Genomic DNA, 107,433 nt, shown 5'->3' with positions numbered 1-107,433 from the left:
AATTACATTATCTACTGTGCTATTCCACTAACTACAGATCTTTTCGATGAAAGAAAGTAGTTTCTAAAGGCCCTCGATAGCTGGTTAAACGAGAAATGCTGTGAATTTTGAAACAGCATGAGTAAAGACATTACACGTTTATTTTTGTACTGAGGATGAGCTTTTTCATAGTTAAGCTGTTGAACTTACTTTTACTCACTTAATGAACCGCTGTTTTAGAATTCTCTAGCAACTGTTAGTGAGGTGACACTTTGTAAACTCGGCTGTATTTTGACAAAAGAAGCAAACTTTAACATAATAAGAGAAATGTAGGTTTTACTCAAAATTCACCACTCATGACACTTCTCTGAAAGTTAATAAACTAGGCGAAAATTAAAAGCACTTTTCTTGCATTTTCAGCAGACTTCTTTTTAGATATTAACCGAAGCAGAGGTGACAGTTGATCTTTGAATTATCACCATGCAGATGTAGGTGTGGGGGCACTCCCCTTAACATTTAAAAAAATGTGAGTGTAGCCTTTAGTTTAAAATGGCACTCCCCTGCCACCCACTAACCTCTACAAATCATCTATAATCGTAGTGAGTGGTATTATCTACAGAAGATCAGTCAGTGTTCGATATATAGAGAGAATAAACTGTGATTTAAACGGAAACTGTAACAATCTAGAAGCCGTATTCATAAATGCGAATAAGTTCTTAAGCAATAAATATTTGGGTAGATATGGCCTTCATTTAAACAGGTCAGGGTCCAAAATTCTTAGTAAAATATTCGCTGACAGATGTAAAATTCTGAAAATTAGAGGAAACTTATAACAAATGATGGGGCTGAGAAACAGTGCTTGGTGACGAAAACGGCAAGCCCAAAATGGTACCCAAGAAAGAGTATGCTTAAGACCATAATTAGGAAACAATGTCCCTACGTAATGCACTTGAATATAAATGGTCTAAGTGCTGACTTTTCAAGCAAAAGTCATAAAGTAGAAGAATTACAAACTATTCTGTCTGAATAGAAAAATATCAAAGCTATTTTCCTCAATGACCATTGCCTTACAATTGATATGCTTCATAAAACTGAAAATTTTGTAGATGAGAGAAATCACATGGAGGCTTGTGCATGCTTACTCATTCTAATATAACATATGAAATGATTTTAGTCATTTGAATGAAGAGTGTATATTTGAAAGCTGTTGTATCGAGTTAATGGACCTAAATGTCAAAGTAGTTTCTATTCATAGAGTACCAGAGAAAGCTGCAATTGAAGATTTTCTGGTAAAATTTCATTGCCTGCTTGAAAATCTCAGTAAATAAAAGAGGAAAAAGATAGTAATAGCTGCTGACTTCAATATCAATATCATAGTCGAAAGCAATGATGTGCCCAAATTTACTGACTTAACAAAAAAATTCGGCTTCAAAATAAACTTCATGCAGCCCACTAGAGTTAACACACCTGCATTGATAATACACTAACAAATTACACTACTGGCCATTAAAATTGCTACACCAAGAAGAAATCAGATGATAAACAGGTATTCATTGGACAAATATATTACACTGGAACTGACATGTGATTACATTTTCACGCAATTTGGGTGCATTGATCCTGAGAAATCAGTGCTCAGAACAACCAACTCTGGCCGTAATAACGGCCTTGATACGCCTGGGCATTGAGTCAAACAGCGCATGGATGGCGTGTACGGGTACAGCTGCCCATGCAGCTTCAACACAATACCACAGTTCATCAAGAGTAGTGACTGGCATATTATGACAAGCCAGTTGCTCGGCCACCATTGACCAGACGCTTTCAATTGGTGAGAGATCTGGAGAATGTGCTGGCCAGGGCAGCAGTCGAACATTTTCTGTATCCAGAAAGGCCCGTACAGGACCTGCAACATGCGGTCGTGCATTATCCTGCTGAAATGCAGGGTTTTGCAGGGATAGAATGAAGAGTAGAGCCATGGGTCGTAACACATCTGACATGTAACGTCCACTATTCAAAGTGCCGTCAATGCAAACAAGAGGTGACCGAGACATGTAACCAATGGCACCCCATACCATCATGCTGGGTGATACGCCAGTAAGGCAATGACGAATACACACTTCCAATGTGCGTTCACCACGATGTCTCCAAACACGGATGCGACCGTCATGATGCTTTAAACAGAACCTGGATTCATCGGAAAAAATAACATTTTGCCATTCGTGCACCCAGGTTCGTCGTTGAGTACACCATAGCAGGCGCTCCTGTCTGTGATGCAGCGTCAAGGGTAACCGCAGCCATGGTCTCCGAGCTGATAGTCCATGCTGCTGCAAATTTCGTCGAACTGTTCGTGCAGATGGTTGCTGTCTTGCAAACTTCCTCATCTGTTGACTCAGGGATCGAGACGTGTCTGCATGATCCATTACAGCCATGCAGTTAAGATGCCTGTCATCTCGACTGCTAGTGATACGAGGCCATTGGGATCCAGGACGGCGTTCCGTATTACCCTCCTGAACCCACCGATTCCATATTCTGCTAACAGTCATTGGATCTCGACCAACGGGAGCAGCAGTGTCGCGATACGATAAACCGAAATCGCGATAGGCTACAATCCGACCTTTATCAAAGTCGGAAACGTGATGGTACGCATTTCTCCTCCTTACACGAGGCATCACAACAACGTTTCACCAGGCAATGCCGGTCAATTGTTGTTTGTGTATGAGAAATCGGTTGGAAACTTTCCTCATGTCAGCACGTTGTAGGTATCGCCACCAGTGCCAACCTTGCGTGAATGGTCTGAAAAGCTAACCATTTGCATATCACAGCATCTTCTTCCTGTCGGTTAAATTTCGCGTCTGTAGCACGTCATCTTGGTGGTGTAGCAATTTTAATTGCCAGTAGTGTATGTATTTGAAGATGTTTATAAATTTTACATAGATTTAGGAATCGCTGACCATTCTGCATTATTCATTGAACTACTAAAAATTAACAAAGGAATTTCATACAACAAAAGCCATATGGAAAGGGAAGACAATGACAAAAATTCAGTTACATTTAGAAATAAGTTATGAGGTATTGAATTGCTTTACAACAGCTGTATTTCGATTAATAATAACTGTAACAATGTTTTATGTAGCTTTCTTGAAAAATGTAATGAAACTTTTCCAGTTAGAACCACGTGTAACAAAATGACTAATAAACCTAAATGGATAACTCAGAGCATAATAATTTCTAGTGCCAGAAAGAGGAGACTCCACAATAATCTGAAATATAATAAAACAGACGTTTTATTGAGTATGGCTATTATTATAAAGCTGTATTTAATTAAGTTGTGAAGGCAGCCAACCGAATGGCAAACAATAAGTTCACAAGATAAAAGTAAGACAAAAGCAGTGTAATCCATTATCAAATCAGAGTTAGGTGTTAATAGTTTATAGTAATGAAATATCTAGGATTAAAGTAGATAATGGCTTTATTGTAAATCCAGCTCAAATATCAGAGTGTTTAAATGAATTCCTCATAAATGTGGAAAGTCAGATGTTGATGTAGCAGAGCTGTCAGAGTAAAGTAAATACCTTTGGACTCTACCAAGAAGCTGGGTATCTTAAGGATTTTAAAGAAGTGACAATACAGGATGTGGAGAATGTTGCAGGAGGAGCTAGCAAGAAAAAAAATAAATAAATAAATAAAGAAAAAAAGGAATAACACTGGGTGGAGCTTGTATAGTAAGCATTTCTGCCACTAGGTGTTTATAGCGCAACTCATTGTCAGTTCAGTGCCGGCTGTGTTGTTGACCTGGCTTATTCTATCCACTTGCAGTGATTGTTTTTGCTAGTGGTCTTTTTCTTGTTTCATTTTTCTGATAGCAAGTGAACAATATTCTGCTGTGTAATATTGTTTTCTACTCGGTAGAAATGCTGCTGAAACTGTGTTAACGTTGAAAACAGCTTACCAAGATGAAGCTATGGGAAAAACTCGTGTACAACTGGTTTGCTCGATTCAAGGAACATAGAATAAAAAAAGGTATGCCAGATTGGCTTAGTGTGCTCTCATTGGTCAGCGTCTTGTTACGTCACCCGGCAGCCAGACGGCAGCAGTCTCCGTTTGTAGAATATGGGAGATTGCAAAATAATTATTTTCACGTCTCTTCTCATGCAACTTTAAGTTTCGCGCTCACAGGGTTAAACACACTTCATGTTAATATTATATACAAGGTCTCCGAAAAAATGCGTTAAATATTAGTAGCAATGATGATATATCGCCACGCAAAACTAGTGGCCGATGTTCGCATCCGCATTCATGCTCGTGTTTTAGGCATCTGACTACGGTAAATGTTTTATAATTGGGTACTGCCTATTTTTACACATGTTTTTGTAAATAAAAAGATAGTAATCTTCAAACTTACCTTACAAAGCTGATGCAGAAGCTATGTCGAAGATGCTGAAGGCGACACTGACCAGAGCCGATACTTCCTTGCCGAATTCCGTTTCATTGCATCAATTTTGGCGCTTTTGTTTAAATGCCTAATCCGTATAAAAGTTCTTGATCTGGCATATAATTGAACTATTTTGCTATTAAGTTCGGGAAATTTCGCACTTATATGATCTGCTAAGGTTGCCATCACTCTACTACAATGAGAAATATTTGATTCATGAAAAGCAGGAATTATAATTTCTAACTGACGTATTTTAGCAAACCAGTCGGTAGAGGGAGAAATGAGGCCACCTTTTGAAATAATAGTAATCCAGTCTTGCTTCAGACTTAATTCTGTATCAACAACACACTGCCCTGCTGTATTTCCCAAAGAACTGTCAACGTTTTTGCACTTGAATGCTATATATCCTGCTAGATATTTTAAAGCATCATCATTCACGTCTTCACTGGTACACACTGAATCACTGAGCTCGAAATCTAAGAGCAAGTTTTCGTCATTTGTAGCGATGTCAAATGATTCATCAGTTACTCTGACACATAAATCACTCGAGAGAAAACGTGCAAAATCTTCCTCAGTTTCATCAGCTGGTGTCGGGTAGTTTTCAGAAGCAGAATTCTCATTCCTGTCCTCTGAAGTCGAAGCACCACAAGACAATGGTATTTCACTTGCACTTCCAGTCAGTATCAATAAACGAATTCTGTTTTTCACCTCGAAAGGTGTGGGATTTTGTAGAAGACACCAAGGCCACGGATTCTGGAAAAGAAATATTCCAGACAATCTTGATTAAGTCTGGCTGTCAACATGTAAGTAGCTCCGGAATTTTTCACATCATTGCAAAGCCCAAAAAGTGAATTTATTGATGTAATGAATCCCTTCTGAAACGGGAGAAGACAGTTTCTTTTTCCTACTCGCATATTAGAATACATTTCAAGAAATCTTTTTAGAGAGTTTTCCTGACTTCTGATATTAAACGCGTAACTACTTCTAAGGGGAGCTTTCTCATCTTCAGGGTATCTCGAATTCAGCACATCGAAAACATCGTTCACGAGCTCAATGAAGCTTCCTTCGCGATTTTTATGCAGAACATATCTCACAGCTTGGGCAGTGCGACGTGAAAATATCTGTGCAGCCCTTCGGACATTCTGGCGGTCACGTCCACTAACGTTAAGATGAACCTCCGATATGTGGTGATTGATCGAAAAATCGCCTTTCTGATGTCGAAGATCTTCTATAACCATTTTTTTAATCACAGTACCATCAGGAAAAGTGATTCCGTCATCAAGAAAATGATTTCTTAATAATTGAGCATCAAAAATAACCCAGACTTTTCTGCTATGATCAACAGGGTTTGAAAAGAACGTCTTGGATGTAGACACACCAAGTTGCTTCCACACATTCATATTTTTTGGTCCCATGTCACACGTAACAGCTACGATATGGATTCCTGCTGTTTCAAGTTCTTTTATGACATTCTGCAACAAATCACTAGACATTGCAACATCAAAGTCATAATACACTGGCTGCTTCCACTTTGAAAACAAGCTGCGAACCAGGACGACTTAGACATTGTTGTGTAGTACGAGTACTACATCGTCGGACGAATCGTAAGCCACAGGACCGTCAATGCTCATCTCGTCGAAGCTTAGGACACAAATCGCCACTAATGATGTGAACATTTCTGACCTACCTTTAATTAACTCCAAAACTGGTTTCAAAATACCTTGTCGGCACGAACTGTTTCGTCCATGTCTGGAGTGTTGGCCTGCAGGGAAAAGGATAATTCTTCCTCCTCAGATAGGCATATGCTTTGGGAGGCAAAGCTCTCAATGTGAGAGCATTTGTAATGTCCTCTGAGCACCACTTTAATTGCTTCCACTTCTTTAACAGACAACGAATTTGTCCTGGTGTTAAACACTGAGAAAGTGTACTTCTCACATCCGATCATACACATTCGTGCTTCTAGTGTGAGACACATCACGTTTTATAGATGTAGCTTGCTTTATAATTTCTTTCATGGACTTAATTCTTTGTTCCAGTTGCACATTTTCAATCTTCAAACTAACCAATTCTTTCCTCAGTTCTTGAATTTCCTGGTCTTTAAGTGAAATTAGCGGATCATTAAAAACGTCTGTGTTGCTGGATTTGTCCAGCTTACTTTTCTTGGGAGATAAAGTTTTCAACGTTGAAAGAGCTCTTTTTTTACTGATCTAGTGTCACAGCGACGTTCTCTCTCTGTTAGAACGCTACCGGTAGGCTAACATTCGCGGTGCTGGGACCTGGAACTTCGAATATATTTCCGTGCCAGTTTGATATTTTTAGAGACGGAACAGCATTATCCTGTAGCAGTTTCCGTGTAGGTAGACCTAACAATTCATTCTGCAAGTCTCGTTTGTAATCGCTTTCACAAAAATGTCCAGAACAAACTCTTGCATTATTAACATTAATTTTGTCCTCTCGTTTACAACGAGCAATCCATTTACGCTGTAGTTCAACATTTTTTGGAAAACGACGACAAATTACGCCTATAGTCTTACGTCCACTATTACTACATTCAGCAACTGCACAATACGACGTATTTGTAGACATAATTCCAAAAACGAGGCTACAAAACGCAAGGAACAATTCCTTTCCAACTGAAGACTCGGCAGGATAAGAATTACACACAAACTAACATGTAACACGAACTCACATGCACGCCTTCGATAGAAACACAGAGCGACACCGTTGTAAACAAGTTGCAGTAGCTGCCAGGTGACATCACAGCTCCAGATTCATCATGGCGGAGAAAAGAGAGGGAGGCTGCATTTGCACTCCCGTGGCTCGATTTATAAATGGCGATTTATCGATTGACGACAAACCTCGTTCAGGACGTCCATCAACAGCCCAAATCGATGAAAATATTGAAAACATTTGTTTGTGCAATGTGCTGAGATACGAATATGTAGATTGCGCAATAGATGATTTGTGCCTTGTGACTTTGGTTCTTCCACCACAACAACGCACCTGAACACATAGCCATCTCAGTTAGGTAGTTTTTGCCCAAAATTGACATTTTTCCGCTGCCCCACGTAGGGGGATCCATGCGACTTTTTATTTCCACACATGAAAAGGGGTATGAAAGGACACTGATTTGATATCATTGAAGAGGGAGGAGCTGCCAGCCATTTCTAAAGATGACTACAAATAATGTTTTGAACACTGGAAGCACGGGTGGGACAAACGTATTAATTGTAATGGATAGTGTTTTGAAGGGGGTTAGGTTGTTTTGTAAACAATATTAAAACATATAGATTTTAAAAAATGGTTCCAACTTTTTTTGGAAGACCTCGTTTTATCATTACAAAATAAAAACTCTGCTGAGTGGGATGGGATACCCACTAAAGTGATTAAAACAGTATGTAACATAATAGCACCTCCCTTAACTAAAATATTCAACCAATCTTTTGCACAAGGATGCTTTCCAGTGTTTTAAGTATGCCAAAGTCAGATCCTGTTATAAGAAAGGATCGAGGGAACACATGGGAAACTATCGCCCTATTTCTATTTTTCCAGTTCTGTCAAAAGTAGCTGTAAACAGGATCAAAATTTTATTGTAAAAAATTATATTATTATAAGTAACTAATTAGGATTTCAACCAGGAAAAAACACTCTGGATGCAGTGAATAACTTTATTGAAAAGATATGAAAATCATTGGATCAGACGAGTAAAGTTGCAAGTATCTTCTGTGGTCTCACAAAAGCATCTGACTATGTGAACCATTACTTGCTTATCTATAAATCAGACAAATACTGAATTAATGACAATGCTCTAAACTGGCTCACATACTTACACAACAGAAAATGAATGGTAAATATCACTTCAGATGCTGTGGATTATTGTACTAAATGGAGTACAGTATCACAAGGTGTGATTCAAGCCTCCATTTTGGGGCCAGTCTTGTTCCTATTCTACGTAAATGACTTACCCATAAGTACAAATTCCCCATCAGTTCTGTTTACAGGTGATCCTTCCATTTTTGTGGATGATGACAATGCAGAAAAAATTCTGAGCTGCATTGTAAGCTGGATACCCTAGAAAACTGGTTCTGGTTAAATGGATTGATACTGGACTTTGAAAAAACTCAAATTGTACATTTTAAAACCAAACATTCAAAATGTGTGGAACTTAAAATACAACAATCAACTTATGGAAGAAGTTGACACAGTCAAATTCCTAGGACTATGTGTGGACAAGAACTTAAGATAGAATACACATATTGACTTACTATCATATAAACTATGCAGTTTTGCATTTGCAATCAAAATACTAACAAATTCCATTGACTTGAGTATATGAAGAATTGTGTATCATCGTTATCTTGAATTTGTTATTACATACAGTACATTTTCTGGGGGAATTCAAGTAGTGTATCTCAAATACTGAAACTGCAACAGAAAATTGTCAAATACGTGTGCGCTGCACAGCAAACAGCGTCTTGTCACCCATTATTTTGGAAACTATAAATCCTAACTGTTACCTCCATATACATTTATGAAATTATAATCTCCCTACATGGCAGTCAACAATTACTTGACGAGAATCATTTTAACTACACACATTACAAGAGAAATAAATATAATTATATAGTACCCACACACCAGTTGGAATTATACACATGGACTCCACAGTAAATGGGGTTGATAATATATAACAACTTAACGGGCAAAAACGTATTTAATATGGAGCCAGAAATTTCAAAAACGAGGCTACAGAAGATTCTGTGGGAGAAATGTTACAATTCAACAGCACAATTCATAGAGGAATAGAGGATGAAATGAATATATAACAAAATTTTATTATTATTATTATTGTTATTAAGTTGTTTGTTAACATCAGCTGTTGTATGTTTCTGGTGAAATTTTACTGCAATTTTGACGTATCTCCTGTACCTGAATCAAATGATTTCTATTATGTATGCTACGACACAAATGAACCACAATTCACTGTTCCTCCAGCACTCGGCATTTCCCCTACAGCGCCTGCTCGCAACCCCCCCCCCCCCCCCCCCCCCCACACACACACACACAACCGCTTTCCCCGTGTGTGCGTGCCGATTACTTATCTACCAGCCACATCATTTCGCGCACACTCTTCCGATCTTATTACTAATTGGTAATCTACATAAATTCGTATGTTATGATTCCGCATTAGACTAGCGCGATAAGTTGGCCTCCAATCCCCAATTACGAATTGTTGGATGCCGACTGTTCGTTACCATTTGGAACACTTTGTGTCGACAAATCTCTGTTTCAGATGTCTACCACCCTCAGCGACCCCAAAGTTTTAACATTACAATTGGCTGACAATGTGTTGTGTTGCCTGTGTGAGCAGACAATCTAATTGATTAATAACAATAACTATACTTTAAACAAATTATGCAATATTAGACTCAAACACTAATGGGTGCTAAATATATGAATGCCATTTCTCTCCAAGTCATTGCATTGCATTACAGCATCAGTAATTTAATTTCACATTCCTTGCTACAAATACATACCGCATTTGAAGATAACTGCCTCTGTAATGCGCATTCACGAATCTAAATTATTAACGTATCCAGTTTATACCATACCGTACCAGCTGATCGGTAGGAGTCGCGCATGCTCGTGAATTGTTGGTACTGGTACTCGAAGACAGACAATAAAGTATTCTCTCTCACACACCCGCATTGGTTACTCCTCTACCCCTGGGGTAAGAGGCCAATTTTAGTTAGCAGGTGGCTGAATTCTCCAACGTAAATTAAAATTAATCACTTCTTAAAATATTTATGTCCCTACATGTATTTTGGTCTGTTACTGAGCAGAAAAACTTAACTCTTAAGGTTATTTGGTGTTTTCGCTTCAGTCTGATCACCACTGCGTTAGGGGGAGAGATTGTTTGTAGTTTCTGTTCCATTCACGAATTTTCCCTATCGGATCTTTACCAGAAACGCAGCATCCATCTATGAGCAAACCATAAAATATTTGCAGCAACTCAGTTACAATTTTCACCAATTAAAGAAGTATATGACCATTCACATCTTTATTTTTCTCACAGTGTACTCGATATTTCCTGTTCATCTGACTCAGTGCCGATCTTTCTTTCTTTAGTAGTAAACGATACAAGTGTTCTTTAAACAATCTCTCCTTAGCTCTCAACTTCCTAATAGTGAATCGAAGCTTGCCATTCGCCAATATAACTGGGCTTATGTCATCGCCTCACTCCACTTTTCACTGTACGCTTTACTTTATTTGTATTACATGGATTACTCAAAATGTACTAGGGCCAGTCCCAAAGTAATGCTTCCTATTTTGCACCTTCATTAAGTTGGGGACATCGCTTTGGAGATGCAAAAAATTTGTGCACCAGTGGCTGAGGCACTAGGACCGTAATTTTTATCACACTGGTATATATGCTCTAGTTCCACGATGGGAAAAAACTGTGGGAAAAGATGATTATATTGAAAAGCGACAAATTAAACGTTAATGTGGTAGCTCTTATTCTATGTACACTGAAGCGCCAAAGTAGCTGGAAAAGGCATGAGTATTCAAATACAGAGACATTTAAACAGGCAGAATACAGCATTGCGGTTGGCAACGTCTATATAAGACAACAAGTGTCTGGCACAGTTGATAGATCGGTTACTGTTGCTGCAGTGGCAGGGTATCAAGATTTAAGTGAGTTTGAATGTGGTCTTATAGTCAGCGCACGAGCGATGGGATACAGCGTCTTCAAGATAGCGATGAAGTGGGGATCTTCCCATACGATCATTTCACGAGTGTACTGTGAATATCAGGAATCTAGTATAATATCAAATCTCTGACATTGCTACAGCCAGAAAAAGATCTTGCAAGAACAGGGCCAACGACAACTGAAGAGAATCGTTCAACATGACAGAAGTGCCACCCTTCCACAAATTGCTGCAGGTTTCAATGCTGGGCCTTCAACAACAACTGTCAGCGTGTGAGCCATTCAATGGGACATCATCGACACGGGCTTTCAGAGTCGAAGGCCCACTCGTGTACTCTTGGTGACGGCACAGCTCAAAGCTTTACACCACGCCTGAGCCCGTCAACACAGACATTGAACTATTGATGACTGAAAACATATTGCCTGGTCGGACAAGTCTCGTTCCAAATTGTATCGAGCGGATGGACACGTATGGGTATGGAGGCAACCTCATGAATCCAGGGGCCCTGCATGTCAGCAGCGGACTGTTCAATCTCATGGAGGCTCTTTAATGGTGTGGGGTGTGTGCAGTTGGAGTGATGTTGGGGACCCGATGTGTCTATATATGACTGACAGGTGACACATATGTAAGCATCCTGTTTCATCACCTGCATCCATCCATGTCTATTGTGCATTCCAACAGACTTGGGCAATTCAGCAGGATAATGCAATACCCGACACACCCAGAATTGTTATGGACAGCCCTGCAGGATTCATGGTGTCAATTCCCTCCAGCACTACTTCCAACATGGACATCATTCAGCATATCTGAGATGCCTTGCAATGTGCTATTCAGAAGAGATCTGCACCCCATTGTACTTTTATGGATTTATGGACATCCCTGCAGGATTCAAGGTGTCAATTCCCTCCAGCACTACTTCCAACATTAGTTGAGTCCCTGCCATGTCATGTTGCGGCACTTCTGAGTGCTCGCGGAGGCCTACATGATATTAGGCATGTGTACCAGTTTCTTTGGCTCTTTGGTGTATATGGCATTTATTTTTCTTATAAAATAAAAAAAAGGAGGCAACACTTTCTTACTAACACTCCTAACTAAAAGCACACAGCCATCTTGCTATGTTTTGTCTGGAAAAACAGCCCCAGAAACACATTTCTTTTAGGGGCTGCAGGATGGGAGTTTCATCTGGGAAATGCCAATTCCTTCCCAAACACACTCAAGTGGGAACCCAATTGTCCCGCTCCCAGTTTGCTGTGATTTGGCTGCGGAGAAGCAAAGCATTCTGCAACAGCCCTCTAGGATTCGGAATAGAAAAAATATGTACTCTACTCGAAAGAATTAGAGGAACACGAGTTTTGCCATCTGCCATACTCTATTGAGCAATTATTGAGGACTGGATATATTACCAAATTTTCTGTTAATCTCTCACAAATTAAGTACACAACAAAACATTACATCCTTGTTCTTTTACATAGAAAGAACTGAAAGGACCAACAGGTACCAAAAACAAAGTGGAAACAATTATTCATCCCGTTCTCCTGGGTGCTTTTCATAGGACTTTAAGAGTTTCGATAATGCATATGCTCTCCGTGAACGTTTATCACTGCTTGACACCTATGTGGCACGCTTTGTAAAAGTCTACAGAGGTCACCCTGTGATATCTGTCCCCATTCTTCAATGAGAACCCTTGAAAGTCTGTGATGGAGCAGGATGACCATAAATATGTATGTCAAGCATGTCCCACATATGCTTGATGTGATTTAGGCAGGGTCCATTACTCTAATGTCCAGGTATCACAAGATATCTCTCGTAGCATCCACCACATGGTCCTTGCATTATCACACACATGAGAAGGAATTCAGGGCCACTACTGTATGCAGCAGCCACCACATGTTCCAACAGGATCTCTTCAATACACTGCCTGGCAGTAAGGCAATCATGGTCAATGACAAGATCTGTACAGTGGTCAACACTGATGTCTCCCCACACCATCAAAAACCTTGGCTGAATCTGTCAATTTCTTGGACAACATTTGGCACATATTGCTCATTACGGTGTCTCCACACACGAACATGACCATCACTTTGCATCAGAGGAAATCTGAACTCACCTGTGAATAACATGTTTCACCACCGACAAAGTCGCCAATTGATGTGGCAACAGCAGAACTAATTGTGAGCTGTGAGATGTTGTGTCAAGCTGTGTACTCAAACAGGGTGTCTGGGTGGCAAGATCCTTTTTTGTAACCTGTTACTTTCAGTCTGATTGGACACAGCAGCTACAGTGAAGCTTATAAGGTTCATGTTGCAGTGCTCTGGTGGCAGCTGAACAACACCACAATGCAGAGATAGCCAGATATTGGTCTTCAATTGGGTTCGTACTGCTTCAGTGACCTAGTACAACTCACCTTGAGTACTGTCTCACAGTAGCGTGCCCACAACCTATGCATAATAATGGAGACACACTGGCATCTACAGCAACATGACGGACAGTCCATCCTTCTCGGATCAAACAGACAGCCCTTGCAATTTGCATTGCATTGAGATGATGTATTGTCTGTGCTTGGTTGCATACAACATTAACAGATGACAACTGCCACCTGTGTCCCTCACTAGAGAACACTGGGACACTGGTACTCACTTCCTTCTGAGGAGTCACACAACACTATAATGCAAAACATGGCTGACAGATGCCAAATGCCTTTATTTGTTGCATACATTGAAAGTGAAGATCTAAAGCAATGCAATATGACCGCATGTAATGCCTGTATCAAAATAGGTTCCACATACCGGATGTTGATACATGTATTCCCCTAATTCTTTTGAGCAGTGTGTATTTAGTCAAACAAGTATATTCTTCTGCAGTTTCGGCAGAATATGCGCTACATAAAAAGCTAGAGTTCACAATAGGTGAATAATATATTGTCAAAATCTCGCTAGAAGCCATTAAAATTTTTATCAGTTATTACATCATCACCACAGAAAATCACATAATCCATGAAAAGTATGTGCAGCCAGTTTTGTCTACAAATCCATTAAAGTATCACACCAAGGCAAAGAAACATTTTTCTTTTGTATATGGATAACTTTGCATACAGGTAGGACTCTGCCTGTCAATAAGTTATCAGCTCAGTTACAAATATGGTGTCCATATTTTCTTTAGCACAGTGGATATTTCTACACACAGCACTTAAAATATCACAAATGATGACCAGACATATCATTTCTCGTAGCAGCTGAGTTACCATAAATATCCCGTATGCAACAAGGTCAAGTGGTGCAAAATCGAAAGCTCAAGAATTTTATTGGGATTGATGCGGCTTGAAAACCGAAAGGATTTTATCCAGTCATGCAGCCATGAAAGACTCCGGGTTTCATATTATGGCTGATGTTTTTGAGATATATGGACATGTTACTTGTTTCAAGCGGGTAATTATGTTTGAATGTAATACACATTCTAGAATTTTGCTACATGTGAAGATGAGTGATATATATGGTGTGAAATAGTTCTCCTATGCCCTTCTTCAATTACTGGGTCCAGTTCTCTGTTCAAGGCTCTGCAGTAATTTATTATTAACAACAAAGCTAAATACATGCATAAGAGGATAGGCATACAGTTTTATCAGCATGACGAAAATAAAGTTACGTAACCAGTTTTTGCTTGTTTGCAGGTAAAAGTTCTAACGTTTTTGATGGCAATTTAAAATGAGAAATAGACATACAAACTTCCCCCTTCTTTTATCGAAGTAACTTACATGAGATTCGCAGCCGATCTTTTTCGCTGGCTTCTGGAAAACTCTCTTGACCCCGTCTCTGTAGAATGATGCAAGATAGGGGAATATTTAAGCCTCTCTCTCTCTACTTGTGAAAAAGTGAATACACGAACTATACTTTTCATTAACCAAAGGTATATTGGAGTTCCATGCAGAGTAAAATTTTTACTACAGATGGCTGACTACCAATAATTAGCTGCCCCTGCGCTGTTAGAACAAATCCTGCAGGGAAATATGGTGGTCAGAAAAGATATAATAGGCAATACTGGTAAAAATTTTACTTTTTACGCTTGCTGATCAGTAGGTCTGTCTCAGTTGCTGAACAGTTAGTTATGCATGACTGATACACAGAAACCTGGATGTAATATTCAGAAATGTTGAATAATATGACCTCTCCATGAAATAATCTTGGTATGCTGCTGCTGCTTAAGGTCTATTTTTCACCTAGATGTGTAGCAAAAGGGGAGGGGAAGGGAAGGCCTGTTGTGAGTTTGTTGGTCAGTGCATTGAAGAAAATGTTCTGCTTGCTAATACTCAATTACGTTTTTTGCTTGCACTAAAAACTTTATACACGCTTTCCTCAGTACCTCTTCAGTCTATTTTCATTTATAGATAGCATTTATAAAGTGATATTTACATGATTCTACATGCCAGATATACGCACAAAGTTTGGTGACAATTTTGCAATATATGTGTTGTAACTACCAATTTTGTGTGCACTGATTCATAGTTAGTTCTTCATTCAGCCGCTACAGGCCATCTGGACTGCTAATACCACAGCAGTTGCCTGTGCAGCCTGCCGACTGTGCCCCCTGTTGGAACTAATGTGTACAGAGGGGTCCAGAAAAATGTAGACACACTTTTGACAGTCAATATTAATGGAACAAAATGACATACCATTACAATTCTTGCAGATGGGGAAGGTTATTTTGTGTGTTCAAAGTGAGCCCCATTAGCAGCCAAACAATTTCGATGATGCTGAACTGTTGACTGAACTACGGATGTCAGTGCTGCTGGTGTGATAGCCGCACAGGATGCCTCAATGGTAGCTCATAGCTCATTCAGTGTAGCTGGCTTCTGTTTATAAACTTCATTTTTCAAGGTCCTCCCATATGTAAAAGTCCAGAGGTGTAAGATCTAGAGACCATGGCGGGTACTCAACAGCTCCTCTTCAACCAATCCATCATTCAGGTAGGCTCTGACATCTCTGTGGTAGTTAGGTTGAGCACCATATTGTTGTAGGTAAAAATCTTTCATTTCCAAACCCCTCTAGGATGGAAGGTAAAATCAATGTTTGCAGCATGTGAAGACACACCTCACCTGTTACGGTACGTTCAAAGAAAAATGGGCCAATTAAACCATGTGATGACCACAACACACACTGACACCCAGTAGATAAGCATTTGTCCACATGAACATGTGGATTTCAGGAGCCCCAGTACACACAGCTGTGGCAGCTTACAGTATCATTAAGTTTGAATTGTACCTCATCAGACCAGATAACCATCCCTGCAAACCATTCATCCTCGTGAAGCACGCCTTCAAACCACTCGCAATACTCCATCCTTCAATCTAGGTCGTCCTCATTCATAGTTGCATTAATCTTGGAATGTACACTTTCCACTTTGCGACCTTCAAAATTTGTCGTGCACTTGCTTGGCTTACCCCACTTTCACATGCACCCTACTCCCCAGATATTTTAGGTGACCTAGTAAATGTCCAGCAACGCTGGAAGCTGGACTTGCCGATAATTTTTCCTTATGCAAATCCTGAACAATAAAGTCAACTTCAAATTCATCCCGAATACAATAAATTGTTATAGGTGTTGGTGGCTGAATTCCATACACTTTGTGCGATTACTGTTGTAGCTCCATCACGTTTTCGTACTTCTAGTACAACTTCAATACAGCCTTGTGTTGCTCAGACAACACTCTTACTTCGTTCACTGCTGCACTGTCATCTGCTGGAAAACGCACACCAAGTCCTGTTGAGAAAAGAATAGACTACACTACCACGCAAAATTGCAATGATATTTCATTATGTTCCCAAGATATTAACTATCAAACAGTGTCTAAATTTTTCTGGGCCCTCTGTATGTAGGCCGGAGCACAAGGCTCCACTGGCCACTTGTGTATTGCTAATTGTATTTATCTTGTCTTCCATGTGTCTATATTGGTCAAGCAATAAATTACGGTGTTCTTGGGTTATAATGCTTCTTGGCTATGAGTATGGTATTCTATTCCACATATTCCATCTCAGTCATTGGTCCTTTGAGTTTAATTTCCATGGAGGCAGTGCTTCATCTTTTCTTGAGCAATAGCAGGCAATGACAGTTGCTATTTCCAGTTTAACAACTACAATGGCACAACTGGCGGCCCCACCAACAATATATCTACCACCGTTCCCTGTGTATGGCAATGCAGCAGAAGACTGGGATGCTTATGAAAAATGCCTCCAGCAACATTTCCAGGCATTTGGGGTAACACATGTAAACTTGTGCGAGGCCATTTTTTTGTGATGAATTTCACTTTGTATGTATCAGTTGGTGTTTCAGCTGATCCCCTTACAAGAATCTTCAAATCTTTCTTTCAGTCAGCTGTGTGAGTTACTTTCTACCTATCGCTTTATAAACACACTCACATTATTGCTGCTCATGTAGAGTTTTACCGCTGCCAAAAGTGGCTAAAACAGTCACAGTGGGTGTGGGCAGTAGAACTACATGGAGTTAGCTGTCGTCTTTATTTTGTGAGAAATGTTTATAGCAAATGCTAGGCAGATAAAATGGTTCGTGATGCTACTGATAAATTATGCCTCTGCAGTGATTTTTTACAAAATTTCTTAATGCACAGTCAATCACTGATACCTAGTCTTTGCTGCACCCTGATGAGCTGTGAGAAAAATTATTTTTCAAAGATTGACTTGGCAGAAGCATATTTACAGCTACAATTCGATGAGGAGTCTAAATGCTTTCTTGTTATCAATTCCCATCTGGCCTTTATCAATACCAGCATTTGCCTTTTGGTGCGGCACAACCACTCCATGCATTATTATGTAAAGATGTTCCTCGCCACTGGTCCCTAGCTTGTGATCAGGCATTCAAGTTGTTGAAATCCAAGCTGCAGTCGGTACCTTTTTTGGTCACTTTTCAGCTGGGCCAGCACCTGGTGTTAGCAACAGATGTGTGTCAGTTTGGCCCTGGCGCCGTCTTTGCTCATAAGTATGCAGATGGATCTGAATGCCCAACTGCATATGCCTTTACATATTACATTCAGTGCAATAGCATTATTCTCATATGGAGACATATACTTTAGCAATTGTGTGTGCTCAAAAAAATTTTTTTCATGTTTTTCTATATGGGTCCAAGTTGCATCTGATCACAGGCCACAAACCACTGATGTCTTTTTTTTAACCCTTCAGGATCCCTGACAAACGCCACTGACAGCGTTGCACTCTTCCTGTCTCAATACAATTCTGAGATACATTTTCAACCTGTGACACAAGATGCAAATGCTGATGTATCATCACATTTGCTGATTGGTCCACATCCAGAGTTTGATAAAGAGGAATTACTTTTGTTTAATTTACATATGGAAGCTCAAAAGGTTGTTGATTGTTTCTCTATTACTAGCACTAAAAATTTCACCCGCAATAGCCACACATCCTGTTTTAAATAAAGTTGTTTCTTTTGTATAACATGGCTGCACAGACAAACCACCAGGCCTTCTGATCCTTTGAGTAATTACTTTGTATTACAAAATTGCCTTTCTGTTTGAGGAAGAATGCTACTGTTAGCTACAGAGGACACTGCTCCCCGGGTTGTAGTCATGTCCCCCTTTCAGTGTGAGGTTATCCGTTTATTACATGGGGACCACTGGGTGTGTTCGTACAAAGGCGTTAGCATGCAGACATGTTTTTTGTTTGCTATAATTGATGCTTATTCTAAGTTTCCGTAAGTGGAGCACTGTCAGTCTACCTCTGCGGTGGCAACAACTTCAGCTTTTTCAAAAAATTTTGCAATGGAAGGTCTTCCGTATGTGTTAGTTACAAACTACAGTGCCCAGTTAATATCTCAGGAATCTGAAAATTTTTGCAAAAAAAAAGTGGTGTTTGCCATGTCGTGGCTCCTCCTTTCCACCCTTAATTGAATGAGGAAGCAGAATGATTAGTATGATTATTTATGACTCAGATGAGAAAATATATTTTGGATGTGCCACCGGAAGTAATTCCTGACTGGTTCCTCAGTTCTTATAGGTTCACTCCTATTGATGGTAAAGAGACCAGCAGAGGTGTTGTGTACTCGTTAGCCCAAGACTCTGCTGCATCCATTCAGCCAACACCTGGCCATCCACCAGCACCGACACTGCAATGCTTCTGGCCTGGCACAGCCATTTGGGCTCACGGGTTCAGCCGCTGGCCAAAATGGGTGCTGATGAAGAGCACCTGTGGGCAATGCCCCCTTGTCATCCACATGGCTAAAGGGAGGGCGTTGGAACACATCAACCAGCTATGATCTCGCGTAAGTGGCTGTGCACAATATGCAACTCTGCTGCCCCTCTGCCTCCATCTGCCCGGCCGTCTCCCACATCACAGCCAGTGCTGCCCTCGCATTCTCTGACGCCACTTCTGTTATTGTCACAACTGTGTCCTCTGCTGTGGGTGCCCCCTTCAGCTGTCAGGAGCCACAGGGGGACCCCAGCTACTGCACTGTCACGGCCGATGCCTCCACTGCAGCCGCCTCCATCGCAGCAGTTGCCGCCTGGTTCACTGCTTTCACAGCAATCTCCTTGCTTGGTGTTGGACTCAGTTATGGATATGGAAGGTACACCAGCATCACCTATCCTACCACATGGCAAAGGAAGATAAGTGCTGTAAATACCAATTTTGTGTGTGCACCACTTCATTGTTCGCATGTGAAGTTTGTGCTTGACTCAGCCACTAGAGGCCACCCAGGCTGCTAGTATAACAGCAAATGCATGCACGGCTGCATCTCCTTTAGGAACTAATGTCTATGTAGGCCAGATTGCAAGGTTCCACCGCCACTTGTGTGTTGTTAATTGTTTTGTAACTTGTTTCATTTGTGTACCTTGTCTTCCTTGTGCTTGTATTGCTAGAGCAACAAATTACAGTGTTGTTGGGCTAGAACAATACGAGAATAAGACCATAAAAGTGAACACAATGTCAGTGATTAAAATGTGGATTGCAACCCTTGAAACTAAGAAATGCCCAAGCCCCTCACATATATTGCATATCTCATCTCAGTTTCTGTTCCAGGTTGGATGATAAAAAAATTATTCATGAGATATGCTACCCTGCAATCTGGAAAGAGCTGTCAAAACATATAAAGGTATAGTTAGTTTTACTTTTCAAATCATAAAGATACTGTGTTTCAGAGATGAAAAAGTCAGCTGCCTCATATCCCTGTACACGCTCTGCAAGGTGATCAATAGATTTGGGCTGCCCGTACAATCTGATGAGTTTTGTACAGCAAGTAACAAGGAAAGAAGTGAATCTACTGCTACCCCGTCATCCCTCCCTTCTTTCATATATTAACCCATTTCCCTAACATTTTTATTTTTTCACCATATACTCTATTTGTGTTTTCACACAACTAAAATTTTTTACAAAATATGCGCAAATCAAGTTATTACAATGTCTTATACAATGATAAATAATCACACTGAGTTAAGATGTTACAGCCTGATGCACCTGCCCACTCTTAAGTGCCACTTTACATTTGCTACTTTCAAACCTGAAATCACTACACTGTCCTTCAACTTCCAGAGGGAGCAGTTTTCTTTTACGTGGGTACAATTTTCACTGGGAAAAGACCTCAGCTTCACATCCTATTTCGCTTCCCCTTATACAAGGAGTCAGCCATCAGGAGCTGCTCTGCAGAGTTCTGCCAGAGTTTCGTGAACTTCATCCTCTTTCATTCTGAGCTCAATATCGGTTTGATAACAATATCATTCAGTATGGATATGTTCAACAAGGGGAAATACATTGTCTTTATACACCTTGACATACCTGTTTCCCTACATAATCCTCCTTATAAAAGGGTATGGAAATCGAATTTTTCACAGGACATGGATGTGATGTTTATATGACAGCTTCCACACTATCACTGAGTAAAAACCACACAGGAGTCCTACATCAGCCTAAGGAGAATGTTACGTAAGAAACTTGATACACTCACATCATCTCCATAGCGCGCACTGCAAATATAAATTTGTTGACTGAAGGCAATATTTTTTCCATTTATGCTGTGACACTTATTTAAGGCATCTTGTTCAGAGTCAACATTAAATATAACTGTATAGGCTACAACTAGGCGCATAGCTAATGTAAGAAGAAGTCTTAATAAATATTACAGCATTACAATGCATATGTGTGTGTGCTGGGGGGGGGGGGGGGCAATAACAACATTGTCTTCATAGATGTGCTGAGATTTATCGTGAGACTCAGCATAACAGTAATGAATCAGGAGTAGATTCCCTCAAATACATTCTTCGTTTTATTGTTCAGTTCATGAGTTGAATCTCTTACACTTCTTTCTGTTTGTATCATCTGCAACTGTTCCAAGGCTAGATTTCTTAGGGCATTCCTGAGTTACAACTAACCAGATGCAAGTGTTGGTGCAGCAGTTACTGTAAACCAATCAGCTGATCAGTACTGTTACTTATATTTTTATTGATCTGACATACTAATCTACATATTTCTTGTGCTGTTAAACAGCAAATATATAAGGTTTTCTTCCATGATTCAAACATGAAAAAATTTAGTTCATGTTTGTGGACTGATTAAAGCAATAATATTTGCTGATAATTACTTTAATGTTGCTGAAGAATGAAGCATAATACAGTCACTCACAATGACAGTGAAAATTCGTTACAGAACTATGACTTTTTACATATTCTGTGATAAGAGAAACAGCATATCTGATTATTAATAATCACAGTTTTTAGATTCCAGGATAATAAATGTTCAATATTGAAACTTTGATAGAAAGTGAATAATAAAATAAGATAGTTTAGTTGTGGGAACCCGTTTGTCTCCAAGCAGGAAGATTTTATTCACTATTTGGTAATATTTACTAGAGATTTAGTTCTTTTGACCCCTATCAACATGTTCTGACAGAGGTCAAAAGAACTTAAGCAAGAAATTAACACAAATAATTTGTGGTGTTACAATGGAGTAGATAGAATTTACTAAAACTGAATATTTAGATCCTCCCTCCTGTTGAGTTTCAAGTATTTTATTCACATACTTGACACACAGTGATATAATTTTGGCATATTTGTGTCAATATAGGCATATTTTTATAAAATTTGTGAAACATAGAACTAGATTACAATATTTTAATTGCTAATTAATGTTCAATGAACTCTGCTTTATCTTAAATAAAATACTGAGTAACAAAATAACCATTCAGGCTATCAGATTTTCATAACAGTGTGCGACAGGAGATAAATGAAGAAGAAAATGTCGCAATATATTATGCTGAAATGTAACTCATATTAGAGTGCCATCCACTGTTATAAAGCAAGGCTGACTAATTCAATAGGGCATATTTGGAAAATGAAATCTATGTAAGAAAGGTAAACATGAAAGTGGAAAATATGAATACAAGTACAAATGTCCTGGCTATAAATAAATATTGAAAACTCTAAAACCAACAAATTCTAGAGCATTACAGTAAGTACCAACTTTTTTTTACTGAAAATTGACATTTTGAGAAATGTGACTGCAATAATATGAGGTTTACAACTGAAATGGCAACCAACCACATGTACGGTTTAAAAAGATTTATCTGAATCAAACCACAATCTGTTTCGGATTTCATACAAATCCATTTTCAATGTTGTCACAGATTTTGTTGTTTTCTTGCTGAGGCCTTGTTCTGTGTTTGTTATTAGTTTGCTGCAGTAAGATAGACAGGAAGTTTTTTATTCACTATTTGGTAATATCTACTAGAGAAGTCATTCTTTTGACTCCCATCAACATGTTCTGACAGAGGTCAAAAGGATTTAAGCAAGAAAGCAAGGAATCCTGTAACAACCATCTGAAAGATGGATACATAATAAAAACAAAACCAGTCATGGTTTAATTCAAATGAATCTTTTTAAACCATACTTGTGGTTGGTTGCTGTTTGAATTATAAACCTCAAAGCACCAACATTATACTGATAAAGAAAGGAAAGTACCAACCTTATACTGATAAAGAAAGGTAGGATAATGGAATTCATGCATAACAGCACATTCAGAATCAATTATCACTACATTTCACTAGTTATGTGTTCTTCAGGAAATCAACCTTAAATTACAGAAACAATGTAAGGAAAAATAGATTGCTATTTATCACAAAGATGCCACATTACATTGCAGATAGGCATAATTAAAAGACACTTACACATTATTTTTCGGTCACAGCCTTCATCTGAAAAGACAGAGAAACACACACACATTCATTCACACAAGCAAGCATACCTCACACGCACATGACTGTCATCTCCAGCAGCTTGAACCAGCTCCGAGCTGCTGGAGATGACAGTCATGCTTGCGTGAGCTGTGCTTGCTTGAGAGAGAAAGAGAGAGAGAGAGAGAGAGAGAGAGAGAGAGAGAGAGAGAGGGGGGGGGGTGTATGTATGTGTGTTATCTTTTTTTTCTGATGAAGGCTGTGGCCAAAAGCTAATGAGTAAGTTTCTTTAAATTGTGCCTGTCTGCAGCTTAATATGTCATCTTTATGGTAATTAGCACTCTATCTTTTCTGTGTATTGTTGATATTTCAAGCTGGAATTTCCATTGTTTGATTTTACATCACAGAAAAATGAAATGCGTAACATTGACTTTCATATTAAATTAACAAAAGTATTTACAGCACGTTTATGCAAAAGTTTTTTGGATTTTAATGAGAAACAACTTAACTTTCGTAAGGAAATCAATTTTGTTAATTACTTTTTTCCCCAACTGGTGAACCTACTAAAAAAATTTCTTTGTTTACTATGTATATACAGCTATAAAACACAACTTGTGAAAACTACTGCATTATCTTCATGTGGGCAAAATATACTTAACTTTGGACTCTAAGCATTTCACACTTCTGTACAAAAGAGAGAAAGAGAGAGAGAGAGAGAGAGAGAGAGAGAGAGAGAGAGAGAGAGAGAGACTAAGGTGAAAGGAAATAATCCATGAAACACTCCACATATTACTTCAATGCTGTTCTGCCATTTGCTTTCTATCTTCCTGAGACAAATACATGATAATATTATGTCCATAACTATGGTACATGAAGACTAAGAACAGTTTAAACTGCTGATAACTGTAAATTTTGAAAGTTGCTCTGAACACCACAATGCTTTATGTGGTATGGTGCTTTATTTGGCATGGCCCTATTGGTGATGGCATGCCCATGCCTTCCTCTGCCATCTGAACAGACTTACCAGCCAGCTACAGATGGGAATATAGTTTAACAATGCTGTTTGACAACGCAATTCACAAGTAATTGCCACAGATAAAAGAAAAAGTAACAAACAGAAAAACCATCAGGCTGACTGAACCCAAAACCTACGTGTTCCTAGTATAGCACTTGTTTACTGAAACACATATCTTTAAATAATTTTCTATTTCTGCAGTGAACTTAAACAAGTAAGAATGTAAGGTCCAGTTGCAAAATTTCTTTTATGAAACATAAATGGTTTCACCTCTGTAAACCAATATTAAGTGCATACAAAGAATTGGCTTCCCCACTAGGGCATGCATGCCTGGGAGTTGGTAATTCCTGTATTCTGTTCAATACTATTGGTGAAGTCTACCATTTGGATGCATTTGATAATGACTTAAAAAGCTGAAATTAGTAGTGCTCACCAGAACGTATGCTTAAATAGAGCTTTCGTTCTTACATCTAACTCCGGTCAATACTTACATTTGGAAGGCAAAATTTTTAGTACTGCTATACTGGCACACATTTAAACTATCCTAGCTTTCAGAAGTATTACTTTCTTGGGGAGGAATGTCGGATAGGTTGGGGAATGTAACGGAAGAGCCCAGGATGGGAGGGATGAATCTGTTGTGAGGATTTACAGAGACAAAGATGATGGAAGCGGTGCAAGGGAGACTCAAGTGAATATTTACTTTGAAAAAATTACTGTGTTTCAAATTTTTTGAAACCATTGTGTTATTTTGTAAACCAATAGGGATGAAACTGGTGCACACATACCTTCTAGGGAAAAGAGCACCACATTATGCTTAAAATCTTTCTTTGACAGATTATTCAATAGCAAATGTGCCTCATGCCACCCTCAATGCAGTGTTGAAGAAAAATATCAAATACACCCCATGAGTTTAAGAAAATCAGACACACAATGGTGGTTTAAAACTGTCTAGACTACTCTCTTCCCTAATCAATCTTTTCCCCACAAAAATAACTTTAATTAATTAATTAATAAAATTAAGACTAAACATTATATGGTGTAACAGCAATATAATAATTTGTTCACACATGTAGATAACACAAGATGCAGTCAGTAATCAACTGCTACAAAACTGATGGAAGTAACCAGTGCACGTAATGATAATAGAAGGTTTTAACTCTGAGAGGGTATTTTTCCCTGGGGTTAAGAGGAATGCAATAAGAGAGAGAGTTTTCAATTACGTTTGTAATTTATGAATGTTTTAAGTGTCTCTTGTATGCTTCAGAAGTGACTCAATGTTCAGTTAAAATCTTTAAAAATGAGGACAAGCAAACAGCAGTTGGGAAGAAAAAGGGGGGATGGTTTATCTGCAGTGCACAGATACTCCCAACAGCATAGGAGGCATTACTAGCATTCAAACTGAAATCTTACTTTAATAGTGCTAAACATAGTGACCTAGTAAAACCAAGCAGTGTAACTGAAGCTGAAAAGATTATACAGAGGAACTGTGGAATTTCCAGATATATTTACAGCCCAACAACTTATTTAAGGGATAACTTGCATACCTTATAAAATCATCTATGTTAAAAGGGTGTCATATTAACAGAACAAGATATGACACCTTAAAGTGCTGAAGAAAAATAAAATCTGTATAAAAGGAAACAGCACAAGGTGATAAAAAGGATTATGTAAATTAACTTACAACATTTAATTTCTTTCTTTCTCTAGGTCCTGTAATTTTTAATATTGGTCATAATGTGGAATTCATAATTATGTAACACCTGATGTAAGTTAGACATGCCCTTACATTTGCTGACTGTATATTCGCTATAATAGGATTCTTATATTAACAGAAGAAAGTATTCACTCTCACATGAATCAATATACTTTATTCAAGAACACTATACTAAATAAATTCAGCCAGTACCCAAAAAGATACAAAATTAAAGCTCTTACAGAATATAAAAATTCTCAGAGCCATATCACAGACAAGACCATAGTTAACAAGTAATAAAACAGATTAGAGTTCAAGCTTTACCACAGAACTGAATAACTGCATACTTTCCTGTTATCAGCCAATCACCATTTTTTGCTGCTGTGTCTTCTGCCTGTCCAGGTTTCAAACCACATATTGTATCTGCTTTTATAGTGCGTAATGTTATAGCATTTGTAGGATTGAAGCCTTGAAGTGCATTGCAAAATGTCTCTGTTGGAGGCCAGTTAATATCTCCAACAAGTTTACGGTAGTTAAGATCTCCTTTAAAAATAACTAGCTGAGCTTGTGATAGTTGTGCATACAGTTCTGGTCGTATTTCTTGCATCTTATTGTAACTATAGGGCAAAGTCCAGAAATCTTTAACTTCTATTACCCACTTCCCACTATCCAAATATTTCTTCCATCTTGATGCTAAATCAGATACATTTTTTGAATCATGAAGGATCAAGGTTTTTATAACCCAGTGAAAGTCATTCACCACTGTATCTGAAACATACCATGGCATAGCCTTCACATAAAAGCGTATTTTGCTAGCGAGTGATGCAGTGATCAGGTAATCTGCAAGGCAGAAATCTGTGAACAGCTCATAAGCTGCATTATCCAGTACAATGTCTGAAACAAAATTAAAATTCATGAGAAAAACATAAAAAGACTCCTAACAAATACTTATCACATCAATATAACACCTGTAGTAAAATTTACTACTGAGACAAGTCACGTTATAGTATCAATAGAGGTCTGTAACTCTTACATATTCTGTAGCCTTTGAAACAACTGACAAACAATTCATAATAATAGGAATTCCGTTTTTATTTTTATAAAGCAAAAAAATTTAAATTCATATAATTGCATTTTAATGCTTCTACTAGCTTTGAAGTAAGGAATTCAAGAGGTTGGTATGCCATTAGTTTATACTAAAAAGGAAAGAAAAAAGGAAACATACATTCAAATAGGATGACTTTTGTGATAAGTTCCATATAAATTACACGCTAGATCTAAAAAGAAACTTATTCTGCAGCTTCAAATGGGCAACAACAACAGCCTGATGTCTTAAGAAGGGTTGTGTAGTGTGCTCTCACATAGCAAATAGGGGTGTTGTCCATGAAACACAAAAATCTGGGTTCTTGCCCCTACCCAGCACATATTTTGAATTTGATGAGCAAGTTCATAACCTAAACGTTCATTTCTTCAATTCCTTCTAGTAATTATGGTAGTTTTTGTATCTCACAGACATCAGTCATTACAAAGCAGTTAAGAAGGCAGATATGTAATTAGTATGATAAGGCATAGCAGAACATAATATACACTCCTGGAAATGGAAAAAAGAACACATTGACACCGGTGTGTCAGACCACCATACTTGCTCCGGACACTGCGAGAGGGCTGTACAAGCAATGATCACACACACGGCACAGCGGACACACCAGGAACCGCGGTGTTGGCCGTCGAATGGCGCTAGCTGCGCAGCATTTGTGCACCGCCGCCGTCAGTGTCAGCCAGTTTGCCGTGGCATACGGAGCTCCATCGCAGTCTTTAACACTGGTAGCATGCCGCGACAGCGTGGACGTGAACCGTATGTGCAGTTGACGGACTTTGAGCGAGGGCGTATAGTGGGCATGCGGGAGGCCGGGTGGACGTACCGCCGAATTGCTCAACACGTAGGGCGTGAGGTCTCCACAGTACATCGATGTTGTCGCCAGTGGTCGGCGGAAGGTGCACGTGCCCGTCGACCTGGGACCGGACCGCAGCGACGCACGGATGCACGCCAAGACCGTAGGATCCTACGCAGTGCCATAGGGGACCGCACCGCCACTTCCCAGCAAATTAGGGACACTGTTGCTCCTGGGGTATCGGCGAGGACCATTCGCAACCGTCTCCATGAAGCTGGGCTACGGTCCCGCACACCGTTAGGCCGTCTTCCGCTCACGCCCCAACATCGTGCAGCCCACCTCCAGTGGTGTCGCGACAGGCGTGAATGGAGAGACGAATGGAGACGTGTCGTCTTCAGCGATGAGAGTCGCTTCTGCCTTGGTGCCAATGATGGTCGTATGCGTGTTTGGCGCCGTGCAGGTGAGCGCCACAATCAGGACTGCATACGACCGAGGCACACAGGGCCAACACCCAGCATCATGGTGTGGGGAGCGATCTCCTACACTGGCCGTACACCACTGGTGATCGTCGAGGGGACACTGAATAGTGCACGGTACATCCAAACCGTCATCGAACCCATCGTTCTACCATTCCTAGACCGGCAAGGGAACTTGCTGTTCCAACAGGACAATGCACGTCCTCATGTATCCCGTGCCACCCAACGTGCTCTAGAAGGTGTAAGTCAACTACCCTGGCCAGCAAGATCTCCGGATCTGTCCCCCATTGAGCATGTTTGGGACTGGATCAAGCGTCGTCTCACGCGGTCTGCACGTCCAGCACGAACGCTGGTCCAACTGAGGCGCCAGGTGGAAATGGCATGGCAAGCCGTTCCACAGGACTACATCCAGCATCTCTACGATCGTCTCCATGGGAGAATAGCAGCCTGCATTGCTGCGAAAGGTGGATATACACTGTACTAGTGCCGACATTGTGCATGCTCTGTTTCCTGTGTCTATGTGCCTGTGGTTCTGTCAGTGTGATCATGTGATGTATCGGACCCCAGGAATGTGTCAATAAAGTTTCCCCTTCCTGGGACAATGAATTCACGGTGTTCTTATTTCAATTTCCAGGAGTGTATTTTAGTGGAACATTTTCCTTTAATTAGCTATTAAAAAGTAAATGTCGAAAATAAATTGCCAGTAAAACCAAAAGACACAACCATGTACACTGCTCAACATGACAAGCTCAAAAGCTAAAATTTCACACATTCACCTACTGACAACATAATAAAGGCAAACCTTTTGTCTAACTTCTCAGCAACAATGGTCTAGATCAAATCTCTTCATGCAGAAACTTCTTGCTTGTCCAGATTACTCCAGTTATTTGATGACCAATTTTATTTTCTCATCAGACACATTAAACAGTTATTTACATCATTGTTGATCCTTTTCTTATTTCCTTTTCATTCTATTTTATTTTATGTTACGAGTATTTTTAATCCTTTCTTTATGACCACACCCTTCTACTCTTTACAGTTGTATCAGTATGTCTATACCTATTAGCATTATTCCACAAGCCATCTCACAGTGTGTAGCAGAGGGTAGTTCAGGTGCCACCATCATTTCCCTACATTCCTGTTCTATTCATGAAGAAAGAATGACAGTAAGCAAGCCTCTATACAAGATGCAATTACTCTCATTTTCAATGCCACAGACACTTCACAAGATAATGTGGGAGGAAGTAGCAAATTGCTTGTCTTTCCTTAGTTCAAAAGCTCTTAAAGAGTTTTAGCATTAAACCTCTCAGTGATGGACAACACTACTGTTGTAGATACTGCTGCTCTCCAAATTTGAACAGCAAGTATCTCAATGATGCAAAATACCTCTGTTGTAGCTGCTGGTTCTAGTGTTTTCTGAGAATCTCTATGACCCCCTTTGTTTACTAAATGAACTCATTAGTCATTCCTAAATACTGTGCCTTTCTTTGAATCTTCTCTTATCTCCTCTTAATCCTATCTGGTAAGGGGCCACAGACCCTATCTGATGATAATTACTCAAAATGCATCCTAAATAAAGTATTTAGTGATCAAGATATTTCCAAGTAATTACCACATGCCAGTCCGAATGGTGATGATTACCCAAAACACATCATAAGTAATTTACTGATCAAGGCATTTCCAAGGAATTATCATGTGCCAGGTCTCAGTGGTCAAACACCAAAAATGGATGACTTCATCAGTCAAACGGAAGAAATTTTGCCTAGTCAGGTAGTTGAAAAGGTGAAACTGTGGTTTTTAATACGAAGGAAAGCTATCCATGCTTTTATGAAAGTTCATTTTAAACTTTGCCTTTTGTGTTAATTTTAGCAACAGTTATCTGCTGATGATTACTCAAAATGCATCATAAATAAAATTTTTAGCAATTAAGATGTTTCCAAGGAATTACTACGCGCCTAGTCTGAATGGTCACAACCCTTAAAAATGAATGACTTCATTGGTCAAATGGAAGAAACTGTGCTTAATCAGACTGTTGATAAGGAGAAACTATGTTTTTTAACGAGAAGGGAAGCTATGCACACTTTTAAATTTTGTCTGTTGTGTTAATTTTGGCTGCACTTAGGAGATAATGATTACTCAAAATGCATAATAAATAAAGTATTTAGCAATCAAGACATTTCCAAGGAATAACTACATGCCAAGTCCCTAGAGGACCACAGACACAATTCACTGTACTTCAGAACTGGCAAATGTGATTAACTGCAAGAATTCCACTACTGAGCAACATTTACATGCAGTGGAGACGGTTCAAAAATCGGGTACAAAATCAGAAAAATCAGTGGGTGGCCATATGTGCATCTCTGCTTCCTCATCATCAATTGTTTCATGAACATCATCACCAACCATTCCTATCCTATACTGCTACTGGTGACGAGAAATGGTGTCTTTATGCTAATACAAGGAAAAGAAAGAAACAGCTGAGCCCAAACAAAAAAGTGATTCCCCATACAAGGACCTGTGCACATCCACAAAAGGCAATGTTATACATCTGGTGGAACAGTGACAGTGTGGTGTACTACGAATTGCTTCTATCACTGCTAACATTTAATGTAAGAACTGACACACCTTGCAGATGCAGTCCAAGAAAAAGGACCAGGAAGACTGCACAAAGTGATGCTACTCCACGAACAATAATGGCCGCCTGCATTCTGCTACACTGACAAAAAACACTACATATCCAAGTAGATTCCCCCCCCCCCCCCCATGCCGTTGGTGGGGAGGCTTGCATACCTCAGTGACACAGATAGCCGTACTGTAGGTGCAACAACCACAGCAGAGGGGTATCTGTTGAGAGGCCAGACAAACGTTTGGTTCCTGAAGAGGGGCAGCAGCCTTTTCAGTAGTTGCAGGGGCAACAGTCTGGATGATTGACTGATCTGGTCTTGTAACACTAACCAAAATGGCCTTGCTGTGCTGGTACTGTGAACGGCTGAAAGCAAGGGGAAATTACAGCCACAAAATTTTCCTGAGGACATGCAGCTTTACTGTATGGTTAAATGACGATGGCGTCCCCTTGGGTAAAATACTCTGGAGGTAAAATAGTCTCCCACTTGGATCTCCAGTCGGGGACTACTCAGGAGGACATCATTGTCAGGAGAAAGAGAACTGGCGTTCTACGGATCGGAGCGTCAAATGTCAGATCCCTTAATCGGGCAGGTAGGTTAGAAAATTTAAAAAGGGAAATGGATAGGTTAAAGTTGGATATAGTGGGAATTACTGAAGTTCAGTGGCAGGAGGAACAAGACTTTTGGTCAGGTGATTACAGGGTTATAAATACAAAATCAAATAGGGGTAATGCAGGAGTAGGTTTAATACTGAAAAAAAAAAAAAAAAAAAAAAAAAAAAATAAGAATGCGGGTAAGCCACTACAAACAGCATAGTGAATGCATTATTGTGGCCAAGATAGACACGAAGCCCATGCCTACCACAGCAGTACAAGTTTATATGCCAACTAGCTCTGCAGATGATGAAGAAATTGAAGAAATGTATGATGAGATAAAAGAAATTATTCAGGTAGTGAAGGGAGACGAAAATTTAATAGTCATGGTGACTGGAATTCGAGTGTAGGAAAAGGGAGAGAAGGAAACATAGTAGGTGAATATGGATTGGGGCTAAGAAATGAAAGAGGAAGCCGTCGGGTAGAATTTTGCACAGAGCATAACTTAATCATAGCTAACACTTGGTTCAAGAATCATAAAAGAAGATTGTATACATGGAAGAATCCCGGAGATACTAAAAGGTATCAGATAGATTATATAATGGTAAGACAGAGATTTAGGAACCAGGTTTTAAATTGTAAGACATTTCCAGGGGCAGATGTGGACTCTGACCACAATCTGCTGGTTACGAACTGCAGATTAAAATTGAAGAAACTGCAAAAAGGTGGGAATTTAAGGAGATGGGACCTGGATAAACTGACTAAACCAGAGGTTGTACAGAGTTTCAGGGAGAGCATAAGGGGACAATTGGCAGCAGTGGGGGAAAGAAGTACAGTAGAAGAAGAATGGGTAGCTCTGAGGGATGAAGTAGTGAAGGCAGCAGAGGATCAAGTAGGTAAAAAGACGAGGGCTAGTAGAAATCCTTGGGTAACAGAAGAAATATTGAATTTAATTGATGAAAGGAGGAAATAAAAAAATGCAGTAAATGAAGCAGGCAAAAAGGAATACAAGTGTCTCAAAAATGAGATGAACAGGAAATGCAAAATGGCGGCTAAGCAGGGATGGCTAGAGGACAAATGTAAGGATGTAGAAGCATATCTCACTAGAGGTAAGATAGATACTGCCTACAGAAAAATTAAAGAGACTTTTGGAGAACGAAGAACCACTTGTATGAATATCACGAGCTCAGATGGAAACCCAGTTCTAAGCAAAGAAGGGAAAGCAGAAAGGCGGAAGGGCGATGTACTTGAGGACAATATTATGGAAATGAAAGAGGATGTAGATGAAGATTAAACGGGAGCTACCACACTGCATGAAGAATTTGACAGAGCACTGAAAGACCTAAGTCAAAACAAGGCCCCAAGAGTAGACAACATTCCATTAGAACTACTGATAGCCTTGGAAGAGCCAGTCCTGACAAAACTCTACCATCTGTTGAGCAAGATGTACGAGACAGGTGAAATACCCTCAGACTTCAAGAAGAATATAATAATTCCAATCCCAAAGAAAGCAGGTGTTGACAGATGTGAAAATTACTGAACTATCAGTTTAATAAGCTACGGCTGCAAAATATTAACACGAATTCTTTACAGATGAATGGAAAAACTAGTAGAAGCCGACCTCAGGGAAGATCAATTTGGATTCCGTAGAAATATTGGAACACTTGAGGCAATACTGACCCTACGACTTATCTTAGAAGATAGATTAAGGAATAGGCAAACCTACATTTCTAGCATTTGTAGGCTTGGAGAAAGCTTTTGACAATGTTGACTGGAATACTCTCTTTCAAATTCTGAGGGTGGCGGGGGTCAAATACAGGGAGCGAAAGGCTATTTACAATTTGTACAGAAACCAGATTGCAGTTATAAGAGTCAATGGGTATGAAAGGGAAGCAGTGGTTGGGAAGGGAATGAGACAGGGTTGTAGCCTATCTCCGATGTTGTTCAATCTGTATATTGAACAAGCAGTAAAGGAAACAAAAGAAAAATTCGAAGTAGAAATTAAAATCCATGGAGAAGAAATAAAAACTTTGAGGTTTGCCGATGACATTGTAATTCTGTCAGAGGTAGCTAAGGACCTGGAAGAGCAGTTGAATGGAATGGACAGTGTCTTGAAAGGAGGATATAAGATGAACATCAACAAAAGCAAGACGAGGATAATGGAATGTAGTCGAATTAAGTCGGGTGATGCTGAGGGAATTAGATTAGGTAATGAGACACTTAAAGCAGTAAATGAGTTTTGCTATTTAGGGAGCAAAATAAATGATGATGGTCGAAGTAGAGAAGATATAAAATGTAGACTGGCTATGGCAAGGAAAGCGTTTCTGAAGAAGAGAAATTTGTTGACATCGAGTATAGATTTAAGTGTCAGGAAACCTTCCTGAAAGTATTTGTATGGAGTGTAGCCATGTATGGAAGTGAAACATGGACGATAAATAGTTTAGACAAGAAGAGAATAAAATCTTTCGAAATGTGGTGCTACAGAAGAATTCTGAAGATTAGATGGGTAGATCACATAACTAATGAGGAGGTATTGAATAGAATTGGAGAGAAGAGGCGTTTGTGGCACAACTTGACTAGAAGAAGGGATCGGTTGGTAGGACATGTTCTGAGGCAACAAGGGATCACCAATTTGGTACTGGAGGGCAGCGTGGAGAGTAAAAATCATAGAGGGAGACGCAAGAGATGAATACACTAAGCAGATTCAGAAGAATGTAGGCTGCAGTAGGTACTGGGAGATGAAGAAACGTGCACAGGATAGAGTAGCATGGAGAGCCGCATCAAACCAGTCTCAGGACTGAAGACCACAACAACACAACAACATACTATGAAGAGCTGTATGAATGAGTTTCGATGAGGAAACAAAGTGTTTCTGGACACTTGTTCCTGTAATACACTTTCTTCTTCTGTGTATGTGGAATGTATCCTGAAATTTTTTTTTTTTTTTTTTTTATACTTCATTCCCCTTCTAGGCAGCTTCACCTTGGAAAACACATTCATATGTTATAACAATTTGGGATTCCCTTGTCCGGTGAAAAGAGAAGAAAATATTTGATGGTCCAGAACTTTACAATGATATGGCAAGGATGTCACTCAAGGTCCAGTCTGTGAATAGCCATAATTGGACAGGATGAGATGTGTTTATAGTTCTGTTGCTCTCTTGTGAGTAGGTTTTTGTCTTTTCTGCATAGTTGGTGGTAGTTCATGGCATGGTAATATGCGCTATAGATGTAAATTTAACCAGAGATTCTTTAAAAAAAAAGGTTAAATTTGTGTTGTTAATAGGAAATCAATAGTCCCCAGTCTTGTGTAAAGCTGAATAGCAACATAGCTCATGTTTGGGAAAGGACCATCATAATAAAGATGGATAGAGCTGTAATTTCCATCGTTGCAGAGGGTAGCTGCTTGTCATTTACTTTTGAGGAGACAAATGTATTCCCTGTCTTTCCCTTTTCTTTCTATTCTGTGTGCAAGAACACTGGTTATTTATCTTTAAGTTGTTTCCCTAACAGAAATCTGAATTTAGGCAATACGTTGTAGCTAGTGAAGTTTTCAGTCTCTTTTTATTCATAGTGACAGTTCATCACCTCTACTTCTCAATTTTATGTAAATATTTATATATTCGATGGCAGAACTTAGTTGTGGCGGCACCTACCAACATTTTTCAGAACTTCCGCTTACTTTGCACTCGATTCTAGGCCGTAGGCAGTTTTTTGGATTACAAAAACCGGAAAAAAAGTGCGGCTTAGATTCGAGTAAATACGGTATACTGAATTAGAAGGGGACTGCTAAAAAGCAGACGTTAGTACCTGATAGTGAAAGAACTGAGGTAAGCTGTAAGACATTGGACAGTGAAAAACAAATACAGAGTAAAAATTCTAAAAACTACAAAGTCCGCTCTTTTTGTTCATTCATCTACCATCTTGTTCCTGTGGTCCTACTTTAATGAAGGGTAATGAGATGATATTCTCTCCTCCTCTACATTAATATTCTTTATTTACACATTAGTTTTGATGGGGCTGAAAGTAATATAGCACACTCAAAAAAAAAAAAAAACATCGTTATTTTCAAAATTATTATGATATGATTTGGATGACTGTTTATTTTGCTGTTATTCATTTTAAAAATAACAATTTCAGATGAAAACTCACCTACAAGTTTATTCTGCTCATCAGCTTCAGATAAAACTTCCCATATTTTATCAGAATCATCTACTAAGATATCATCTTTGAAGTTTTCAGCATATGTAAGAGGATTTTCTGTTATGAGAATTTGAACACCTTTTGACAGAGATAGGTCGAAGCGGTTACCCCAGAGGTTCAGCTGTGGCAGAAAATAAGTTAATTAAAAAATTACACAGTTAAAAGGCTCTCTAATGACAAAATACCAAAAACACACAAAAGAATGATTAACATTATCTAGTAATCTCAGTAACAAAAGTGAGTGGAAGGTCTGAGGATGATAAATCAGGTTACCAAGTTTATACAACTACAATAAAGAGCACACTGAATTTAACAACATGCCATTTAATGGAGAATTTCACATTTTCAGGTGTCCTTTTGGTCCAATATACCATATAGAAAAACATGCATTGTAACAGGGACAACTCCAACTCAAAAAAATTGACAGGAAAAGCCTCTAAATGAAAGAGGAATGAACCAAGTATTTCATTATAATTAGTGATTTCATTATTAATACCTTAACTAAAAATAAAAGTAGGGGAGAACTAGAACACTCCACTTGAACAACAGGTACATGTAACAGTCTAACTGACAATATCTCCATTGACAGAAGCAGGAGCAGGTGTATCAGCGCAAGTCAAATCCTCAATGGACTGTCAAATCATGATGGACAACTGCTCGCAGTAAATAAAATCAACCTGTTGTAACCTTACACAGTGAGCATGCATAATTAAAACAGCGCATGTCTCCACGGCCAGCTTAAACAGGTGGCTGCACGTCAGCACACATGTTGCAGCAAGTGCTGCAACGTGTGCCCAACAGTGATATATAAACCGGGATGCCGGGACCCATGGGCACATTTACGTTTACCTGATAGTCATGTTAAGACTGTGTGATTCCTGGTTAAGCATGTTTGTACTAAGTACTCCTTCACTCAGTGTCTCAGTATATCCTTGAATGTGGAAGCGGAATAAAAGTTTGTTGATTGGAATTCTGATATTCTGTATATTCTACTCTGCATGTTTCGCTTCTCAGTTCACTATGGACAATATGCAAGTGGAAGAAATTCTTCGATCTCTTGCTGAACACCAGTGAGCTCTCACAAATCAGCACCACGCTCTCTCTGTGGCACTAAACAATTTGGCAGCATTGTTGAAGTGTCAGGGTTCATCTCTGTTGGCGTAACCCCACCATTTCCTCCATATAATGATTATGTGGAAGATTGGGACACATATGAAAAACATCTTTGGCAACAATTCCAAGCTTTTAGAGCTGCTAACCCCAATGCGTATAAGGCTTTCCTTCTGTCATGGATTTCTGCTCGGGTTTATCACCTCTTTTGATGAAATAAGTCGATTGCTCTATACTTGTTATTGCTGCTCGCGCAGAGGTCTTCCGTTATCAAAAGCAGCAGCAGCAGCTGCTGTACAAAGCTTGGGCAGTGGAACTTCATGGGCTTAGCTATCATTGCCAGTTTGTTGTCTGATGCAGAAATTCATGAATATGCTCTATTATGTGAAAACCCCTCTCTCACCGAGATTTTGAACATTGCTCAGTCTTTTCAAGTATGTAGAGAAGCAGAAAATCAGACAGATGCCTAGCATGAAATAGCCGCCATTGCTTCTCCTCCTCAGACACTGTCAGTTAGCTCACAGGGGAGAAGACGACATCAGAGCCATGCAACTGTGGTCTCCACAATGCATGGGACAGTGCTGTGCTAAACAGCAACAGCAGTTAGTGTCACAACAGTGGCTGTGTGCTACTCTCCCTTTGCACCCTTATTATTATGCTGAACATGAATGGGCCATGTGCCCAAAGCCTTGATCAACACACAAATACTGTAAAAAAAAAGGGGGGGGGGGATATTGCATCTGTGTGCAACTCTCAACGTCCTTCATCAGACATAAACGTGGATGCAAACTGCTTCCCGAGTGATGGTGGTCCAAACTAACTCTATATTGAAGTGTGTTTTATGGTCAAAATGTTAAAAATGCAAGTGGCCAAGAGTGTAGTGGTGACTTTGTTAAATTCTCAAACCTGTGAGGACCTTGGATCACTGGTGTTGTCCCATCTCCTGTCAGTTGGTAAGTTACAACAAACAATAAACACTCCCATAGTGGGTAAAGCAGTTGTTCAGCCTTTGACCTTTCTAGTGGTGGATGATGCCAACACTGAAAACTTGGGTTAGACGCCTTCAAAATTTTTGGCTTCCCTATTTTTGACAAAGTTCACCTGATATCAGTTCGGTACCAGCAACTGGACATGTTCTGCTTGGAATATTCCTTCCTGTTTTTGGAAGGTATGGAGTGTGCTACTTATTTTAAGGCTCACATCACAATGAACCCCCCCCCCCCCCCTTTTCTCGCACCCATTTCCCAATAGCTTCATGAGAGCATATCGAATTGGAACTCGATAGACTTATGTCTTTGTGTGTTATAATGCCTATCTCCTCTGGTGATTTTGCACAACCTGGTGGCAACCTTTGTCTCTGAGATGATTTTAAGAAGGGTGTAATTTCACAGTCTATTATTGATTCCTATCCCTCACCTCATCAGGATGAACTCTTAGCACAGTTTTCTAGCAGTCAACATTTTTTCAAAACTGATTTGTCTGAGGCGTACTTGCAACTGCCTCTGGACATGATTCCAAACATGCCTCATAGTAAATACCTCCTTTGGGTTATACCAAGACCAGCACCTGCCATTTTCCAACAATTTTTGGAAAAATCACAACTTCCATGACAGGGTGCATTAATTTCCTGGATGGTATTGTTTGTGGTTTCCAGTTTCGCAACAGAAGAACACTTGTGGAACCTCTGTGGCTCATTTATTGTGCAGCAGGGAGCCAGTCTGAAATGTAACATGGAAAAAAATCACTGTATTTTCAGCAGTCTGTTGTCTACCTCAATTTTGAAGTCTCACCTGCTGGCATCAAGCTTTTATGCCAGTATATAGATGTCATTATGGGTTTTCCATATCCTACCAATGCCAAAGAGTTTCTTTCTTGGAAAGACTACATATTACCATAAATTTCTTCCCGATGCAGCCACAGTGGCTCAGCCCCTTCATGCTCTCTTACCGAAAGGTGTCCCTTTTCAGTGCCCCCCCCCTCCCCCCCTCTGCGAGTGTGCCTGCGCCTGTGAGTGCGCCTGTTGAAGTCAAAATTATACTTCGAACCTTTCTTGGTTACCTTCCACCTGGGCCAACATCTGGAGTTGGTGCAATTTGTGATGGTCCCCTGGACATTAAAGAAGGTGGGACATAGTTCTTAATAGGCTGTCTGCTCACCACAGATGACAAAGCGTGCTCTGCAATGCACTCCCGTATTGGCCACTTGTTTGGTAAGGAGTTCTTGTGGTAGAGAGTTCCATTCCTCCACCAGTGCAGCTAACAACTGCTGGATGGTCATTGGTGCTTGTGGACATGCTGCAGCACGTCTCCACAATGCATTCCACACATTCTCACTGGGATTTAAGGTGGTGGAACAGAGACGCCAGCCCATTCACTGAATATCCTTTCTTTTCAAGAGCTCCTCCACCTGCACTGTTCGATACAATCGTGTACTGCCATCCATAAAAATTAAGTCAGGGCCAAATGCACTCCTGAAAGGATACACATGGGGAAGGAGTACAGTCTCACAATAATGATGACCAGCGAATGTAGTGTTAAATTATTTGCAGACCAGTATGCTCAAGCAACATTATGCTACCCCACATCGTAATACCTGTACCACAAAACTACCACGTTCAACAACATTCATGGGTGCATTGTGAGTTCCCACCCCCTGCCATATGAAACATCCCTTGGCCCTTTCCCCAGTCAGATCATCCTTGTGGTGGAGCTCATAGGCCGATAGCACAGGGACATCAGTAATTTTACAATGGGTCTCTTGTAAACACTAGCACAGTGGACGATCCTGCACTAGAAATTTCAATTTCTCCAAGTGCATCCTGAATCCACTGATGGTCCACTCAGCACGGGAGCCACTGATTTTATTGGTGAGGTTATTTCATCCTGTCTCTCCACCAGGCAGGGGATCGAGCGACATTTAGACGCTTAGCCATCGTGCTACATGTTTCCCCCATGTAGATTTCATACTCCATTGTCTCCCAAGCTGAATCATTCGAATCATCAGACAGAATAAGGTGTATGTGATTTGACAATTTAAAGCCTGTTTCCTTCTGAAGTCAATGCTTCCAGTTTGGCTTGGTTTGTTGCAAGAGGAGACTTCAGAGAAACAACTGCAGCAGTGGTAGTGGCAGTCTGGCCTGTTTACTGTAGTCTGCCTTTTTGAGTTGTTGGAAGCTCTATAATACTGTCAACCACGGCCTGTTCTGATGCGTTTGGAGAAGCTATAAGCTCTGAAACTGCACTTATGGCCACAAGTATTAGTGCTGTCGCTTGCAACCTCTGTTTATGTTGAGGCATTTGCATTCTAAACAGGCTTTTTGAGAGCTGAAGCAAATAAAGCTGTGAAAGTGGGATATATCATTGCTTTATATGTCTTTTTTTTTTTGCCTCATCATATGGAATACACTTCATAGTTTTTAGCTTCTGTGTCTTCCTTTCTTCAAGACAGATGCCACAGTCTACTCAAGACAGGGTGACCTCTAGAGCAGTTTTCAACACACTTCAGAGGATGGACAAATGATGTCATTGTGGGTGGCCTTACCACATTTGCTGCAAGTGGTGCCCTCCTTACATGACATAGTAATGTGCCCAAATAGCTGACATTTTAAACATTGCATTGGGTTGGATATATAAGGCCTTACATTTAAGCGAATGAACCAGCCTTAAGCTCTGAAAGCAGTGTGTTACAGAACATAAGAATAAAGGAACCAGATTTCACCAATTCACCATTGACACTTTTCAGGATATTTTACATACCGGTCACACCATCTTGAGCCCACATATCCTCCTGTTGTTCTTTGGGAATACTGCTGTAGTCCAAGGTGTCGTGTAGCCATTTTGATGGCATATTACCCTAGGGATTTAGCTGTCTGGAGGTTTGTTGCTTGTTGGGAATGAGACATTTCAATCAACAGAGTTCCCACCCTCAATTGCTTACAGATTTTAAGGGGACAGCAATGACTTCTTAATCCTTTTGAACAATGGAAGGTGAAACATTTTCAAAGTTGTCCTCTTTTCTTTTAATTATTAAAAACACATTCAGTCTGTTCCTTTACTATAAATTGAAATATTGGAAATAATTCCTATAACCGGAGGACCAACAACATGAGTGCCCTTGTTGGGTCTGATGTCGATATGTACTAGCGACACACCCATTCCACAGGATGTGGTCTGGAAAGGTCTGAGGGTACCATCTTGGCCCACAAGCAACTATGCAAATAACGGTCCAGCCAGACAAGAGCCCCGTTTGCCTGGGCAAGTATGAATGAGGTTGGGCAAATCCCCTGGAAGTTGCCCACCACCAATTGTTCCACCTCAACAGCCGTTCATCTCATCAGTGCACGGCATACTTGACGTCGAGGTTTTTTTTTTTTTTTTATATATATATATATAAATATAGTGGTTTTTACCATTCTCACAATCCAGCCAGTTAAGCCACGATCCCCATTCCCTGTGACACACAACATTCCACCGTGGTGTCACACATAGGCAACAGAGGTACAGTGGTGCTTAGCCATCCTCAGCTCAGAAAATCCAGGTTCACTAAACAACCCAGCAAACGAATGCTGAGCTCCCTGACACACTTGGCATTCGGCAAGCCTGGGGGGCATTTGAGAATGCCATGAAATCAGCGAGCATTAACCCCCACCCCCTCCCACTGGTCAAGTCCATATCAATGGAGTGACAAGATATCAGCAACTGTTTATCTTTTGACACTCATCCTCCATATCAGTGTGCAGCTCACTCTGAGTTTTCAGGTTTTTGTAGAGGTCTGTACTTCTAATCCAGGAAGGCTCAGATCCTCACTCTGAGGTAATAAACATTCAACTGTCATAACCAACAACGGTCACATAGGCATGCCCAAATCTTACGCCAACAAAGGACTATCAGCATGGGCCACTTTTCAGTTTAAGAATTTAAAGTTCATAAAAAACTGCAACCTTAACAAATGGTGACTTACTTCCCAAAGTTCCTTGCCATTTATGCCACCAAAAAACACGCACATAGCTTACAAAATGCTGTGGACAGAGTGAGAATTAACGTCATTCTGACGTGGTATAGACATTTCACCTTCAGAAATGAAAATGTTTGTTTCAGAAAATAGAAAAGCACCAGTAGAAGAAAAATGAGTTCATGTCAGGATATTTTTCTATAAGGGTAAATACACATTTTACTGCTAAAAAATAGTCACACACTATCTTCCTGTAATGGTTTGGATTTGCATTGAGTTTAATGTGGGGACATTTAGTGTTTTTATGTTGAACTTCATTGATATTGGTGATCTGAATCCAGAATAGTCAGTTATGTTCTTTTTTTTTTTTTTTTTTTTTGTAATAGTGAAAATAAGCGTATATTATAGTGAGATGTCTGGAAGTACAGAAAGCGAACCACAACCTAAAAGGAAACGAGCAGTAAACAAGGCAACTTACAAACTTAAAAGTATTCCTAATGCAAGGGTAAAAGGAGAAAGTTATTTTTCTTACTCTGGCAGGAAAGTAACTCAATTCACTAAGCTCAACATTCTCACTTGGAAGAGCAAATTCTTAAATATGGCTGTGAAACAGCAACTTTATAACTCAGAACAGATTGAAAAATCAGCAAACCAGTTTCAAGTAGAGGTTTATTATCTCTTAACAGTAATAAACTGTATTTGCAGCTGGTTGGCTGATTTTTCAAGGTACCTGTAAGAGCAATTCAAAATGTTATTTAAACTTTGACAGGGATGTTATGAATAAAATGTGGAGATTTTTCATTCTTTTAAAAATTCTCAAAATACTTAAATTAAGACTTTGGTTGAGGTTACTTAAGTTGCGCGTAGAAGGGGAAAACAATGTCCAGACCAAGAGTTAGGCAAAGACAGAGATGGGCCTAATGAAGGCACTTTTAAAAGAAATTATTCTTACACTTGTAATTTAAAGGGTGGCAAAGTACTGAAGCATGTTTCACAGTATGTATTTATGTGAATCCATTGTATTTCATATGACATATTAGAGAGATTTTGCCAGTTATTGCTTCAAAATACTACCCCTAAAGACATGAGGGGCCACAGAAGGAGTAACAATGCGGTTCCTGGCAGCATTTTGTAATAAAATTGGTTATGCTGAGATAAATGTGCTAACCAATCTTAGATCATATGAAACGAATGATTCCCAAGTTGAAGACTCAAAATGCACAAATCCTCTACCATTTAGCTATCTGAAAATGTATAAGCATCAACATATATACACACTTGCTGTAATTACAATGATGATGATGGACTTCTTCAAACGATAAGCAATAATAAACAATTATTTGTACTCTATTTTTGAAACATACGTTTCAAAGATGATTTTTCACAAATAGGTCAATATATGACAGTATTTTCTTTGCTATATGTTGTTAGAGGTACAACTTTGTCTTTGGACTGTTTGTAGTACGAGTTTGAAATGCGAGGATGGAGTACAAGTTATGTGTGTTGGTGTTAGCTTGGAGTTTGATGATTTTTTATTTTGAAGTGAAATGACTGTAAATATATCTATTCAACAACAGAAAATGCACCAGTGTTCATATTATTTAAAAAAAAGCAACTTGAAAACCATAAAGAAGAAAATGAGAAACAGTACACAGAATTTGATCATTCAGTAGGAGAATTATTTGATCGTATCCACAAAAATACAGCTCAATTGAATGATATAAATGAAAACATTGAGAGGTTAGATGATGGAGTAGAGTCTGTTGCGTTCAAAATGAAAGAAACTGAACTTACATTTAACACTGAAGTGAAAAATGTTAAAGATGAAATCACTAAAGATAGGGGGAAAAAAACTGCTTTTGAAAAAGTGCAAGAGGAAATAAGTAACGTTGACAAAAATGTAAATAGCTGAAGTTTGACTTTGGAAACTAATGTTGATACTAAACTGGCACTTGTTGAAAGCAGTTTTTTGAACAGGTGAAGATAGTAGACAACAAATTCACAGAAAATGTATCAATAAGTAACAACAAAACTAGCACTCTAGAAAGTAGTGTTTCTGTTCTGTGCAAAAAAGCTGGAGAATTGTCCAATGATGTAGTTGATAGAAATCTTGATAACAATGTTGGTACCACATTTTGCAACATTCCAGTGAAAACTTGTCAGGTGAAGGTAGTTTACACCCTGTAGATTTTGTGCAGTATTACAGAGATAATTTTGTGTCTTATATGACTCACATTATGAAAATCAAGTTTGTTAAGAAGTTTCTAGAAGGTGAAACATTAAGTTGGGCTACTCAGTATACTAATGATGATACAACCTATGCAGATTTTGAGGAAGGATTTTTAGACAGATTTTGGTCAGAGACTTCAGCTAGACTAAAAAGTGAATTTCTCAATGGACCAAATTACAGGGACGAGTGCATTAGCATGAAATAGTTTTGCAAAAATCAACTTAAAAAGTCAGCTCATGTGAGCAAATCTTTCAATAAATTCACTTAGATCAGTGCCTTAAAAAGGAGGTTACCAGCTGAGCTACATGGGACCTAATCTATAGACCAGACAACAGGGTAGACAAGTTTTTGAAATATGTAGATAAATTAGACAGAGCTTTAGAAAAAACAGAGAAATACAACCACAGCAGGCACAAATATTTTGAAAGAGGTAGTAAGCAAAATTGGCACAGCAATAACCACAATAGGGGGAATTTAGTAACAACAATGGTAACAGTTGCCATCAGCAGGAACATAATAGCAATAACAACAATTTTCACCCTGGAGAGCAACATGGTAATAGTTGCAGCAGTAGCAACAACAACAACAACAATTACATGCACCTATTCTTTGAAAAAAGGAGTTGTAGAAAAAAATGTTTTCTACCATATGTAAAAATTATGTAGTTCATTTTTCATACATTTTTGGGCAAAGAATTTCAATGTGGTAACTTATGGTTTTTGTTTATGCTGTGTTACTTTTCTACAGGTTGGAATGTAACAATATTATGAAAAGGAAAGTTGCTACTCACCATACAGCGGAGATGCTGAGTCACAGATACGCCCAACAAAATACTGTATCACAAATAAAGCTTTCAGCCAGTAAAGCCTTTGTCAACAATACAGACAGACACACACACACACACACACACACACACACACACACACACACACACACACACACACACACACACACCTATCTGTAGTCTCATGTAACTGAAACCACAGTTGATGAAGCCCTTACTGGCCGAAAGCTTTATTTGTGACAGTCTTCTTGTTGTGCGTGTCTGTGACTCAGCATCTCCATTATCTGGTGAGTATCACCTTTCCTTTTCATGATATTATTGTTACATTCCATCCTGGATTTTCCACTGTTTGATTTTCTACAGGTTGTAAATAAGTCATGGGTTGTATTTTATTAGTTCTTTCATGAAAAGTAATTAGTTTTTTACAGTGTTATTTGTCAACATTTAGAGTAATTTTTTAACTAACTAATCATTTGAAAAGCTGAAGCTTTAAGTATAGATCTCAGTCAATTCTTGAGCATTTATTCAGTTCTTAATATAACTTTGTTTGCGGCATATAATAAATTAATACTGGTGTCATTTCCACATTATTTTTTGTCATGATATTTGTGTGAAAAGGCTCTGGAATCTGAAAATGACCATTACAGCATTTCTTTTTGCTGTTGGAAAATTTTTGTCACCCAATGAAACTTTTATATTTCTATGCACTGCCATGGTCCCCTCGGGTGTTCCATCACTCCAGCCTTTATGTAATGAGTGGCTGGCATCAATCCAAGTTTAATCTATCCACAGTATTTTTTCGAATCACACACCCATAATACTGCACACAAAAAAAAATCTACACTGCCATGCAACTTCATCTGTCCTTTCTAATCTGCACCGCCATGCAACTACATCTGCTCTTCCCACAAATATTTTGCATCCATGAAACACTCAACAGCTGAACCCTATGTCTTTCAGCTTCCTTTATAGAGATCTTCTTTCTGAAGTGACACTAGTAATTTAGACAGAGTGTGATGTTTCCGTCTCTTATAATAGCTATGTATATGATGAACAGCATCTTTCTCAAAATTGTCCAAAGCTGTCACTTACTTCTTTCTCAGCCGCTTCTTTCCTGGTGTGTTCAGCCTTGTTGTGCCACTCTCACCACAATTTATACTGTACTGCTCATTCCCTATTGTTAGAACAATTTCTCACTTATTTTCAATGCTGCTGCAGTGCTCTTAACAGCCTGAGCAACAAGAAATAAGGGATCAGTTTTTTTCCTTCTCTTTTTCAAAGTATTCCCTCAACAAACACTCGCAGGCCTGGCTGTGTAGCACACTTTTCTTCCTCCATTTCACTTCACGTGTTGGGTTGGCACTACTTGTTGCACTAGACGTTGTTTAAAAGGAAACAGAAGCAAATAAACACTAAAAACATAATGAACTATGAACTGAACACACACAATGAAACGACAGCACAATTGCATGTGAGACACTCACTGGTACATTCCGTCACGTGCCTGCCAGGTTCGCAGAGCAGCAATGTGGCGCCTGCTACCTGCTCGAGTGCAGTCCATTGTTGGCTAGCTACCTGTGGCTGCTAGGCAACAGATCGACACTACTGAGATGTCAGTACCAAAGACTCGTCTCCCATAATATAGTGGAAAGGTCTGGAATGAGATCGACTCAGCCTAATGAGGCCAAATAAAATGTCTCTTGAATATAAAAGTTGTGAAATTGACGCACAAGTTGCCAAAATGGCATTATGTTGTCGGGTTTGCAACAGGTTGCATGACATATTTATTAGCAGCAAAGCATCAGCTTTTATTTATTCAGTTTAGAGGGTGAGTGCTTGATGTGTCAAGGGTGGCAAGCACCATCCAGGAGTAAGTGAAACTAAAGTAGTAAGTTACTAAAAGAGAAGGAAATTTATAACTTCCAATCGATAGACTGAACTAAAGGAATAAATTACTCCAGGAGTAAATTTTTCATTTACTTCCGGAGTAAATTTTTCATTTACTTCCGATGTAAATTTATATACTCCATTACTGGTGGAGAGCACCATTAAAGAGTATGCTACTATGTTAGTAACTTAAGGAAGAAATAAGGCCAAAATTTACTCCTAGGTTGTAGTAAGGGTAAAGTAAGAGAGTAATGTGGGATCTTTGAGGTCTGTGTTTTATGCTCTATGGAGACGGAGAAAGAGGTGAACATCTCAAGAATGAGGGTTGTATTGGAGAGAAGAGACCCATTTGTGATGTATAGCGACAGTGATTTCGGAGCCATTACTGCAGCATAATTCGGACAGGAACCATGCTTTGTGTATAGGCTGAAACTTCTTTGTGAACTGCAAATCTTTCGCATAGGTACTTATCAAATAATAGCAGGGGATCTCACTAATATCCATCGTACTGCTGCTGGAAAAGCTTTTAACAGTGTGATGAACAGTGTAATTGCCTTAAAGCCACTGTATGTGTCCATGCCACAGAGCCAAGAAAATATACCAAAGAATTCTATCAAACTGATGGATTCCCAAATGTCATATGGGCCATAGATTGTGCACATATACCCATACTTTGTCCTTCTGGAGCACAAGCAGAAATAACAAGAATTTATTTTCTATCAATGCACAAATCATCTGCGATGCCAATATGAAGATTCTGAATGTGGTAAGCCATTGGCCAGGTTCCATGCATGATGCACGCATTTGGGACAATAGTGGAGTTGCTGCAGAATTGGAAAATGGACAATATGATGGGTTGCTTTTTGGAGATAGTGGATATCCTCTCTCCAAACATCTTATGATGCCTGTGTTCTGAGCCCAGATAGGAGCCAAATGGTGCTACAGTATGATGTTTGGTTTGTGGGGCACTCAACTGCGCGGTTATCAGCTCCCGTACAAAGTCCCAACCTTTGCTCAGCCCAATCTCGCCACTTTCGTGAATGATGATGAAATGATGAGGACAACACAAACACCCAGTCACCTCGAGGCAAGCACTACAATAACGCCCATATTGCTACCAGATGTGTAATACAGCAAACGTTCGGTGTTTTAAAGAAATGTTTCCAAATTCTCACAAAAACAATGTGATTTATACCAAACAAGTGTGGGAATGTTATTGTGGCTGCTGCAGTTCTACACAACTTTGGAATAGAAGTTAGAAATGGGTTTCATCCTGATGCTGTGGAGGTGAATGACACCGAACAATGGGCATTTCAGCCAGAAACAGATGCTGCAGGCCCAGCTGTCAGGAGCTGCAGGCCCAGCTGTCAGGAGGTGCATTATATTTAATTACTTTAATAAAAATTGTACCTAAATTGCTAGTAAAATTAGAAGTTAGTGTATAGATTTTTCCTTCATAAATAAATAAATACGCCACCAGACTGTCACTAATGGAGTGAAAAGTGACTCATTTTATTTATGTGTAATTTTGTAATTATGTTCTTTCTTTCTTTATCTTTCTTTTTTTTCATAAGGGATTAACATTCTCATTTTATTTTGTAATTGAGTATACAAAGTCATACAATGTTTCAATTATTTCTAAAAAAAAAAAGACTTTTTATAATATTGCAAATTCACATAAATATTAGAAGATGGTGTTAACAAAAATTACTACCGATGCTGAAATGATAAAACACAAATATTATGCCATACAAGAAACAAGAACATATTAACCATTTGAAAAAATATCAAGGAAATAAAAGATGTTTTATACGTATGAATATTTTCGTATTCATTCCAAAAAACCCAAATTTCTCGAGCACACTGAATGAAGAACTGGAACCTGAAGATTTCTCCATTACATTCCTGAACTTACTCATAATTTCCATTTTACGGCTGAGCTCTTCTTGCAGGATTTCTCTTTGTCTTTCTATTAATAACATTTTTATGTTGTATCCCTCTCGTATTAAATGCATTGAAGTTCATCTGCTTTTTTCAACAACTCTCGGTTCTTAACTACAATCACATGTTCTCTCCCACTTTTGCTGGGTGCATCTTCTGATAAGCTCCCACCAGAGAATGCAGGCCGAGGTTCATGACTATGGGATACAGTTCCACTTTCAGCAGCTTCATTGCTACTTTCAGAGAAATTATTGAAGTTGCTTGAAAGTATCGCATTATCTTCAGATGTGTCATTGTCATTAAGGATTCAGGGTACTTATAAATGGTGGAAAAATCGAAACTTGTTTTTATGACTTCTGATTACATTGATATATACATTATAAGGTTTCAAATGAAAAATGACCTATATATAGCAAATTTTAAAGTTACCGTCATGTATGCCGCCACGCCCCCTTTATTTCTGTTACAGAAACCAATATTATTTCGAAAAGAACTGTGAACTCTCTGTTTCCAGCGATTATACGTGTGATACATTGTATATGTTGGTAACAGTGCAGGTTTCTAGTGTCAGTAAATGATTATCTTTGCTAGTATTTACAATTGACAGGAATGGGGGAAAGAAATACAGTAGAAGAAGAATGGGTAGCTTTGAGGGATGAAGTAGTGAAGGCAGCAGAGGATCAAGTAGGTAAAAAGACCAGGGCTAATAGAAATCCTTGGGTAACAGAAGAAATATTGAATTTAATTGATGAAAGGAGAAAATACAAAAACGCAGCAAGTGAAGCAGGCAAAAAGGAATACTAACATCTCAAAAATGAGATCAACAGAAAGTGCAAAATGGCTAAGCAGGGATGGCTAGAGGACAAATGTAAGGATGTAGAGGCTTATCTCACTATGAGTAAGACAGATACTGCCTACAGGAAAATTAAAAAAGACCTTTGGAGAAAAGAGAACCACTTGTATGAATATCAAGAGCTCAGATGGAAACCCAGTTCTAACCAAAGAAAGGAAAGCAGAAAGATGGAAGGAGTATATAGAGGATACAAGGGCGATGTACTTGAGGACAATATTATGGAAATGAAAGAGGATGTACATGAAGATGAAATGAGAGAGACGATACTGCGTGAAGAGTTTAACAGAGCACTGAAAGACCTAAGTCGAAACAAGGCCCTGGGAGTAGATAACATTCCATTAGAACTACTGAAAGCTTTGGGAGGGCCAGTCCTGACAAAACTCTACCATCTGTTGAACAAGATGTATGAAACAGGCCAAATACCCTCAGACTTCAAGAAGAATATAATAATTCCAATCCCAAAGAAAGCAGGTGTTGACAGATGTGAAAATTACCGAACTATCAGTTTAATAAGTCACGGCTGCAAAATACTAATGCGAATTCTTTACAGACGAATGGAAAAACTAGTAGTAGCCGACCTCGGGGAAGATCAGTTTGGATTCTGTAGAAATATTGGAACGCGTGAGGCAATACTGGCCCTACGACTTATCTTAGAAGAAAGATTAAGGAAAGACAAACCTACGTTTCTAGCTTTTGTAGACTTAGAGAAAGCTTTTGACAATGTTGATTGGAATACTCTCTTTCAAATTCTGAAGGTGGCAGGGGTAAAATACAGGGAGCGAAAGGCTATTTACAATTTGTACAGAAAGCAGATGGCAGTTATAAGAGTCGAGGTGCACGAAAGGGAAGCAGTGGTTGGGAAAGGAGTGAGACAGGGTTGTAGCCTCTCCCCGATGTTATTCAATCTGTATATTGAGCAAGCAATAAAGGAAACAAAAGAAAAATTTGGAGTATGTATTAAAATCCATGGAGAAGAAATAAAAACTTTGAGGTTCGCCGATGACATTGTAATTCTGTCAGAGACAGCAAAGGACTTGCAAGAGCAGTTGAACGGAATGGACAGTGTCTTGAATAGAGGGTATAAGATGAACATCAACAAAAGCAAAACGAGGATAATGGAATGTAGTCGAATTAAGTCGGGCGATGCTGAGGGAATTAGATTAGGAAATGAGACACTTGAAGTAGTAAAGGAGTTTTGCTATTTAGGGAGTAAAATAACTGATGATGGTCGAAGTAGAGAGGATATAAAATGTAGACTGGCAATGGCAAGGAAAGCGTTTCTGAAGAAGAGAAATTTGTTGACATCGAGTATAGATTTAAGTGTCAGGAAACCTTCCTGAAAATATTTGTATGGAGTGTAGCCATGTATGGAAGTGAAACGTGGACGATAAATAGTTAGGCAAGAAGAGAATAGAAGCTTTCGAAATGTGATGCTACAGAAGAATGCTGAAGATTAGATGGGTAGATCACATAACTAATGAGAAGGTATTGAATAGAATTGGGGAGAAGAGGAGGTTGTGGCACAACTTGACTAGAAGAAGGGATCAGTTGGTAGGACATGTCCTGAGACATCAAGGGATCACCAATTTAGTATTGGAGGGCAGCGGGGAGGATAAAAATCGTAGAGGGAGACTAAGAGATGAATACACTAAGCAGATTCAGAATGATGTAGGCTGCAGTAGGTACTGGGAGACGAAGAAGCTTGCACAGGATAGAGTAGCATGGAGAGCTGCATCAAACCAATCAGGACTGAAGACCACCACCACAACAACAACAACAACAACAACAGTATTTACTTTTGTTTCACTGAAGCAGTCAGTTCGCATGTTACTGAATGTTTGTTGCCCAAGTGCTAAATAGATTTGTGGAAGTACATATCTGTTAGTGTGCAATAAATACAAACTATGCCACGCATCAAGAAATTCAATAAAAGGAAATTCTGTGGTAACCAGTTCATAAAAAAAGCGAGCCACACTGTTGAAAGTAACCTATGTATCAGTTCTTCAGGGAAGAAACTCCCACAAGGCACACCTCCTGGCGATTCAAATTTTTGTGTTAACAATGACACTGTTTGTAGTGGATTTGTTGTTGTTGATGTGGGTATCTTATCTTCTTTGATAAAGGAATCGGCGAAATGTAAACAATGTGATGGTGTAGGCTGTCTGGAAATAACTGAACAATAAAGTAGCAGGAAAGGTTTAGTGTCAAATTTCTGTGCAGATCCTGCAATAAATCTACCTTGTAAATGACTTTGAACATTGTGCATAATTAACATGATGCGAATCTGAAGTTAGTGTATGCAATGCGTGCAATAGGAAAAGGAAAAAAGGCTGCTCAAAGTTTTGTGGTTTGATGGACCTTCCTCCTGTTCCTCCACGTACATAAAAATACTTTTAGGTGCCTTGAGAGTTGTGTCTAAAGCATCTATGAAACATGCAGTAGAAGAAACTGTAAATATTAGTGGAACCAGGGACATTGCCATTGCACTTGATGGGACATGGCAACATCGAGGACATCGTTCATTGAATGGTGTTGTAAGTGTTACCTCTCTGGAGAATGGAAAAGATGTTGATGTTGAGTGCTACCACACCTGCCATGGTAACACTGAAGGATATACTGAACATCAGTGATCTAAGAATTATGATGGTTACAGTGGAGGTATGGAGTGTGATGGAGCTCTAAAAATATTTCAGAGGTCAGTGCCCATTTATAACGTTAGATATACGAAGTACCATTTATAACGATATGAATATAATAGATGGAAACATCCCACGTGGAAAAAATATATTTAAAAACAAAGATGATGTAACTTACCAAACGAAAGCGCTGGCATGTTGATAGACACACAAACAAACACAAACATACACACAAAATTCAAGCTTTCGCAACCAACGGTTGCTTCATCATGAAAGAGGGAAGGAGAGGGAAAGACGAAAGGATGTGAGTTTTAAGGGAGAGGGTAAGGAGTCATTCCAATCCCGGGAGTGGAAAGACTTACCTTAGAGGGAAAAAAGGACAGGTATACTGTGGATGGATATGTGTGTGTGTGTGTGTGTGTGTGTGTGTGTGTGTGTGTGTGTGTGTGTGTGTGTGAACCCACATCCTTTTGTCTTTCCCTCTCTCCTGATGAAGCAACCGTTGGTTACGAAAGTTTGAATTTTGTGTATATGTTTGTGTTTGTTTGTGGGTCTATCAACATGCCAGCGCTTTCGTTTGGTAAGTTACATCACCTTTGTTTTTAAATAAGGTACCATTTATAACGCTAGATATACAAATTACCTAGGCGCTGGTGACTGTAAAGCTTTCAATAAAATTAATGAGTTCAATGTTACCTTCATAAGTTGTCCACAGATGACCATCCTATTCACAGACTTTGCCCTAAGGCCCCATACACACGTGCGATTTCCCACAGTGCTGCTGAGCAGTGCAGCGGCAGCGGTCAGCATTCCATAATGCAAATTGATGGGACATTTACACACATGGCACTTTGTATGCCAGTGGAAGGGGCAATCGCGTGACCATCTGTGCATGAGCGGCTGTCCGCTGCTGGCAGCGGCGTTTTCATGCCTGTTACCTTTCACACATGGCATTCCATTAGCGAATCAGTCATTCTCACAGCACCACGAGTTTTGATATGAGGTAGAAATGCGTCCTGCTATTTGGGACTCAAGATGTAATGTATACAGCAACTCGATTGTGAAACGCAGAGCAGGGGAAGAATTGTGTGACCTGTTTATTCCAGGGTTTGCAAATTAAACAACAGATCCCAAAAACCAAAAAGTACGTACTTAGAATTATATGTACAATATGTTACATTATTATGTACAAATATTAGAAGTCCCCAGATCAAATTTTCTTCAATTGCCAACTCATTGCACCTTCTTCACCTGTGAAGAATTCAGCAAATTTATCTCTCATAACAGCGGCTGATTTGTTCCTTGTTCTCGGCATTAGGGCTTCCTCGACTCAATGTAGTCCAATGATGTTCAGTGTGTCTTCGAATGTATACTCATCTCTATGACGAACGAAATTATGTAATACGCAGCATGCTTTTATTATATCTGAGGCCAAATCAATTGAAACATTGAGTGGACGATGTAAGATTCTCCATTTGTTGCTGAGTATTCCAAAAGTACTCTCTATGAAACGTATCACTCGTGGTAAATGATAATTATATATCTTTTTGGTGATTGGCAAATTATTTCCACCACAGGGTCTTTGCATATATTCTGTCAAACCAAATGTTTTATCATCAACGAATGTAAATGGCAGCGGCCCTCCTCCAGCACATATTGGTGTCGGTCTAGGAATTTTCAGTTTGTGGTCTCTTTACCTTATTGAATAGCGTACTGTTTTTAAAGATTTGTGAATCTGAACTTTTGCCATAAGACCTGATATCTATGTAAACAAAATTATAATTTGCATCACAAACTGCTAATAACACAATTGAGAAAAAGTGTTTGTAGTTAAACTGAGCCACTACACCGGGGCTTAATCAAATGCATGTGTCTACCATCATGGTGTATAGGAGGACAAGGGAAAAAAATTCCCGGATTTTTCCCAGATTTCACGGTTAAAGATACACTTTCTCCCAGGTGAAAATACACTTTTTCCATGTTGTGTGACAGTATACTTTCCGTCGGAACTGTAAAACTTATCAATCCTTTGAATGGTTATGGTTTTATACAGTGGTGTAGAATTTCCCAGCACTTTCGAAAACAAAACTCATGCGAAAAAACACATTTTGGAAAGATCTTTGATATGCAGTAACATGTACGCTGCATATTTTCAATTATTTAAATTCGAATTCCACTAAACATCACATGTTACTTTCCGAAGCATCGAAATCAAGATTGTGATGCTACTTTGTAAGCCAGTCATAGCTCATCTCACGTGATCTTGCCAGCCGATGACAAGTTGATATTCAGAGAATAGGGCACGTGATGCAGTCAGCCAATAGCTACATCACTGTCAAGTTGTGCGAACACAAATATAGGAAAAGTTACGGTTCAAATTAATATACATAGTGTTGCTACAAGAACAGCAAAGCTTTCATATATAATATTTGTCTCGAAGATTAATAAGGTGCAGGAGAAGCTAGTCTTTCATATATAATGTTGATCTTTTTTGCGCGTGTTACATACACAAATGTGCTAGTCAAATTTTTAATAATGACATAAATGTCTGATCTTCTGGGCTCAAAATTTTTCTAACTGGCTCGTCATCAAAGAGTTGATTTTTAAATGAGAGTCAAACGCTCTGATTTAAGAACTGCATCATACATTCTCGCAAATAGTTCATCTTGTGTAAAAGGAAATTTACTTTGAAAGTAACGCTTTTCAAACCACCATTCGCAATATTTTCCCGCGACCTGTTAGAAACAGGCTTGTTCCAGCAGTTGTCAGAATGCCAGATAGGCATCACCGGGCTTGCGCAGCTACGACGACGTGGGAAACCCGTATGTTCGTACGTGTAAAAAATTAAAAGATCTTATATTATGTCATAAAAGAAATAAGACATCAGAGGATACTCCAAAAGCATCGGAATTTTGTAAACCAAACTAAAATGCATGATCTGGCTTAAAGTGCACATTCGTATGTCCAGATTCCCAATGAAGTAGGCCTCGACAATGAAGTAGGCTTTTCAGTGTGCTTTTCGGGATGTAAATTTTCTCATGTTTGGTTCTTTATTATGGCATAATGCCATACATACTAGAAACTGAAAAGATGCACTTGAAATGCTGCGAACAGTTGAAACTAGCCAATAGTGTCAAATTAAACACTTCGTTTCAAATAAATTGCCTGCCTCAGCGGAAAAGATTAATAAAAGGCAAATTTCTGTAGCAAACAGACAAAAAAGTTCATTGTCCTGCAACGTGATTAATGCTAATAACACATTTTAGCCTTCCAACATTATGTGAATGTATTTTAATTCACTTGACAGTTACCGGCTACAGAAATCCGTTCTGTTTATATTTGACGCGAGAGCAGTAAACGGAGAGGAAACACCAAAATTACTAAACATAAACAAGAGTCAGGTGGGGACGACCCACCTCTCCACTACAACTCCGATTGCTCTGCGCGGATTTACGATATTTCTGAACCAGGGCAGTACTAGATAGTGCCCCTAGCCCCTCTCGCGAACGTTTGAGATAGGACTTTTCAAAAATATGTTCATTTTGTAGCACACATCTTTCTGAAGAGTCTGATACATAAAACATACATGTTCGAGGGCATGTAAGACATGTTATTTTGTCTTAGACGTGCCAAAGTGCAGCGCCATGCCCCTTCACACAGTATTATTCCAGTGCACTTCAATGAATTTCGTTCTGTGGAATTCAAACGTTTATATTTTGTAATGGATGCCATCAAACTATATTCAGGACAGGTTTGACAAACTACCCCTAAAAAAAAAAAAAAGACCTCGCAATAAATTCTAGATGGCATGATTTGTAACCGGGAGAACAATAACTCTTCAGAAAATTTGCACTCTTTATTGCCTATTAGCTAATAACTTGCTGTTTTGTGTGACATAAAATTAAATATAGGATACATAAAAACAGTATAGGCAAGAAACACGCAAGACAGTATACATTTCTTCAATCCTTAGGTCCTAGCTAATTTTTCTCTCTATCTTGCTACATTTTCTCTCTATCTTGCTACAACTGTACATGGTGTGCATTCCTTTCTGCGAAAGAATCTATTACCTCATCAAAGTTCGTTAAATGTTTTGCTACATTAAAACTCGAAATGTCATTATCTAATACTGAAAAGCTGTTAATATAAATAGTGCCCACAACTGTTGTGGTTTCTCGATCTGATTACATTTATTTTGTCACTGTCTGCTAGATAAAATGAAATAGTCCTTTCTAATATTGCAGCCATTGTAACGTACATCAAATTATCAAGACTGTTTTGGCACAAATGGTCATTTTTTGTAACACGACAAAATATAATTCAGGAAGTACCAATATCAAATGCTCCCCCCCCCCCCCTTCCACCCCCTAGATCCAGACCTTTTGCGCATGGGTGCATCTGGCAGCTTGGGCGCACTAGTAAAATTTATCCGGGTAGCATCTGGCTGTTCCCTGCTACTGCTTGTACAGCTAACAGCCACACTTCTGTATCCAGAAGCGGGCGAAGGTACTACTCATATGCAACTCAACAGCGCATGCGCAAGAGCGCGTTCGCAACTGCTTAAACGAATCTAAGGTAAACAGTTGCGACATCATGCTCATCAGAAACAATTTGTTGTTATGAAGCACTGCATAATCTTTCTAAAGCCTTTGACACATTTTGCTGTAACTAAAAACTAGAACAACGAAAAAGTCCCAGAAGTCTAAAAATTCCCGGGTTTTTCCCAGATCTCCCAGTTTTCCCAGGTCGTATACACCCTGACCATCTATTGCCCCTATACAGTTTGGAAAATCTGCATTTGTCTTGAAACCTTCTGCAATATTCAACCAGTCCTCTTCAGTAAGCATTGGAAATGTAGACTCTTTCAGAACATTCCAAATATTTTGACAAGTGTCATTTATTATGCTTGAGATTGTAGAACCTCCACATTCGTATGTGTAATGTAGATCTGTGAATGCATTTCCTGATGCAAGATACCTGATATCAGAAAAGAAATCTTTTTATTCAGCAACACAGTTGCAAAAGAGGTGGAAAAAAGTAAGAGATTCATACACTCGAGAGCTGCAAAAACAGAAAAAAGCGAAGGGTGGTTTAGTGGCAGATGCCAGAAAGCAGTACATTTTCTTCAAGCAACTTTCATTTAGCGCCTGTATGTGAAACTAAACCTCCTGTTGAGAAAGAGACAGACAATACAACAAATGAAGAGTCAAGCACTCATCAGGAACCATCTCCTAATGTCTCAGGCTTTAGCGTTCCCAAAAAAAAAAGAGACTTTCGGAAGAGCAGAAATTGTTTGGATTCTTGCACAAAGTGTTCAAAAGAAATCAACATTGATGGAGGAAGATCCTGATAGATTATTTCTCTTGTCTTTGCTACCTCATTTCAGAGCCATACCTGAAGAAAACCGATTTAATGCGAAATTCGAACTTATGAGTGTGTTGCAAAAATACATTACAAACGATTCCGCTCATGGAAAATCACAGGGAAATGTAAGTGGAACGCACTTTGTGGAAAATGGCTCATCTGCATCTGTAGCCACTTATGAGGAACAACTGGCTCATTCAGCACAAAGGGTCTCGTTGAAATCACCATCTCAATTTTCTGATACTTCAGTGTAGGAAGATTTGTTTTAGGATGTCTACACATATTGTTATTTTCTTATGTAACACAAATTGTTAAATTAAAACCATTTTAAATCAACTATTTGTACTTCCTTATTGTGATGGCCAACCTTTCCTCTGCAGAAATACTGCTTCTCATGCAAGTGTTCTGGTGTGAAATACATGTTTTCAGCAAATGTAGTAGTTCCTCAAAGGTCAGTGCTGACATCCTGAATTAGTTGAAAAACTTTGCACTGTCTTCACGTAACTCACTATATACAGTATAGAAGTGTCTGTATATTGTACGAATGGTGCACATTTGGTGCTGCCAGTATTTACATTTACGATGTTCACGTCTGAATTTTCTTTTGATCAACAAAGCCAGAGCCAATACTTCTTCACTGAGTCCATATTATCGACTGCTAAGCAGAGAGAGAAAAAAAAAAAACGCGGGCACAGAAGCACGCTGCTCAGCAGCGCTACTGAAAATCGCCCATGTGTAAGAGGCCTAAAGGAGCAGATTCTTGGTGTGGTTACCAAAAAGCAAAAGAAAGTGGTCCAAATATACCATCATAAGCAATCTATTCCTGAACCTGTTATGAATGAAATGAAACCAATTTTTAGAGACCCTGTTTTGCCTAATAAATGTCTTATTGGGGGGGGATACTCAGAATACGAATGAAAGTTGCAACCGCTGAATATGGGAAAGAGTACCCAAGAATGTTTTTGTAGGACAAAATACATTGGTGTACTAGATGCAGTGATATGTTTCAATGATAGAGTGATAAGAAGGTTGGAAGTCCTGAGAAACTGAGGCATACAATGTGGCTCTAATATGGAAGATTAATTGCTTGCGTGTGACAAACAGCGGGTGCATGAAGTTGAAAGAGTCACTCTTCAAGTTACCAAAGAAGCAAGAAGTGCTAAAAGGAATGACAAGAGGAAGCTTGAAGATGAAGAAATGCTGCAGGATGAAGACTATGATTCAGGAAAGTTCTGAGGCACAGTTTAATTGGACTCATCTTCATTCGCAATTTCCTGCAAGTTTTATTTTCAGAATTCAAGTACAAATATTTCCTAACATTTATAAAGCATTGTTCTAATTTTTTTCTGTAACTTGCAATAGTCCATACTTATGTCGTAGACCTAAGCTTTATTGCAGAATCAACTAAATTATAGAAAAAATAACATTTTTATTAGGAAAAAAATTATAAAAATTAAAATGTAAGAGGTGATATTTTTTATCCTTGTAATATACATAATAGGTGGAATAAATAGATCTAGTACCTCAGCCATCATGTCATGCATATCTCCTAAAAATATGGTCTCCTTCATATGTATAACATTGGATTAAATGGTACATCAATTTGAGGAAGCATTTTGGAAAAAAAATGCAGCAATTTCTTTGTAATTTTTTTAATAACCCTAAGCAAAAATCTGTAAAACATATACATTATAAACAGTGCCTGAAAGAAATAAGTGTTGATTTTACATAATACTGAGCCAGAAAAGTACCCTGTATCCTTAACTCCAGCTATCGCCTCGAAAACTTGTGGGATCATATCAACAACCATTTGGCTTACATTATTGATCTCCATCTCAACTACTCCACCGCCAGTTTGAAATTGTTCTCGTATACTTCTAGCTTTCATTTTCCTTGCTTTCGCTTTCATTTCCTTCCAAATTGCTTTAGGCTGCTCTTGTGATCTTTGTGTAAGAGCTTCTGCGTTGTATTCAATGTGTATTTTTTCCCAAGCATCCTTTTTCCTATTTAGTTTGTTGGAATCGTGCTTTTTAGCTTCAATAGTAGTTATGTATTTTTTCATTATTTCAGGAAACCGCTCTTTTTCATTTTCTGGTATGTTTTTGAACGTTTCTTGGCTACCTCCACGTTGCTGCTAGCTCGTATCTCAAACTGGCGCTTAAATGAATACGTGTCACCAACCAACAATGGACATTGGTAGCTGTAGATGACAGGGTTAACAATAGATTCGTCCATTAATACACATTTCTTTTTCATAATTCACAGATCTTATCATCAATTAGTACAACAGCATTTAGATTTTCCAATTTTAATAATTCAATTTAATAATCCCTTCTAGTTTCTAAAATTATAGCGACGAACATAAATTACGCAAAAGGTGATGAACTAATTTCTGCTGACAATCAATACTTTCCGAGAGGAAATGTAATGCACATGCCAGCAGTGTGCAGAAATGGCTTACTACTTTAGTAAAAAGACGTTACTACTTTAGTTACAACAAAAGAAGTAAATAGAAATTGAGGTCTAAAAGAGTATATTACTACAGAAGTAATATACTGAAGTAGCCCAGCCTAAAAAAGTAAGTGTTACTACAAGAGTAATTTATATCAGTTTGTTGCTTGCCAACCTAAGACTAAGAATCTTATTCTTTGCAAGATTCTAGACCAGTTCTATAGGATTAAAGTCTAGATGCTGCATTGATAGTAGGAGGGGAACTACTTTCTTACAAAATTTTGTTTATGCAAAAACACGAGACGGTCCTCAATGAACAGTGAAAGTTCAGCATTCCTTGTCTCTACATATTTTCAGTTTTTTTCTGTCGATTTCTATATGGCTATCTGAAGTTTTCCTGTTACAGTCATAGAGGAGAAGTGAATATGATCTGAAATTGCATCCATTCACAACAATGAAATGTTGATTTCCACTGTTTTAAGGAAATATTATTTGTACACTCACTTTGCCAACACATAGTCACAGTGTATCAGCTCTGAACCCATGGTTTGTTTCAATAAAACTTTGGCCTTTTTAATTCTGAAGCTTCATTTTTTCACAAAAAATCTAATGAAATACACTTTTTTACATGTTCTCTCAGACATGCATAAAGATTTCTTCATCCCAGCATCTTTTAAAATTAAATACCATAGATCAAATAGTGTTTCTCAGAGTTTATTTGCTGGCCTCCAAATCCAATTCTGTGTGACAAAAACTACTGTTTTTGCAAGGATGTTTATTTCTTTGCAATACTCATATTGCCACAGAAATTGATAAATTATTTAGTGTACACTGTGCTTCTTCTTCTTTGGGGCAGATACCTGAAGCATACTTCACTCAGCATCATGTCCCTCCTTTCATAATTTGCATACCACTGACTTAATTAACTTTTCTTAACACCTTCCTTTGGCCTCTCTGTTGACATTATCACACCTTTTACCTTCCTTCTCATTGTCAGCAAAATTTATGACAAACAGCTAGTTGGTATGGCTGTCCATGAATGTATTTTCTGTGGTTGCTCTCTGTGCTTACAGAGTAAGAACAATGAATGCTACTTTGAATTGGAACATGGCTGTACCTAACCATGCAACTAAGTTAGTTCCCACTACGGCTGGGTATACAGTTTACCTTTGCAGGTAAAACAATTTGTGGTCATTACTTTCAAAATATAATCCATCTGAGATACGTATGTTTACATTAGTTCCTCACTCTGTTCAAAACATTTCAGTGTCTTGTTTACAATGAAGCTTTGCAGGAGCTCAACCATCTGCCTTGTGGCAGAGCACAAGGATATGATGCACTTATGAAGTAAACTGTGCATCTAATGCCACAGGTCTATTTTTTGTTGACAGAATGTATCATGGCACGACTCATGTCAAGGTAAAAAACAGTTAAACACGAATATGCCGAAACAAATAATTTGTTAGTAATGTGAATAGTCTCACTTCCTCAGTGTTGAGGTATACAAATGTGCACTACTTTACATGCTACTGATATCGTTAGCGCCTACATAAAATATTTCAGGAAGAGAAAAGACTTAAAACGTATGACATAAGTATTAGCTAACACTTACGACAGCTGTAAGCAAAATATAACCACATACTATTTTTAAACATTTCTTACTAAACAAGGTTACAAGTGCACAACTTACATAAACAATTCGCTGCAATGCTTGTCTTATGTCATTCCTCTTCAGCTGGTCAACTTCTCCCAACTGTTTTTTCATATGATCTGATAAAATCACAACTGAATGGATTGAATTATGGAGTCCAGATTCCTTCGATTTACGAAAAGGATCAAAGGCAGTAAGAGACTGACTGAAAAACAAGATTCAGCACAAAGATCATTTCAGTGACAGCACAGTCCACTGGAAGGAATTCGCAGGTAATTGAAAAAAAAATATTGTAATTCTCTCTATCATGCTTTCAGAATTAACAGTTCTCCAACATATCATCCTCTGCTTCCCAACAAAGGAACGGTTAGTTTCAAAAACTAGATAGTGTGTTCTTCTTACTTTTATATATGTCTACCAGCATTACTATACAATTTGCCACCTGAAGTAAATACTGGCCAGAAATTGTGTGTCAAAATTAGGGGAGAGTGTCCCATGGATATGATATGCAAATGGGGGTGGCAATCTTTAAAACAGACATTTTTGTTGTAGCAGGATCTTCTCATGAAATTTCAGTCACCAACTTTCTCCTCAGAGTGTGAAAATATTTTGTTGGAGCTTATCTGCTTAGTGAGGAATTATCGTCTATGCTCACACAGAAAAACTTAAAAGTGTGTTTTTTCCTGTGTGCTATTCGAGAGTGGAACGGTAGAAAAATACATTGAAAGTGGTTTGGCAAACCCTCTGCCAGGCACTTAATTGTGAAAAGCACAGTAATCACATAGATGTAGATAATTTTTAAGTTTTTTTGACTGAATTTTCTTTTGATATAATTGTATACATTATGGCACACAGAGTGCACATAATACATGCACTACTGTTTCAGAGTAGAGTTGCTACCATTTACAAAAAAAAAAAAAAAAAAAAAAAAAATTCTAAACTATCATGTTTGTATAGTAAAAGGCTTGCAGCTTTCCCAGGGTGTACATGCAGACAAGAAAAAAGTTCCCAGATTCTTCCTGGATTTCTCAGTTAAAAATACACTCTCTCACAGGTGCATTTTTTCCATTTAAAGTGACAATATGCTTTCCCTCGAAACTGTAAAACTTTATCAGTCCTTTGAAAAGTGAAGATTTTACTCCGGCACAGAAATTCCTGGCAGTTTAGGAAACAAAACCGTGCAAGAAACAACATGTTTTGTAAAGATCTTTGATTCGTGGCAACATTTACAGTGCTTATTTTCGTATTATGAGAAAGTACAGGGTGTCCCACTCAAACCTCCCTGATTTCAAAGACCCAGAAAACCGCAGTAGATATGACAGTGAAAAATGCACCACATTGCAGAGCATCTCAGAGAATTTATTTATTTATCACCAATTCACGTCTACATGTGAACCATTTGCAGCACGAAGAATATCGAGCCTATATTCAATTTCTTGCCAAGTTCTTTGTAACATTTCCTCTGTTATTGTTGCAATTGCATTAGTGATACAATGTCAAAACGTAGGAATATTGTCCACTTTGGTTGCATACACGCGATCCTTGAGGAATCCCCATACGAAGAAATCAAGCGGCATAATGTCGAGTGAACGTGGTGGCCATGCAATGGGTCCTCCACGTCCGATCCAATGACTGGGAAATTTCCTATCCAGAAACTTGCGAACAGCCATTGACCAATGCAGAGGAGCTCCATCTTGTTGAAAAATAATGTTGGGTTGCAAATCTTGTATCTGAGGGTACACAAACTACTCCAACATGTCCAGATACACTGACCCATTCACTGTTTGTTCGGCAAAGAAGAACGGTCCAACAATCCTGTCGTGCATTAGCCCGCACCAGAAGTTTAGTTTAGGGCTATCATGAATATGTTCAATGACAACACGCAGATTTTGCGAACCCCAAATCTGAACATTATGCCTATTAACCCTTCCTGATAGATGAACGGTTGCCTCATCTGAGAATAAACATATTTCCAGGAAGCTGGCATCCTTATCAATATGCTGCAGCATTATCTGCAGCAAACTGTGGTCGGCGTGGTTTGTCATTCGACGTCAGATGTTGCAGCATTTGCACTTTGTAAGCACACACACAAAGATGCTGGTGAACTACACGATGCAATGTTGGTCAAGGCATATCAAGTTGATTAGATGCTTGACGAACTGACTTACATGGGCTTCTGACAAACATTTGACTGATGCCCTCCACTGTCTCTTCTGAAACTCCATAACATGCGCTACCAGAATGTTTCAGAACACTTCCTGTCGCCAGAAACTTCCTATACCATTCCTTAATTGTTTCCACATCCGGTGGGTCACATTTATACACACAATGATAATTTCTTTGCACAGTAATCAGTGATTCTGTTTCTGCATATCACACTACCGCTTGCGCGCACTGCTGTGGAGTCGCAATTTTCACTTCATGTGACCATGCTGCATCCGTCGACAATACTTGGCAGTTCTAACATGGGAATATAAATTCTTTGAGATGCTCTACAATATGGTGCATTTTTCATTGTCATATCTACTGTGGTTTTTCTCTCCTGGGTCCTCAAAATCAGGGAGGTTTGTGTGGGACACCCTGTATAAACACAAATTCCACCAAATACAGTACAATGGCTTCCGAAGCACTGAAACCTAGATTGTCAGCCAATTATAGCTCATGTCATGCGACTGCACTAGCCGATGACAGCTGATATTCAGAGCAATAAGGACGTGTGATGTAATCAGCCAATAGCAACATCATTAGTAAGCAACATGAACACACAAATGAGAAAAGTTAATGGCCTAAATTAATACACATACATACAGTTACAAGAAAAGCTAAGCTGTCATATATAATATTTACCAGTATGGAAGAATTAAAAGAAATATGACAAACTAACCTTTAAACTTGGTCTTTATTAGCATGTGTTACCCTTTAAGATATGAAATACAAATGTGCCAGTAAAATTTTAAGTAATGGCATAAATGACTGGTCTTTTTGGCCCAAAATTTTTCTTAGTGCCTCGTCCACAGTGTTAAATTTTGAATGACAGTCTAACGTTCCAAGATTTAAGAAATTCATCACACATTCTCATACGTAACATAATTTGACTTGCTTAAAAGGAAATTTAGTCTGACAGTAATGCTTCTCAAACTGCCATTCACTAAATCTTCCCACCACCTCTTTGAAATATAACAAGTTGTGATGTCACGCTCGTCAAAACGAGGCCCACGAGAAAGACACATCAAAAGCAGTTTGTTGTTACGAAGTATTGCATCGTCTGTGACACATTTTGCTGACAACAGATGCATATGTGTAGACTGTGTTTTTTTTTGTTGTAAACGATCCATTTTCTTTGCAACTGAAGCTTTATTTCGGTGTTGCTCTCTCATTTATGTTTTATTGCTGCAGTATTATTCTGCAGTAGTGGGCTAAAGTAAAATTCTCTGTTAGAGTATGAGTTCTTACCAGTCAAAATTGCAAAAATTTAATGGAAAACTAAAACAATGAAAAATTCCCAAAAATCTAAAAAAAAAAAAAAATCCTGTGTTTTCCCTTATTTCTCCCAGATGAAAAAATTCCCAGGTTTTTCCCAGATTTCCCAATTGCCCCAGGCTGTATTACACCCTGCTTTAACCAAGTTATTAAAATTGTTCAATTATGTTTATTTACATGTTGCAAATTGTTTATTTACATTAATGTAAAAGTCAGGAATGTTGGTTCAATGTCCATAAATGAAATACACTGTAAGTTTCACTCTCTGGATTCCTTATGCATTCACTGTCTTGTTTATTTGGTACATATTATCATCATTTGATTGCAGAGCTAATTTTCATAGATTTGTTATCACTTAAGATACGCTAACATCTCACAGATTTGAATAAAGGAACACAATGACACAATGACACAAAGTGGCTGAAAAATGTTTGGGTACTACAAACAAAACAGTGTTTTGCATACAGGCAGACTGTATACCCAATAATTTTATCAGCAAACATTGCAAATGCAGGTGCAGCAAATCCAGATGATTAATACCAAAGAATTTTCTTTTCACTTCTCTTCACATTTATTAACCATAAATTTACTTTCAATGATTAGCTTTCTTGTGTTTATGAACATCAACATAACACATACTGGTAAGCTGCAGCAACTAGGAAAAGTTTCACAAAGTTCGCAACTGTTGCAATGATTGACTGAGAGCATTACACTGTGCTTGCTGAATCCAGGCAGACTCACCACAGACGTACCCATTTTGATTACTGGGTGGTGACTGAATTGTTATATTCCTTAAGGGTAACATCACAAAACACTGATTAACTGCTGCTTTGCAAACAACACCCACTTATATACGTATGTATTAAAAAAACCATATTATGGTAAAATACAGGACTATTAAATTTTACATACTAACATAAAAGACAGGAAAACTGAAACATACAATAAACAGTGAAGAAAATCTGTTTCATCAAAAGCTATATAATTAGAAAATTTCATGATAACAGGTACTATTTTAGAGAGGGAAGATTTAATGTGCACAGGGATATCCAAAGCCAAGATATTCTGGAAAGTTACATTTTATAATTTGGAAATTTAAGAAACTAACATGTTACTTTACTGAAAGCATATAATTTTGAAATCAGAAAAGTCATGACTACAATATTATAACAGTAGAATTTTAACAGGACAGCATTTTAATATTGGAACACAGTAGAAAATGAAGTTTTATGTTACGAATAATGTTTGAAATATTAAACTTTTTCAGAAAAACTAAAATGTTTGCTTCAAGAGGAGGACTAAGGCTTTCAAATAAGATATTTTTCTAGTGACTGAAAATTGTGATCTCTAAAGAAAAAAATGGTGGCTGTTCTCTCCATCATCAGTGAAATGATCATTTTCTAACATTCAGATATACCTTTTCTGGCATGTTCTGAGTGTTATCATGATATAACAAGATTTTATTAAATGTAACAATACGTGCATATTTGAATGTTTGACTTTTTCCCTCAAAGCACTCACTCATTCAATATCAGACCTTGAAAAACGTAATCTAAATCTATTTACCCCCTTAATTTCCAGTATCTATATGTTAATGCCAGATAAAAGATTAACAGCTATGAAAACTGAAAAGATAAACATAACATAGAATGAAAAGCTTCAAAACACGCTCAACTGAAGGTTGTACAATTGTCACCTTAAGCCTACATTGCAATGATTTTAGGCTATTCTTTGTACAAGTGGGTAAGTAGCTGCTGACATATATGCATGTACATGTACATAATCCCCCCCCCCCCCCAAGACATTGATATTTGACTGTAACATAGTTATGTCCACCTATTGACACTGCTAGCAGTCGAGTCTCCTCATCAAACCCTCTTTATTCAACTGAACTCGATATTTTTCTTGATTTATAAAACTGTACATCAGTCTCACCTTACTTCAAATATTTCTCTCACTTTCCTGTACATATAGCATTCTGAAAATAGCCAGTCACTATTGAACCACTTGTGTTTGTTAGTTTTTGTTTCTTCTTCCAGGACTGAATTCCAGATTTCAATGTCAGAGCTATTTGATTTAAGTGGTGTCAGTGGTTTGTTTGTCTGAATTTCATTCTTCAACTGTGAAAATGCACCAATGACGGTTTTTAGCTCTTCTCTTGCTACCTGCAACACAATAATGATAATTAGTCTGCTAAGTATCAATTTCATAATGTCTTATTTTAAGATATAAGCAACTAGGTATGTGCCATTTAAAAGAACAAAGGCAAATAAATTTAAGCAGCTGTTAAATCTTATGAAACACACACACACACACACACACACACACACACACACACAAACAAACAAACAAACAACCTTTCACTTTAAAACACCTCTTTTTATGAAGCAATCATAATCATTTAGACAGAAGAACAAGAGAGAAGTTAGATACCCTGGCACACAGACATTTTCTTTTGACAGCCAAACCAACAAACTTCACTTCACATCTTAATTTCCTCTGACAATTGCACACTAGAGTCATCAAGTTTCATTTTGAGTGACAAGGATTCCATCTAGCATCCCAGGAATAAATAGTGCCCAACATCTGTGCAGCGCTCTAAGCAATACAGGGTTCTGAAGTGTCAGCTATCCAACACTTCAAATAAAAATGTTTAATAATACCAATTAACACTTTTTCTCCATGTGCTACACCATATATCAACTACTAATTTACACAGCTGCTGATGAACAAACTTACACCACATTCACCTGAAATGTTTGCTCATCACTGAGAAGTGCTACACAAAACTAAAATACATTGATAAACCAAAACATTATGACCACATGCTTAATAGCCTGTTTTTCCATCTTTGGAATGAAATACATCACTGATTCTGCGTATCAGTGATCCAACAATTTGTTGGTAGGTTTGTGGCGGTATGAAAAAGATAACTAAACCAAGTAATTGGTATTAATGACAAGCCACTGATTTGCACATGTGATGATGGCACCCAATAGCAACCCAGATGGATTCTATAGGATTTACATCTGGCGAATTTGGTCGCTGAGACATCAACATGAGTTCATGCTCCCCAAACCACTGTAGCATGGTTCTGGCTCTGTCACACAGACAATTATACTCCTGAAAAACGACATCACAGTCGGGGAAGACATCAAACATGAAGGGATGCAGGTGGTTCACGACATCAGCATGTTTTCAGTTATTACCACAGGTCCCATGCAAGCACAGGAGAATGTCTCCTATAGCATAATACTTCTCCCACGAGCCTGCGTCCATGGTGCACTGCACATTTTGAGCCACCATTCATCTCAATGACGATGTTTGTGGAGATGACCTGCAAAAATGTGATTCACCAGAAGAGCCAACAGGTTTCCATTGATCGACGATTGAATCTAAATGACCCCGTGTCAATTGCAATCGTAATTGATGATGTCATTGGGTCAACATGTGAACACTAGGGGTGGCCTGCTGCGAAGTTCATAGTTCAACAGTGTACAATGAGCGGTGTGCTCTGAAACACTTGTACCTGCACCAGCACTGTGCTCTTTTGGCAAAGATGCACCAGATCACCATCCATCCTACTTTACAGAGCAGAAAAGCCTCAAAACCCCACGATCTTCGAAGAGTCATGGGCGTCCAATCATTTAGTGCCTAGGTGTAGTTTCTCAGTTCTTGTACATCTTTCTGTAGATGCTAATGATAACAGCACATGAACATTCAACCAGATTCACCATTTTCGAGATACTTGTTCACAGGGTCTACATAATAATAATCTGCTCTTTGTTAAAGTTGCTTATCTGAATGGATCCCATATCTTCACTAGGCTGATCCCCCATCCGTGTCTGCTTCACTTACATACTTCTGTTACCATGTCACAACCCCCGCAATGCATCAGGCGGCATCCAACCTCGCTGTGGACAGTGGTAATAATGTTTTGGCTGATCAATGTAAATAAATTTTAATTACAATATTATTAAAGTAGTTTATTTATGTAAACAATGTATATGTACTATTTACTCATAAATTAATCTGGTTCTGGCTGTGGATCCATCACAAACAAGACCAAAAAAAAAGAGCAGTCAGAATTGGTGTAAGTGTTGCCAAAGGGGAGCTATCATAGAATGAAACTGCCAAAATTTGCCACTGAATTTACGTGGGAAAAATTAGTTTGAGAGATGAACAAATAAGTACAAAATTTCCCCAGGTTGTGTTAGTCTTATTTTTATGGTAGCTATGCTGTAATAAAATGGAAGGAAAAATTTCATAGCTGAGGAACCAGAGGTTTTAGAGAAAGATAACACTGTAGTTGGAAGAACAGGTATACCATTTTCTTTGCCCTGCTGCAAAATAAAAACATTAAATCTCCAAAAGCATTTATACCGACCCTAAACTTTCTGTAAGCATTGTATATGGGGCTAAAAATAATATGACACTGACATATTTATCACGAATTGTGGTTAACTGAAAAAATTTCTCTTTACTCTTCTGGTGGAAAAGTGCTGTTATTCTAGAAATAATTCAAAAGCCAAGATCGCTTAAATACTGTTTACTAGATGACCGGTTTCATCGGATCTGAATGTAGCTTAACATGTATAAATCATTTCGATATAACGATACATGAGGCAGACCAGCTGAATAAAATCATTGTCATAGAAATAAAAATTAAAAAACAACTGCTCTCATGGCCATTCTATTCCATTTTTTATTTCTATGACAATGATTTTATATCAGCTGGTCTGCCTCACGTATCGTTATATCCAAATGATTTACACATGTTAAGCTACATTCAGATCCGATGATAGCACCTTTAGTGTGTTGAAACCCTTGGCTTTTGAATTATTTCTACAACAGAGTGATGTCCCCACAACACACACAGTATTTAAGCCATCTTGGCTTTTGAATTATTTCTACAGCAGGGTGATCGCCCCACAACACACTATGTGTTCACTGTTGTTATTCTATCTAAAAATTCGATGAGGACAGTTTTACAGTCTGAACAAGCCTACAAGCCTGCAGTCTGGCTTCAGCTGCCAGAGACTGTGGCCATGTGTGTGTGTGTGTGTGTGTGTGTGTGTGTGTGTGTGTGTGTGTGTGTCTGACAAAGGCCTTGTTGACCAAAAGCTCATTTTGTGTTAGGCTTTTTGTGCCTTTCTGCAACTCAGCATTTCCCTATTTGGTGAGCAGCAACTATCCTTTTCATAATATGGTTACATTCCATGCCAGATTTTTCATTGCTTCGCTGTGGATTAATGGGTTTAAACAATCTGTATCACAGCCGAATGTGAAGAGCCATTAATGTCAAAACATTCCACCTTCAAATGAGAAAATCATTTTCTTGCCATGCTGTGTCCAATGGCATTACCCATTACTCCATACATGGGGCAAATGTTTCTGGCTGCCCCCACTGCTGTCACCCCTCTATTAAAATCAAATAGAAGAATATGTCAGAAATGTTCCAAATTCTCCATTTGGCACTCCGTTTTCTGGCATCCACAGCTCCACTGACTATCTCCAAATGACAAAATTACAATATGTAAACTCAAACGGCAAATGTGAACTATAAATAAAAAATGATAATTGATAAATAAACTCATAGCAACCAGAATACCAACATGAAAAACAGACTATAAACCTATTATTTTCAAAATGAATGTATATTTGTGAGAGTCACATCAGTAAAGTTGAATTTTCCCGTGCATGTCCTGATTTCAATACTTGTGTGGAAAGTGTTTTCAGTAATACTTTTTGAGCGGATACAATCCTGCTTCTGCTTAAAAATAATATTCCACCCCTATTCTAGGTCAAATAGTTGGGAACGTTAGACAGTGTATTTTTGTTACATCCTGTTAAGTTTTGCTACTGGGTTATCGAAGTTTGGTAACATACTGATAGCGCATGGCAGTTCGTCCTGCTCTCTAGTAACATAATATGGTATGCAGTCAGGCATTTTGTACGCCTTAATCTTTTTCTCATTCTTGAATGCTGGACAAATCAGTAAATGAAGCATGGTGTATTTCTGGGCAGTTTACATCAGCCCTGCCTGACAAAAAAGTGACACACCCAGGAAAGGAGGAAATGAAATGAAATGTCACACTTTGGGAGGATCTATGATGTTACTGCAGCGATTACAATATTGAGTCAAGTTTACAAAGAATTTGGCAGTATAAGTCCACTTATTAGTATGATGTTGTACCCTCACTGGCCTGGATGCTTACACTGATTTGGGTGGGAGGGGTGTCATAACGCAATTGCATCCCCTCCTGAGGCAAGCTGTTGTATCTGGTCCTTGATACCTTGAATACTGGCACTGGGACAAAGTTAACATCTGAGATTGTCCCACAATGTTCCATCAGGGACAGATCTGACTAACTTGCTTGCCATGGAGTATTCCAACATCATGCAGACAGTTCATAGACACACGTGCCATGTGTGAATGAGCATTGTTCTGTTGAAAAATGATATCACAACATTGTCACATGAGAGCTAACATTTTAACAACCAGCCATTTATGCCATTATTTAAAGTGTTACTGGTACATATGTAATTGACATGCCTTAAAGAATAATATATACTACAAAAAAGACCAAGTTTCAAGATTTCTTTTTCATATTTACATTAGTTCTTTGATAGGTTGCAAATTTAAAATTATGATGACAGAAAGTATGATTATCTCTCCAAAAACAAGTGCAAGATGAGTGACTGAGCGATTTCTTCTTCTTGTCCTTCCAAAATCTTGTACTCACTCAACAAACGTGAAATATCTGTAGCAGAATAACAGCAAAATGCAAAATCGAATGAGTTGTTGTGGTCTTCAGTCCAAAGACTGGTTTGACGCAGCTCTCCATGCTTCTCTATCCTATGCAAGCCTCTTCATCTCTGAGTAACTACTGCAACCTACATCCTTTTGAATCTGCTTACTGAATTCATCATTTGGTATCTCTCTACAATTTTTCCCCCCACACTTCCCTCCAGCACTAAATTAGTGATCCCTTGATGCCGCAGAATGTGTTCAACCAACCGATCCCTTCTTATAATCAGGTTGTACCACAAATTTCTCTTCTCCCCAATTCTGTTCAGTACCTCTTTATTAGTTATGAGATGTACCCATTTAATCTTCAGCATTCTTCTGTAGCACCACATTTCAAAAGCTTCTATTCTCTTCTTGTCTAAACCGTTTATCATCCATGTTTCACTTCCATAAATGGCTACACTCCATACAAGTACTTTCTGAAAGGACTTCCTGACAAATCTATATTTGATGTTAACAAATTTCTCTTCTTCAACACACTTTCCATGCAACTGCCAGTGAACATTTTATATCCTCCGTACTTCGTCCATCATCAGTTATTTTGTTTCTCAAATAGCAAAACTCATCTACTATTTTAAGTGTCTCAATGCCTAATCTAATTCCCTCGGCTACGTTCCATTATCCTCATTTTGATTTGGCTAATGTTCATCTTATATCCTCCTTTCAACACACTGTCCATTCCATTCAACTGCTCTTCCAAGTCCTTTGCTGTCTCTGACAAAATTACAATGTCATCAGCAAATCTCAAAATTTTTATTTCTTCTCCCTGGACTTTAATTCCTACTCCAAATTTTTCTTTGGTTTCCTAGGCTGTTTACTCAATATACAGATTGAATAACTTAAGGGATAGGCTACAACCCTGTCTTACTCACTTCTCAACCACTGCCTCCCTTTTGTGCCCCTCGACTCTTATAACTGCCATCTGCTTTCTGTACAAATTGTAAATAGCCTTTCGTTCCCTGTACTTTACTCCTGGCACCTTTAGAGTTTGAAAGAGAGTATTCCAGTCAACATTGTCAAAAGCTTCCTCTAAGTCTACAAATGCAACAAATGTAGGTTTGCCTTTTCTTAACCTAACTTCTATGAGAAATCGAAGGGTCAGTATTGCCTCGCATGTTCCTACATTTCTCCGGAATCCAAACTGACCTTCCCTGAGATCGGCTTGTGCCAGTTTTTCCATTCTTCTGTAAAGGATTCATGTTAGTATTTTACAACTGTGACTTATTAAACTGATTTCACAGCCGTCAGCATCTGCTTTCTTTGGAATTGGAATTATTACATCGTCCTCGGAATATGACGCCCGTCTCATACACCTTGCACACCAGATGGAAGAGTTTTGTCACGAATGGCTCTCCCACAGCTATCAGTAGCTCTAATGGAATGTTGCCAACTCCCGGGGCCTTGTCTAAACTTGAGTCTTTCAGTGCTTTGTCAAATTTTTCATGCAGCATTATTTCTCCCTTCTCATCTTCATCTACATCCTCTTCCATTTCCATAATATTGCCCTCAAGTACATCTCCCTTGTACAGACCCTCTATATATTCCTTCCAGCTTTCTGATTTCCCCTCTTTGCTTAGGATTGGTTTTCCATCTGAGCTATTCACATTCATACAAGTGGTTCTTTTCTCTCCAAAGGTTTCTCTAATTTTCCTATAGGCAGCATCTGTCTTAGCCCTAGTGATATAACTTTTTACATCCTTACATTTGTTCTCTAGCCATTTCTGCTTAGCCATTTTTCGCTTCCTGTCAATCTCATTTTTTAGACATTTTTATTCCCTTTCGCTTGCTCCATTTATTGCAATTTTATATTTTCTCCTTTTGTCAATTAAATTCAATATCTCTTGTGTTACCCAAGGATTTCTACTAGCACACATCTTTTTACCTATTTGATCCTCTTATACGTTCACTATTTCATCTCGTCAGTCGCTCCCTAATGCTTCCTCTGAAACTCTGAACAACTTGTGGTTTTTTCAATTTATCCAAGTCCCATCTCCTTAAATTTGCTGATTTTTCAGTTTTAATCTGTAGTTCATACCCAATAAATTGTGGTCAGAGTCGACATCTACTGTTGGAAATGCCTTACTATTTAAGATGTGGTTCCGAAATCTCTGTCTTAGCATTACATAATCAATCTGAAACCTTCCAGTGTCTCCAGGTCTCTTCCACATATGCAACCTTCTTTCATGGTTCTTAAACCAGTGTTAGCTATAATTAAATTATGCTCTGTGCAAAATTCTACCAGGCGGATTCTCTTTCATTCCTTTCACCCAGTCCATATTCACCTACTACTTTTCCCTCTCTTCCTTTTTCTACTATCGAATTCCAGTCCCCCGTGACTACAAAATTTTTATCTCCCATAACTATCTGAATAATTTCTTTTATCTCATCATACATTTCCTCAGTCTCCTCCTCATCTGCGGAGCTATTTGGTATATAAACTTGTACCACCGTGGTCGATGTGGGCCTCGTGTCTATCTTGGCTACAATAATGTGTTCACTACGCTGTTCATAGTAGCTTATCCACGTTCCTATTTTTTTATTCCTTATCAAACCTACTCCTGCATTACCCCTATTTGATTTTGTATTTACAACCGTGTATTCACTTGACCAGAAGTCCTGTTCCTCCTGCCTCCGAACTTCACTAATTTCCACTATATGTAACTTCAACCCATCCACTTCCCTTTTTAGACTTTCTAACCTACCTGCCTGATGAAGGAATCTGACATCCCATGCTCCGATCCGTAGAATGCCAGTTTTGTTTCTCCTGATAACAACGTCTTCCTGAGTAGTCCCTGCACGGAGATCCAAATGGGGGACTATTTTACTTCTGGAATATTTTACCCAAGAGGATGCCATCATCATTTAACCACAGAGTACATCTGCGTGCCCTCAGGAAAAGTTACGGCTGTAGTTTCCCCTTGCTTTCAGCCATTTGTAGTGCCAGCAGAGTAAGGCCGTTTTGGTTGATGTTACAAGGCCAGATCAGTGAACCATGCAGACTGTTGCCTCTGCACCTACTGAAAAGTAGCTGCCCCTCTTCAGGAAACACATTTGTCTAGCCTCCCTCTATCATGGTTGGGCCTATGGTACGGCTATATGTTATCACTGAGGCATGCAATCCTCTCCACAAATGTCAAGGTCAATGGTTCAATGGAGGGGGGGGGGGGGGGGGGGGGCATCTAATGAGTACATCTAATGTGTACTTACGCAAAATAATGACAATGTGATCACATATCGGCTCAATTGTTCACAACAGCAGCTTTTAAATTCGCTACTTTCTTTCAAAATAATTCTAGAAATTGACAACAGAAGGCAGTACCTGTCCAGGGACAGGTAGTGAGATGTCTGTACTGTTCTCATATGAAATGAATCCAGTTTCTGAGTGACAGGTTGCTCGCGCGTCAACAAAATCGTGGCCTGAGCTACACTCTGGCGCGGTCTTTTGAACACAGTGCTGTAGCCCTAGTTATGATTGGACTTGGACACTACAGTGTTAACACATGAGGGTGTTTGTGATTTGTCATTGTGCTATCAGAAATCCCTCAATCACTACTAGTATTGACCTGAAAGCTTACCTGACCAATGGCGTGGGATGACACAGAAAACCTCAAGAAGTCCATAACATGTTCTCAGAGGGTGGGTGGGGTAGTGAAAGTGTTATAATGTGCCTGGTGCACAGTATGGCAAATCCTCCCTTGTGGTGGTCAGACGTGGTTGAGCAAAACCTTGACGATGCGTATCCTTGCCCTCACTTTCCATGCAGTCCAACATCGGGCCACTGCCACATGGGAGTGCCTCACAAACCTGGATATTGCATGATTCAATCAGCTGGCCAAATGGACACTTACAATGAGCTCTCTCTCATTTTTTGTCAGGTGTTGATACCACTGTCTCTCACAAGTGTGCAGCATCTCCATGTCCTTCACAGTGATTCCTCAATATCTGATGCTGTTTATGCCCCTTGTAGACAACATTACATGCAAGCAACCCTAATGCACTCTCGTGGCTGTTCTACACTGCACAGAGAACTGCAATTCTAATCATTTATGTACTCACCAATGGTGTATGTGTGCATACAAAGTTACTCTGACATCCAACTATGTCTTATCTGTGCTTTGCTTTTTTTATCAGGCAGTGTAACAGACTAGTTGCTCTCATGGTCTGTCTTGATGTGTTGATGCTCTGCAACATGCAATCATTAATTGAGTGGGAAGATGTATATCCGAAACTCAGGCACTTAACAGGTGTGAAAACATGAGGTTTAATGTTGCCCTTACATACTATAACCTTTACCATCTCGGGTATAGCATTCCCTTCAAAGGTATTGGTCTAGATCAAAGTAGCAATACCCTCTGTTATCTTTTGATCCTCTCTAAATGCAACACTCAGAGTGTAACTGTGTCACTCCACGTTATTGCACTATTTTGTCAGTTTGTAAAGTGAGGTCTTAATGAAAGATGAGACCCTGAGGTATTAAGTTTGTTGTAAGGAGTGATGGTGACTAGTAACCTCCTAAGATTGTCACAGGTGTGAACTGTCTGTAATTTCTTAGTGCTCAGTGTTTTGATCAACAGATTCGTTTCATGTCTTTTCACATCTAGCTCCGTTGTTGTGAAATATTTTATGCCAGTTCTGGGGTATGCTAAGTATTGGGTAAATTACTCAATTCTCCTCTGTGGTGTGTAGTGCCCAAAGACGAAAAAGTTACTGGGTTATATTTCTCTATCCTATAATTCTGTTTTCTATCTGAGGTGACCATGTGAACACAGTCTGATACATCTGGACAGTCTGATACATTTCACTGCAGATGAACTATCCTGATGCTACTCATTTCATTTGTATCCCCTCTCCATGGGTGCCACCCATTACAAAAGTGCCTATCTGCCATACATCAGAGTCCTAACGTCCCGGAATGGACATTCATGGGGAGTTTACAGCACAGGCATTGGTAGTAGACTGCAATGTCTGTGGCCAATTATGTTGTTGTTACATAATGAACCATCATCTCCTTCATAACAAATTTACTATAATGGTAGCTTTTGGGTGTCCGCATAAATCAACGCAAATGTGGGGTGTGCGGAATCTTCACAGGAAATGAAAGTGTTGCACATCACAGAATGCATCTTAGTTGTCCTGATAACAGTTGCTATCAATGTGTTAACTCACCTATGATGGAACTCCTTTTAGTCGCCTTTTGCAACAATGAGTTATCTGAGTCTATTTTAGCAACTCATCACTCTCATGCAGATATGACATGTCATGATGGGGCATTGTTATCTGCCTTTTATGACACTAGCTTTCCGATTTGTTTTCTTCTCATCAGTCTACTGCTCTCGTCAGCACTGCACATTACACTTCCAATCAACAGCACAAACTGGCGCACCAGAAAGAATGAGAACTGAAGCATTCAAGATGTGGTGCTATGGAAGAATGCTGAAAAAGTGAGCTGATAATAAAAGAGATGAGACGGTTCTCTGCAGAATCGGTGAAGAAAGCAATATATGGAAGAACATCAGGGAACAACTTTCGTGGCACCAGAAGCATTTGTAGAGGGCAAACAACATGTTAAGGTACCCTATATAAGGGAGGAAGCTGTAGTGGACCACATCAACCCAACCCAATGACTGAAAATCAACAGCAATGATTTGATGCAAACTCCATTCTCATTCCTATTTCATCATTTTATTTTAGATTAACAACATTTCTTTTGAAGTTATGGGCCTACAATACAGAGCAACTACTGTCAGTCAGTTAGTACCTATTTGAGACCATTAAACAAGTTTCTGCCTGATTAACTAATTTCTTATTATTGCTTAATATCAACAGTGTCCTTTAGAGGGACTGCAGACATGTATGAAATAAAAGTTTCTGATAATTATATCCCAACAAATTTTTCCAGGATTAAAACTTTCCAAAACAACTGCATTGCAGCATGATGTAGTCATCTCCATACAAATAATGTATTCCCACAAACTTTTCTTCACTGAATATCATTCTTTGCCATAATTATTACATCATTAACATTTTTTCTTTAAAAAAATGCATGGAATGTTACAGCACAGCTATGCTCTTACATCATATAGCTTCATGAATTTAAGTTTGTTGATCTTACTCTAATTTCCAAATAAAAGACAAATTTTGCTAAGTGCATGATTATCCAAGTAAAATTTTGGTGTATCATAAAAAATTATGTTAACAAAAGAAATGGAGACTGCTTCAAGGACTTTACCTCTCCATGTTCTTTAATGATTTCTTCCTTGTCTCGCACTAAATGATCAATGACCTGGGTCAATATAATGGGTAGCCGATCCTTCACTGTTGCATACGCAAAACTCCTGAAAAATATAAATTGCATTCAGTATTACTAATGTATTTGTCCAAGGATTCTACAATCATACGTGATCTGCCAACTTAATACAAGGAAAACGTAAGTAATATACAGTATGTAGACATATGAATATACAAGAGTGTCTAACGAGCAGAGTGCAGGACAAGTTGTAGGCAATGACATTGTTGGAGGAATCGTCTCCGCATTTACATTATGATATTTACGAAAACAACAAAAAATGTAAAAAAAAAATCAGGATTCCAGAAAGAACATAAGCCTTTAATATCACAAAACTGAGGTCCATGTCTTTGACTGTCAGTTATACCTACTGTGTAGTTTACTAATTTTACATACTTGGAACAAGTTTGCTTAACACATACACCAGCAATCGCCTTTTTTTTTATCCTCTTATTGTTAGTAATCCTTAACTGTGTAGTACATAATATTTAAAATTCCTACTTTGACTGCAAATATATGTAGGCCTATTATAATTCTCTTCCATCTCCTTGGACAAATTATCACGCAGTTTTAATCCCTGTGTTCATGTTTTAAGCATTTCATTTCATAGAATCTCATATGTCAGAAATGGGTGATTACAGAAACGGCACGCCACCACAAGGTACTAGCTGTTAAACACTGATGATATGAGTGTAATGGCTGATGACATTCTCTTTGTCTGTATCTACTTGTGTTTATTTCACGTCATTGGACAATAACTATTCATTCCCAAAAGCTTTGTGTTTGGATTGTACTCACTTGATTTCGAATTTTCTTAAAGTTATAGCAGGTACCACAATCTTTATTCGTGTTCTCACAAGCCAAACCGTACAGGAATTTTTCAAAACGCGAATAAATACAGAGAAATATTTCTTCGAGACTTCTGTAGAAATATGTAATTCTTTACATGCATTTTTTAATTTTATTTTATTTTCTTTATTTATTTATTTTGCATTTTACAGGAAGCACACATAAGAACTCTTAAATAACGACGGTCGCACTCACTGTAATGCACGATTTTTGAGATAACAAGTAAATTAAATTTACCTCATATACTGAGCGCTGAGTGGCACACCTGGTGGAGTTTCCACATCAATGCAATCTTCATTCGAACGCATTGCAAATAAAATACAAATATCCAAAAAGTTAAAAAGCCACTCGAACAACTGCATCAGTCCAGCGACCTAAACCTGAGAAAAGTCTTTGCATATGCACGCATTTCGATCTTTATGTAACGTTCTTGTTATCAAATCACACGCGTCTAGAAAAAAACGAAATTAATGATACCGTACATCTGCAGCTTCGCTTCCGAAGCGCAAGTCTAATTATAATGCCTACTCTGTTTGGCATACAAATACGAAACTCAAATAACACGTGCCAACAATACTAATGAACTCAAGAGGGAAAACAATATAGAGTTTCACACTTGCAGACGACACAATTGTAAACAAACATGACGCAACTTTAGCAGCGTATTTTTTTTTTTAGTACTGGTCGCTATTCTTTGGTTCAGAGATAATTTCTTCGTAAGTTTCGAGGTTAGCAACAATACGAGTTATTGTATAGTGTGTCAACAATAGAAGCAAAAAATCCCTAAACGCGATATTTCGCATGTATGGTGAGGGAGCTTTGCTTTATATTGGGTTCAGCTTAAGGTCATAGGTGGCGTCAAGTGTGGTTGATCTTTACACTTCTTTGCAAGCTATCAATTACGACGGAAGTTGTCAGTTGCCTATTTAAGAAATACGTACAATCACGACTTTTTCATAGGAGGTCGTGGTACAATATAAGTCAGCAGAAGGGTTGTGCACATTATTAGGAAGAAAATGACCAGTACTACTAGCTAAAAACAGATGCAGCTATTCTTGACTCTTTCTATCCTCAGCAAAGAGAAGAACCTGTTAATAGTTACGAGCTAATTATAAATTACAAAAGTTTAACAAGTTAACTGTCCTGTCAACAGATTGTTCACTCTCAGCAACACTTGATAGAAAAGAACTAAAAAGACCCCAGCTGTCCTTCGAAAGCCTGCATACAAGGCTTCAAGAACCAGTATTATGAGGATACACTGCAGCGGACGGTCCCCCACATCTCGCTCCCTGGGGTTCGTGAAGAGAATATTAGACCAGTTACAATGCGCATAGAGTCATTTAACATTCGAACGTCATTCTCCCCGAGACGTATTCACGAATGGAACAGGCAGATATCCTAATCGTACTATTATGTTATCTTCCTGATTGTACTCTACAGTGAATTGCATAGTGTGCATGTAGACGTAAACGTACGATCGATTTCCACTAGATGCAACTGTACAGTACTTACTTGTAAGCAAAACTTCACTATTGCACTCGCGCCCCCATCAAAAGTTAATCTGAATGAATATATTCACCAATAACAGCTTGATGTTTGCTCGAGACGAGGGGTGATGCCCGCAGTCATGGTTTTATCATAATATAACACACATGATACATCATATGCCCAACAACAACCCCCGTTAGGGGCGTAACTAGGCTGAGGCAACTGTGGCAATACTACCGGGCCCCTAAGGATAAAAGAGTCCCAACATCTAAAATAAAATTAGATGAAAACACAGAAAAATTAAAAAGTGACTTCAAAAGCCCATTGCATATTGGCTGGCAACAGCTGTGTTCCGCTGGTAAGAGAATGGTTCAAACACAAAAAGTGTGTGAAAACAACTGTTGAAGGAATGAAATGGATAAATCAGTTGTACGGACACAGTTCACAGCGACGAAACTGCAAGATTCTGTTAGTTAAGAATCAAGTTTGGATAAATCAGCTGTAATGGCAGACAAAGTTGATATTAGAGAAATTTGTATAGAGAGGATACTACCGTAGGCAATAATTTTATTTGGAAACAGAAAGCGTGATGCTTTACTGATACCTGGCTCCTGGTTATGCCACGAAAGTGCACCAGTAAATTGTCTTCCAAAGGTACACAATATCAGCGGTGTTGACAAGCGACAATGTCAAAATGCAGTCGAAAATTAACAAGTGCCGTCTCGTCTGTGTGTTGAAGGGAGCAGCAGCAGCAATCATTAACTTCAGCCTGTGTATGAGTCAGACATGCTTCAAGTCACGACTGCTGCTGTATATGTTCTCCTCAGATGTGACAGAAAAGTTAGGTTTGTAATATCTTTTTATTTACCGCCTTCAACGGGATTATGAATCAAATCAACAACTTTAACATAAATATATCTATTAGAAATGAATAAATACAACCTACTATTACATAGGTCACAGATAAAAAACAATAATATTTTTGTGGATTCCTTTTCTTTCGTCTGCCTCTTTCTGATGAAGACAAAGAACCAGGATAGTTAGTTTTAGTACGCCATTCTAGCAGACAGAAATATGTTCACCTAATTATCCATCATTAGTGTTCATTTAATGAATGTAAACCACACATCAAAAAAAGTTTTGCATCACCCCGATTCCCAGAACTCCTGAAAACAGACGTTGACAGTGTGGATATTGTATCACAGACACAGTCCCTTTGACTGTTCAGAGATGTCACTAAATCCATCCAAAGATGTAAACAACCATGCATGAGCAGCGCCAGCCGGCCGCTGTGGACGAATGTGTCTAGGCGCTTCAATCCGGAACCGCACTGTTGCTACGGCCGCGGGTTCGAATCCTGCCTCGGGCGTGGATGTGTGCGATGTCCTTAGGTTAGTTAGGTTTAAGTAGTTCTAAGTCTAGGGGACTGATGACCTCAGATGTTAAGTCCCATAGTGCTTAGAGCCATTTGAAACATTTTTGAGCAGTGCCTATTAGAGGGGGGGGGGGGGTCCAACAGCTGATCAGTTCCAGTCATTCCACCAGGAAGGAGGTACACATCTCATGTTGTCCACAGTTCAACCATGCCTAGATGGTAAATACCGCTGTTTGATCGCGTCCGCCTTGTTACTTTGTGCCAGGAAGGGCTCTCAACAAGGGAAGTGTCCAGACGTTTCCAAGTGACCCAAAGCGATGTTGTTCAGACATGGAGGAAATACAGAGAGACAGGAAATGTCGATGACATGCCTCGCTCAGGCCGAGCAAGGGCTAATACTGTAGTGGATGACCACTACCTACAGATTATAGCTCGGAGGAACCCTTACAGCAACGCCACAATGTCGAATAATGCTTTTCGTGCAGACACAGGACGTCGTGTCACAACACAAACTGTTTGCAATATGCTGCATGATGTGCAACTTCACTCCTGACATCCATGGTGAGGTCCATCTTTGCAACCGCGACACCATCCAGCGTGGTACATGTGGGCCCAACTACATGCGGAATGCACCACTCAGGATTGCATCACGCTCTCTTCACCAATGAGTGTCGCATATTCCTTCAACCAGACAATTATCAGCGACGTGTTTAGAGGCAACCCAGTCAGGCTGAACGTTTTAGACACATTGTCCAGTGAGTGCAGCAAGGTGTAGTTTCACCGCTGTTTTGGGATGGCATTATGTGCGGTCGATGTACGCCGCTGGTGGTCATGGAAGGCGCCATAAGCCCGCATCTCGTGGTCGTGCGGTAGCGTTCTCGCTTCCCACGCCCGGGTTCCCGGGTTCGATTCCCGGCGGGGTCAGGGATTTTCTCTCTGCCTCGTGATGGCTGGGTGTTGTGTGCTGTCCTTAGGTTAGTTAGGTTTAAGTAGTTCTAAGTTCTAGGGGACTGATGACCACAGCAGTTGAGTCCCATAGTGCTCAGAGCCATTTTTTTGAAGGCGCCATAATGGCTGTATGATGTCAATGCCATCTTCCGACCGATAGTGCAACCATATCGACAGCATATTGACGAGGCATTCGTCTTCATGGACGACAATTCGCGCACCTAACGTGCACATCTTGCGAATGACTTCCTTCAGGATAACGGCAACACTCGACTAGAGTGGCCAGCATGTTCTCCAGACATGAACCCTATCGAACATGCCTGGGATGGACTGAAAATAGCTGTTTATGGACGATGTGACCCACCAACTACTCGGAGGGATCTATGCCAAATCGCCATTGAGGAGTGGGACAATCTGGACCAACAGTGCCTTGATGAACTTGTGGATTGTATGCCATGACGAATACAGGCATGCATCAGCGCAAGAGGTCGTGTTACTGGGTATTAGAGGTACCGGTGTGTACAGCAATCTGGACCACCACTTCTGAAGGTCTCGAAGTATGGTGATACAACATGCAATGCGCGGTTTTCATGAGTAATAGGAAGGGCAGAAATTATGTTTATGTTGATCTTTATTCAAATTTTCTGTACAGGCCCTGGAACTCTTGGAACCGAGGTAATGCAAAACTTCTTTTGATGTGTGTATAATCCACTATTACATGCAAGAGTGCAACATAGGGTTACAAACAAAAATGCAATAACTTAAATTTATTCAGAGTCTTTCATAAACTTTTAATCTATAACCAGTCGTTGTTCTCAGTCTCTTCTACTTGCTATAGTGCACAAACAGGATGGGCAATACAGCTGTAACAATGTGTCCCCTCATCGACACCCCTAAGCTTACCCATGCATTTTCCTTGTTGTTCTATCGATAGTGATGTCCTTACAATACACCAACCAGCGTTGGTGATGTCTTTCCAAGCATTACCACCGCAGGTGAGATATTCATTATCACATAGTGCTGGATGCCTGTACTTTGTAAGACTTGTTTGAGAGAGTCTTGACAGGATGAAACACCTTCCGGAAGTGCTGACTGGCAAACTTAAACGTTAAATTATTTCCTAGAACTGAAGAGAATCGAGACACGTAGCTGGTGTGAATGTGGTCATGCTATAATTTTTTCTGGTGCTGTACACATATAAACGATATCTGCACTGTTTGTCTGAAATGTGTATATGTTGCAGTGTGAAGTTATAGTGTCTTGTGTGTCCAGAGAAAATGACTGTGTGTCCTATCGTGAAGGAGGTGTAGATTCAGTAAGTCGATAGTCGTAAGGTAATGAATGATTTTTTTTTAACCTGAAAAATTATGTGCGCTATAGATACTGAGATTCGTTCCAGAACCACAGTCGTGAAGAGAAGACATATCCAGTACATTGCTTGGTGTCAGATGGCGGTAGCAATCCTAATATGTAATTGTAGTTACACCAAACTGAATCGAACAAGATGGAGGCAAGGTATCTATGGCAAGTTCTGAGAAAGCAAGTGTTCAAAGACAAGTTGAAGCAGCCCACCTGTGGCGGGGATGTCGTCACTCATCCGCCACTGTGGCTTTACGACATCTCCAGACCAGTAGCTGTAGGACACGGAAAATTCCAGCCATTTTTCTATTCTGTAGGAAAGTGCTTCGAATTCTGTTTACGTAATTGTTCCGATTTTCCCGTCTGTGCTTAGACAGTGCTCTCTTTCCAAACAACAAGAATGCTTTTATCGCGAGCGTGCACAGACATGTTGAGGGCTTTTAGCGGTGAGAACGTTTACCGTTTCTGAGAGTTATATTGAAAGCAGGATGTCACGGTTTCCAGGAAGGGAATACGTGGTGTCTCGTTAGGACCATCCGGAAGAATGCATTCGGTGTTATTCTGGTAAGTAATGAACGGGCTGTTCTGTTACATTCTTCTCAGTGCTGGACCTGCAACTCTGCATCAGCACGCCAGCAATGGTTCCTAGGTGAACACGTATTTCGACAGGTATTTCTCAGGTGTCATGTTTCAAAGGGATGCCACCGCTTCATTCTTGCGGGACCTGAACTGACACTTGCACAGTGGTTAGACAGCTGACGGCCGCGTCGTCACTTCGTGGGGGACGCCAGTGCATCCTGACTGCTGGGAGCGTGTGCGGTAGCGTCCTGTGCAGTCCAATGGACAGGGGACGGCGGGCGGTGTGTGCTTCGCGATCGAAAGACTTTTAACTGTGTATAATTACGTGTGTTGTGTGTTTCATGACGGTATTCCTTGCGCAATCGGAATAAAAACAGAAATGCGATCGATGTAATTACTTTTCACGAGACCTGCATCTTTCAAAATATCTGAGAATGATGAGCAATTGAAATCCAAGGCCCACAAACTAGAATTAAGAAACCTCATCTATAAACTAGACAAAAAAGAGACATGAAAGACAGAATCCATAGAAAATATTTTCTAGATTGTTGCAATAACATGTCAGAATTGGGAGAGGTTTCTTCCATCTGACACAGTGTGAAAGAAAGGTTGTCAAACGGAAATCCCACACAGCTCATGACTCACTATCTTAAAGAGGGCGATGTGTTTTATTATCAGAGACATCAAAGGTAGTGAACTGTGGTGAATGTGTAAATTATATTTTAACAGAAAAATTACTCAGGTCTGAGACTATAAAACCAGTGACTTAGTTTTGGTTCAGAGCTATCCCAAGTTGTTATTAATTAACTAAAAGAATAAAGAGTTGGAATTACTAAAATCGGTCCATTTGAGATTATATTTTTCCATCATCCAGATCACATTTACTTAGCTTTCCCAGTTTGAGAAAAATGAAAGGACTATATATCCGTATTGTGATACAAACACATGGGATGTGAGTCACACCTTGTCTTGTAAATAAATATTTTTCCATAACCGCATGAACTATCATAATCAGTAGCATAGCACAGGTACATTTTTTAAGTTTGTGTTAATGAGTAAAAAATTTTTCACACATAGATAAAAATTATTTTTGTTTACAGTTAAGTAATTTACAGTTAAGTAATTTAGTTCGGCAATTTTTCATAGGTGTCTGTACTGTTAGAATAATGTTACAGGGGCATGGAAATTAAATTTTCTAGTAGTAGTTATATGCATAAGTCACCAGTCAACTGCAGTGGTGGACTATTTAGAAATTGTTTACAATCCTGTCTAGACCAGAAGTGATTGTGCTCTGTTGTTTTTTTTTGAATTTTTTAGAAGAAGCTCAGTGCAGAGGTTACATGTGATGGACCAATAGTTACACAGGTAAAGAATCATTACTCCCTGGGTCTGATTTTCAACCATGCAACAAAAAGTAATTAATTAGGGACTTCATTTTGAAAATATGTTCTTGTATAACAAGAGGTGTGGTTGGAGACAGCTTGAATAAGTTTTACTTGTTTTATTCTTAAAGTTAACTTTGGTGTATTAAGTCAGTGTTTAGTCTGGTGAAAGTGTAATTTGTTATGATCTTTGTTGAGGACAGTCTGTTCCTAACGACAAACGTGTTATGGGTTTGTGAAGTTTGCTGTTTTAACATCAATTGTGGCACATGCAATAGAAGTGCGTATGTGCTAGCTGTGCTGCCAGTCTTACCTTGTTTTGGACTATCTGGTTCGTCAAATGTGGCTTGTAGATAAAACTTAATCACTAGAAGTGTGACTATGTAATTGATGATGAAGCTGTGAACACTCTCCAATGTGATGTGTCAAAATCACGTGTATAAACACGTATATACACTGTGCTGCAGAGAAGATTAAAGTCCAACACTGTGTTATGATATATTGTGAATGTAGTCTATTTCAGTGGAGTTGTGACATAGTGCTTTTCCAACAGCTGTCAAACACTGAGCATAAAAGTGACTCTAAGAAACTAACAGTTAACATGAACATTTCACATAAATTTATAAGATAAAGTGATGTGGAGAGGCATTGAACTGTCTTTGATGTGAAAGAAGTCTATTGACATAATATCATTAACAACCAATGAAAAAAATGAAGACAACATGTGAAATAAAGGAACCATAAAATACATTATCAGAACATTTCCGTACTTCTGTTGTTTAGCAATGTAAATTACAGTTTATGTTCAATATATTTATTTTAAGTTTGATTGTTTTCTTTCTTTTGCCTTCTCTTGTGTTACATGCTTCTGGACATGAAAATCTATGATAGATGGTATGAGTATGTGTTCCCATAGATGTCTCTGGGACCACTGTATTTTTTGTAATGTTTTAAACTAATGCATGTCAAAACATTTGTTTCTTGTATACCCTGATGAGCTATATCATAGTAGGGGACAAGGCCAGGATCACGGCATTTTGTTGGTGCGGGTTGTCTACATCAGAGACAAGTATACATTCAGGGGCAAACCTATTGTTCTCTTTTGATTGACAGTTCCTTAACCTATTGTTCTGCTAAGAGGATTATGACCCCCTGGGGATAATCTGTCATTTTGATAGACAGGTTCTTGGGATATTGCCTGGTTAAGTGGTTTTTCAAGAAACCCTCCTGCTCCCCCTTTTCACTTTCTATTCCCTCATCCATCTAGAAACTTGTCTCGCCAATACAAGCACACTTTTGATATCAATTTGATTGACTGATAAATTAAATCTATCAATTAATTAACTCGTCCTCCTCTGGGAAGTCCCCCAGCACTCACCCTCCCATCCCCTACCTGGAATTATGATGGAAAAAGACTCAGTTCATTGGCCATTTGGTGAGGAATTGATTGAACTGTATGGAATATTATTTAAACAATTTAGACAAGCTATGGGGTATTGTTTATGTAAACAATTTATGGGATACAAGGCAGTGTATAGATTATAGTTTATTTATTTATTTAAAGAATTTGACAGGAAACTGATTGTAGTGTATACAATATTGCTCAAACAATTTAGACAATGTGGAATATTATTTGTTTTAACTATTAACGGGATACAAGGTGATGTTTGGAATATTTAATCAATTGTGGGGCTTTTTCATTTTTGTTATGTAAGGAAACACGATTACACTGCACAGACCGCTTAAACATATCTGAAAAACTTTCTCTCATCTCGCCACCTGTGCATCAGAGGTACTTGGGAGCACCACTAGGGTCATTGCACCACTGTCAGCTGTTGGTTTCCATCTCAGGTGGTCTGTATGCATGAACCAACATGTTGGATACTAGCACATGCGAGAGATGCCTTATATCCAAAGCAAGGACCTGACAGGGAATCGACCCAGAAATACTGCTGAACTTAATAAATAACTAACTTCTACTAACATGATCATGATGCAGGGGATATAAGGTACATGCAGTAGCTATTTCACACACACACACACACAAATTAACAATGTCACAAAACTTGTAGCAGGCTGACTCGAAATACACTTTAAGAAAATATCCTTGCATACAAAGAGAGAGCTGTAGTTTGCTTAGCAGATGACATAGGAACTAGCACGGCATTCGATGTGGATTCTAACCTGCCCCACCCTTCCTGGCGCATTTTCTTGTGGTTCATTTCACGAACTGCTTCAGAACTGATTAAATCTGGGTCGGAATATCACATCTTGAAGATGTCACAAACGTTGCTTCAGAAGATGTACCACAGGAAACATTAATTAAATCGTTAATATAGCATTTAAATAATTTGCTTCACACATTTTAAAACTACTCGAAATAAAAAAGATCAACACTGCCTAGTAGTTTGTGTGCATAAACAATAGTGTTATCTTTTTTATGAGAAATTTCATTAAATAATCCAAACCCTAAATTACTTCAAGTCACGATTGGAAGTGGAAATGTATGAAATGATAGTTGGAATTTCACATTTCGGCGTGAAATTATACCATCACAGTTATAGAGTTCCTGAGCACTGCAGGTCTGCTAACTGTATTGTCTTTCTTAAAGCACTACAGAATTCCTAAGTTGACCGAATCTCTCTGCTACAACAGGACAAAGAAGGATGAGTAAAAAACAACAGCAACAACAACAACAAGAACAAATACCTCTGCAAGGCAGAATCCATTGTGATGTATTGAGAAGCACTAAACATGACACACTTAAATCGCGATCCAGTCCATAGTAATAAGTTGTCATGGCTGGATGTCAGAGAGCTACTGCCAATTCACAACACATGGTGACGAGGATTGGATTGCTAATCCATTGTGCTGTGCATGCGTGGGTTCGAATCCCATCCTCGTCGCCATGTGTTGTGAATTGGCAGGAGCCAATTCACGGAGTTTGGAGGAAGCCGAAAGGCACGCGTAAAAGCTCACGCAAACTGGCGTGAGGTCTGGAACAGGACAATGTAATTAATATAGCCAATAAGGTACGTTGCTGCTGGAATACTTAACTTTAATCCATAATTGGTGTACATCGCTCTTGACGGTACATAATTAGAATCTCAATATAACTGGTAATGGCGCCTTGCTAGGTCGTAGCAAATGTAGCTGAAGGCTATGCTAACTATCGTCTCGGCAAATGAGAGCGTATTTGTCAGTGTAGCATCGCTAGCAAAGTCGGCTGTACAACTGGGGCGAGTGCTAGGAAGTCTCTCTAGACCTGCCGTGTGGCGGCGCTCGGTCTGCAATCACTGACAGTGGCGACACGCGAGTCCGACGTATACTAATGGACCGCGGCCGATTTAAAGGCTACCACCTAGCAAGTGTGGTGTCTGGCGGTGACACCACAGCTTCCTCTTTCATTTCTTAGCTCCAATCCATATTCACCTACTATGTTTCCTTCTCTCCCTTTTCCTACTACCGAATCCCAGTCACCCATCGCTATTAAATTTTCGTCTCCCTTCACTATATGAATAATTTCTTTGATTTCATCATACATTTCTTCAATTCCTTATCATTTGCAGAGCTAGTTGGCATATAAACTTGTACTATTGTAGTAGGTGTGGGCTTCATGCCTATCTTGGCCACCATAATGTGTTCACTATGCTGTTTGTAGTAGCTTACCCGCACTCCTATTTTGCTATTCATTATTAAAGCTACTCCTGCATTACCCCTATTTGATTTTGTATTTATGATCCTGTATTCGCCTTACCAAAAGTCTTGTCCCTCCTGCCACCAAACTTCACTAATTCCCACTATATCTAACTTTAACCTATCCATTTCCCTTTTTAAATTTTTTAAACTACCTGCCCAATTAAGGGATCTGACATTCCACACTCCGATCCGTAGAACGCCAGTTTTCTTTCTCCTGATAACGACGTCCTCTTGAGTAGTCCCCGCCCGGAGATCCGAATGGGGGACTATTTTACCTCCGGAATATTTTACCTAAGAGGACGCCAACATCATTTAACCATACAGTAAAGCTGCTTGCCCTTGGGAAAAATTACGGCTGTAGTTTCCCCTTGCTTTCAGCCGTTCGCAGTACCAGCACAGCAAGGCCAGTTTGGTTAGTGTTACAAGGCCAGATCAGTCAATCATCCAGACTGTTGCCCCTGCAACTACTGAAAAGGCTGCTGCCCCTCTTCAGGAACCACACGTTTGTCTGGCCGCTCAACAGATACCCCTCCGTTGTGGTTGCACCTATGGTACGGCTATCTGTATCGCTGAGGCACGCAAGCCTCCCCACCAACAGCAAGCTCCATGGTTCAAACTGATAGACTAATTAATTAAATCAATCAAGAGACTCGCTTTGCAAGGCGATTAATTTTTTTCCATTAGTCAGATTACACTCACCAGGTAGTTCATATGGCAATCCCTGGAGGGAAGTCGACGTTCTTTTTAAGGAACACTACTGAGAACTGACATTTGAAGATGAACGCAGAAGGATTCTACCATTGGCAACATACATTTCATGTAAGGACTGCACTATTATAGACATGATCACAATGACTATGTTACTGTCACCCTGCATAAAAAGCGGTCTTGGTTCTACATGCACATACAAGAGTTGCTGATAGTGTTATGCTTTCCTAGTGCTGTTGGTGATTTTCAATTAAGTCTCTCCATTCAACCACATACTTGCGTTGGATCCTATGGATACATCTTTTAATGATTGCAGCAACTAGTGGATCATATTTGTGGCACACTCATATCTCGAAATGAGTCACCTTTTTTAAACCTACTTGCTAAGAACCTCATACAGCAAAACGCCAGTGGTTTTGTTAGACAGTCCCTCTGCATCTTGTAACTGTTCCTCAGTCTCTGCCCTGCCTTTCCTGCAACTTTATCCATACGATTGTTCCAATTTAAGTCAGAACTGAGAAGAAGCCAGACAGCACTATGTCTACCACCTTCTGCAATCAGTGAAGAAACAGGGTGAGCTGTGTTAATGCGACAGGACCATGTTTTAACCGCTCAGTGGTAATGGGATCATGTTGTCATAGCTCAGCCAACCATGTGCAGTGTGTAAGGCCAGCGCCAAACGAAGCTTTCTACTGTAACACGAGGTAGTGGAAAAGACAGAATGAACACTTACAATGGTGTTTATTACTGGGAAAATTAGGAAGACTCCGCATCATACAGGAACTGGAAGAAAGATGAGCATTCTGCTACTGCATTGGAGTGCATCTCCAAACTACATACAGGTACTTCAGTCCAAAGGAGATATGGGTGCATTCATGTCTGTCACCCAACCATTCTCTCTATCATTGTTATTTTTTACCATCAGACAGTGAAAAGCTACAAACTATAAAGACCCCACTAACATCACCCGGTAGAGAAGTCGATAAGATATTATCATGTTACTCTCTTCTGATATATTGGGAAACAAATACCGCCTGTCTGCCGACACGAGCATTTGTGAGAATTCCATTAAAGATACAGGTATTGGTCTACTCAAGCAGGTGGCCAGTGATTGAAGTTGCTTCTATAGACCAGTGTAAAGTTTTGTCACCTACACTGTAGGAGGACCATGTCCCACAGACTGTCAGTCACAAGAGAGGTCCGCATGCTGTTGTTTGATACACTGTTTTTTTCTGCTGTAACATATCCATTCAGTGTATGACTACAGCTTTGTACACCGCCGTACATTTGTTTTTCTGCCCCCATCCCGAAGTCTGTGTCAGATGCTAAACCAACATTAACACATTTCTATCCATTGGCTATCACAGAAAACTCGACATCACACGATATGAATTATGCTGTATCTACTTGCACAATATACAGTAGGCTATTATTGAAATAAAAGCCAGAGTGGTTGTTTCTTATTGACAAAAAATGGGGAAGACATCACAACATATGGAAACTGAAGAGTTTGTGGTATTGTGGGCCGCTTCCAAGCCAACTCTCCAAAGATGATTAATGACCTCTACATTTAATCTCATCTTCCACAGTGACATGTTAGCTGATGTCTCAGTGTCCCATTTCGATTGATCCCTCATCCTGTAGACGTGTATGCATTCACCTTTTGGTGCAGGTCGTCCCTAGAAGGTGCTGCATCCAACAAAATCCTCTCTGCACCCAAACAAGTGATGTCAGTCAATCATTATGAGGTAATCAACATCATACCAGTGGGCAGATAGGATTGAATAGACACCTTTGATATGGGACAACTCACTGTAATAAGCATCACAGTTCATAGTGCGATCAATTTTAGCAATTTTACCAGTTTTTACGTAATTTCAGCGTTACCCAATGACACAACAACACGCTTCCCAATTTTTATAGATCGCTAAACCACCCCGCCTCTACTTTGGGAGTACCATATACTAGTTTGCGGATGTTGGTAGATGACAGTCCAGTACATTCATGGTTAATTCTTGAAAATATACACTACAGTATGCCAGACAGAGTCCTATATCGATCTACATATTTGACCAAAGTGTGATCTACATATTTCCATCACTTTGACCAAAGTGTATAATTTATGAATAAGACTGCCCATGCAGATAGGAGTCACACAGGATTCTCGCATTTTTAGGAAAAGCTGGATATTGAAAGATATCCTAGCATTGATTTTGACAACCCCCCCCTGCGACACTGTCCTCAATTTAATTTTCAGCTGACCATAAAATGATTATTGGCAGCCGAAAATGCATACAAAGAAACAGTGACATCTTACAAGGAAATAAACACAGAGGAGATGTAACAGTCTTACCCCAGTTCACCACTGGCCCTGGTAACCTTGGTCTTGCATACAGAAATTATGGTCAGTTATTAGGTTGTATTGCTCATGTGTGGGATAATATTGCTGTTTCACCTTGACGCCACGTCTCTAGAGTGCCTCCTCTCTCCATTATTAAGCATGTATCTGTAGCATCAGTCTACTCAACATCTCCAGGACACCGAATTTTATTGATTTTGCTCAGTATTCATTTCATGGTATTTTTCTCTACTTTTATGTTTTCTCAGTCAGTTTCTCTAATTTTACTAGGTCTTCGCTGTTTTGCATTTTCATCGTATTTCCCAAAATTTTTACGTATTTCACATCAATTTTTCGTGGTTATACCAGGTTTTCCTCGAAATTTACCGATTTAAAGCCATTTTTCATTTTTTCCACAGTTTTTCATTTTTATATGGTCATATTGCTGACACATCCATGTGCTGTTTGATTTTGTGCCAGGATGTTTGCGTATCTTATACAAAAACCTACTAAAATATCCTAAGACATGCCCTCTCCCCAATGATCAACATGCGTGCATTTCGGATAGGATGAACGTGAAAAGTATCGTAACAATCGTTTTGTACCTGTATGAAACTGGAGACTCGATTTCATGCTTAAGATTCAGCAGAGGAATGGAGTACGTTGCACAAATCTTCATTCATCTAGAGGAGGGTTCCGAAGTAAGGTGTACATGTTTTATCATTACAAACGATATAGAAGTCCTCTGATAGCTGATAGGTAAGCCATTAATGATTGCAGGCAGATAGTGTTCTAAGTCACAAACAGAACACTCCGCTTTATACGAGTTGAACGCAGGTTAATCAGCACAACTGATGCACTCTAAGAGAAAACCGGAAAAAATGGTTAAATGCCTGATAAATGACCTGCAGGCAACCTCTCCCTCTCTCCAGAAGGCATCACCAGTCTACCACTGTCATACCTCGTTACTACCCCCATCTCAATCATAGCACCATCCACTTTCTGTCATCCATTAACGCAGATGCAAGGCAGTTTAGAGACAAATGCTTCTCTTTTTTGTCCAGGAAAGCATCAAAGACTGCAGTCAACCTGCGTGTATCGCTATTACCTCAATAGATATACAGTAGAATGTTATTAAAAATACCATACAGCAACTAATTACAAGGTATTTCTTAGCTAACACCACACGGTTGTGATTGCTGAAGAGTACAAAGAAGTGCATTGTAAATACTGTTTGTTAGGGTTTAAACAGCTAAACTGTCCTGCACGGGGTGAAGCACGCGATCCATTCTGTAGTTGTGTGTTGCAGTCACACAGCTGGTAATACAACGCTGTTTAGCTAAGGACACTTTATAAAAATCTATAAGGTGGTTGCCAGTAACATTGGGGTCACACCTGGGCCTGTGATCCGACATACATAAATCTAGTACTCTGCATTTAGCGGTCATCGCTGTTAAAACATTCTATTTGAGCCATGTTATCGCTGTCGAAGGAAAATGACTGTTTTCCTGATTTCCGATGTTTTCATGTCAACTTTTTCTCATATTTTCTGACTGCCGCATATTCGTTTCCATGTACAGGAATTTTCCTTTGCCAGACAGAAGATACACAAGTACCCCCTCAATTTCTCTCTCATTTTGGGATATTTTCCCTCATTTTATACATATTTTACATCATTTTCATAATTTTATCGAGTTTCTGCCCATGTGATCATGTCATCACTTATCGCCACATATTCTAAAATTGAATGTAAATCTATTGCACCTGTCAACACCTAGCGCAAATACACTATCTTTCTCGTTGGACGGTATAGTATAGCAATGCACTCGAATGCATCCTCCAATCACAACAAGTTTACTCTGTTATCTGTATGTCTGTGTCTGTGCATGTGTCGTGGATGGCTCCCGTGAGCTGGTATCCGACAGGCTGTTCATGTATAGTAACTCATGGTCTGCACTAAAATACACTCCTGGAAATTGAAATAAGAACACCGTGACTTCATTGTCCCAGGAAGGGGAAACTTTATTGACACATTCCTGGGGTCAGATACATCACATGATCACACTGAAAGAACCACAGGCACATAGACACAGGCAACAGAGCATGCACAATGTCGGCACTAGTACAGTGTATATCCACCTTTCACAGCAATGCAGGCTGCTATTCTCCCATGGAGACGATCGTAGAGATGCTGGATGTAGTCCTGTGGAACGGCTTGCCATGCCATTTCCACCTGGCGCCTCAGTTGGACCAGCGTTCGTGCTGGACGTACAGACCGCGTGAGCCGACGCTTCATCCAGTCCCAAACATGCTCAATGGGGGACAGATCCGGAGATCTTGCTGGCCAGGGTAGTTGACTTACACCTTCTAGAGCACGTTGGGTGGCACGGGATACATGCGGACGTGCATTGTCCTGTTGGAACAGCAAGTTCCCTTGCCGGTCTAGGAATGGTAGAACGATGGGTTCGATGACGGTTTGGATGTACTGTGCACTATTCAGTGTCCCCTCGACGATCACCAGTGGTGTAGGGCCAGTGTAGGAGATCGCTCCCCACACCATGATGCTGGGTGTTGGCCCTGTGTGCCTCAGTCGTATGCAGTCCTGATTGTGGCGCTCACCTGCACGGCGCCAAACACGCATACGACCATCATTGGCACCAAGGCAGAAGCGACTCTCATCGCTGAAGACGACACGTCTCCATTCGTCCCTCCATTCACGCCTGTCGCGACACCACTGGAGGCGGGCTGCACGATGTTGGGGCGTGAGCGGAAGACGGCCTAACGGTTTGCGGGACCGTAGCCCAGCTTCATGGAGACGGTTGCGAATGGTCCTCGCCGATACCCCAGGAGCAACAGTGTCCCTAATTTGCTGGGAAGTGGCGGTGCGGTCCCCTACGGCACTGCGTAGGATCCTACGGTCTTGGCGTGCATCCGTGCGTCGCTGCGGTCCAGTCCCAGGTCGACGGGCACGTGCACCTTCCGCCGACCACTGGCGACAACATCGATGTACTGTGGAGACCTCACGCCCCACGTGTTGAGCAATTCGGCGGTACGTCCACCCGGCCTCCCGCATGCCCACTATACGCCCTCGCTCAAAGTCCGTCAACTGCACATACGGTTCACGTCCACGCTGTCGCGGCATGCTACCAGTGTTAAAGACTGCGATGGAGCTCCGTATGCCACGGCAAACTGGCTGACACTGACGGCGGCGGTGCACAAATGCTGCGCAGCTAGCGCCATTCGACGGCCAACACTGCGGTTCCTGGTGTGTCCGCTGTGCCGTGCGTGTGATCATTGCTTGTACAGCCCTCTCGCAGTGTCCGGAGCAAGTATGGTGGGTCTGACACACCGGTGTCAATGTGTTCTTTTTTCCATTTCCAGGAGTGTAACAAGGATAACGGAGCTATGGTGTCAAAATAATGAAAGCTGTTCTGTCTCCAAGTAAAGTAAACAACATCCTGATGCCCCTAGCAGCAGTGCAAGTTTAAAAGACCCAATCATACTTGTACAGATAATGGAAGAATCAACAGGGTCATTACCACAAACTTCAAGTGCAGCAACAGTCACCACGGAATCTTAAAACGTAGCTATCAAACCAATAACTACCATCCCCACGCATTCATCAGCAGCAGTGTCAGAAACTTCATCTGCTATTGAGCTTCCATCAGTGGTTCAAAACCTTTCACAGGTATTAGTCCTCCCCCCCCCCCCCCCCGAATCTTCAGCAGTGCAAAACACTTACCCTTCTGATGGGTCTCCACAATCATCAGCAGTAACAGAGGCAAGCAGAAGAAGCACAAGAACCTGAAAATGCACAATGCCACAAAATTTTTGGTACCCAGCTGCAGTTCCAGAGCTAACTACATTCAGAAACCTACACATACATTTCCTACAATTTCTAATTACAATTTAAAACAAAATAGTGACATCAGAACAAAGAATTTAGGAAATGACACTATAATATAATGGGTCTAAGAAAAACATTGAGCCACTTGTCTGTTTGCATTAATGACAATGATGCAATGAACAATGCCCATATATTACGTTTTACTGAACATCATTTGAAGGAAAGGACTGAGATCATACAACTACATAAGTACAACATAGTAGCTTGTAACACTAGTAATTCAATGCTTAAAGGTGGAGTAATAATGTATGTTAAAAATAATATAATGTAAAAGTCTAAAGATGTAAGAAATTTTAGCGTTCATCAACATTTTGAGGCTTCTTGCACTGAACGCTATGTTAATACTCCGCCTATTTACGTGGTTACTGTTTACAGAGCTCCCACAGGAAAGCTTAGTATATTCCTGAAGCAAGTAGAATCATATTTAAATAGCCTGTTCTCAAAAACGAAAGAAATTATCATGCTTGGTGACTAATGTCAATTTTCTTACCTGTAATTATGCTAGAACAGATTTTGAGAATGTAATGAGCTCTTTTAATCTGAGGGCAGTTGTTGACTTTCCCAAAAGAGTGACAAAGGACTGCACAAGTCTGATTGGCAATATATTTGTAGACAGTAACAGAACGGATAACATGTGGGTAATACAAATCTCAAATGGCCTTTCTGACAAAGATGGGCAGCTGTTAAAAATGCGTGATGTAAGCTCTGCTAAAAAAAGTAGTTTTATCAGCAGATCGTTTAGAATAATCAAGAGTGAGAATCTATAAATCTTCAGCAGACACTTGCAGCAGTTGTAATGGGATACCGTATGTAAGGCTAAAATGTAAATGATAAATTTAACCTATTCCTGAATGAATTTATTACGCTTTTTGAAGCTGTATTTCCTAAGAGAATTTAAAAACATTCAACTTGAGTGACTACAGGAAACAGTGGTTCACCAAGGGAATTAAAACAGCCTGTAAAACAAAGAGAATTCTTTATGTTTCACTTAGAAATTCTAACAAACCTCAGGATAGGGAGTGGTACAAATTATCCTGTAGCAGCCTTAAGAATCTATTTGAAAAAATCCAAGAGCATATTTATCAAATCTGAAATAGAAACTATTTGGAAAGTGGTCAACAGGGAGTCAGGAAAAGCTGCGCAGGATTAGCCGAGTGGTCTAAAGGCGCTGCAGTCATGGACTGTGCAGCTGGTCCCGGCGGAGGTTCGAGTCCTCCCTTGGGCATGTGTGTGTGTGTGTGTTTGTCCTTAGGATAATTTAGTTTAAGTAGTGTGTAAGCTTAGGGACTAATGACCTTAGCAGTTAAGTCCCATAAGATTTGACACACATTTGAACATTTTTTGGAGACAGGAAAAATTTCACAAGATGCAAACAGTATCGAAGTGTGTCATAATGGAAACATGGAAAATTATAGTGAAATAGTTCCCAATATCTTCAACAACCATTTTGTGACAGTGGAGGATCAAACTGGTTGTAAAGGATCTATGCTTGAAGACATGAACCCTCTTCAAAAAAGCAGGGCAGCACTAATTAGTCAGATGCATATGCTTAATATTACAACTGACGAGATTGAGAAAGTAATGAGCCAAATGAAATATAAACGTTCTTCTAGAGTAGATAACGTATCAAATAAAATACTGAAGCAGTACTCCAAATTCATTTCTGAAGTTCTCTGTCACATATTTAATGAGTCTAGAAACCACGATACTGTCCCCAATAGACAGCCTCTGTCCAAAAAAGGTGATAAAGTTGAGGTTTCAAACTACCAGCCAATTTTATAGCTAACAAGGCTTTCTAAAATCCTAGAGAAACTTAGGTTCAGGAGAATAATGGATCATCTTAATAAACAAAATATCCTTAATAAAAATAACTATGGCTTCCAAAAGGGTATTTCAACTGAACACACAATTTTCTCATTTGTCAATCATCTGCTCGAGTCTATAAACAATAAAATGTAATCAGCTGAAATCTTTTGTGATCTGTCTAAAGCATTCGACTCTGTACATTATGAAGACTGAGTGCTACAGTTTATGCAGTTAAGCAGGCGTGTTGTAAAGTAGGGATGTGGCTCGAATCATATCTAGATGACAGAAGGCAGAAGGTGATACTGAATAATTCTGCAGTGGTCTGACTAGGATACAGTGTAATGTGGAGTACCACAGGGCTCAGTGCTTGGTCCCTTACTTTTCCTAATCTTTATCAATAATATGACTTGGTGTAGGGCTCATATTTAGACGACAGAAAGCTGAAGGTGTTACTGAATAATTATGCAGTGGCACCCACCTGGTCTGAATGGGATACAGTGAAATGTGGAGTACCACAGGGCTCAGTGCTTGGTCCCTTACTTTTCCTAATCTTTATCAATAATCTGTGTAGGGCACAAAAAGCACACTCCACCCTATTTGGATATAACAGAAACATTATGATAGACAAAGTACCAAACTAAAGTCTAGTGAACTCTGTGATCACTGTATTCAAACAAGCTCTAGACTGGTTCACTTCTAACAGCCTGCCCCTCAATCTTAGCAAGATTCAATTCATTCAGTTTCAAACAGCAAACAAAAAACTGGAAAATATTTCTGTAAACTGTGGTGAGACAGAAAGACTGAGAGTGGAGTCTTCTAAATTTCTGGGATTACACATTAACAACACTCTATACTGTCAGTTCACATCACTGACCTATGTAAAAAACTGAATTCATTAGCATTTGCCATTTGCTCAATTTCATCTGTTTGTGGCTTGGGAACAATCAAACCTGCGTACTTTAGATATTTCCATTCACTTATGATGTGAGAAATCATGTTCTGGGGAAACCAGTAATGATCAAATATTTTCTATTGTGCAGAATAGGGTCATCAGAATTATGGGTAGAGTGCACCCTAGATTGTCTTGCAGAAATGTATTCAAACAGATGGAGATCCTCACCATGCTATGCCAGTATATTTTTCCACTAACAAGCTTTGTGAAGAAAAACCAGACAATGAACAGGGCAAACACTGAACATTATGGCCATGATCCAACAAGTAAACATGATCTTCACAAAGACGTAAAAAATCTCAGGGTAGTACAGAATGGAAGACATTTTTCAAGCATAAAAGTATACAATAAACTTCCAGTTCATATTAAATCAGTCACTGGGGATAAGACCGTATTAAAAACCAGCTAAAACTTTATCTTTTGATTACTTCTTTCTACTCTTTACAGGAATTTTTTGAATATTTCTAATAATTAGTGAAATGTGTTTAGTTTTAAACATTCCTATAATAATTACTAAGTAACACTGTATATCAGTTATTGACAATGCATTTTATATGAATTAAAATGTAAGTCTTACGATTTGTTTGTGTAACAATAATTACTACTACAATTTAATGTTGTTGTTTGAACACTTGAACCACATGTATCTGATTACATGTGTTTTAAATTGTAAATCTGATGGCCATTTATATATGGTTATTATTGTAATAATCTAACATATTCTAGATCCTAATGATGCACTCACATAAAGGATCTACAGAACTCGAAAATACATAGATAAATAGTAATAAATAAATATATAATTGCTATTGTCATCAGATTATTTTTGTCATCGCATTGCTGTTGTTAAGACATCCCAGATGCCTTATACTAAAGCTGCATTAAAAACAATATATCAACATGCAGGAAGGATACCATATACCATTCCATTCTTGGTCTTATATGGTTTCTCAGTAACTATTAGGTGAAAATCATGGGGAATAATATCAAGAATTCCATCCATCACACACCACAAAATAAAAAAAATAGTCAAATCATCAGTAAAATGTAATTTTACAGTGTTATTGAAAGGGACATGGTTGTTTGTATTTGTGTGTGTCTGAACAAATGCAAATGTTAATGTTTGCAACTACTGTATCAGAATGAAATGTGTACAATTATAAAAAGTGTACAACATGAAATACAGTTCATAACATGGATGTATATGTTTTTATTTATTATGTCTATGTACCTGCATATTATGATTCAGTAAGGCTTATTATGTAATGAGATTTGGAACTCTGGTAATTGAATAACACGAAACGCTCATGTTTCGATGTTTTACTGTTGTAGTAAAGTATACTGAGATTAGTATAGAGACATGTTTACACATTTTAATGTAATCCATTTTCCTACAAAACTATATGGAACAGCCACTATTCAAAAACAATTAATGAGCTTTCCTTAGCGACTTGCTACAGATATTATGTTTATGTCCTCATGTTTCTCTTTCATTGCCCTTTTCTGTATCGTACATCTTTCCCAAAGCATCTCCAACTATCCCTACAATTTGTTTGAAAATCTGAACTGTGAAGAAGACAGCAGAGAAATTTTCTGTTTTAAATACTTTCATAAAAAAGTAAGCTCCATAAAGTACAAAACAGTAGTTTGAATTACCCTAGTGTGACGAGTTTCAAGAATTCCACAGACAAGTTTACAAGTGTGATATCCCCTCCCTGGTAATGAAAAATGGTGATTAATCAGAAAAAAAGAAAAGTAGTTTTCAGAAAAGATTCTAGAGTGAGAAATCTGGAGGCATGTAATATCTCTTTGTTTATGTCCTTCTGTGGGGCTATAAATCGAATCAGTAATTTTGAAATAAATAAGTTCTTTGCAATGGGTAGATGGACCCTATGATTACATAGTCCACCATCATAAAAATAACAATTTATGAAATGATAGACCCAGAAACTGACTTAACATGTGTTTGTGCTGCTACAAGAATTAACTTTGGCAGTTTGTTATCTTTGAAGCTACTCTCAGTTGTCGAGTATCTGATTTTTCTTATGAATGTATATCTGTGTTGCCCGAAATAAAAAGTATTTCATTACACTACATTTCTATGTATTTTATGTAATACCCATACAACAGGAGATTCCAACAATGAAGAAATAAGTATAGAAGTGAACAGGTTATGTTGTGGACAGTTTAATATGGTGTCTTGGAAATAAAGGTTTAGTGTCATCAGTGATAAGATTCGAGAATGTCGGGATGAAATCCAAAATTTTAGGCTCTTCCTCCTGCAACGCAAAAAGTGAACACAGTACAGTGCAAAGAGCCAAACAGTGAAACAATAGACAACCCCATTTTAGCTCAATGAGCACAAACAAAAATGCCAATTACACATTATCTTGTATTTGATCTTCCTGTTATGGCAGGAGGTGACGTTAAGCAACAGCGAATTCTTCTATCTTGTGACTGCACCAAGGAGCAACGGACTGCCTTTATGTCAGCTCCAGTAGCTCTTCTCCAATGCATGTCCAGTTATGGGCCTTACTATTCAAATCTAACCAACCAGAAATTTGGTTCATGGTCACAGGAAATATTTTCGTTCACCAACAATTCTCCAATGACCATGAACAATTTACGCTAAGGATCAGCAGTTTAAACTAGTGGGTGGTGGCATCAGACATTATTGTGCACCACATCCTCGGGCTTACACAGCTATGAAAGCTGAATTAATTAATCATTGCACTAAATTGCCAAATCGAAGGCTCAGAGAGGTGCTTTACTAAGAAAAAAGATGCAACAAAATCCCCTCGTAATTTTGGCAGCACCTACAAGGTGTGATAGACATAATTACAGTTTCAGACAATTTGAGCTGGCTTATTTGGCTATAATCGTAAACGCAGTGGATGAAAATCAATCAATAAACAAATTGCTAACAGTGGCCAGTAAAATATAAACAACATTGTAGATCCTAGCAAAAGTGGCTGTGACACCATTGGTAGACAACACACCTGCCAACTCTAAACAATGGACGCCAAATTCGCCCAAAGAGACGACACAGGATGGCATCTCCACCACTACACACCACCTGCCCAATTGCTGTGAAGGGCTTTGTAGTTTACATGTTACTGTTAAATAGGTAGCCAGACAGCCTTTAAGGAAGAAAATGAAATTAGTGTTTAACATCTAGTAGACAATGAGGTCAATAGAGACAAAGGACAAGCTGGGATTGGGGAAAGATGGGGAAAAAATTGGCCACACAGTGTTAAAGGAACCTATCTGCTATTTGCCTTAAGACAATTTAGAGAAATCAAGGAAACCTAAATCAAGATGGCTAGACTTGGATTTGAGCCATCGCCCTTGCAAATGTGACTCCAGTGTACTAACTACTGCATTACCATGGTTGGTGACAGTTTTCTGCACAGCAGGAACAAGGAGGACCTAGCAAACAGCTGAGATCCTGACACACTACAGTGCTACAATGTCAATATTACCAGCAGTCTGGGGTTGGTATTATGGAAATTTTGGACAACAAGCTTGAAAATGAACAAATCTATGTACCTATCTAAACGACAGTTGTGACCTGGATTAGGCGTAACAGATCGCAAACTGAACAAAAAATGCCGCCAGCCACAGAAGCAAGATAAACAACATGCAGAACATCACCACACGGCAGGAAACAAACTGCGCTGCAACAGTTGGTACATCTACAATAGCAGTACGACATATACACAAGCTGCACCGACACTTCTGCAGCTGGGACATCCAAGTGTTTTCAGTCGTTGTCTATGTCAGACAAACATACGTACTTGAGCTTTCTAATTGACACCAGCTTGGATGTAAGCATGCTCCCAGCCTTGTGCACACCTGACAGTAAGCCAGATGAACGTTTGCACCTGATGAAGGTCCGCAACTCTGTGATCGAAATCTACAGCCACAAGCTACTAACTATCGACTTAGGTCTCACCATCCCCTTGAAATGAAGATTTGTATTCGCCAAGTTTTTTATTAGACGCCCACTTCCTTGTTCACTATGCATTAACAGCGAATTTGAGGAAAGCAAGATCACAGGACACATTCGTTTGCAGCACAATAACCAGAATGTGGAAAGACTCTGTGTATGGCACAATTTACTGGATTATTGACAAAGCCAACTCCTACAACAGCCTACAGAAGAAGTCTCATATTGATTTACGGATAATGGCATAGTGTAGCGGCTTCAGACACATCATTTACATCATATTTGTATCACATCCAGCCAAATCGTTCCACAGCATTCTCGCATAATTGCCCCAGAGCGCCTAGCAAAAATGAAGGCCATATTCGAAGAAATGCTCCAAGATGGAGTAACCTATCGTGCTTACAGCCGGTGACCTTTACCTTTGCACCTCAATCATAAGAATGACAGCTCATGGTGCCACTATGGTGGTTGTGGCCCTTTAAACGTCAGGACTGTTCCACACAGGTACCCTAATCAAACGTTCAAAATTTTACATGTTCATTAGCTGGCTCAAAACTATTCAGCATCACTGACTGTAGTAAAGCGTACAACTAAATATATATTGCATATTATGGCATTTCAAACACGGTGGTAATTTCGCTCTTTGGCCTATCTGAATTTTCATTTATGCCATTTCTTCTAAGAAATACAGCACAGAAATGCCAAAATTTTGAAGATAAGGTGTTGAAAGAACCTTTTCACAGGGGTGGAGAGATGAAGGGGAGAGTGTCGTGACTATAGAAAAGTGTACGTAGGAACACATGATGTTTCCAGTCGGTGTTTCTATCTAGTGACCAATTTTAGAGTCAAATGAAGGGGTTTTCACTAAGACCGAAGACTAGCTTTTTCTGTTGTTTATGTTCTTGTGGGAAATCAGGTTTTTTTGTGCAACATTTGTAAATATTTCTAATTTTCTAGTTATACATATTAACTGTTGTTCAACATATTAAAGCTCCTTGGAACATATTGTTAATTATTTAGTTACAGAATTTCATGATGAGTGACATACTATGTATTTTTAAAACTAGTTATATAATGTGTTGACGATGAAGTCACACTTTATCATTTGTGCATCATCTTATACCTTGAAATGGGAGAATGTATTCTACTATGGAAAATGTGATATTTCCAAATGAACTGAGTTTCTTTAATGTATCAAATATTTTACTAGCCTTGAAGCAGAAAATTGTTTGTTTCCAATAGTTTCTGTTTCAAAATAAATTTTACTTGTAACTAGTTTTTGATAAAATTTCTCCTGAACTTGATTTCATTTGCTGATTCTTAGGGTGTAACAGATAGACTATTATACTCTAGTTATAATTACTTTGTGATTGGTGGATTTCAGTGGTGGGGGCCAAAGTTCCCAGCATGCAGCCAGTAACACATCACAAGGTGCTGCATGTACTCACATGTACAAAACATTCAAAAAATAGCCACATGTGGTGCTCAAGAAAGAACTACAATTGGACTGACATGCTGAAATGTCAGTCATAAAGTAATTTTAATTGGAGCATAAATGAAGCAGTCACAATATTTTCTTAATTCGAAAACCTTTAAATTTCAATTGAATGTTTCTTCCTAGGAAGATGATCATGTTGCAATGTGGACCACTTTTTTCAAATTTGGAAAAACCTTAGTTTTCTGGAATAGTTTTTGTAATTAAAGAAAAAAACAATAGCACACAAATTTGAATGATATCATTTAAAAATTGAATAATAAAGTATTTTAAACTACTATTACAGGACTGGCTACAGGCGAAAGTCTGAAAAATGTTTCAAGTTTCAACACACTGTCCTAATCCATGGGTATAAGATACATCCATTGCAGACATTTCTATCAGCAATCAACAGTAGTAAGTGTACAGGGGATATCTTTTAAGTTACTCTCAGTTGTCAAGTTATTTGTTTTCGTCATTCTTTGACAGTCAGTGGGGGTAGATATATGATTTGTTGATTTATAACATGTGTGGATAAAACCCCTAAGTCAAGTTCGCAAATTTTCTTCACTGATTACCAGTTTCAGCTCATAATTGAGTCATCTTCAGATCGATCTGAAATGTTGTTCAGATTAGATTAGTTTAGATTAGGACTTGTTTCATAGATCATGAATACGACACTTCGTAATGATGTGGAATGTGTCAGGTTAATAAAAGGTGTCTGTACAAGATATAAAATTACAGAAAATATTACACGACAGTTAATTTTTTTAGGTGTGGGGTGGTGAAATTACCCACTTACTATATCGAATAATTCATCTAATGAGTAGAAGGAGTTACCATTCAGAAATTCTTTTAATTTCCTTTTAAATGCTATATGGCAATCTGTCAGACTTTTGATGCTATTAGGTAAGTGACCAAAGACATTTGTGGCAGCATAATTTACTCTCTTCTGAGCCAAAGCTAGATTTAAACTTGAGTAGTGAAGATCATCCTTTCTCCTAGTATTGTAGCCATGTACACTGCAATTACTTATGGATTCGTTCAGATTGTTAATAACAAATTTCATAAGTGAATGTATATATTGTGAGGCTAAAGTGAAGATCTCTAGCTCTTTAAATAAGTGTCTGTAGGATGATCTTGGATGAGCTCCAGCAATTATTCTGATTACACGCTTTTGTGCAATGAACACTCTTTTACTCAATGATGAGTTACCCCAGAATATGATGCCATACGAAAGCAGAGAATGAAAATAGGCGTGGTAAGCTAATTTACTGAGATGTACATCACCAAGATTTGTAATGACCCTAATAGCATAAGTAGCTGACCTCAAACGTTTCAGCAGATCTTCAGTGTGTTTTTTTCCAGTTCAACCCCTCATCAATGCATACATCTAGAAATTTCGAATATTCTACCTTAGCTACCTATTTCTGATCGAAGTCTATATTTATTAATGGTGTCATTCCATTTATATACCGTGTTTTGTCAAAGTTTAATGAGAGCCCATTTGCAGAGAACCACTTAATGATTTTCTGAAAAACATCATTTACAATTTCATCAGTTAATTCTTGTCTGTTGGCTGAGATAGCTATCCTTGTATCATCGGCAAAAAGTACCAGCTTTGCATCTTTGTGAATATAGAATGGCAAGTCATTAATATATATTAAGAACAGCAGAGGACCCAAGACCGAACCTTGCAGCACCCCATTCTTGATTGTTCCCCAGTTTGAGAAATCACCAGTTTTTTGCATATTATGTGAACTGCTTATTTCAACTTTCTGCACTCTTCCAGTTAGGTATGATTTAAACCATTTGAGCACTGTCCCATTCATACCACAGTACTTGAGCTTATCTAGAAGTATTCCATGATTTACACAATCAAAAAAATCCCAACAAGTGACTTCCGGTTACTCAGAGCGTTTAATATTTCTTTAGTGAAAGTATATATAGCATTTTCCTTTGAAAAACCTTTCTGCAAATCAAACTGACATTTTGTTACAACTTTATTTTTACAAATGTGTGAAGCTGCTGTACAATACATTACTTTTTCAAGAATTTTGGATAAGGCAGTCAGAAGAGAGACTGGGTGGTAGTTGTTGACATCAGATGTATCCCCTTTTTGATGCAGTGGTTTAACAATGGCACACATCAGTCTGTCTGTGAAAATACCTTGCTTCAGAGAGCTGTTACATATGTGGCTAAGAATCCCACTTATTTCTTAGGTACATGCTTTTATTATCCTGCTGGAAATGCCATCAATTCCATGTGAGATTTTATTCTTGAGGGAGTTTATTATCTGCCTCATTTCAGAAGGGAGGTGGGTGGAATTTCAATTGTATCAAATTGTGTGGGTAAGGCCTCTTCCATTAACTATCTTGCTTTTTCTAA

The 107,433-nt window shown here is 39.0% G+C and overlaps 1 protein-coding gene across 1 annotated transcript; it reads right to left on the bottom strand.

Moving 5' to 3' along the window:
* Positions 1-26,164: 26,164 nt before the first annotated feature.
* On the bottom strand, positions 26,165-79,754 carry LOC124615583 (damage-control phosphatase ARMT1-like). Its single transcript, XM_047143568.1, has 6 exons — positions 79,319-79,754; positions 78,176-78,281; positions 67,071-67,300; positions 61,695-61,860; positions 35,748-35,919; positions 26,165-26,905 (listed from the first exon to the last, which is right to left on the bottom strand). Exons 1-6 carry the CDS (start codon positions 79,441-79,443, stop codon positions 26,325-26,327), a joined length of 1,380 nt encoding a protein of 459 aa, XP_046999524.1. The 5' UTR covers positions 79,444-79,754; the 3' UTR covers positions 26,165-26,324.
* Positions 79,755-107,433: the final 27,679 nt, after the last annotated feature.

This window comes from Schistocerca americana, chromosome 5 (genome assembly GCF_021461395.2).
Source record: "Schistocerca americana isolate TAMUIC-IGC-003095 chromosome 5, iqSchAmer2.1, whole genome shotgun sequence".
NCBI lineage: Eukaryota > Metazoa > Arthropoda > Insecta > Orthoptera > Acrididae > Schistocerca > Schistocerca americana.
Note: the sequence above shows the minus strand (reverse complement) of the source record. Positions and strands in the feature narration are given on the sequence as shown.

Bases quoted from the DNA above. Each gene is read 5' to 3' on its own strand.
- LOC124615583 (XM_047143568.1), bottom strand. From the start codon at position 79,443: ATGCAGTTGTTCGAGTGGCTTTTTAACTTTTTGGATATTTGTATTTTA. The intron at 61,861-67,070 runs GTGAGACTGATG...CTTGTTTTTCAG, and splicing joins AGAGAAATATTTGAAGTAAG to TCAGTCTCTTACTGCCTTTG. The intron at 26,906-35,747 runs GTGAGTTTTCAT...ATTTTGTTTCAG, and splicing joins TGAGCAGAATAAACTTGTAG to ACATTGTACTGGATAATGCA.